Below are 144179 nucleotides of genomic sequence, written 5' to 3' on the forward strand. Positions count from 1 at the left end.
TCCAATGTATGTCTGCAGTGTTATTTAAGAATATTCAGTTTATCCATATAAGAAAAGAGTAGGGAAGTGAGTAGTCTGACTCTTTTTTTTTTTTTTTTTTGACTCTTGAAATCATTTAAGGCGGGGAGGAATTCGGTATTCACGAGAAGCTCGTGTTCATGAGGCTGGACTTTATCTAAACATAGCTGACTTTCACTTTGGCCCCACTGTTTCCTACCCGAGGAAAAAATTTAAACACATAAAAGCAGAAAGAACAGTGTAGTGAATTTCTGTCAGCTCTAGCAATTTCCTACGTTTGGCCAATAATGTTTTATCTAGACCTTCCCATCACTTATGCTTTTTCTTCTAAGCAAGTTCCAGACTTGTTCATCTGCAAAGACTTCACTGCGCATCCTAGCAGCGCCTTTGTGATGCTGACAAATGACACAGACTCCCCATTAGCCAGATGTCAGTACCCTGCTGCTAGTGTCCAAATATTTTAGCATTCCTCTCTCCCTTTTTCCATCAGTTTTCTGATTGCAAATGCATTCTTTTATTGAGATAGTCCATTATGTTCACTATTTCAAATTCTTCTTTGCTCTCACATTTTCTATTTTAGAATGTTAATTGAGCTCATTTGAAATTCTTGGGCTCTCTGTTTGAAAATATTAGCACATAAACTGTGATGGAGTCTAAATCACTGTCTCCATTCTAATTATCAAATACTTGTACTCATCACACGTCCTCTATTCAGGTTATTCCTCAGGGTGCTGTGGCTGCTTGACAGCTGCCCTCAGTGGCCACAGCCCAGGGAACTGAGGGGTGGGGAGAGGTGGGGTGCACCGGGGCGGGGGTGCCCCAGCTCAGCAGCCTTGCGCTTAGGGCTACAGGTGGACGCTCCCAGCTCAGGGCCCTTGCACGGCCCAGAGCCAATCATCAATTTTACAGCTGTGAAGACAGCAGCCCATGCTTTATAAACAATAAAAAAGTATGATGATCTGGCAAGTCCTGGGGCCTGCTGCCCCCACAGACACCTGGTGGGTTCTCACTGTGCCCTCGTATCCGGAGCCAGTAGTGCGGGGACCGTGGTTCTGACCAGAGAGGGGTCACTGTCACTCTCGCATCTGACTGGGACAAGCAATGCCTCTCATAACAGCTTTCAGAGGCTGCACCGACCCATCCTCAATTCCGGGGCCCTTGCAACCTAACAGGTATGCTTCAGTGTGATCTGCACGTCTGCACCCCGTTCTCGGGCCTGGGAAATGCAGGGTGGCCAACCAGGCCCAAGAGGGGGTGTCTTAGGTACAAGCCTCCCCCAGGGCCCAGAGGGCGCCCAGCAGGCTGAGGCTCAGGCACAACGATGAGCCAACAACTCTGAGGATCCAGCATCTTGTTCTCAACACAGCTGTGAGCTCGTATTGTGTGGCTTTAAACAGCAGCTGGGTTCCACCTCTCCCCAGAATGCTGTAGCTTCACTGCTGGGCCAGTGCCCCAGGACCACTCAGGCTGGTCCTTCTGTCTTAAGTAAGGAAATTATTAATGACGTGATTAATTGGATTTTAATATTAACAATGACTCAGTGACAGAGGAGCCTGGTAGGCTGCAGTCCATGGGGTCATGAAGAGTCGGGCACGACTGAGCGACTTCACTTTGACTTTTCACTTGCACGCACTGGAGAAGGAAATGGCAACCCACTCCAGTATTCTTGCCTGGAGAATCCCAGGGACAGAGGAGCCTGGTAGGAGGCCGTCTGTGGGGTCACACAGAGTCGGACATGACTGAAGCGACCTAGCAGCAGCAGCAGCAACTTACTAAGCAGCTGGTTTCCCAGATGTCCAGCAGTCGAGCGAGTCTTCAGGTAGCCCCCAGACCCGCTTCCAACCTGGGAGCGGATTTTCAGCCTTTCCTGCTGGAGAACGTGTGCTGCGTGTGGTCAGCCCCATCACAGAACCCGGGGTCTTGCCACCTCTCTAAAGGAGCCACAGGAAGTCCCCACGACTCTGGACTGAACCTGTGAAGAAGAGGCTGCTCCCAGCCTTTTCTCTGAAGTGTCATTGGTCTTTCTGATGACACATACCTTCATTTGAACGTTGCTTTTATTGTGGGGAAAGAAATGGAAACAATGAAAACTGACGCAAAAGAGAGCAAACCACTTGTCTCTAACAGTGCTGCTTTTTATTTGCATGGGACTGTTCACTTTCCAAAAACTTTTCCTATTTGCTTTTCATGTCATTGTAGGAATGCTGGACAAAGGCAGATTTTTTAAAAAGGAAAATCAAATGAAACCAACTTCCTATCCCGTCATCCACGCACGGTGACCAGACTCAGTCCTTTCAGATTGTTCCGTGCGTACCCTCCTTCCATGAAGCATCTCCACAACTGTGAACTTCAACACTAGCTTTACAGCCAGTTTTCCACTCTATTGGGAACATCCTTCCAAAACACCAGCCCTGAACATTATTGTGACCAGGGGGCTACCTCATGGCCCCAACACCCAGATGGTCTTGTCAGCACCACCCTGGAGTGTGGCCCCTCTTTGCTGCCCCATCCATGTCCCTCCACATGCCTCCTACCACGTGGGCTCATGTCCCCCTCCTCCCCAACAGATGGGGTAGGAGCAGGGCAGCTGTGCAGTGTCCACTCCTCTGCCCTGAACTTGGGGACTGGACTCGGAGGGCTGACCCCAGGGCAGGCGCTCAGAGCAGACACAGGCGGGGAGCAGGGCCCAGCCACAGCGGCCCAGCAGGTGTTGCTCCTGACACCTCTTCCCGAGCAAGAAGGGGGACACTCAGGAGGAGAGAGAGTCTGGGCAAGGCTGTGGTGGTGAAACATGGTTTTATTGAGAACATCTCATGCCCTCTGAGTGACAGCGTCTCATGCTCGGTTCTGGCTGGTCTCAGTGCAGGAGGAAGCTCATGCGGGGGTTACGTGTGGCCTGGACATTAGTGGAGATGTGGGGACACCAAGGGCTGAGCCCTAGTGACAGTGTTCTCAGCTGAGTTACATTCATAGAAGGTGTCTGAACTCTAGAACAAAATTAAAAGCATAGAACCCAAAGTCGGAGAAGCAAACCGTTTTCGGGGCTCACTCCACAGACCACCTTAAACTGCTCACGGCTGTGCCCCTGATGCACTGTCAGCACAAGCTGTGGCCAAAACGCGAGTCCTTGGCTGGGGGGCGGGGCGGGGCGCCTCGTCCCTCCAGACCCTGAGCGAGGGGGTGCAGACATGCTGCCAGGAACAGGAGCCCAGAGTCGGGATTAAGTGAGAGTGCCCACCCCCTGCTCCCAGTTGTGGGGACACAAAACCCAGCACCCCGGGCTGGCTGCTGCTGAGGGAGGGATGGTCCCAGGACTCACAAAGCTGGACCCACACAGTCACGCTCTGCTTTTACCATCTGCATAGGTTTGATGAAAAATAAACCTTCTGAGAGATTCACCGATTTCAAAGAATTTAGAGATGGGAGTGCCAGCTCACTTTATTTCTCAGGCCGGATCAAAGTGATGATTGGGGCAGACCTTACACATTGGTGTGAGGCATTCTGGAAATGCTGAACATCCATCCTTTTCATCTGTTTTGAGGAAAGGGGTAGGCGGTGGCCCCTGGGACATGCCCAGCAAGGAGACCCAGGGGCTTGGCCCCGAGACGAGGAGAGTAAGGGCTCTGCAGTCTGGAGGGCAACAAAACTATTCCAAGGAAACAAATTCCAGAGAAGTGTGTATCTCACACAATGCTGGCTTGTACATTTTAAAATAAAAGTAACTCATTTTGATCACAATAAAAATCTCCAAAACAGAAAAGAAAAGCCCCTTTAAGACTCAGAGTCAACCGGCAGGGAGGAGTACAGTGTCCTGACCCCAAGCAGGGGTGAGGGCTGGAGAACCCAGGATGGGGGGCCTGCCTCGGCCCCACCCCCACGAGCCCTGGCTCACTTTTCTACAACACAGGACAGCTGCCCCTTGGGCTGGGCACTGAAGAGGGGCCAGTGTCTTGGGAGAATTAGCACTCCAGGCTCAGCCAACAAGTCAAAACAGTCCCTCCCATCCCCGCTGGTCAAGCTATCCTCAAAAATGTAAGATTTTTTTCAAAAGATCAAGTTCTTGGTTTCGTCAAATCTCTGTTTCTAAAGCCCAGATTAAGGACCCTAGATGTAAAGGACTCCTCAAGGGAACAGCTCCATGGTGACGCCATATGGGCATCTGGGAGGGGTGTGTAAGATGCTGGGCTCCCTGATTTCTTTGGGGGTTGAGGGGGTGCTTGCCCTGCTTTTCCTGCCTACAGACAGACAGACAGACACACAGATGGAGGAGACTAGCCACACTCAGGATGATAGGGCTGGAGACTTCCTGCCTATGAGCAGGGTCCAGCTGTCCTGTTACAGGAGCAGGGCTGGCCTCCTGCCCTGGCTCGACTCCCCCTGGCCTCACACAGGGGTCCTGCCCACCCAGGGCTCCCTGAACCCCTACCCCTGTGAACCTTGGCCACCTTCCCCCCAGCATCTCCCGAGGCCTGAGCACTCTTGGGGCGGGAGCCCTGTGCCAGGCCCGTGCTGCCTGGTGGCACAGATCCGCCTGGGAGAGGCAGTGGCACCCGGCTGAGGCCCTGGGGAGCCGCACATAAGGCATTCAACTATCTGGGGTGGGGGTGGGGAGGGGTCGGGCGTGCAGGGTAGCTTGTGTGTGTGCAACACCGTTCCTCTAGACTTTGTAACCAAAATCCACATATTTTTAAAAAACTAAGTCCATCTTCCACTCCCCATTAGAAAAAAATACCATCTATAGAGACGAGAATACAAACGCAGGGGCTCACAGACGTCTTTTCTGAGTGTGCAGGCCCCGCCGGCCCCTGTGCTGGCAGGGTCAGGCTAAGCCACACTCCGCAGAGGGAGGTGTGGGTCTCAAAGGACAAAGATCTGTCCTTTAACCCGGTCAGCCCGTGTGTGCACAGCACCCTCAGCATGCACCCACAGGGCACACCCTCTCACGTCTCTGTGGTGCGAGGGGACACCTGGAGGCCAGCCCTCTTCAGCCCCACCTCCCACCCTGAGCACAGGGGTCACGGCCAGGGCCACCCTGCTCCTGCTTATTAAGTCCATAGAGGACACCGCCCCCCAACACGCCCCCTGGGCACACAGTCTGACTCCTGGACTTGGCTGGGGAGTGGGGTCTGCCTTCTCACCCACAGCACCCCAAGACCAGGAACTGGCACTGACCCCACGAAGGGCGGGAAGCTCCTCCGGGGTCCTGAGTGGAAGCAGGAGGCAGTCAGTGTGGACTTTGTGCTCAGTGGGGATGGCCTCCCAAGGCCCCTCTGCCCGCCCCGACCCCAGACTCGCTGGCTCGGCCTGCCTGGGCTCGTCCCTGCACAGTGGGGTGCCGGCCCGTGTCCTGGGTGTCCCAGACGCCAGACCACCCCCTTCCCTGCCGTGACACCAACACCCAACCCCGGTCGAGACCACGTGAGCGACACGCTGTCTCGCTAGCTTTCAGCCTGAACACTTCTTATATTTCAAACACGTCTTTGATAAAGTGGGAAAGAATAATTTAAAAATATGCCCTCAGTGGCATTTTCCAAGAGTGAATATCTATGCAATTCATCCTATTTCCATCCTGCGAGGATTCTGGGATGGTCGTTCACATCCACACGATTCAGAGGAGGGACCAGAGGGAATCCTAGGCCATTTATTGTGCGGTCGGCCTGCAGACTCCTTCTGGTCCTTAAGAGTTAAACACTGCTTAAAAAACCCAAGTGAAGGGCCAGGCTCACCGGCCACGTTTGACCTGTGATTACTGAGAGGTTTTCCAGGACATGGTCCAACAAGGGGTACAGAAGCTTCTAGAAGAGGGGGCTCCTGGGCCACGGTCCCGGGGCCACCCAGCAGATCACTGTGCTGCAGATCGGCCTCTGTGGGAGGGCAGCGACTGTGGGGGAAAGGGCCACGGGCAGACAGGGACGGTTTCCTTAGGCTAGCTTCCTCGCTACTTCCTAGCGCCCTCCATATGGAAATGCCTCTTTGCACTTAAAACAATGTGGCATAAGAGTGACCTGGCATAATTATTTCTTATTTTATAAACCACATTCCTAGTTCTGAATAAATTATTCAAGAATTTCACACAAAGTAATTTCTATTTTCCTAAACTTCAGGAAGCCCTACTTAGTAGAACTCAATTTCTAAACGTAAACTGAGATTGAAAGCAGTCACTGGATGACTCAGAGGGGAAACGCTGCTGCTGAGATGCAGGTGGGGACCGGGACCCCGAGCCCACACCCACCACCCCACCCCCGCCCCGAACCGCACGCCTGCCCCCATGACGGCGCCCGCACACCCACACCGGCCCCAGCCCGGCTGTGAGGCTGGGGCTGCGCTGCACGCCGTCAGGGTGTGAGTGAGAACTGGTCCTGTTCCGTGGGCTTCTCCACCCAGGCGCCCAGCCCGGCCTTGATGAAGGCTCTGAACAGACAGGCCTTGGCAGCCTGGTACTCCTTGGCGACCAGCTTGGACTCGTGGTACACGTTGGGTTTGGTGATCTTGGAGCGCAGTAAGCTGGAGGGAACCTGTGAAAAGACAAAAAGGCAAGTGCAACTGTTCAAGCCGTAACAGGGGAAAACACAATCCAGGATGGTGTTCAAAGAGCAGCATTTCAGCCTGTGCTGCTTCTGGGGGACCCCACTGACCCCGAGGACCACATCACACAGAGCCACGCCAGACGCCCAAGTGTGCCGCGTCCTCAGCCCCAGTGGCGGCTTCGCAGTTAAACAGGCGGGCTGCTGGCGACCCACGAGCAGGGGACTCAAACGATACACCAACGCTTTCAAGTCTTGAGCAAACACCACTCTGCTGTTTGGTCACAGAGAACTCTGTGCCTCAGCCCGTGAGGCCAACACATTTCTGTGCAGCTAGGATCTGCAGGGAGGGCAGCTGCTGTGAGGCTGCCCGTGTGGTGACCCTCTTGCCACGTGGACACGGCAACTTCTGTCCATCACAGATAAAAGTTTCTGACTCGATGTAATAGGTGAAAACTGGTCACATACAGATCCACTAGAGAAGATTTTATCTGGGGAAAGGGGACCTGTTGCTGTAAAAACCCTCTAACTCCAAACCAAACCTCAAAATCAACAGGTTTAAGAGGCTTCCTGAAGGGCTGAGTGAACTCAGGGCAGCCCCAGGTTGCAGGGCCCAGGAATCTGCAGTGAGGGGGAGTGCCTGCCAGGCAGAGCTGGTGGGGGGCCAAGTGGAGGGGGTGCTGAGTCCTGGGTTCATATGGGCGTGGGGGCCGGGGGTTACGGGCTGAGCCTGCTTTGGATCTGAGGAGGCAGGGCCTGACTGCCAGCTGAGAGCAGCCCGAGGAGGCAGGAAAGGGTGGCCGCGAGTGGGTGGGGGTCTGGGCGCCTCACAGGGCAGGGTGGCCACGAGTGGGGGGGTCTGGGCACCTCACAGGGCAGGGTGGCCGCGAGCGGCGGGGGTCTGGGCGCCTCACAGGGAAGGGTGGCCGTGAGCAGGGGGGTCTGGGCGCCTCACAGGGCAGGGTGGCCACGAGCGGGTGGGGGTGTGGGCGCCTCACAGAAAGGGTGGCCGCGAGCGGGTGGGGGTCTGGGCACCTCACAGGGCAGGGTGGCCATGAGCGGGTGGGGGTGTGGGCGCCTCACAGAAAGGGTGGCCGCGAGCGGGGGGGTCTGGGCGCCTCACAGGGCAGGGTGGCCACAAGCGGGTGGGGGTGTGGGCGCCTCACAGGGGAGGGTGGCCGCGAGCGGGATGGGTCTGGGCGCCTCACTGGGCTGGGGAGGGGGTCTGGGCACCTCACAGGGATCACAGGGCAGGGTGGTCGCGAGCGGGGTGGGTCTGGGCGCCTCACAGGGAGGGTAGCGGCGAGCAGGGGGGTCTGGGCGCCTCACAGGGCTGGGGGGGGTCTGGGCGCCTCACAGGGAAGGGTGGCCACGAGCTGGGGGGTCTGGGCGCCTCACAGGAAGGGTAGCCGCGAGTGGGGTGGGGGGGTCTGGGCGCCTCACAGGGAGGGTGGCCGCAAGCGGGGGGGTCTGGGCGCCTCACAGGGAGGGTGGCCACGAGCAGGGGGGATCTGGGCCCCTCACAGGGAGGGTGGCCGCGAGCGGGGGGGTCTGGGCGCCTCACAGGGGAGGGTGGCCATGAGCGGGTGGGGGTCTGGGCGCCTCACAGGGCTGGGGGAGGGGGTTTGGGCGCCTCACAGGGAAGGGTGGTCGCGAGCGGGACGGGGGTCTGGGTGCCTCACAGGGCTGGGGGAGGGGGTCTGGGCGCCTCACAGGGAAGGGTGGCCACAAGCGGGTGGGGTCTGAGCGCCTCACAGGGAGGGTAGCTGCGAGCGGGGGCAGTCTGGGCACCTCACAGGTAGGGTGGCCACGAGCGGGGGGATCTGGGCACCTCACAGATAGGGTGGCCACGAGCAGGGGGATCTGGGCGCCTCACAGGGGAGGGTGGCCGCGAGCGGGGGGGTCTGGGCGCCTCACAGATAGGGTGGCCGCAAGCGGGGGGATCTGGGCGCCTCACAGGGGAGGGTGGCCGCGAGCAGGGGGTCTGGGCGCCTCACAGGGGAGGGTGGCCGCAAGCGGGGGGGTCTGGGCACCTCACAGGCAGGGTGGCCGCGAGCGGGGGGGTCTGGGCGCCTCACAGGGCGTGGGGGGAGCCGTATGGGCGCCTCATAGGGAGGGCGGCCATGAGCGGGGGGGTGGGTGGGACGTCTGGGAGCCTCACAGGGAGGGTAGCTGCGAGCGGGGGGGGGCGGGGGTGGGTCTGGGCACCTCATAGAGATCACAGGGCAGGGTGGCCGTGAGCGGGGTGGGTCTGGGTGCCTCACAGGGAGAGTGGCCAGGAGCGGGGGGTTCTGGGCACCACACAGGGCAGGGTGGCTGCGAGCGGGTGGGGATCTGGGCACCTCACAGGGAGGGTGGCCACGAGCGGGGGGGTCTGGGCGCCTCACAGGGAGGGTGGCCATGAGCGGGGTGTGTGGGCGCCTCACAGGGGAGGGTGGCCGCGAGCGGGTGGGGGTCTGGGCGCCTCACAGGGAGGGTGGCCGCGAGCAGGTGGGGGTCTGGGCGCCTCACAGGGGAGGGTGGCCACGAGCGGGGGGGTCTGGGCGCCTCACAGGGAGGGTGGCCATGAGTGGGGTGTCTGGGCGCCTCACAGGGGAGGGTGGCCGCGAGCGGGTGGGGGTCTGGGCGCCTCACAGGGAGGGTGGCTGCGAGCGGGTGGGGGTCTGGGCGCCTCACAGGGGAGGGTGGCCACGAGCGGGGGGGTCTGGGCGCCTCACAGGGAGGGTGGCCATGAGCGGGGTGTCTGGGCGCCTCACAGGGGAGGGTGGCCACGAGCGGGTGGGGGTCTGGGCGCCTCACAGGGAGGGTGGCCGCGAGCGGGTGGGGGTCTGGGCGCCTCACAGGGGAGGGTGGCCACGAGCGGGGTGTCTGGGCGCCTCACAGGGAGGGTGGCCGTGAGCTGGGGGGTCTGGGCGTCTCACAGGGTGGGGGGGGTCTGGGCGCCTCACAGGGAGGGCGGCCATGAGCGGGGGTCTGGGCAGTACCTTGCCGTGCACACGCATCCAGCGACAGTACAAGGCGTGCTTACACAGGCGTGAGGCGCGGCCCAGCTCGTCCTTCCCCGTGGTGGCGTTGATGACCTCGAGGGCCGAGTCGCCCACCGTCCAGTTGACGCTGAAGTTGGGGGCCTTCCCTGGCTGCCGCGCCTCCGCGTTGCTGATGCCTGGAATGGAGCGAGAGCGGGAAGGTGACGCGGGTGCTGTGGGGACAGGTCTGCGTCGTCAGCCGGGCACACCCGCCCCCCCAGCAGCTCAGTTCGGTCCATCGGGCACACCCGCCCCCCCCCCCAGCAGCTCAGTTCGGTCCATCGGGCACACCCGCCCCCCCAGCAGCTCAGTTCGGTCCATCGGGCACACCCGCCCTCCCAGCAGCTCAGTTCGGTCCATCGGGCACACCCGCCCTCCCAGCAGCTCAGTTCGGTCCAGTGATGCAGCCCAGAAACACGCCCCTGTGGGGAGGCGAGCAGGCCACAGAAACCCCAAAACCTGAGACTTCATGCACTGAGTTCCCTTGGGGCCAAAACTGCTGACATCCAGGAGCAGATGGGCTCCGTTTCCAGGTTAATTCAGGGGCCACGTGGCTGTGCACCTCGGCATGTTTGTGCTTGGGCCCTGCCGCCGGGGCCAGGCAGGTTCACACCCCTCCCCACACTCATGACACTCAAGACCCAGCAAACTTGCCTCTTAGCGAGTGTGTCGGTGCATTCTCAGCAGGGTACAAGTCTCCTGTCTTAACCAGCCAGAGGCTTGTGCTGTGGGGCTGACAGGTGGACGCCCTCAGGTCACTGGGGACTGAATGCAGGTGCCCACTATGGGCAGAGTGACGCAACCCCATGGACCCAGACACAGGCCAGAGTGCTTGCAACAAGAGCTGGCTTACGGTTGCAGTGCCGGACCTCAGGGAGCTCCCCGGGGCTCCTCGCTCTTGGTGACCCCCTCCTCCCCCTTGCACAGAGTGTTAAAGCCAGGGCAGCAGGTCCAGGCAGCCCAAGGCTGGCACCCAGGCCTCGCTCAGAAGCCTCACTTCTTCAGGGCAAAGCAGCATGAGAAGGAACTGGGAAAATTCATGCTTACAGGCCACCAATCTCAGGGATTCATTTCAAGGGACAATATGTGTTCAATGTAAAGTCCTTGCCCCCTCCCCCAGATGTGCAGGGGAGGGGTGGGTGCCCACTGTGCCCAGCCTCCCCTTTGCCCCTCCACTGCCTGGTGGGTGCTGGCGTCTGAATCCACACTTGGATAGCACTGGGTGGAGCTTCCTGAAGACCCGGGTATTTTACACAGACCCCACAATGGAACCCCCGGGCTGGCTGCCCAGTGTGTCTTCCCCAGGTAGTCGGTGGGGGGGCGGGATTGCCACAGCAGAGGATAGGTACTGGGCACCGGAAGGGAGCTCGTGCTGGGAGCACTCCACCCTGGGTCACCTGCCCTTCTGAGGTGACTGCCAGAGTGACTTCAGGTCAGCAAGTGAACACTTGAAAAATGATGATTTGTCCCCAGGAAAGAGTACAGAATAAGAGGTGCACATCCCCTCGAGTCATCTGCCCACAGAACTGCCTGGCCCTGCTACTTGTTCTGACTCACAAGTCCTCCTGGCTACAGTGGCCACCTCTGAGGGCTTTGTCCAAGCCCCACGCAGGGGGTCCAGCTGCCTGACTGGCTGCACGCCCTCCTCCCAGAGGCAGTGAAGAGCCTCATGGGAGCGGTGAGAGCCCTCAGTGGGGCCGAGTGGAGAACCACCGCACGCACAGAGCAGAGGTGCGCTGGTCCTGGCCTCCGGTGGCTTCTCCTGCAGCCCCAGCCCGCCGACCTGCCTGTCTCCTCAGGTGTACACAGCACCCGCCTGCAGAATCCGCCCAGCAAGGCCAGTCCCCTGTGCAGGCCCCCACCGGTGCCCAGGGCTGCTGCTCCCCAGCAGCCTGCCTCCAGCTCGGCCTGGGGGACTCGACAGTCGCTAGGCAGACAGACCCAGTTCCGAGAAAATCTTCATGGTTTTTTTCAAGGTTTCTGCCTTCTCCGTGAAACTGCTGAATCGTTTTTTTTTCATTCTAAGACATGAGCCCTGAATGATTTCACTTCCCATAAATGTTTTAACTAAATTATTGGACATCTCACAGAGTGAGCAAACCCTCAATAAACTGAGCCTCTGGCCCCAGAGTCTGCCCCATCCCTGCTCTTCCGCCACGGCAGCCACCAGCAGCCCGACACCACATCACTGATCACTGCTGCCTGCCTTAGTATGTGTTACACAAGTGCTTTCCAGACCTTCGAATTGACGTGTGATCTCTGTACTTACTAAAAACACGTATTCATAAGGCTTATTCCTTACATCCTCTCTGTTCTCAGAGTTACTTTCTCTCGGTTGTGTTTTCTCATATAGATCACTCTCTTCTGTGTTTATTTTCCTCAGAAGTTTGATGGCCATTCATTCACGTTTGTGAGTAAACATCTTGGTTGATGAACAGAGGCAGCTGGCATGGCCTCCTGAGCCTCTTTCTGGGAAGGGCCTGCACATACAGGGAGAGCCTGGACCCACGTCTGTCTAGACCAAGAGTCCAGAGTCCAGCTTGGCCCCTGTCTGAATGTTGGCACGGGAGGCTCACTGTGGGCAGGACTCCCACCAGGGAAGCTCTGGCTTCGTTCTGGGTGTCGCAGGGCAGCACATCCTCGACACCAACCCTCTGCCCCCAGGCTGCTTCTACCCTGCGAGCTGGGGCCGCCTCAGGCAGTTTCATCAGCTGCTGGGTCTGGGGCGGCTGTCCCGAGCACACGTGCGCAGATGCAGGTGGTTCTGCAGGTCCCCTGGCCAGCACTGGGTGCACTCAAGGCCACAGCCTCTTGAGGACAGAGTCAGGAAGAGTGGCTCGGGGAAGAAAGGCGGTCTGTCTAGGTACAACTTGTGGGGAATCTCATAATGGGACAGAATCTTCTGTGAATGAATGGATCACTTCAGTTCAGTTCAGTCGCTCACTCGTGTCCAACTCCTTGCGACCCCGTGAATCGCAGCATGCCAGGCCTCCCTGTCCATCGCCAACTCCCAGAGTTCACTCAAACTCACGTCCATCAAATCGATGATGCCATCCAGCCATCTCATCCTCTGTTGTCCCCTTCTCCTCCTGCCCCCAATCCCTCCCAGCATCAGAGTCTTTTCCAATGAGTCAACTCTTTGCATGAGGTGGCCAAAGTACTGGAGTTTCAGCCTTAGTATCATTCCTTCTAAAGAAATCCCAGGGCTGATCTCCTGTAGAATGGACTGGTTGGATCTCCTTGCAGTCCAAGGGACTCTCAAAAGTCTTCTCCAACACCACAGTTCAAAAGCATCAATTCTTCGGCACTCAGCCTTCTTCACAGTCCAACTCTCACATCCATACATGACTACTGGAAAAACCATAGCCTTGACTAGACAGACCTTTGTTGGCAAAGGAATGTCTCTGCTTTTTATTATGCTGTCTAGGTTGGTCATAACTTTCCTTGCAAGGAGTAAGCATCTTTTAATTTCATGGCTGCAGTCACCATCTGCAGTGATTTTGGAGCCCAAAAAAATAAAGTCTGACACTGTTTCCACTGTTTCCCCATCTATTTCCCATGAAGTGATGTGACCAGATGCCATGATCTTCGTTTTCTGAATGTTGAGCTTTAAGCCAACTTTTTCACTCTCCTCTTTCACTTTCATCAAGAGGCTTTTGAGTTCCTCTTCACTTTCTGCCATAAGGGTGGTATCATCTGCATATCTGAGGTTATTGATATTTCTCCCCACAATCTTGATTCCACCTTGTGCTTCTTCCAGCCCAGTGTTTCTCATGATGTACTCTGCATATAAGTTAAAGAAGCAGGGTGACAATATACAGCCTTGACGTACTCCTTTTCCTGTTTGGAACCAGTCTGTTGTTCCATGTCCACTTCTAACTGTTGCTTCCTGACCTGCATACAGGTTTCTCAAGAGGCAGGTCAGATGGTCTGGTATTCCCATCTCTTGAATACTTTTCCATAGTTTATTGTGATCCACACAAAAGCTTTGGCATAGTCAATAAAGCAGAAATAGATGTTTTTCTTGAACTCTCTTGCTTTTTCGATGATTCAGCAGATGTTGGCAATTTGATCTCTGGTTCCTCTGCCTTTTCTAAAACCAGCTTGAACAACTGGAAGTTCACAGTTCACGTATTGCTGAAGCCTGGCTTGGAGAATTTTGAGCATTACTTTACTAGTGTGTGAGATGAGTGCAATTGTGTGGTAGTTTGAGCATTCTTTGGCACTGCCTTTCTTTGGGATTGGAATGAAAACTGACCTTTTCCAGTCCTGTGGCCATTGCTGAGTTTTCCAAATTTGCTAACATATTGAGTGCAGCACTTTTACAGCATCATCTTTCAGGATTTGAAATAGCTCAACTGGAATTCCATCACTTCCACTAGCTTTGTTCGTAGTGATGCTTTCTAAGGCCCACATGACTTCACATTCCAGGATGTCTGGCTCTAGGTCAGTGATCACACCATCGTGATTATCTTGGTCATGAAGATCTTTTTTGTACAGTTCTTCTGTGTATTCTTGCCACCTCTTCTTAATATCTTCTGCTTCTGTTAGGTCCATACCATTTCTGTCCTTTGTCGAGCCCATCTTTGCATGAAATGTTCCCTTGGTATCTCTAATTTTCTTGATGAGATCTCTAGTCTTTCCCATTCTGTTGTTTTCCTCTATTTCTTTGCATTGATTGCTGTGGAAGGCTTTCTTATCTCTTCTTGCTATTCTTTGGAACTCTGCATTCAGATGCTTATATCTTTCCTTTTCTCCTTTGCTTTTCACTTCTCTTCTTTTCACAGCTATTTGTAAGGCCTCCCCAGACAGCCATTTTGCTTTTGTGCATTTCTTTTCCATGGGGATGGTCTTGATCCCTGTCTCCTGTACAATGTCACGAACCTCCGTCCATAGTTCATCAGGTACTCTATCAGATCTAGTCCCTTAAATCTATTTCTCACTTCCATTGTATAATCATAAGGGATTTGATTTAGGTCATACTGAATGATTAGTGGTTTTCCCTACTTTCTTCAATTTAAGTCTGAATTTGGCAATAAGGAGTTCATGATCTGTGCCACAATCAGCTCTCGGTCTTGTTTTTGCTTACATTATTTTCTTTGGCAATTCCATGACTCCTCGACATAAGATCAAAATCAAGGGTTACTCTTCAGTAATACTTAAACCTTAGAATTGCAACATTTTACATTAAAACTAGACATGGTCGGTTAACTAACTGTATAAATATTTTTCACATGAAAGTGCTAGTCACTCAGTCATGTCCAACTGTTTGCAATCCCATGGACTATAGCCTGCCAGGCTTCTCTGTCCATGAGATTCTCCAGGCAAGAATACTCAAGTGAGTAGCCATTTCCTCCTTCAGGGGATCATACCACCTCAGGGATTGAACCCACGTCTCCTGCATTGTAGGCAGATTGTTTACCGTCTGAGCCACCAGGGAAACTCCATAAATACTTTTCATATTCTAAGTTAAATAAACTACCATCTTTAGCAAGAATGGAGAAAATAAAGCTACAAGACAGCAGGCAGTCCAAGGTTTAGCACCAGCCATGTACTTTCTTAGGGCAGGGAGCCCACATGGGCCCAGGAGATCCTGTCTGTAAGTCTGTGGGGTCAGACACCCAGAAGGAGCTTGTGTTTCCGGGGCTGCAAAGTGAGAACTGGGGTAACGAACTAACCACAGGCTACTGTGCAGAAAACAGTAAAAGCAGCAAAAGCTTGGTGGTCCTGAGAGTGTGTCTGCTGCTGTATATCCAGCATGCTGAGTCAGAGCTTTTAGAGCAAAAGCATGAAAACTGTGAACCGGCCTAGTAACTGACACAAGGGAAACAGGAAACTTGGCTGGCGGCGCTGGTACTTCTCTTGCTTCTCTTGTAAGGGTGCTTCCTGTGCCACACACGGTGTTATCAGATGCATCACACACACAGTGAAGAGTGACGGATGCCTGGGGGACCAGGGCTCCTGTTACAGAGGCTACTGTTCACTCATTAAATGGCCAGGACAACGTGTAGTTACAATCTGGACTGAGTGTGGCCTTCATTCTGCAAACACACGAAACCCCGAGCAGAGCTAAAGGGGAAGGAAATCAAGTGCACAGCACAGTAATGGCCACTAAGTCCGTCGGCCAGGCCGTGTGTCCCGGGCCTGCAGCCCCTGGAGTGGAGCACCTGGGGATGTCCATCTCATTTCCCCTGGGCTGATGGAGGGGGTGGGAACCAATGGGAAACATGAGTCTGTGAGGGCAAGGTAGCCACACACACCCATTCTGTCATCTTCAGCTCCCCAACCCCAGACACAGATTGTGAGACTGTGGGCTCCACCTGGTGGACCTCAGGCCAAATCAGACCCCCTTCTTACACCAGCTTGGGGTGGGGGGTGTTTAAAGCACCAACTTAGGCGAAATACTGGGTGCTCCGGTCCACAAGGTGAAATGCACGCTGCTGACAACCTGGCCCAGAGGACAGGGGATCAAGCCAGCCTCATCCCAAGGACAACAGGGCTGGTGGGTGGAAGGGAAAGTGCCCCCACCCCAAGCAACACGCCCTGAGGATGAGAGGGGAGCTCCAACTGTGGTGCAGGGGGAAAAGGACATCTGGGCAGGGCAGGGCAGGGCAGCAGATCCCAGGACAGACACAGAACATGCAGCTCCACGGGACGCACCTCAGACAGGGTTCAAGTCCTCCATGTGCCATTATATCTACCGGTGTGGGCAAGAATTCCTTAGAAGAAATGGAGGACCCCTCAAAGTGAACAAGAGTCCTAAATGCAGTACTTGGGTACAATCTCAAAAATGACAGAATGAACTCAGTTCATTTCCAAGGCAACCATTCAACATCACAGTAATCCAAGTCTATGCCCCAACCACTAAAGCTGAAGAAGCTGAACAGTTCTATGAAGATCTACAAGACCTTCTAGAACTAACACCAAAAAAAAAAAAAAAAAAAACATGTTCTTTTCATCTGAGGGGACAGGAATGCAAAGCAGGAAGTCAAAAGATACTTGGAATAACAGGCAAGTTTGGACTTGGGAGTACAAAATGAAGTGGGGCAAAAGCTAACAGTTTTGCCAAGAGGACACACTGGTCATTAGCAAACATCCTTTTCTAAGAACACAAGAGATGACTCTATACACGGATATCGCCAAATAGTCAATACCGAAATCAGACTGAGTATATTCTTTACGGCAGAAGATGAAAAAGCTCTATACAGTCAGCAAAAACAAGACCAAGAGCTGACTATGGTTCAGATAATGAGCTCCTTATTGCAAAATTCAGGCTTAAATTGAAGAAAGCAGGGAAAACTACTAGGGCATTCAGGTATGACCTAAATCAAATCCCGTATGATTATACAGTGGAAGTGAGAAATAGATTCAAGGGATTAGATCTGATAAGAGTGCCTGAAGAACTATGAACAGAGGCTCCTAACATTGTACAGGATGACCAAAATCATCCCAAAGAAACAGAAATGCAAGAGAGCAAAGTGGTTGTCTGAGGAGGCCTTACAAATAGCTGAGAAAATAAGAGAAGAAAGGCAAAGGAGAAAGGGGAAAATATGCCCAAGTGAAGGCGCAGTTCCAGAGAAGAGCAAGGACAGACGGGAACGCCTTCTTAGGTTACCAGTGCAAAGAAAGAGAGGAAACAACAGACCGGGGAAGACTAGAGATCTCTTCAAGAAAACTGGAGATACCAAAGGAACATTTCATCCAAGGATGGGCACAATAAAGGACAGAAACGGTATGGACCTAACAGAAGCAGAAGATATTAAGAGGTGGCAAGAATACACACAACTGTACAAAAAAGGTCTTAATGACCCAGATAACCTTGATGGTATGGTCACTCACCTAGAGCCATCCTGGAGGGTGAAGTCTAGTGGGCCTTTGGAAGCATCACTACAAACAAAGCTAGTTGCGGCTGCTGCTAAGTCGCTTCAGTCGTGTCCAACTCTGTGCGACCCCATAGACAGCAGCCCACCAGGCTCCCCATCCCTGGGATTCTCCAGACAAGAACACTGGAGTGGGTTGCCATTGCCTTCTCCAATGCATGAAACTGAAAAGTGAAAGGGAAGTCGCTCAGTCATGTCTGACTCTTAGCGACCCCATGGACTGCAGCCTACCAGGCTCCTCTGTCCATGGGATTTTCCAGGCAAGAGTACTGGAGTGGGGTGCCACTGCCTTCTCTGCAAAGCTAGTTGAGGGGATGGGATTTCAGCTGAGCTATTTCAACTCCTAAAAGATGATGTTGTCAAAGTGCTACACTTAATATATCAGCAAATTTGGAAAACTCAGCAGGGGCCACAGGACTGAAAAAGGTCAGTTTTCATTCCAATTGCAAAAATGGCAATGCCAAAGAATGTTCAAACTACTGTACAATTGCACTCATTTCACATGCTAGCAAGGTAATGTTAAAAATCCTTCAAGCTAGGCTTCAGTAGTACACAAACTGAGAACTTCCAGATGTACAAGCTGGATTCAGAATAGGCAAGGGAATGAGAGATTAAATAGACAACATTCAGTGGATCATTGAGAAAGCAAGGGAATTCCAGAAAACACATCTACTTTTGCTTCACAGACTATGTTAAAGCTTGACTGTGTGGATCACAAGAAACTGTGGTAAATTCTTAAAGAGGTAGGAATACCAGACCACCTTACCTGCCTCTTGAGAAATATGTATGCAGGTCAAGAATCAACAGTTAGAACCAGACTTGGAACAACAGACTGGTTCCAAATTGGGAAAGGAGTACGTCAAGGCTGTATATTGTCACCCTGTTTATTTAACTTTTATGCAGAGTATATCATGCGAAATGCCAGGCTGGATGAATCACAAGTTGGAATCAAGACTTTCGAGAGAAATATCAACAACCTCAGATATGCAGATGATACAACTCTAATGGTAGAAGGCGAAGAGGAGAGTGAAAAAGTTGGCTTGAAACTCAACATTAAAAAAACTAAGATCATAGCATCTGGTCCCATCACTTTTTGGCAAATGGATGTGGAAACAATGGAAACAGTGACAGACTTTATTTACTTGGGCTCCAAAATCACTGTGGATGGTGACTGCAGCCGTGAAATTAAAAGATGCTTGCTCCTTGGAAGGAAAGTTGTGACAAATCTAGATAGTGTATTAAAAAGCAGAGACATCTCTTTGCCAACCAAGTCAAAGCTATGGTTTTTCCAGTAATCTTGTATGGATGTAAGAGTTGGATCATAAAGAAGGCTAAGCGCCAAGAATTGATGATTTCAAATTGTGGGCATGAAGAAGACTGTTGAGTCCCTTGGACAGCAGGGAGATCAAACCAGTCAATCCTAAAGGAAATCAACCCTGAATATTCATTGGAAGGACTGTTGCTGAAGCTCCAATACTTTGGGTACCAGATGCGATGAGCTGACTCATTAGAGAAGACTCTGATGCTGGGAAAGATTGAGGACACTGCGAGAAAGAGGCAACAGAGGACAAGATGGTTGGATGGCATCACCAACTCAACGGACATGAGCTTGAGCAAACTCGGGGAGACGGTAAAGGACAGGGAAGCCTGGCATGCTGCAGTTCATGGGGTTACAAAGAATCAGATACGACTGAGCGACTCAACAACAGCAATAATAACTAGTGATTCTGGGCATCTCTTCCTGTTGACCATCCATGTCTTCTTTAGAAAAATGTCTGTTCAGGATTTCAGCCCAAATTTTGTTTGTTTTTTTAGTACTGAGTTGTATGCACTTTTTGTACACATTGGATATTAACCTCTGATCAGTTGTATCATTAGCAAATATTTTCTCCCAGTTGGTAGGTTGTCTTTTCATCTTGTTGATGGTTTCCTTTGCTATGCAAAAGCTTTTAAGTTTAATTAGGTCCCATTTGTTTAATTTTGCTTTTATTTCTTTCCTCTTCAGAGACTGATCCAAGAAAATACTGCTATGACCTTTATCAAAGAGGGTTCCACCTAGGTTCTCTTCTAGGAGTTTTATGGTTTCAGTTCTTACAATTAGGTCTTTAGAAACCATTTTGAGTTTATTTTTGGGTATGGTGTGAGGGTGTGTTCTAATTCACTGACTGCAGGCGGCTGTCCAGCTTTCCTAACACCACTTGCTGAAGAGACTGTCTTTTCTCTATTGTATATTCTTGCTTCCCTCCTCAAAGATTAATTGATTACAGGTGTGTGGGTTAGTTTCAGGGCTCTCTATTCTGTTCCACTGATCTATGCATCTCTTTTTGTGCCAATTCAACACTGTTTTGATTAACGTAGCTTTGTTGTATAGTCTGAAGTCAGGAAGCACGATTCCTCAAGTTTTATTCTTTTTTCTCAAGATTGTCTTGCCAATTCAGGGTCTTTTGTGGTTCCAGAGAATTTTAAGATTATTTGATCTAGATCTGGAAAATGTCATGGGCATTTTGATAGAGATTGCATTGTATCTGTAGCTGTCTTTGGATAGAATGGCCATTTTAATAATATTAATACTCCCAATCAAAGAGCATCACCCTCAATTTCCTTCATCAATGCTTTATAATTTTCAGGTCTTTCAGATCCTTGGTTAAGTTTATTTTTTTCTCCTTGATTTCTCCTAGAAGAAAATACTTCTAGGTATTTTATTCTTTTTGATGCATTTTAAATGGAATTCTTTTTCAATTTCCTCTTTCTGATACTTTATTATTAGTGTGTGTGCTGTGTGCTGCCAGGCTCCTCCGTCCATGGGGTTTCCAGGCAAGAAAACTGGAGTGGGTTGCCATGCCCTCCTGCAGGGGATCTTCCCAACCCGGGGACTGAAACCGCACCTCTCATGTCTCTTGCACTGACAGGTGGGCTCCTCACTACCTGCGCCGCCTGGGAAGTCACTGTCAGCGGGCGCCGAAGGATCGATGCTTCTGAACTAAGGTGTTGGATAGACTCCTGAGAGTGCCTGGGCTGCGAGGAAACTGTGGTGTTGGGGAAGACTCCTGAGAGTGCCTGGACTGCAAGGAAACCGTGGTGTTGGGGAAGACTCCTGAGAGTGCCTGGGACTGCAGGGAGATCCAGCCAGTCCATTCTGAAGGAGATGGGCCCTGGGATTTCTTTGGAGGGAATGATGCTGAAGCTGAAACTCCAGTACTTTGGCCACCTCATTCGAAGAGTTGACTCATTGGAAAAGACTCTGATGCTGGGAGGGACTGGGGGCAGGAGAAGGGGACAACAGAGGATGAGATGGCTGGATGGCATCACTGACTCGATGGACGTGATTCTGAGTGAACTCCGGGAGTTGGTGATGGACAGGGAGGCCTAGCGTGCTGCGATTCATGGGGCCGCAAAGAGTGGGACACGACTGAGCAACTGAACTGAACTGATAGTAATCTTGGCTTCTGCAACCTTGCTGAATTCACTTATTAGTTATAATAGTATTTGGGTGGAGACTTTAGGGTTCTCTGTAGAGATTATCAGATCATCTGCAAACAGTGAGTTTTACCTCTTCCCTTCCAACCTAGGTACCTTCTATTTCTTTTTCTTGTCTGACTGCTGTGGCGAAGACTTCCAAAAGTGTATTAAATAGAAGTGGCAAGAGTATTTCCACTTGTGTTCTTTCTGAATTTAATAGGAAAGCTTTCAGCTTTTTACCATTATTATATTGGCTGTGGGTTTGCTGTAAATGGCCTTTATATAGTTGAGCTATGTTCCCTCTATGCTCACTTTAATGAAAGCTTTAATCATGAATGCACATTGAATTTTTTCAAATGCTTGAGTCTATTGAGATGATCATATGATTTTTATCTTTCATTTTGTTAATGTGGTATATATCACATTGACTGACATGTGAACATTAAACCATCCTTGTGACCCTAAAGTAAATCAATTTGACCATGATACATGATGGTCAAATTGCTGGATTTTAATGTATTGCTGGATTTGGCTTGCTAATATTTTGTTGGGGAATTTTCCATCTATATTCATCGAAGATATTGGCTCAAAGTTTTGTTTCTTTATAGCATCTTTGGTTTTAGCATCAGGGCAATGGTGGCCTCACAGAATCAGTTTGGGAGTGTTTCATCCTCTTCAATTTTGGGGAATAGTTTAAGAAGGATTCGTGGAAGTTCTCCTTTGTATGTTTGGTAGAATTCCCCTGTCAGGTCTTGAACTTTTGTTTGCTAGTTTTTTTTTCTAATTACAAATTCAATTTCACTTCTAGTGACTGGTCTATTCAAATTGTCTGTTTATTCTTGACTCCATCTCGCCAGGCTGTGTGCTTATAGAAATTTGTCCACTTCTTCTAGATTGTCCAATTTGTTGGCATATAACCATTCACAGTACTCTTATGATCTTTTGTATTTTTGTGGTATTTTTTGCCATTTCCCCTCTTTCACTTCACTTATCTTGTTTATTTGGATCCTCTCTCTTTTCTTCTTGATGAGTCTGACTAAAAGTTATCAACTTTGTGTGTCTGTACCAAAAAACCAGCTCTGGCTTTCATTTATCTTTTCTATTGCTTTTTAAAAACTATGTTTAAATTTCTCTCTCTGATCTTTATTACTTCCTTCCTTCTGATTTTGGGCATCATTTGTTCTTTTTCTAAATTTTTAGATGGCAGCTTAAGTTGTTTACTTGAACTTTTTCTTCCTACCTGAGGAAGGGCTGTGTTGCCATGAATTTGCCTTTAGTGCTACTTTTGCTGCATGCCATATATTTTGGAAAGTTGTGTTCCATTTTCATTTATTTTCTGATTTCCTCTTTGATTTCATCACTGACCCATTGTTTTTTTAGTAGCATGTTGTTTTGTGTCCACAGATTTGTTTTCTGTTTCTCTATCAGTAGTTGATTTCTAGTTTCATACTACTATGGGCAAAAAAAAAATCTGATATAATTTCTGCCCTCTAAGACTGCTGAAGTTCGTTGTGTGACGTAGTATGTAATCTATTCTGGAGAACATTCCATGTGCACTTAGAAGAATGCATGTTCTCCTGGTTTGGGACATAATGTCTTATAGATATCAATCAAGCCCAACCAGTCTAGTCTGTAATTTAAGACCGCCTCTGCCTCACTGATTTTCTTTCTGATCTGTCCACTGGTGTCAGTGGAAGGTTAAAGTCATCTATTATTATATTGTTGTCAGTTTGCTCCTTTACACCTGTTAGTATTTGCTTTATAAATTTAGGTGCTCCTGTATATGTTAACATATTATTGACTGGGGGTTTTTTGCAGAAACTAATTCCTGTGGCTGGCAATTTGTTATATAAGTAAATATTGAAACACTCCAGTTAATAACATTCAGGTAACAAAAGGCGTATTATCTCTAGTCAATACGTGGTTAAAGAATGTTATATCTTCCTCTGGTATTGATTTCCTTTATCACTGTATAATGCCATTCCTTGTCTTTGTAAATAGTCTTTGTTTTAAAGTCTACTTTGTTTGATATGAGTATTGCTATCTCCTTTTTCTTGTTGTCTCTATTTATATATCTTTTTCCATCCCCTTTCTGTCTGTCTGTGTTTTACCCTGAAGTGAGTCTCTTGTAGGCAGCATATTGAAGGGTCTGTTTATTATCCAATTACCACCCTATGTCCTTTAATCAGAGTATTTAGTCCATCAACACTTCAAGTAATTACTGATATGTACGTTTTTATTGCCCTTTTGTTACTAGTTTTCCAGTTGTTTTCATAGTTCTTCTACGTTCTTTTCTTCTTTTTGCTTCTCCTGTCATGCTCTGGTGATTTTCTTTAGTAGTATGGCTGCAATCCATGGGGTCACAAAAGAGTGACTAAACAAAAGCAATGCTTAGGTTCCTTTCTTTTTGATTTTTGTGAATCTATTGTAGCTTTTGGATTTGTTGTTACCTTGTTCATATGTGTTGACCCATAATCATATCTACTAGGTGTACACTGATAAGTCATTTAAGTTCAAACACACTGAAAGAGCTACATTCTACACTCTCCTTCCCCACATTTTGTGTTTTTGATATCATATTTTACATCGTCCATGCTTATCCCTTTACTGTTTTATGCTGTCAATTATGGTTGAATATTTACTATATCTGATAACAATATAAGTTGTTTTACAAATAGTTAAATCAAGATTATATATACATTAAAATGTTTGTCATTCAGACAGATATTAGGGGTTCACACTAATTTCTAATTCCTCAGAACTGACAAATGGGTGAAAAACATTAACCAAGTTTGAATAGGGGGAAATGTTCATTTCTTTGTGATTGATCTGTTTTGTTATGAATGGAAATTGTCATACTCTATGAGTTCTAAGCTGAAAAGCATGTTTGCCATTGGACAGAAATATGGGCATCATGATATATAACTCTATTCAGTGTCACTTCTTTTCCCATCAACTCGCTGTTAAAAGTTTATGAATATGCATACAAATAATATCAAAACTCACTATAAAATGCATTATTTAAGACAGTAGCATTTTAATCCATAACTTGCTATGGAAAATATAAATAAATAAGCCTCGTTTTTTTCATTTTTTTGTTTTCCTAATCAAATTACAATATTCCTGTACTTTATTTTTCACTGTTTATATAACTAAGTTACTACCTAAGGTAGAAGGCAGCACACCCTGCAAAGTCTTCACTATGTTAAGGTCAGATAATCCATTTTTTTATCCCAAAAGACACAACTAATACAGTACAGAGAATTACCACTCAATATTAGCAGCTGTTTTTGTTAAGATGAGCTTTTATGGGGAATACTACGATAATGGAGTAGGAAGGAAACAGAATTTCATGCATCTCTATCTGTGAATTCTGTGAAGCCCCACAGGTTGTTGTTTTTTTTTAACTTATCATTTATTTTTAATACACATAACACGTATCTATTCTTCTTTAAATTATTTTCCCAATTAGGCCATTACAGAATATGGAGCAGAGTTCCTTGTGCTATACAGTGGGTCCTTGTTGGTTATCCATTTTAAATGTAACAGTGTGTATACATGTCCACTCCAAACTCCCTAACTATCCTTTCCCCCCACTTCCTCCTTGGTAACCACATGTTCATTCTCAGTCTGTGAGTCTGTTTTGTAAATAAGTCCGTTTGTGTCGTTTCTTTTTGGAGTCCACAAAAGCAGTATCATATCACTTCTCCTCCTTTGTCTGGCTACTGCACTCAGATGACAATCTCTAGATCCAGCCACGTTGCTGTAAATGGCGCTATTTCATTCTTTTTACGGCTGAGTAACATTCCACCACGTCTTCTTTATCCATTCATCTGTCGATGGACATTTAGGTTGCCTCCATACCTTAGCGACTGTAAACAGTGCTGCTGTGAATGCTGGGGGTGCATGTGTCTATTTTCCTTTACGGTTTATCGTAGTCATAGTTGCTTTTATATTTTTTCGGTCATTTAATTACATACTGGATTATTTAAGTGATCGTCTTACTCCATATTTGCCTTCCTAATGGGATTTTCTCTTTCCTATATTTTCTTACTTCTTTTCCCATTTAGAGAAAGCCCTTCAATAATTCCTTTAGGGTACATTCAGTACTGCTGGAATTCTAGTTTTTGCTTGTCTGAGAAATTCTTCATCTCCTCTTCTATTCTAATCTTGCTGGGAAGCATATCCTGGGTTGTATGTTCTTCCCTTTCAGCCCTGTGAATATCCTGTGCCACTCTTTTCTGGCTGCTGATAGCCTTACCAGGAATCTCATGTAACCAACTCCTTGTTTTTCTCTTGTTGCCTTAAGAATTCTTTAGCTTTTGCCAATTTAATGATGTGTTGGTGTGGGTTTGATTGGGTTCATCTTGTTCGGGACTTTGTGTGCTTCCTGTACCTGGATATCTGTTTCCTTCTTTACGTTTGAAAAGTTTTCAGCCATAATTTCCTTGAATACACTTTTTACCCCTCCTTCTCCTTCTAGAACTCCTACAACATGAATGCTGGCACATTTGACGTTACCCCAGAGACCCCATATGTCCCACTCGTTTTTGTTTTGTTTTGTTGTCTTTCTGTCTGCTGCTCTGGTTGGGTGAGTTCCATTACTCTCTCTTGTGGACCATTTCTGTGTTCTCCTGGGTCATTCTGTCTATTATCCATGGCTTCTAGAGTGCTATTTAATTTCAGATATTGAATCATCTATTTCTGATTGGGGCTTCATTAAATTTTCCATTTCCTGTGCTTTTGTTCAGGCGGTAGGTGAGCCCCACACGCTCACCCCACCACCCTGTGCTCTTTCTCTGTGTGTTACTGTTTTGTGACACTGTTGGCAGTGAGATCGGCATAGTGGGTCTCACCCCACGACCCCGGGCATCCTGGCTGTGACCACGACAGTCAAGCCTCTTGGTCTTCCTCGCTGAGTTCTCTCAGTGTGCCTGACAGCAAGCGGGGCCAGGGAGAGACTCAGACCTGGGGGCCAGTGGAGGAGAGCCAGCAGCCAGAGCTGCCCTGCACTTGCAGGTGCTGGATTTGAAACTAATCTGAAAAGGAGAGACAAGAGCATTCAGAAGGATGGGAACGCGCATCACGCGAGTGCCCAAGGCAAAGGTTCACCTCCAGGAAGTTCTTTCTTAAACACACACTTTTCATGCTGAAATTAAAGTAAAATTCTCATTTTTAACCTCGACGGCATTTTCAAACACAGTCTGCTGATAAACCTTTTAATAAGTCCATCTAGATCTGCTCCAGTTTACAGGGAACCTCATTCAGTCACCTCAACCTTTCTCTGTGTGGCATTCAGGTCTGTTTCTCTTGCTCCCTGCAGACACTACCGTTCTCTCATGGCTGTTACACGGCTTTCTCGTTCCAACATGGGAATGACCTGCGATAAACTATGAGGTGAAAAAGAGCAACGAACAGGGCATGACCTGCTAGGCACATAGCCGTGCACCAGGTGTGCGCAGCAGGAGGACTGGGAGGGGACAGCCCAGGTGGACCTGGCCACTCACTGACTGTGGGGACTCCCCGTGAGCAAGCTGAGGGTGGTGCCATGGGCCCGTTTGAAAGGAGTGTGACCTCCTGCGTTACTGAGACACCGACACCCTCTCCTCCAGATTTCTCCTGTTTGAATCCTTTTGTCTGTGAAGATGCCCTGCGTGATGTCTGTGGGCCTCAGGGAAATACTGGGGAGGAAGAGGGAAGAACAGGTCTTCCTTATTTGTAAGTTCACGTTTCTAACAAACATACGTGGTGAAACACTGTTCTCCAGCAGGTGCTCATAGATCCAGACGCACTCTGTACACAGACGACGTGATCAAAGCACACCGGACTTCATGGGTGAGCAAGCCGGTCAGTGCCCAGGACTCCTTCAGCAGGTGGTGGAGCAACACACCCAGAGCCACCCAACTGGGCACTGGGCAGCGGTGACTCCCGAGGAGCCCCCGGCACCACGCCTCTCACATATGATGTTCTCAGTGGCTGCGAACACTCTAGACAAGTGACAGCTGATTGAATCAAAGCATGCTTGCCCCACACACAAAGCACAGACCGGACAAGGAAAACTGTTTTCTGACTCGTGTGAGATTCACACCCAAACACACATCCAAGTACACCTGCTTCACATCTACCAGTGTACGTTCAACGGGAGGGACGCTACAATTTCAACTTACCATCAGATTTTATCCGTCTACTTTTATCTTTTTTCTCCTAAGAAGATAACGGTTTACAGTAGAGAGCTGTGAAACTGAATTTGGAGCAACTTTTTCTCCATTCCCGTGTGATCCATGTGCTCTAAGAGACATGCTTTCAAACAAAGCTCCACGTTGCTTTTCTCAGTTAGAGATGGGCTAGTAGCAAGACCACAGACCACGGCAAAACACACACACCAAGAGGCATTCTAGTTCACGGTTAGGGTTTTAGTTCTAGCTTTAAAAGTAGGTAAAGCGAGATTTCCAAAGGATAAAAATACCTTAACTGTGTCCTTTTAAGTAAAGGTGAACTGAGAAGTTAGGGCCCTTGAATTCAAAAGCTCTTGTTCACTTTACTGCTAGCCACTGACATTCTAGAAGAAAAACAATAAACAACCAGTAACCCAGGGCGCATTAGGCAGGTGCACGTCCCACTGAGAGACACCACTGCCTGCCACGGGCACACAGCCCCCTTGCCGACCTCCTGCAGAGCTCGTCTCTGTGGCCGTGAATCCTCTGTGGGCTGGCCTAGCATCATCTTGGGCAGCTGAGGCCTGTGGAGCTTCACGGCTCCTGCAAGCCTCTACAGTGGACGAAGGACTCAGCAGCACGAGTACGGGTGAGAAGAAAGCCCGTAAGTGCCGCGTCTGGGCTCTAATTTCCCTGTAAATGGCGAGGTTTTCAACTGGCAAGAGAGGGGAACCTCGAGGGACCCACTTAAATGACCCATCCATTGCCTCCGCCCCTTTTGAATGGCCCAACACTCCCTGCCACCCCCCCACCTCAGTGCAGCCCCCACTGGTGTGTTACTCGTGAGACCTGCACGCTGCAGTCAGGAAGGGGGGGTACTTGCCACTGAGCAGAGGCTTGTTGAGGGTGTACAGCGGGGGCAGGTCCTCGATGTTGGAGATGCGCTGGTACATGGCCCTGGAGAGGTGGTCCCCGTGGTACAGGCTGCCCAGAATGATGCTGGAGAAGTAAATGGGCTCCACGAAGATGCTGAGCAGGGACCCCTGGATGCCCACCACATTCCACCTGGAGGCAGAGGAAGAGGCACTCAGCGTGGGGTCCCTTTGGCCTGGGCCCTCCATAGCACCATGCTCACATGGGCATACTGCTCATTCCATACAAGTGTTAACCAATTTAAAAGGCAGTTAAATAACTGACTTGGGTTCCCTGGTGGCTGAGCTGGTTAAGAATCTGCCTGCAATGCGGGAGGCCTGGGTTCGATCTCTGGGTTGGGAAGACCTGCTGGAGAAGGGAACGGCTATCCACTCCACTATTCTGGCCTAGAGAATTCCACAGACTGCATAGTCCATGGGGTCGCAAAGAGTCGGACACAACTGAACGACTTTCACTAAATAACTGACTTAGTTTAAAATTCTAAAGAGAAAAATCTACTTAATTATTTTATGCTGGAACGATCTTTTGCCTCCATGTTTCCCAAGATGACACATTTACTGAAGATTAGTTCTAAAAAGATATCGAGCCACGTTTCTTGTGAGAAAAATCAAAAGAAAAAATAAACCTTTATTTCATTACTTCTAATAAATAAAAAACGGCAGCTCCAGAAGGACGGAAACTGGTCTCTTCCTGCTCCCTGGTAGCGGCATCGACCGTTCTGACCCCGCATTTGGTGTGGGTGAGGTCACAGCACCAACCCTCCATGGCTTCGTCTCAGTGCCAACTCGAACATGGCCTCACCGCTCTGAGCCCCACAGACAGCAGGAAAGCAGCCCTCCATGGCCTCAGGGGTCCATGTCCCAGCACCCAGGGGGCAAAGCTCACTGGCTCCAGGGGTCTTCTCCCTCACGCCCCTTCCCCGAGCCAGCAGCATGGGCATCCTCTGCTCCCTGCGGAGCTCCAGCCCTCAGCCAAGGGTCCCCAGTGCCCCCACCTTGGTCTGTGCAAAGTCCTTCTCTCAGCTGCCACTGGAGCCCACCAGGTGCCCTCTCTGCTGAACCCCTGCAGACCTTACCATCTGTCCCCTACCTTCTCCCATCAACAGGCTCTAAGCGGGAGGGATTCGTCTGTTTAGCATACTAAAACATCCCAGCATTTAGGGACCTGGCCTCACAGCTCAGTGTGCGCTGACTGGACAAATCCTCGGCTCCCCCAACCCTCTAAGAAGGAAATTAGAGCACAGGGTTCCTCCTATCTAGCAAGGAACAATAGGGAAGGATTCAGTGCACACAAAACCCACAGGGAGCCCTTTCTTATGTAAATCAGAGTCTTGTCAGGGGGGTTAGGCCCCATTAAGCTGAATTCAGCCTCCTGGGGCAAACTTGAAAACCCTGCTCTTGCAGAAACTTATACGAGTTACAAGTCATTAATTTTGAACACATGCTTCGCAGGCGAATCCTAGGCCCCGATTGCTCCACGGAGGCCCTGGTGGGAAGTGGTCCACCCACTCGGCTCAGCTCCCCTGGGCGAGCCTCACGGGGAACACGGAGGCGCCGACTTTACCAGCAGCAAACACTCGTGGGATGTGTGCCGTACAAGCCACCGCCCCCAGCAAACCCCTGTGAAAACTGGCTGTCCCCGTGACCCCACAGTCTCCCCACGGCAGGGGGGCTCACAGCCGATGCCCCTGGCCCCCTCTGTGTCTGGGGGAGGGGGAGGAGGCGGTGGTGGGGGACAGGGCTCTGCATGGTCGTGCACACTGCTGCCCTCAGGCAGGTGGTCTTTGCTTTCTCCCCAGCTCTGCGTGGAACACAGGCTGTGCTACCCCCTCCCATGGCCCAGTCAACAGAGTTCACTCAGAGGTGAGAGCCCCGGGGACCCCTCACCGCCACCCCCCGACTGTGGTCTCACCCGAAGCCCACCCACTGCCCTGACCCCTCTGGAACCGGAACCATCTGTGGGAGGCAGCCCTGCCCTCTGTGAGACCCAGGCCAGCCCCCCAGACCCTGTTCATGGTGACCACGTGACTGCCAGAGGCAGGGGCAGCCCTCCAGGGGCACCAAAGATCGATCAGAGGGTGGGAGCTCAGCCCTGCCCCCACTTCCGGGGTTGAGTGAATCACCAAAGACCAAGGATTTAATCATCTGCAGGGAGATTCCAGAGGACAGGGCTGGGAGTGTCCTCCATCCACGCCCTGCTGCCTTAACCACTCAGCGAGACTTTTTCACTTGATGTCAAGAGCTGTGAAAAATGATGAGATTTTGATCGAAGTTATAGATTTGGAAGAAAATTAAACTATTAGAAATAATATTGGATTTGGCATATACATGCATGTTTTAGATTAGAAGACGGCCCCCGTCATTTTGTTTCCCTTCCTGGCTTGGTCTGGGGATACGGGATGAGCTGGGGTCCTTCCCCACCTTCCTGATCTGTAGAAATGACTGTATGTATGAAGAGGATACCTCCCCAGAATGCAGAGAACTCACTCAACGGTCTCCTGCAAGAGCTGCATCCTCTTTCTCTGCAGCCACCTCTTTGATTTTCTCCAATTTATTTACTTCTTGGGAGTGAGGGCGTGATTGGTTTACTTTTTCTTAATATATTTGGAATTCCATTCAAATTTCTTACACATGCTTGACTCAATTTTAGGAACATACACATTTCTAACAAAGCTTTTATGTCATCTCGGTTTTAATGGTGTCTGTAACTCTCACTGCAGCCAGATGCGCACGTGTCCATTCCTACTAGATCCTGACACCCTTTCCTCCTCCCCTGACTTGGCTGCACCCTTTGTCTTGGTCAGACTTCCAGAGGTCTGCCAATTTTATTACCTTTTTCAAAGCAGCACTCTGGGTTTCTGACTGTTCGCTGCTCATCGCTGCTGCATCGAGTACTAATGTCTGCTCTGTGTCCTTCCCTCCCTTCTGAGAATTTGGACTTGCTCTCTTGTTCTCAGCTGTGGTGTTTTATGTCGTTCACTTACGACCATCTCTGAACTTCCCCTGCAATTTCTTCTGTGAGTTGCTGAGGCTTGATGGACACACAGTGCCCTGCCTGGTGTTAGAGCACAGAATTTGGGGAGTCCTAGCATGTAAACACCTTCCTTGATCGGGAAGATCCCCTGGAGAAGGAAATGGCAACCCACTCTAGTATTCTTGCCTGAAGAATACCATGGACAGAGAAGCCTGGAAGGCTACAGTCCATGGGGTTGCAGAGTCAGACACGACTTAGCAACTAAACAACAAAACCCCCACTCCCAGCTCTCTAGTCTCCTCCCCCCTTGCTCCAGGCCTTCCTCTTGCCCCTCCTGCTCTGCCCCATCCCTGGGCCACCACTGACCTGCTTCTGTCACATTCTAGAAATCTACAGCAATGGAATCACGTGGTAAGCACTCCTTTGGTTCCTGGCATGCTGCACAGTTCTTCTGTGATGTGTCCACGTACCACTGACTGAACATGACAGCTTATTCTGTCCCTTGCCTGAGCAGTGCCCCGAGGCACAGATACCCCCATTTAACCCTGTTTAAAGACTGACAGCCTTTTGAGCTGCTCCCAGACATGGAGAAGCTGCTTCAATCGCTCCAGGTGAGTCTGCATGGACAGTGCTTCCATTTCTCTCGGGAAACAGGAGTAAAGTGGAGGGAACACAGGCCAGAAACGCCTTTAACATCTAAGACACAGGTAAGCTGTCCTCACAGTTGGCTGCATCGTCTGTTCCCAGCCTGGGAGGATGACACTCCAGGGCCTGGGGTCCCCACCGTACCCGACAGGGCTCTAACCCTGGAGTGAAGAATGTGCCCTCATAGCTCTCTGTACGTCCCCGTGATTAACGAGCTTCTCATGTGCTAATCTGACATCTTTTTTGGTGAAGTGTCCATTAAAATATTTTGCCCATTTTAAAAACTGTTTTTCCCCCTTGTTGGTTTCATAAGTCTTTGTATAGTGTGGATCTAAGTCCTTTATCAGATGTACGATGTGTAAATATTTTCTTCCAGTTGGTGACTTTATTTCTCATTCTTTTAACAGAGTCTTTCAGAGAAGCAATTTTTAATTTGATGATGTCTAACACCATTTTTTTCCTCTCAAGGAGTGTGCTTCTGGTGTTGCATCTCAGTGGCCAAGATTTTCTCCTCTTTTCTTCTATAACTTTTATGCATTTAGGTCTATGACACATTTTCAGTTAACTTTTGTATATGGTGCAAAATATGAAGTTCACTTGCTTGTTTTTACATAGGGATGTTCAGTTGTCCCAGCATCATTTGTTAAAAACACTATTCTTTCTCTACTGAACTGGCTTTGAACCTTGATCAAAAATCAGCTGTGACCAACAATGAACTTGTGGAACTTGAGTTTAAAACACAACACTGTTTAAATTAACACCTCCCAAAATTAAATACAGGTACAGATCTAACAAAAATACAAGACCTGTACATGGAAAACTATAAAACCGACAAAAGAATCAAAGAATTAAGTGAACAGAGAGATAGCCCATGTTCATGGAGAGGAAGACTCGATTCTTTCCAACCTGAGCTACAGACTCAGCACAAACCCATCAAGACTCTAGCACAGTATTCTGCAGATGCTGACAAACTGATTCCAAAGTTTACATAAGGGGCAGAAGGCCAGAAGAGCCCACACAACACAGGAGAACCAAGTTGGAGGACTCACTATCCGACCTCAAGACCTACTATGAAGCTACAGTAACTGAGCTTGTGATTTATCAGAAAAGTACAGTTGGTCACTCAGATGATCAGAAATATATTTTTCTTATATATGTTTGGTCTTCTTCTGGGGTTCCTGGCTCACAGCTCCCAGGCCCTGGGAACTCTCTAAGTGATTAACCATAAGGTGTCTATGTTAATGAGGTAGATTGTGTCACCTACCCGAGGACAGGGGCTGGTTGGCTGTGGAGCCAAATACTGATTACATACAGTGGGAACTTTCAGCCCCATCCTCTTGACCTCCCGGTAGGGGACAGCGGCTGGAGGTTGAGTTCCCATACCAACAGCCATGATTTTTAATCAATGGTGCCTTTGTAGTGAAGCTTCCGTAAGAACCCAAAAGGACCTGGCTTCAGAGCCTCTGTCCACAGAGAGCCCACCTCTCCTCTCAAGGTGGCCCTGAAGCACCTTTTAAAACCTGAGTCCTTCAGTGAATCTGTGGGACACATGCCCAGGTGTCCCTGGAAACACCCCAGGGCACCCAGGCGTGCAGGGGTGGGGACGGGCCCAGGCACGTGTCCGAGGGGACTTACCTGGCCATCTTGTCACTGCAGGACATGGTGAGCAGCCGCTCCCCCTGCAGCACCCCGTCCCACGTCTGGACGCTGGCGTTGGAGCGAACGGGGATGGTGCCCTCACCAGACTCTATCTTCGTCCGCAGCTGTCCACGGGCTTTTCGGTTCGGATGTCTGTCTGCTGGCTCTAAGACAGAGACACAAGGTTCTCTGGAGACGGTCTGCCGGTCGACCACCTATTCAACTCACCAGAAAGCATGTCTAACAACACTCTGTCAATTCAAAATATGGTTCTCACACGCACGTGTGCATGTGTTCATTCTACATGCACCCAAGACATGTGCGTATGATGCAAGCACAAAAAGTTGAACAGGAGGATACAATACAAACCAAATTCACAAAAGTGGTTTCCTTGGTGGTTGGGAGAAAAGAGGGCCTCCATTTTAACCAACTGATGTATTTCTAGGATTAGAAACTAGCTGAAGCAGACAGAACACAAGGCTGACATTTGCGAATTCTAGGTGATGGATATTAGAGTATTTGCTATATTTCTCTGCTGCATATTTAAATTTTCAAAAATAAATCTATAGGGATGTGGAAATAAATCCATAGGAAACATTCACAAACACCCAGAGGTTTTTTACATGAATACATTGATTTAAATGTTATTTTTTATGTTTTAAAAATATTCAGCAATTTCTAACAGTGCATATTTGTTACTTTAAAAAATTTTTTTTATAATTTTGTCTTTTCTTTTTAAAAATTCTTGTTTATCTGTGCTGGGTCTTCTTTGTGGAATGCAGGATCTTAGATCTTAGATCTTAGTTGCAGCACGCGGGATCTTTAATCACAGCATGTGGGATCTAGTTCCCTGACCCGTATTGAACCCAGGCCCCCTGCATTGGTATCGAGAAGTCTTAGCCAGGGTGACCCCACATGTTGCTTTTATAATCAATAAAAATAATGTAATCAAATGTTCTATTTGGAACAAATAATGCTTAAGCTTGTGAGCAGGGTTGTGGATACAAATTACTATGAAACAAGAGCACGAACAAGAATGAGAGCAACACAGAGGTCAGAGAGAGGCTGTCCTGCCCACCGACACCTGCTTCTGAGACTTAGTCACACTCTCATGATATCACAACCCACCAGAAACATGGACCACGACATGCATTTCCAATCTAGAGATGCGTGTCATCCAAATTCAAAATCTGAACACAATTTTAATATCCTCACTGTATTCTAATTTCTTGTTTGAATCCACATCTTCATTCATTAAAAATTTCAAATTACTAATTGAGAAGAAAACTTCATGTTTTTATACATCCCTATCAGATCCACAACCAAGGTGGAAATTTTTGAAGAAGAAACGATATTAAAAAAAAAAAAACGATATTAATACAGGTTTGTCCTTTTCTCTGTTACACACAGTCATGAACTTTCTTGGGAAGTGGCGGCTGCTGCTGAGCCTGGCATGGTACCTTCCAGGATGGGTTCATGTGGTGAGAAGATCCTGGCGTCCCCACAGGGGGAGGTGCTGATGTACAGGTGGAACTGGACATTCTCCTTCAGCTTGAAGCCGCCCCGCTCGGACTTCTCAAAGATGGATCTCTTTTGATCATCTTTGCTACTGAAAGGAGTAAGTTGCAAACATAAACCTTAAAGCTGAACACAATCAAAATTCAGTCTCTCATAGCTTATGATGATTTTCAAAGGCCAGTGTTTTCAACAGGGTAAGATAAGCTTGCACTGGGGTATTTACTTGACATGTTTATGATAATTAGCACGGTTCCTGCCTGCTCACCAATGAGACAGGTCATCAGTACACAAGTAACCCCGTTCTCTTCATTTACAACCTCAGAACAGAAAGGCTGTGAGTAGGACGTGGCCTGGAGCAGGAAGCAGTCAGACTCACAGTCAGCCGTCCGGGCATGGTGACCTCCCCAGCACTTATTCCTGTATAAAGCAAAAGCCTGGCATCTGGAGCACAGACATGACCCCTCTGACTGCACGTGTGGCGGGTATGTACATGGGCATGTGCGTTATATAACTCAGCCAACTCTACTTGACAGCCTGAGCTTCAAGGGCAAAAGGGTTCCCAACCTGTAACCCAGAAAGTTACTATGCTGAGAATTTTTCAGTGATGACAGACACAGTGAAAAGGATGCAATACACTTTGATTGGAGGAAAATTTTTTTTATGGAAAACAGCTTCCTTCCCCCATTTCCTCGGACACTCACTTTAAGTAAATCTCAAGCTGCGTGTAGAGGAACCTCAGCAGGGACCTGCGGGCTATGATCTCCGCGTGGCAGTCGTTAAGTGCGAGCCCACGGTCGCTCATGTACTCGCCGTTGATGCACTTTGTTCCCGTGGAGATGCTGATCACCTTGGCGTCTTTCACATCTGTGCCTGGAACACAGGAGAAACCGTCTCGCGATTCCTCCCAGGAATCGGCTCAGCCAGCTGGGCTGAGCGGATACTCCAAGAAGAGAGGGCCCCAAGATAGCCTCAGACCCGGCCCTCAGGAGCTGAAGGTCCTCCGGCCGCCCCAGGGACACAGGCACTGGCCATGGTTGTGGTTCCTGCTCCCAGGAGTGGTCCATGTAGACACTGCTCAGAGGGCTCACTTCTGGAAGGTGGAAGAGGACTTGGGGAGGGATCCCGTCACAGCTGGGAACTTAGGGGCAAATTTAGCTGGGTTTCTGTTGCCGTCCCGAGGGTGCTTCCCCCACGGAGTCCCTACGCTTGCGGAAGCCTTCTCTCTCGGGGAAGGGAACAGTGACGTGAACTGACACACCAGAGATGGCTACTCTCAGTGAAGTGAAAACCAACAGGTCTCCTGCATTTCCCAGACTCACTCGAGAGGATTCATGTAAGATTACTGGAATCAAATACTAATACAGGATGCTTTCTCCAAACAAAACACTCAGGTTAAACAGATGAAATGGTGGGGGAAAAAACATAAGTGCAGCTCCTCCAGTTGCACACAGCAGACATTCTGAAGGAGAACGAAAAAGTAGCCTTCTGCTCCTGTCAGAGACTTCTGTACACTGAGAGCGTGTCTTCTTCATTAAGTGTGAGAACACGTAGTGGACACACACCGACACGGTTACCTGTTGTCATGACGATTCCAGCAAGGACCTTCCTGCGCGCGTGGGGGGAGGCGAAGCTGTCTGTCAGGTCCCCAAACTTATCCAGCACCAGGCGGGCCACGGCATCGGCCAGGACCTGAGGACCAAGAGGGGATCAGCACCCTCTGGGGTTACGTTCTGGGGCCTCTTCTCTGAGCCACACGGTAGGTCTGGCAAATGAGCATGTGAGTGTGTGCGTGTGCGCGGGCACGCACACGTGTGCATGTGCAGTTTTGCCTCCAAGACATTTCTTGGAACCAGGCACCCAAGGGGCATACGAGGGTCTCTACGGACAGGATGGCAGGAGCCCAGCCATGTGGGAGCTGCATAGAGCAGCTAAGGCGTCCCATCCCAGCCCTGTCTCCAGGGGAACCCAGGCCCAGGGAGGCAAGATCACTTCCCTGCCTCCCTCTGTGGCTTGGAGCCAGAGCTCTGAGTCCTGCAGCCACACTCCCCAAGCAATAGGGCTTCTGGAGGAAGTAAGAGCACAGGAGGGAGGCCAGAACGGCCCTGCAGGGGCCACTCAAGATGGAAAGGGGAGTCAGAAGGGAAACCGTATCTCAGCACCTCCCTCCCAAGGCACCAGTCCACCTGCGCCTGTTACCTCCACATCTGAGACCAGACAGCAGCACTGCTCAGAGCCCCACAGGCGAGGGCTCTGTCCCCTAGCTGGGACGACAGGGGAGGGCTGCAAGGCTACTTGCGCACAGCGCTGGTCGCATCTGGGGGGTGCGCAGCACTGCACTTGGGGGCAAACGGCTTCGAGAGTGTGGACCTGGTCCTCCTTCTACAGCATGGACTGAGGGACCCCCCTGTGTTCTGGGAACAATGCCTGATGGGAAGGGTTCAAGGAGTCACGTGGGACCCACGTCCCAGCAGCTCACACCTGTCTCGAGTCCCCAGCTAAGCCCTCAATGAAACACTCCTGAATAGGCAGAAGAGCCATCATCCTCAATGGCAGCTTATCTGGAAAGAACAGTCGTCAGGTCACTGCCCCATCCTCACACCAGCAACGAGCCCCAGAAGATGGTGCTCACGGCCAAGTAGGAGGGGAACAGGAGAGTGGGGACAGGGCCAGGACCCCACCCTGCACCCTCGGAAAAGGAGCAAGGCTATGGGTGAGCGCAAGAAAGGCAGCAAGACCTCGGACAGGACAGGACGTGGAGGGAATGTGAGCGAGAGGAGACAGCGGCCCCCCTACAGGGTGAGGAGCTCCAGACAGGCGGACGCAGAGTCTGGGCTCCTGCCACGCCTCTGCCTGGGCAGTCCCCCACCCACCATCCCCCTCACACACTGGCATGAAGCCCCTCCCTCCAGCTTTGGGGCGGACAAGGTCACACAGCAAGCACGCTCTCACGGTCAGTGGGGACTGGGTGGGCTCCTGGGACACCTTGCTTGGGCCACGTCCATCAGGTTCATGGGTAGCCCTGTGCTCACCACGTGGGCAGCACCATCTGACTTTATAAACTCTCAATGCCCCATGAAGGCAACATGGAAGCAACAAGTCCCTGGGACCAGGGACGGCACCCCCACATCCTTCAGGGTGACCCCAGGAAGCCAGCAAGACACCTCACTCCCAGAGTGTATGTCTGGAAAAGGCCATTGAGTCCAGAATTGACGCTAAGAGGACCGACTCTGAAGGCCGCCCACAGGTCCTCCCAGGAGGGCATGACTGCATCCTTGGGTACCGCTTGAGGGCAGGGAGCCACCGTGGGGCCCCTGGAAGCAGTGGGGGCTTGGGGGGAGACAGTTCACCTCACCAGACCCAGCTGGCCTGGGCCACAGAGGCAGCTGGGCAGGGCTGAGGAGGCCCCTCCCAAGCCAGCAGCTCTAGTCACTGCTCCCCACAGCTGTCACGGCCAGGACAGAAGCAGGCTGCCAGTGCACATGCACGTACGCATGCACACGCATTCCTCCCTCCACAGGTGACTCCATGCAGCTTCCAACGACCCCAGTCTCCCTACACGACTGCCGACACTAGAGGACGGCGCACGTCACGAGTCGCCGCGACCACAGCGTGGAGGAAGCTTGGCTGGAAAGACTGCATCAAATGCTCAACTGGAAAAGAAAGTCCCTCGGGAGCTGGTGCCCCTGATGTGTGCAATGATGAATGGACCAATAGTCTTTATAAATCATATAACAAGAGGCTAATACAGGAAGCAGTTACTTGGCTCATTTTTAAAAAAAAACAGTAATATACTTTGAATATATTACTTTACATTGAGGCTGTATTGGTTGTTTTCAGCAAAAATAAATAAATAAAGTTCCTCCTTTCACAGCTGAGAACTACTGGTCCTCAAGAGTCCCCCAAAGGCTGGATGGGGGTGGGTTTTCCTGAGGGAGTGCAGGCTTCCTGTCAACCTGGGCTCCTCCATACCTTCTCATCACATCAATGTGTATTTTATCCTCAAACTGAATCATATGATAGAAAGCATTAGAGAACAGGGTGAGACTTTCTCCCTGAAATAAACATCTTCACAATAGACCAGAAAGATGTTGGATTTCCATGAAAAGCAGCAATAAATAACCAAACAGTTCTAGGGTGTTGAGATAACTAAGTATTTCTCCTTCATTCTCCTCAGAGCCCCCCGTGATATGTCCCCTCTTCACCCTGAGATGACCCCTCACCTTCTTGTGAGATGACATCACCCTTCACAATGAAATGTCCCTTCTCTTCACGCTGAAATGTCCCCTCCTCTCACCCTGAGATGACCCTCCTTCACCAAGATGACCCCTCCCTCACCAAGATGACCCCTCCTCACCCTGAGATGACCCTCCCTCACCCTGAGATGACCCCTCCTCATCCTGAGATGACCCCTCCTCACCCTGAGATGACCCCTCCCTCACCTTGAGATGACCCCTCCATCACCCTGAGATGACCCTCCCTCACCAAGATGACCCCTCCCTCACCCTGAGATGACCCTCCCTCACCCTGAGATGACCCCTCCCTCACCCTGAGATGTCCCTCCTTCACCAAGATGACCCCTCCCTCACTCTGAGACAACCCCTCCCTCACCAAGATGACCCTCCTTCACCCTGAGATGACCCCTCCCCTCTTCTAATTTTCCTGCTTCGTGCCCTGTCCAAGAGCAAACTAAGAGCAGTGCCCACCTGTGGCTGAGCAGGCAGAGCTCTAGGGACCCCACGGGGACTCCAGGTGCAGAGACCCCTGGGACCCTGGGGCTCTGGATCTCTCGTGGAAGCCCAACACCCCAGGCCTTGTGACACATGCTCACCACTGTGGAGGCTTGGCCTCTGCCTGGACACGCTCCACAAGGCCCTGGTACCTTGACCCCAACTTGGGTTTCAGCGGCTGACCAGCCAGCCTCACCTGTCCTGCACCCGGGGTTCCATGTGAGAGGTGGAGGGAGGAGACCGCTGAACTGTGACCCGTGCAGGGCTCCGGTCCCTCTCCTGCCTTCCCACTGCTCTGAGACAGGCCCTGCGGGGTGTGGTCGCCACAGGGTGGGCAACAAGGTGAGGGCGCCTTGGCCTGCCTGCCGTGGGCACCACTGGCCACAGAGCACATGTTGGCGCTGGCTTCGGCTGGGCTCCCACGCCCACACAAGCAGCACAGTAGAGGGAAGGCCACCGGCAGCCTGGCTTGCAGGAGCTCTCTCTCTCCTGGGGACAGGGCGGCGGAGAAACTGACCCCGACCCCCGCACCTGGTCTAAGAGCGTTAGCCACACACGGCGTTCAGCGGCTCTCTCACCTGCGGCAGGTGCAGCTGCAGGCCCTCGCTGGGGATGGGCTGGCGAGACGGGGTTTGATCCAAGTGCAAGTTAAAGATAGTCGCCAGGGCAGACTGTGCGGCCCGGGCCTTGGCCAGCTTTTTGTTCCTCCCAGAGCCTTCAAAGAACTGGCCGTCCACGACCACGGACATGACGAAGTTCTTGGCGTGGCTCTCCCCACTCTCTGAGAGGAAATCGTACTTGAGTCCCGGGCGCAGCTCGTTCAAGATCATCACAGGGTTCTTCCCGCTGGGCGGCGGGAAAGGCGGGGGCCCAGGCAGGGGCGGCTGGGCCAGGCCGGCGGGCACCGGAGACGCAGCCAGGCTGAGGTCCCCGCTGGAGCTGAAGGAATCATCGCCATTGGAGCCCAGGTAGAAGGGCACCTCCGACCTGTCGGGCGTCTCGAAGCCGTTGAAGAGCGCATCAGGGAAGTCAGCCTGGTCAGACGTGAAGTCCGCGTTGGTGGACAGGCTGCGGCCCATGGCCAGGTGGGCCTCGGAGGCGTTGGGGAACTGGACGAATGAGCGCAGGGCCTTCTCGGCCGCGTGCAGCTTGGCCTTCTTCTTCGTGGGGCCGGAGCCCTCGAACACCTGTCCGTTGACCTCGACGGACATGAGGAAGAGGGGCGCGTGTACTGGCCCCGTCTGCGACAGCAGCGTGTACTGCAGGCCGGGCTTGATCTCGTTCAGCTGCATCAGTGCGTTCTTGGGCAGTGCTGGGCCCGGCGCCCTCCTCCGCTTCTTCAGGCGGAACTTGGCATGGCCGTTGCTGCCCTCGTCCAGGGCCCGCTTCCTGCTGGTGCCCCCGCCGCCCCCGTTGGAGAGCGGGGCACCCTCGCCAGGCCCTGGGGCGCTGCCGTCCTTGGGGGGCGCGCCGTCCAGATTGCAGTTTTCCTTAACATCTGTGCTGCTCGAACCTGCGGTGCCCAGAAAGAGTAACTTACAACGCCTTCGTTGCAGGATCTTGTAAATGCAAAATTTATAGATTCCTTTATCTCTCTTTGTAACTGGTTAAGTGATGTGTGCTTATATATCTTATTCCTGGCTGCACTTTTAACCACAGAACTATCCGCCTACACTGGAACAAGCAATTTGATGTTCTGCTAAATAATGGCTAATCCTGTTTCTATTTAGTATCAACGACTGCTTTTGCATCAAAAGGTGAATCTTCAAGTCATCTTTTTCTATGAGAATATTCTGAAGCATCTAAAGGTATCTATTCAAGCTTATCAAAATGTGGAATAAACGAATCCAAGAAGACCTTACATTAATAATCTAACACCAGTATCAACAAAGCGCCTTTTATTCTAGCATTTCCTTCTTTTCAAGGCTGTTTCTCATCCTATACCTGTACTGGGCTTTCAACTGCAGCCTTTCCAGAAGAGAAAACATGATTTAAAATACACATTCACAAGTCACTTAGTTTTTCTGGTTTAAAATATTCAATTAATATGTGCAGTTGTTTGATTTGGTTCATGGATAAGTCTTAGAAAACTGTTTATGTAAAGTGTTCTGGCCTTTTAGAAATTATTTTGAAGGACACAGCTTCACTTCTGGTGCTCAGTTAACATTTTTTCAACATGTTATGGGGGCCGATTTGTCTCTGAATCCTTAATACACCCCATGATACAAAAAAACATATAAGGCCAGACATGAAGACTGACACGCTGGTGGTGGCCACGGCTTCCCAACTTCCTGAGGGTGGCAATGTGCTCCTTTTTAGAAAAACAAATATTTGATGAAATTACAAAATAATTTGGTTATACTACCTTTTAAAGGTAGTTTATTTTTACAACTAATAAAAATAATTTCTAGAACTCTAAAAGTTCATGGCAAAATAAACATGATTTTAACTTCAAAAAAATGGGAATAAAAAAGCACTCACTCTTCTCTTTAAGTTTATCAAGCTTTTTGGAAAAGAGAAAAAGCAGTAACTTCTTGTTTTCCTAGTTAGCTTGCATAGGCCACTGGCTGCAGGAAGCACATGGTTAATGACCACTGGGCTTTACAATACTGTTGATGTGAGTGTATTTAAAGCCCTACTGCTAACTTTTGAGAATCCACAAGTGTTTTCAGCAACGGAATATTGCTCACAATCATAAGCTGGTTTACAGGTGCCCCATTAGGTGGCCCCCGCTCCATCTCTATTACTTAACGTGAAAGAAGATTCTGACTATGCTAAGGAGGCCATTTCTATTACTTAACGTGAAAGTAGATTCTGACCATGCTAAGGAGGCTGAGGATAGCCATAAAGACCTTCCAGCTGGACCCATGGGAGGCACTTAACGTGGCAGCAAGTCTGGGTCCCCGGCTGCCAGTGCCCACAGTTCAAGTTCCTGGGCTCCGGGCTGCCATCCTCACTGAGATGCAAGAATGGTGCTCATGTAAACAGCCACAGGGAGACTGGCTCTATCTCTGCTATGGCTGAGATTAGGACACTGCTAAGCCTTCCCTGGTGGCTCAGACAGTAAAGCATCTGCCTGTAGTATGGGAGACCAGGGTTTGATCCCTGGGTCAGGAAGATCCCCTGGAGAAGGAAACAGCGACCCACTCCAATATTCTTGCCTGGAGAATCCCATGGGCGGAGGAGCCTGGCAGGCTGCAGTCCATGGGGTCGCAAAGAGTGGGACACAACTGAGAGACTTCACTTTCACGCCTTCCTGGGACTCACTGCCTCCCAGGTACACCTGACACACACACCACTTTCCCAGTTGACAAAGTTGACGGAATGGACACTAAATTTTCATTTATAACATCCTCCAGCAAAAGCTCAATAGGTTACTCCTTTCGGTGCTCCAAGGAAACAGAAGGTTAGAGAGGGCAGAGCGAGACAGAGTTTAGGTTAACAAGTGAGCGAGAGCACGGCACACCGCACGGCTGCGTACATTCTCATGTTACTGCCAAACAATTATCAGTAAAGAAGTCAAGTCATGGTAAACATTCTGACATGCATTTAATCAAATGTTCATACTCTCTGAAACCAATGCTTTCCTTTAAGAAATAAAAATAGTGTTGATTATAGAAAAATACACTTTCTACAAGAGAGTTCACATGAATTCTACATTCTTCTGTGCTTCAGTTCACGTGGCTTCTACGTTCTCATGTACTTCAGAAGCTCGGAAATGCTACTCATGCTCTACTTTCCTAAAAACGCCTCTACATAAAGGCAAATAAAACGCCAGAATTGCAAGAAGACATCCCACCCTCACAACTCTTCTTAAATAGATGCTTTCTATTTCCATATCATGCTATTTTATTTCATAAATGTGAATACTAATCATGATAAAAATGATCATTGCTTTCAAAATGACAGAAAAATATGGGACTGGCATTTCAGTTTCAGCACTAGAACCAGCAGCTTATCTTTCCAGAAAACGTATTCAGAAGGACTCTTTATCTAGTAACTGACCCCCAGAGCAGTCTGGGGACAGTTACATAACCTACAGCATTGTGAAGCTTCCTCCCAAACCCGACGGCCAGCACCGTGGACAACAGCTCACAGTCCTGACAGCAGGGGGAGGGCTGCATGGGTGACAGTGGGCGTGGGGAGTGGGTTGGCCCCAAAGCCCCCCGAGAGTGACCGCTGCGGCAGTGGCCTGGAGAAAGCACGGGCAGCCAGAGGCCGCACCCACGCCGCCATGTGGCCCGAAACCGCACCTGGTCACGTCTTCTCATGCCAGCGTCCTGGGGGTGGCCTCCCACACGAGGGCACACAACTGCAGGGTCACCTGGCAGAGACCCAGCAACCCACGGTACCCACTACCCTCGGGGACAGAAGCCTGGATTCTGTGAGCAGACAAGCTAACCCCAACGCCTCAGCTATAGGCTCTGGGTGAGGCCGCAGGACGCTAGGCTGAAGTGTGTCCTCATCCCGAGTGACCGTTCATCCCTTACACCCATGGGTTCTTCCAGGGACACCTCAACACACACAGGTAACAGGAAGGGCACATATCACACACACCAGAACTCTCAGGTCTCTGCTGTGACCTCCCTACAGAACACGCCCAGCCTCTGTGGGAACCTGTAACCTTATCTAACTGCTCTGCTACCTGGGATCAGCAACAAACAGAACAGAGAAGTGTGTCTACTGACTCTTTATAGGGAACAGGGTCAAGGGTGGAGCCAAAGCCAGGGAGGGCAGTGAGGAGGGGCTTCAGCCAACTCCAGCCCTGAGGCTCATCAAACAAGACCAAGAGACTCGTGTGAGCCCTTCCCTCAAAGTGTAGGACAGCCCACTGCACCTGAAGGTTCTAGGCACCTACACGGCCAATCTCAAAGGCCACCTTAGATTTACACAGATGGAAATCACGGCCATTGTTACGAGAAGCACATAGGGACACGAAGCATGCGGCTTTATGGCGTGTGTGCCTGGAGGCTGGGCCCCTCCTTTCAGCCATGTGCGCTGGGGCCCCAGGGCAAAAACAAGAATAAAAATTCAGACAAACCGCTATAAGGAAAACGCCCACAGCAGACTCCGAGACCTACTGTAGAGAATATATGAAAATTAAACACATGCCACTGTGAACAGGCTGTATCGAAGGAAAAAAATAACCCTCCCCAAATCGGTCCCATTGCATAAATTTACAACACTAAGATTTTAATAGAAAAATGAGCCACTTGACACTACAGGATAGGCCTGGATCTTACTCATGTTTTCTTCATCTTCTATATCCATGGCAAAATACTTCTGAGGGTTTCTTGACTGGCGGAGGCTGTTTCTGTCTGAAAGACATCAAGAAGACCACACTGAGTGTACAAGTAATGTAAGTCTCCTCTGTGGGAAAATGGCAAAACAGGATGGTTAGGTCTGCCCTCTGGACAGCATTCTGATGCTCCCACATCCTGAGCACATACCAGGAACCCCAGGGTCCCGGCCAGGACTCTGCAGCTGGGGTGGGGGTGGGGCAAATTTCAGGCCACGTTGCAAAGGGCAGCCTGGATTCTGGGGTCAGGACCATGGAGAGCTCCAAGCCAGGGCAGGGTGAGGACCTATGCATCCCAGACTCATCAAGACAGACCCCAGACAGACTTCAGGCCCAGCTGCCACGTGATCTCTGCTCTGGGGAGACTTCAGTTTTTGGGTCATAAGATAAAGCTGTGGAGCAAGAACAAACATGCCTCAGCATTCACCCCACCAGTCCCCTCTCATCTTGAGCAGCATCGCATGGATGACATTAAAAAGCAAGCAATTCCTCAAATCTGACCTAATTTCTTAACTATGTATAATTTATTATTTTGTTGGCAGGAGAAACCACAAGAAATCCTCAAAGAACAATTATTCCAATTATATAATTTTTAACAAATTCAAGAGTTTCCTCTTCCTAAATATTTTGGCTGTACTTTGCAGGATCATACTAATGTGTTTGCTGCTGTTTGGTTGCTAAGTCGTGCCCTCTGCTTGGTCCGATTCTTTGTGGACCCGATGGACTGCAGCATGCCAGGCTTCTCTGTCCTCCACTATCTCATGAAGTTTCTCAAATTCATGTCTATTAAGTCGGTGATGCCATCCAACCATCTCATCCTCTGCCACCCACTTCTCCTCCTGCCCTCAATCTTTTCCAGCATCACGGTCTTTTCCAATGAGTTGGCTCTTCCCATCAGGTGGCCAAAGTATTGGAACTTCAGCATCAGCCCTTTCAACGAGTATTCAGGGTTGATTTCCTTTAGGATTGACTGGTTTGATCTCCTTGCTGTTGAAGGGACTCTCAAGAGTCTTCTCCAGCACCACAATTTGAAAGCATCAATTCTTCGGCACTCAGCCTTCTTTATGGTCCAACTTTCACATCGTACATAACTGCTGGAAAAACCATAGCTTTGACTGTGGTGGCAAACTGATATCTCTGGTTTTTAATATGCTGTCTACATGCGACATAGCTTTTCTTCCAGGGAGCAAGTATCTTAAATTTCATGGTTACAATCACTGTCCAAATCTTGGAGCCCAAGAAAATAAAATCTGTCACTGTTTCTACTTTTTCCCTTTCTATTTCCAATGAAGTGATGGGATCGGATGCCATGATCTTTGTTTTTTGAATGTTGCATTTCAAAATAGCTTTTTCATTCTTCTCTTTCACCCTCATCAAGAGGCTCTTTAGCTCTCCTTCACATTCTAGAGTGGTATCATCTGCATATCTGAGGGTGCTGATATTTCTCCCAACAGTCTTAATTCCAGCTTGTGCTTCATCCAGTCCAGCATTTTTCATGATGTACTCTGCATATAAGTTAAAAAAGCAGGATGACAATATATAGCCTTGATGTATTTCTTTCCCAATTTTGAACCAGTTAGTTGTTCCACGTCCGGTTATAACTGTTGCTTCTTGTCCTGCATACAGGTTTCTCAGGAGACAGGTAAGGTGTTCTGGTATCCCACTCTTGAAGAATTTTCCATAGTTTCTTGTGATCCACACAGTCAAAGGCTTTAGCAATGAAGCAGAAGCAGATAATTTTCTGGAATTTCCCTGCTTTCTCTATGATCCAACTGACGTTGGCAATTGGATCCCTGATTCCTTTGCCTTTTCTAAACCCATAATAAAGAATCCCATCAAATTGCCATTGAGGAAAAAAGAGATTGGCAAATTTTGTAGTAACATGTTGCTTTGTATACAAATTAAATTGTAAATCAGTAAAAGGCAAATTTACTGCTTTTAAGAAAATGGTGACGAAAATGAGCTCAATCATGCTTGTATCTTATACATCTCTCTCATATAACGCATATATAAAATAGTTTCCGTGACAATCATTTGTTAATAACACTAACCCTTACTGTGTATCTGGCAAATACAGTTAAATGAGTTAAAACTTAAATGGGTTTCTGTTTCTTGGCTGTGCCATGCAGCATGTGGAATCATAGTTCCCCAAGCAGGGGTCGAACCTGGGCCCCTGCAGTGGAAGCAGAGTGTTAACCGCTGGGTCACCAGAAGCCCCTCTGAGTTTCTATTTAGACTCCTTTATTCAACAAAGTGTTTCAGATAGTCTTTAAAGTATTAATATTTTATATTCATGAATTACTTCAACATATATGTTTCTGAAAATGTACTATAGGAAAAGCACAGTACTGGATACTATAAGAACCTAAAATGAATCAGACGGACTCTGCAACTGAGAAAATTAAATAAAAATATTGTCTGGATAGCTGACTATATTAAGGAATTACTTTTGATCATTTTAGGTGTGGAAATAGTGTTTTTATCTTTTGTGATATATACTGAAATCTTACAGATGAAATGGCACCTGGGATTTATTATAAAAGATGACCCAGTGCAGTGGGGCAAGTAGATGAAACTGGGGAGCTGGCAGTGCTGGTGCTGCCAGGGTGAGGGCTCAGGCTGCGGTTCTGTGTTGGTGTGTAACCTTCCCACTATGGAGGCTGTTAAAAGTAATGCCCTTGAGATCTAGCGTGGACATGAGTACCCCGGGTGAGGCATGGGTGCTCTGAGGAGCCTCGTGCGGTGGCTGTGCTGAGCCTGGAGGGGAGGGGCCTTTGGGAAGCACAGAGGCTGAGTGAGAAAGGACTTACTGCTGAGAGACTCGAAGACCAGTCTTGGAAGCAACCACACAAGCCGTCCAAGCACCCTGCTCTCTCTGGCTGAGAGCTGGACTCGAAGCGGGCAGAGGGGCTCATGTGGTGGCAGGTCAGAGGGCACGTCCGTCCCCTCCCCTTCAGCCCGACTGGAAACCCCAGACGGCACAGCACAGCACACAAGAAGGCTTGGGCAAGGGGTGGGGGAGAAGATGGCAGACAGCTGGGACCCGAGGATGGTGTGGCTGCAAGTCCCCTAGTCTTCTGCTTGCATCGCCACCCCAGACTTGGAGCTGAAGACACCAGCAATCTGGAAGCCCCACTGGGCAGACCCAAACTCCCAGCAAAACTGTCTCTCTGGCCAAGGGCCCAGGAGAGGCCCTCCCAGCAGGACAGGAGACTGACAGACTGAACTGCCCATTCCAGCCAGACCCCAGCCTCCCACCCAGCAGGAATACGGGGTGGGGGAGCCTTGAGTCCCATGCCCTCTGGGCTGTGACGACCCCTCCCACCCTGCCTGCGATGCAGTCAGGGAGAAGGGGTGGGAGCCTGGGCTGCCCCCACCCCGTGGCACCCAGGTGCTTGCCCCTTCCTTGCTGGGGTGGCGCAGGAGGCCCCACCCAGCAGTGCCAGTGGAGGCCAGGAAGCCCAGACGTGCACTCCCACTGGCAGCAATGAGGCAGATCTCACCTCTGTTACAGAGGCCACGAGAGAAAGCAGCTGAAACAGAGATTCAAGCAGGATTCGGATCAGGGAACATAATATGTCCAGGTTGCACTTGAAGTCACTCACCAGACTGAGAACCTCAAACTGAATGAACGAAGGCAAGAGATGCCTACCCCAGGACGTCAGCATTATCTGAGAAGGGCTTTCAAGCAGCAATCAGAACAGAAGTGGGAGGGATCAGTAACCAATCTCAACACAGCCTATACAGCCCGCATCACCAAGAGAGACAGGCAGACCACACAGAACAGGACAGGGGACTTGGAGACCAGCCCGCACAGCAAACCTGCTCACTGTTGACAAAGGCAGACAAGCCACGGGGTGAGGGGAAGACGGCCTTGCCCACAGACAGCGCTGGGTCAACCAGCCATCTTAGCTCACACCCCACACAGGTCCTCGGAATGAACCACAGGCTTAATACAAAGCATAAAACTAGAAAATTTTCACAAAAATCATACCCCAAAACCAGGACTGGGCGAAGAGTTTGCAGACTAGCCATCAAATCCATAAAAGAAGAAAATGATAAACTGGAATCCATCAAAATTTATGGCTTTTGCTCTGCTAACAACCCCGTTAAGAAGAGGAAAAGACCAGCTATGGACTGTGAGCAGATATGTGAAAACCACGCATGCAACTCTCAAGAACAGAACACACACTCACATGAGGAAGAGACATTTCACCAAAGAGTGCACGCAGACAGAGACACACAGGAAATGACGTCCATCGGCATCAGCCACAAGTGAAAGGGACTGAGAGCCACATGCATCCTCCACACACCTACGAGAATGGCTGAAGCAGAGGGCCGACGACCCCAAGGCCAGTGGGCTCAAGGCGAACTGGATCACCACACAGCCACCTGGGAACCAGTCTGGTGGGTTCTTAAAACTAAACACAGACATCGATCCCAGAGAAATGAAGACTTACATTCACATTAAAACAAACAGTGTGGGCGAATGTTTACAGCAACTTTTTTCATAACAGCCCCGACCCAGAGACAACCCAGATGCCCTTCTGCAGGGGCCCGGCTGGACACACTGTCGGCCGTCCACACCAGGAGCGCCACAGGCAATAAGAAGGAACAAACCGTCAACACACCACAACCTGGATGAGTCTCCAGAGGACTCAGCTGAGTGGAAAGGCCAACCCAAAGGTCATATATGTTACACCTATTTACACACTGGGAGCCTCGGGCAAGGCAGGCTTGAACTGCGTGGGTCACTCAGACACAGATTCCTCTCACTAAACGCATACTGCCCACTGCACATCCCAAGGCCAGCTGAAGCCAAGGACAAGGACACAGAAGGCCGACGACCCATTACATGGGTTTTTGATGGCAGCTCTGGTCAACACTCAACCCTGCGCAGTTCAAGGGTCAACTTTTAAGGGTTCCTAAAATGAGAAAATCATAGAAATAGGGAGCAGAGCAGTGGCTGTGGGGGTCAGGGAGGATGTGGGCGTGGCTACAAAGCACAAGGGGGTGGGGGTCCTGGTGACAACAGATGCTCTGGACCTCTCCCTGGGGTCTGCCTCCCACTGAGACTGCATACCGTGTAAAGGGAACACAATTCCCCTGTATTCACAGCTGCTTGTGAATGTGGGTTCTCTCAAAATAAAAATGTCGATTTAAAAGTAGGCAGAAGGTACACAGCATATTCATATGTAACTAATCAGTGACTGGTGTGCTGAGAGGCTGGCTTCGCTGGGGTCTAGGACGAGGGGAACACACGCCGGCAGTGACCATGACGGGCAGTCTGAGCCACAGGAGGAGTCCTGTGGCCCCAGAGTTCACTCGGTCTATAGGATGTGCCTTGTTTTCCTGCTCTTTCATACCCAAGTCCTAAAAAAGGACAGGGAAAATGTCTCACAGTAGAAAATAGGCTGTGCACCGTGCCGCTGAGTACGTGTGTAACAGAATGGAAGCCGGAGACCTCTTGCAGGGCAGAAGCTGGCACTTCCAGCTTGCACAAATGCCAGCTTTCATACTGAAGGTTATAAAACAAAGCAAAATAGCAAATACAAGCACTTCAGAGCATTTTACATAACCATTTTTCTTTCATTCTGAAAAGCACCTTATAGGGCCTGGACCACAAACACCGAGGAATGAAAACCCCATCAAAAATCCCATATGAACAAAATTCCAGCAACTGCCAGTGAAAGAAAAGCTCTGTTTGATAGCAACATTCGAATAATTTCTTCATTTTGCAGGATTCCCCTAAAGCGTTAAGAAGTAGGCAGTGAGGTAGGAAAGACGATTAACCTCGGCATCAAAAGACCTGGGATTTCAATTTAACTTGGCTCCAGTTATAATCTCAACTCTCCTTTTTTACAGTAGAACTGGACACACTGATGCTAAAGTTTATGTGGAGAAATAATCAGATTTGAATAATTAGGGAAACTCTGAACTGAGGAGCAACGAGGTGGGGCTGGTCCTCCCGGACTGGAAAGGATGGAGCCCCAGAATGTGCTCACGGCTCATGGATGCAGAGCAGAGAGACAGACTCAGGACAGAAGGGCTTCCCCAGCACTGACCAGTGCCCTTTATAACAAGTGGGGCCAGACCCTGGGTGACCCCTGGAGGAAGAGGAGGCTGGAGCCGCCAGGGCCCTCAGTCAGTGTCGGCGTCAGCTCCCTGTGGGTTTGCGTCTGACTTCCCATAACGCCACCCAATGGCAAAGCTTTACTTTCTAAGCGGCTGGTGGGTAGATGGTCATCTGTTGTGTGATTCCTTACATACTTGTAGGTGTTTCTGATGTAAGATAAAGTATAAATAAATACGTAAACTATAGCATTTCTCTCTGCATCTTATCTCTCACTGTGGAAACACCAACCTGCACACATGCCTCCCCTCCCTTGGTGAAAAGAAGGGTTTCTGGAATAAAATACGAAGAACAGGACTTACTCACATTCAAGATGCATCAGAACATGAATTCTCTGTTGTGCTGGTAAAAAAAAAAAAAAAAAAAAAAGCTATCCTGAGGAATTCACTAAAAATTTTAAAAATGTTAAGAGAGACAGTAAACTTGACAAAACTTACTAGTAATTATTACTCATTTTAATCTAATGCTCTGAAAAGGATGGTTTTGAAAAGGTTTTACATATTCTTAGTGACTGTTATGGGTTTCAGTTAGGAGCCATACACTACAAAATTTTAAACAGAGAATTGTTAAAATGAAGATTCTTCATGTTAATTCTTTTTACTATAAATCAATCAACTTGTTAAGGGGCTTCCCTGGTGGCTCAGATGGTAAAGAATCTGCCTGCAATGTGGGAGACCTGGGTTCAATCCCTGGATTGGGAAGATCCCCTGGAAGAGGGCATGGCAACCCACTCCAGTATTCTTGCCTTGGAGAATCCCAAGGACAGAGGACCCTTGGCGGGCTACAGTCCATGGGGTCACAAAGAGTAGGACACGACTAAGCACAGCATAGACTAATTTTGCAGCTATGGGAAAAAAATTGAAGGCTGATTCAATTATTTATTTAACAAAGGTGATTGAAGTTTAAATAATCTCAAATTCAACAACTTAATCATGCATGTTTAGAAAATGCATTCATGACTTGTATTTTGCTTCCAATATTTTGCTTTCTAAACAAAGTAGTATCACTAAAATATTCAAAACAATCAACTTATAATACTTTACAATGAAATATTTTCCTTTCTAGGAAACCACCCACATACTAGATGCTCAGTTCAGTTTCCCTTTAGAGACTCGGTACGCACTGGACACGGTTAGGCAGACCGTGTACAACAAACAAGGCTCAAGCACTACTTTCCGAAAATGAAAGTGAAACGCAACAGAGAATAATTAAAATACGCACAGCAACCGACAGGAAGACTCTTGGAGGCAGTTGTATCAAGCTTGCAGAATGCGAAGTTAACACACAAAGACAGCTGCTTTCCTACATGCGAGCAATGAACTAGAATTTGACATAAAAAACAATACTGCTTACATTAGTATCACTCCCCCCAATGAAATAAATTTAACAAAATATGTAAAAGATCCATATGAGGAAAAGTACAAAACTCTGATGAACAAAACCAAAGAACTAAATAGTGGAGATATAATCCAGAAAGACTCAACAATGTCGGTATCGGCTCTTCTCAACTTCACTTATAGATTCAACAAAATCCCAATAAAATCCCAGCAAGGTGTCCTGTGGAAACCAACTGACTTGTTCCCATGTTCATATGGAGAGGCGAACACCCAGAGCAGCCAACATAATATGAAGGAGAAGAACAGAGGGGCCCTGGCAGTCTGTGACTTCAAGACTCACTGTGTATACAGCTATAGGAATCAAGACAGATCTGAACAAAGATGGTGGAATAGAAGGACATGTGCTCATCTCTTCCTGCAAGAGCACCAAAATCACAACTAGCTGTTAAACCACCATCGACGGAAGGACACCGGAACCCACCAAAAAAAGATACTACATCCAAAGACAAAGAAGAGGTGTACAACCACAGTAAAATCAAACCCCATACCCATCGGGTGGGTGACCCACAAGCTACAGAACAATAATACCAAAGAAGTTCCCCTGCTGTTGTGAAGGTTCTGAGCCCCACATCAGGCTTCCCAGCCTGGGGATCCAACAAAGGGACTGGGAGTGCCCAGGGAATCGGGCCGAATGAACTTTTGGGCCAACCCAATACAGTCCACTGGAGAAGGCAATGGCATCCCACTCCAGTACTCTTGCCTGGAAAATCCCATGGATGGAGGAGCCTGGTAGGCTGCAGTCCATGGGGTCGCTAAGAGTCGGACATGACTGAGCAACTTCACTTTCACTTTTCACTTTCATGCATTAGAGGAGGAAATGGCAACCCACTCCAGTGTTCTTGCCTGGATAATCCCAGGGGCGGGGGAGCCTGGTGGGCTGCCGTCTATGAGGTCACACAGAGTTGGACACGACTGAAGCCACTTAGCAGCAGTAGTAGCAGTACAGTCCACAGACCTAACCCCACGTTTGTTTTAGAATTTCAACTATCAGGTGAGGGTGGCTCTGTCCACCCCAAAGGTCCCCCACTGGAGGAGCTCCTCCCCAGGGAGCCTGGTCCCCACTCATGCTGGGAAGCCCAGTAGTACAAGTACAGTAACATGCACCCACACATATGTCACGGTCAATTCTGGGAGCCTCGGGCCCTCTGTCTACTACTGCTGCTCATCAGCGGTCAGCAACTTCCCCTCCCTGTATCCTCTCCTGGCAGACATGGCGTCACCTACTCTTGCCAGAGACGGGCTCAGATCCTTCCTTCCTGAGGCAGACATGGAACTCCTCTCTCTTCACCCACCAAAGGGCACTTCAGGTGGCCCGCTGCAGAGCGGTGTCCAGGCCTACCATCCTATCACCCATGCCTGCACACACAGGCCCCAATCCTGGTGCTGGCACTTGAGGGCGCCAATAGCTACTTGTTGCATGAAAGGATGCCTGGGTGGGTGGGTGGGTGGGGGGATGAGTGAGTGGACTGGATGAATGAGTGGATGGGCGGGTGAATGAATGGATGGATGGAAGGATAGATGGGTGGGTGGGAGGGTGGGTGGTAGGATGAGTGGATGGACTAGATCAATGAGTGGATGAACAAATGGATGGATGGAAGGATGGATGGATGGGTGGGTGGATAAATGCTCTTCTTCCCTATGCCTCCAGCTGGCACAGTGCTCCACCCCTCACAAGGAGGTGTTCTCTCAGCAAGGCGGAAGCAGGGAAGGAGCCCGAAGCCTCAGGCACTGTCTGTATCTCCTCCATCTATGAGGGGAAGTTGGCCCAGTCTCTGCTGCCCTGACCTCTGGTGGTGCTCAGAGGAGGCTCACTGCTGTGGGTCTGGGCTTCCATTTCTACAACAGGCCCCATGCCCATCCACTTCTCCATTCTGGAAAGATGGGGGTGCCCAGATGGCCTGAGCACAGGACAGTGACCATCACAGAGCACACAGATAAGGGTGCTGTAACACTCAGGACCCAGCACTCACTAGGGAAGCCCGTAACCCCAAAACACAGGAGCCTGTTCACATGGGGTTCCCCCACCTGTTCTCAGCAGCAGGCCAGGAGTGGAGGAGGTCACAGTGGAGCTGGCGGCACTCCTCGGGGCCCTGGGGAGGCTGGGGTGTGCTCCACTGTCCCCGGGTGTGACCCGGGCTCCAGCCCACCTTGGGCCTTGGGCACAGTGCCCACCAGGGCAGCAGCGTCTGCCTCACAGGTCCTGGTTGGTGGTTGGTAATTAAACTGCACATCACTCTCTTCTAACTGCCATTCATTTCCTGACGACTGAGTTAATCCCCAGAGTCTCATCCACAGCCACAGCTAACATCTGCCTTGTGGAGGGGGTGACCACAGGGATAATTCAGGATTGGTGAAAAACCACTGAGACTCCATCACTACTGAGAGCAAGTCACCTGCTGCTATGCTATACTGACAACTAATGACATTCGAAAAGCCACGTCACACCAGGCTTTACATGTGACTGGGAGCACTTTAAAATTACACAATAGTAAAGACTACATTTCAAATTCTGTAAAATTCATCCCATAAATGGGATGGCCAGTCCTAATAACACTCATAAATTCGAAAGGCATTCTTATTAGTTTCAAACATAGGGTGTGTGGTAAACAGCAGCAGGCATTCACGTGTGCCCCACTCATCAGCGGTGTCCACAATGAGCGTGCACGCACAGCAACCACCATGAGCGTGCACGTACAGTGTCCACCATGAGCGTGCACACACAGTGTCCACCACGAGTGTGCACACATGGCGATGTGCAGTGAGCACTGCTACATCTCATCACGCTCAGCCTCCCAAGATGCTGGTCTGAAAATGCCAACAGCTTTCCTACTGCAGAAAAAGATTCCAGCACGAGTGAAGACATTCAGAATTTGTGTACGGTGGGGCTAACACAAACCACGTGAGTCACAGCAAGTTCCAAATGATGACACAACTGTTCTTACGCTTCTCAAAACTTTCTCCAATTTAAATGTCTAGTGATGAAGGACCATGGGGAAAAAGGTGGCAAGTCTAAATTTAGGGTCTTTGGATGAGAATTCTTGCAGTTGGGCTCCTGCCTTTGTCTCAGTTCCCTGCTGCTTGTCTTCTGCCATCTTGCTCTCCCACGCCTGACTGATGCTGTCACCCAGATGCGGGGTGGGAGCAGCAGGGACACACTGAGGCAGCACCCGGTGCCCTCGGACCCTGGACAAGCACGTGGGCACGGCACCCCCGGAGGCCTCACACTGTGAGCCAGCCCTACTGCTCCCACTAGCGTGATTGTCTGTGGTGTCGAAAGACTGCCAGTATCAAGGTGGGTTTCCTCTTCCTCCTCTCGGGACATGCACTAAAAACAAGCTCATTCTATTTCCTGGAGAGGTCACTGTCTCCTGCTGCAGAAGACCCCAAAGATGCGGTGCTCCTGAAAGACCCATTCCAGCCCTGTCGGCTGCTGGGTAACGAGGTGGCCCCCAGAAAACACCTGGCTTTTCCCTCAGTAGGGGCGTCTTTGCACTGATGATGTTTTCTGTTAGTTCACGCACGTTACATGGAAACAGCAAACTCTCAACATCTGTTAAAGCAGCGATTTGCCCCAAGGCCAGGAGTGTGCGATTTTTATAGTCAAGGGCAACTTCTGAATCTGGTGTTAAGAAAAAAATAATGATTTTAACATCTTAACACATTAAATTGAATTAAAAACCGAAATCATCTGAAGTGGTAAATGGAACGCTCTCCGCGTTTTTAAAAAGGCAAACACGTAACAGTGGCAAACAGCATGAAGAGCAGTTTTAAGGTTGGAAAAGTCAGTGAGAAAGCGTGGCAGCAGAAGGGGAATCACAGAGCGCCCGTCTCTAGAGGGAGAATCCCCCAGGACTCCAAGCCGCACACTTCTGAGATTCCATAAACGTCTTTGCAAACAATACTTTAAACCTGGAAGCCAAAGGGATTTCTAGACATGTTTCTAGACATGTTCTTTAAATCTGCCTTTGTAAGCTGGCCCCTCACTGACATTCTATGAAGTGCCAACAGAGAAAAAGAGGAGGGCTTTAAATGGAGAGCTGGAATCACTGGCATCAATAAGATGAATTCACAGCACCACAAGTCAGAACACATTCCCACAGCGCATTTGCATCCAGGATCTGCATTTCAGAATAAAAGAGGACGACTCACCTTTCCTCTCGGAGCGTCTCCTGCGCCTCCTCTTACACCGGCGGCCCCTGATGCTGAGGACGGTCCCCATAGCCTGTGTCCCCGTGATGAGCGAGCCAGCCCGGGGCAGCCCGGCCCTAGTCTGGCCCTGCAGCTACTGGGGTGGACGCTCAGCCAACCCTTGGAGCTGCACAGCTGCGACGGCCGCCCGGGGACACGTGGGAGGGCGGCTCCTCCCCCGCCCCAGGCTCACTCATCAGAGGCAGACGGAGGGGCCACCAGCTGGAGGGTGGCCCGGGACCCTCAGCCCTGAAACACAAGCAGGGACATGACCCTGAAAGGGAGGAGAGACATGCTCTCCCCAGCAAACAGAATCTGACCTGAAAAAGCCCAGCATCTTCAAAACACACAGAACCCTCAAGTAATGAAGCAGAACTGCCAGGAGGCCAGTTCACAAAACACACTGCACAAAGTAACGCGGCCAGGGAGAACACACAGGGGCCAGGACCCCGTCTGGGGACACTGCTGCCAACCTGCATGTGGGCAGCCAGGCCAGGCAGTGCCACTCGCCCCTTCCCATGCATCCAGGTGCACAGGCACACGCGCGCGCACACACACACACAGAGTTATACACCCGCACACACACACAGAGGCACATCTCGGGGCATGGGACGCCCGCACTCGGGCTGGCCCAGCACAACCCACGCCCTTGGCCCCCCTCATCCAGACAGGCGGTGTCGACGCTCTCCCACGTCTAGGGGGGCCTGTCCTCCAAACAAAAGGCAGCTGCAGCCGGGAGGACGTGAATGGCACAGTCCTTCAGCCAAAGAAAAGTCAATCAATGTGTCAAACTCTTCTTTACAACATGACTGACTGTGTCTTGCAAAAAAAAAAAAAGTTTCTTTCCCAGTAATGCCAGCATCCCTTTTACAATTTAGTATTCCAAAGGTGTACATGAATTAACACCGGATTCACCAACTGTACGCAGAGCTGAGCCATGTCTTGTCACGTCGAGCAGCTCCTATTACCTTAGGCTTGTGGGTGTGCCCATCCAAATGTGCCCCACAGAAGAGGTTGCCCTGCACAGCCCCCTCCCCAAGGCTCCAGGCAGTGGGCACGAGGGGAACAGAATCCACCCCTGGCCTGGGGTTGGGGTGGGGCGGGGGATTAGAGCGCAAACCCAAGCGGTGGGCCGGCTTGGTGGGCAGAGCCCAGGGACTGTCCCCAGCCCCAGGCCCAGCCGTTCATGCGGCTGATGGAGGCGGTCACGCTAACTCTGATTTTCTGGACTCTGTCCAGTATTTTTCCACGTGGCATCCATACATCACACAGCACATTATTTTCTTTTTGTTGATGCTCTGGCACAGGGAGAGGCCTTGCTGACCCCAAGAGAGACTGCCCCCTCCCAATGAGCCAATTCCCAGAGACAGCAGAGGGCTCAGCCAGGAGCAGTGCAAACCCCAGTGCCCACCACCATCCAACCTCTCCCCAGACCCCTCTGCCTCATCCTGAGGCCCTCAGGCAGGGACCAGGCCAGCAGAAGTCACCGCTCCAGCCTGGAGCCTGTCAGCACGACCCACACCGACCAGTCCTGTGTGGCTGACTCTGCCCCACCTCGCTGTTCCCATGCTGTTACTCAGTTGCTAACACAACAAAGTCATGTCCGACTCTGCAACCCCACAGACTGCAGCACGCCAGGCTTCCCTGTCCTTCACTACCTCCCGGAGTTTGCTCAAATTCATGTCCACTGAGTCAGTGATGCCATCCAACCATTTCATCCTGTGTCATCCCCTTCTGCCTTCAATCCTTTGCAGCATCAGGGTTTTTCCCAGTGAGTCGGCTCTTCGCATCAGGTGGCCAAAGTACTGGAGCTTCAGCTTCAGCATCAGTCCTCCCAATGAATATGAAGGGTTGATTTCTTTTGGGATTGACAGCTTTGATCTCCTTGCTGTCCAAGGGACTCTCAAGAGTCTTCTCCAACACCACAGTTCAAAAGCATCAATTCTTTGGTGCTCAGCCTTCTTTATGATCCAACTCTCGCATCCATACACGACTACTGGAAAAACCATAATTTCAACTATATGGAACTTCGTAGGCAAAGTGATGTTGCTGTTTTCTAATATGCTATCTAGGACTGTCACAGCTTTTCTTTCAACAAGCAAGTGTCTTTTAATTTCATAGCTGCAGTCACTGTCCGTAGCAATTTTGGAGCCCAAGAAAAGAAAATCTGTCACTGTATCCATTTCTCCCCCATCTATTAGGCATGAGGTGATGGGACAGGATGTCATGATTTTATTTTTTTGAATGTTGAGTTTTAAGCTCTTTCACCCTCATCAAGAAGTTATTTAGTTCTTCCCTTTCTGCTATTAGAGTAATATCATTTGCATACCTGAGGTTGTTATTTTTCCTGGCAATCTTGATTCCAGCTTGTGATTCATCCAGCATGGTATTTCACATGATGTACTCTTGTGGCTCAGCTGGTAAAGAATCTGCCTGCAATGTGGGAGACCTGGGTTCGGAAGATCCCCTGGAGAAGGAACGGCTACCCACTCCAATATTCTGGCCTTGAGAATTCCATGGACTCTATAGTCCATGGGGTCGCAAGGAGTTGGACACAACTCAGCAACTTTCACTCACTCACTCTGCATAGAAGTTAAATAATCAGGGTGACAATGTACAGCCTTGACGTACATACACTTTTCCCAATGTGGAACCAGTCCGTTGTTCCATGTCTAGTTCTAACTGCTGTTTTTTGACCTGCACACAAATTTCTCAGGAGACAAGTAAGGTGGTCTAGTATTATATCTCTTTAAGAATTTTCCACAGTTTGTTGTGATCCACACAGTCAAAGGCTTTAGCATAGTCAATGAAACAGAAGTAGATGTTTTTTTGAATTCTCTTGCTTTTTCTATGATCCAACACATGTTGGCAATTAGATCTTGGTTCCTTTGCCTTTTCTAAATCCAGCTTGTACATCTAGAAGTTCTTGGCTCACATACTATTGAACTGTAACTTGAAGGATTCTGAGCATTACCTTGCTAGCATGTGAAATGAGTGCAACTGTGCAGTAGTTTGAGCATTCTTTGGCATTCCCTTTCTTCGCAATTGGAATGAAAACTGACCTTTTCCCTTCCTGGGGCTCTATTGCTGAATTTTCCAAATCTGCTGGCATATTGAGTGCAGCACTTTAACAGCATCATCTTTTAGGATTTGAAATAGCTCAGCTGGAATTCCATCACCTCCACTAGCTTTGTTTGTAGTGATGCCTCCTAAGACCCACTTGACATAGTACTCCAGGATGTCTGGCTCGAGGTCCGTGATCACACCATTATGGTTATCTGGGTCATTAAGATCTTTTTTGTATAGTTCTTCTATGTATTCTGGTCACTTCCTCTTAATATCTTCTGCTTCTGTTAGCTGTCCCCATGCAAACTCCCCAAAAGGCCTTCTCACTGCCTTATCCCTCCAGACCCCAGTGGGTGCTACCATGTTCTGCAGGGCATGTGTGCAGCCCGCTTCTCTAGGGCACCCACTGCTCACGATGATCCCGTGGGTGCAAGAGGACACAGTTTGGTTCTCAAGACACTTGGTGTGATGACACTGAGTCCATTTAGGTTCCTTTCAACTAAAGGGCACGTAACAGTCCATGAGACACAAGGGCAAGTTAGCTTCCTACAAGCATGTGCACAAGCCCACTTCACACCCGCTCTACATTCTTATCAAGAGGCAGGCAAAGCGGCAGTTACAAGCATACAGCCTTCACTTCATAAACTGACAGCTTGCTTTTCTCATCAAATGACATGACCCAATGCACAATGAATCTTCATCAAGTAATGAATGCCATATTCTCAAGAGTAAGCGTGAGGCAGAATCCACCAGAATGACAAGGCGAGTGGGGCCCTGACCATGCTGAGCCTGTGGCTGTGGTCAGGCGGCGCCCTCAAGGAGCACCATGCTTCTCTCTTCGTCTTAATTTATCTCAGAGCCACTCCACACGGAGTCCCCAGAGGTGAAGTAATGACCTCTCTCTGCATCTATCATAGTCTTCTTTCTTCCCACTTCCTCCTTCCACCTTTAGGATTATTTAAGAGAAGTGTAAAAATAGAATTCCCATGTTCATGAGAATCAAGAGATTCACAGCAGAATGGCAATGATTTGCTGTTTCAGATAGGGATTCCAGAACCATTAAATTGACAGTTTATAATCTAAAAAAATACTTCAAAGCTCTTTTTCTAATTTAAAAATACATCAATTTTGGACTTCAGCTGTCACATCTTTGCAAGTTAATAACTACTGAATTCCAAGAAAAAGTCATAAATAGTCAGACACCATTTAGCATCTGACATTCCTGGTACCTAATTAACTTTATTTTTATCCAGGTCTTAGAGTAAAGACACCAAAATTTAATGCTCCTAGACTATTAATCTAGAATAAGACTCTTGAAAACTATTTTTCTACTCTTACAAGAAGGAAAAAAAAAGTTTATTCTATTAGAATTCTAAACCCTTTAAATGAGTCAGTTATTCATTAGTTACTCATATATAATCAACACATGGGAGATTGTAACAGTACTTGATTTAATATTAACATTATGGCACCTGAGAAATATCTCTTAATAAGAAAAGCAGCACTCGCTCACTCACTCGTCCGGCCATCCTCTGGGGAGGAGTGGGTGCGGGGCAGGGCTGAGGCGGCAGACAGGGCAGGAGGCCAGTGCTAACAGCCCCAGCGGCTCGGAGCCCACCAGTGGCGAGGTGAGAAACAGCCAGACTCCACAGTGGAGTGGAGCAGCGCAGCAGGCAGGCCGGCCTCGTGGCTCGGGTCTGGGGCAAGAGAGAAAGGATGCCTAGCTTTCAGCCTGAGAGCCCAGAAGGACGGAGCCGCTGAGCTCAGAGGCCTGTGGGGGATGGGGGCAGGTCATTGGGAGTTCACTCTGATGTGCCAAGCTGGAGATGAGGTAGTCCCCCAGAAGATGCGGGGGGACCCAGGGTCTGAGTACAGAGAGCAAGAGAAAGGTCTGGGCTGGAGACTCAAGTGTGGGACTCACCTACACAAAGAGGAGGCGAGAGTCTTGAGTGTGGATGCGACACACGCTGCTGCTGGGCGGTTGGGAGAGGAAGCAGCCACGAGGTGGTGTGCTGGTGTGCGTAGGACAGGTTTATCCACTGACCATCGCCTGTCGGTCACTGCCCGTGCTTTAGCTCACTTGAACATCACCAAATCTCAGTAAAGAAGACTGCAATGACTGCACGAGGGGCAGCCTGGACACAACACCAGCTGTTTCACGGCCAGAAGGGATGCCAGTCAAGCCTCTGTGAGGGGAGTGGTGCAGTGCAGCCTGATTACATCACAGGGGCCTCCGGGCTGAAGCCCTGCTCCACCTCCTCCTGGCTTGGGGCCACAGGAACTTCTCACCCTCCTGGCTCCCCGGTGACGGTGAAGGTTCCCTCCGGCTTGCTGGGGAGACCACATGAGGACAGTGCGCAGGGAGGGCGGGGACCCTCAGCTGTAGCTGCTCCTGCATTAGCAGCATCGCTTTACAGAGGAGCCTGCCAGCTGGAGAAACTAAGTGACCTGTCCACAGTTACAACTGGGCAGGCAGCAGGGCCCTGTTCAGAATCCAGGACATGCCCAGCTCAGACCCAGCGCTTCAACCTCTGCAACACAGCCAACATAGCAAAAGCACAGCTACTCAAGTTTACTTTTTTAGTGTATTAAGATTCTACAGTATTGTCAAAATGACACGCCCATATTTCTTTAACATTGCACGTTTCTACCTTCTCTGATAGAACAGTTTCCAGCAGACTAAGGTGAGCGTAGTTGTCAGTCTACTTGCAACATTGCTCCACTCAGTTAAGATCACGGATTCAAGCAAGCTTTTTCCATTTTCTTTTAAAGTGACTTTACCAAGGAACTTTGGATTAAAATAAGAATCTACACAGCTCAAATAGGTAAAGCAGGTGTTGAATCTGAAAAAAAAAAAAAAGTGGGGAGACACTTGAATTGAAATTAGGCCCTGAAATTAGTTCCAATAGCCAATCATGGGGACAGTAACTACAGCCATGATATTAAAAGATGCTTGCTTCTTGGAAGAAAAGCTATGACAAACAGGCAGCATATTTAAAAATGGAGACATCACTTGGCCAACAAAGGTCCTTATAGTCAAGGCTATGGTTTTTCCAGCAGTCATACATGAATGTGAGAGTTGGACCATAAAGAAGGCTGAGCACTAAAGAATTGATGCTTTTGAACTGTAGTGCTAGAGAAAACTCTTGAGTCCCTTGCACTACAAGATCAAACCAGTCAATCCTAAAGGAAATCAATCCTGAATATTAATTGGAAGGACTGATGCTGAAGCTGAAGCTCCAATACTTTGGCCACCTGAAAGGAAGAGTCGACTCTTTGGAAAAGACCCTAATTCTGGCAAAGACTGAGGGCAGAAGGCGGTGATAGATGAGATGGTTGGATGGCATCACTGACTCAGTGGACATGAGTTTGAGCAAGACAGTGCTCAAGATCCAGGAGACAGTGGAGGACAGGAGCCTGGCGTGCTGCCATTCATGGGGTTGCAAAGGGTTGGACACAACTGAGCAACTGAACAAAGTCAGGCAAGGAAGTAGCCACAGATGGTGGTAGGCAGATGGCTCAAGTGTTCCATGGATGACAGAGGTGATCCACAAGTGGCCATGGTGGCCCGTGGATGAGTGCCCGCAGCAGAGGCCTCTCAAACCCAAGAGGCCTGGGCTGTGCGGGGAGGGCTCAGACACCTAGCTAAAGATGAAAAGAAAGTCTGAAATAAACACTGCCATCAAGTCTGAACATAAATTTGAAGCTAAACTGAGTACACAATTGATAGTCATGATTGGATAGGTATTTTTCCTCTACTGTATATATTTTTAAATTTATTTATTTTTTAATTGAAGGATAATTGCTTTACAGAATTTTGTTGTTTTCTCTCAAACATCAACATGAATCAGTCATAGATATACATATATGTATGTTTTTCTTTAAACATTAGTTTTTGAAGTATCCTTTAAAATGCTTTAGCTATTACTCATTATTAATAACAAATTAGAACATAAACTTTTTGAAATACAAAGTAAATCTGGCTGGTTCTTCAAAGAAGACAGAGTGACTTTGCTCAATCTAGAGTAGAAAACCTCTGGCCTAGTTGCTCTATTTATAAATGATTCCAGGGTTGTCGTTTTTTAACTGGGTATGCGTAGGTGAAAGAGCTGATGTGAACGTATGTATGTACAAGGAAGGTTCAGTTCAGTTCAGTTGCTCAGCTGTGTCTGACTCTTTGTGACCCATGGACTGCAGCATGCCAGGCTTCCCTGTCCATCACCAACTCCCAGAGCTTGCTCTAACTCAGGTCCATTGACTTGGTGATGCCATCCAACCACCTCATCCTCTGTCATCCCCTTCGCCTTCTACCTTCAATCTTGCCCAGCATCAGGGTCTCTTCCAGTGAGTCAGTTCTTCGCATCAAGTGGCCAAAGTATTGGAGCTTCAGCTTCACCATCAGTCCTTCCAAAGAATATTCAGGATTGATTTCCTCTAGGATAGATTGGTTTGATCTCCATGCAGTCCAAGGAACTCTCAACAGTCTTCAACACCACAGGACAAAAGCATCAATTCTTTGGCACTCAGCTTTCTTTATGGTCCAATTCTTACATCCACACATAACTACTGGAAAAACCAGAGCTTTGACTAGATGGACCTTTGCTGGCAAAGTCTCTGCTGTTTAATATGCTGCCTAGGTTGGTCACAGCTTTTCTTCCAAGGAGCAAGTATCCTTTAATTTCATGGCTGCAGTCACCATTTGCAGTGATTCTGGAGCCCAAGAGGACAAAAGTGACCAGATTTGACTAAAAACATCAGCAAGACTGAAGGGGAAGAAACAACTTGAAAAGAGACCAGAGGTGTGAAAGCCTGGACCGCAGGTGGCACCTGAGGCATGCAATTCATAAGCCTGAGGAACAGACACACGAGGGGCACACTCAGAGCTGCAAGAGGGGAAACATCTCAGGGTGTGAAGATCCGAATCTACCACCAAATGGATGCCAAGCGCAAGGAGACGGCAATAAAAGGCAACAACGAAAACCCACATCTTTGTCACTGAAATCCATGACTAGAGAGCACCAACGGAGTCGAGACCAAAGCAGTCTGGTTACTGAGGCAATGAAGATGGGCTGGAGGGCAGTGGCAGGGTGTCACCCAGTCTGAGAGGGGGTGACCCATCTCAGGTCCCTCAAGCTGATCACCTACAAAGGTGGGAGCCTAAGAGACCCCGAGTTCCAGGGTGGGGCAGCCCACAGGCCTCACCCCACCTGCAGATCTGTATCCCCAAACTGCCAGGAGGCCCTCAGGAGATGTGAGTGTCATCCTGGACGGACGTTCACAGGGAGGTGTGGGAACAGGTCCCTTACTCACTCTGGCCCGCAGGGATCTCTACTGGCTGGAGTATGCCTTCATCCCCAAAGTCTAGCACCCTGGGATCTCATAGGCAGAATCTGAGCCACGACTTGGAGGCCCTGGATTACACCATGGACCCAGGCTACTGCCTGGCCAGACCTGACCACCCCCCCCCCCCGCCCCCTGCCCTCCCTGGTGCACAGTGCTGCAAGGTCAGCCTCAGCAGAGCAAGTGAGGGTGGGGACAGGACAACAGAGTGGGCGTGGCTTCAACACAGCCGTAGGGCTGCAAGACACGGGTTTATGGAAGAGGAATTTTAAACCTTAAGCAGTCACATTATTTTTTCACTTAGTGAAGAGTTGTCTTCACAACAGATCAAACACACACATACAAATTTTGGTTAGTCTTATTAAAATCAGCAATCTGTTACCACACATTTAGAACTTGAGAGTAGAGACTGGGATTTTTTTTTTCTTTTGCATTTTTTCTTAATTATTGCCTATGTGAAATATTAAGCTAAAACAGTAGAACTACAGAATTATGTTACACATAAATAAGCAAAGCAATACTTTTTTAAAGATGAGAACAAATTATGCAACTGTGCTTTCCAAGTCTGTAACACAGACTCAATTTATTAGTATAGTTAAACATAAATTATTTGATAAAATGTATAAATCAGGTCATTCAGTAAACTAAACCAGCCATAAGTATTCCATGCCATTGTCTCCTGGCTCCTTTAAAACGGTTGAAACAAAGCCAGTGAACCGAAACTTTCCCGCAGACTTCCCACAGGAAGTTGGTATCTGGGTTCAGGATGGGAAACAGGCTTCTCTCCTTATCTCGGCACGACCCCACAGCGCCACCTACTGTCTGAAGGCGTCCACCTGGAGCTCTGGGCATGCTGGACAGTGCGGTCCGCCCTCTCCACTGCTACGTCCTGGCTCTCTGTCCGTGGCAGGCAATGGCATAGAATACCACCAACAGACAAGGCCACTCTGCGATGAGGGTGGATGGGGACATCTGAGCGGGCCAGAGGGCACCTCTGGGAGGAAGGAGACACGGCGGTGCTGTGCTAAGTGCACACACTGTCAGCACACGTCTAACTGCTCACAGAAAAGTGATTTTTATTGCCTGTCAACTATATCTCAATAAAGTCAGCTTTTAAAAAAAAAATCCCAGGAAAAAAAACACAAATTATATGAGAAAGTTACCGTTCAATTTGAAATAAAAGGTATGTGGATTTCAAGAAGGAATGCATGGATTCCAAACACAGAATGAATCAGTTGGAAAAGACTGGAAAGCACGGTTTCTCTCATCAGGACAGCAGAGGACGGTGCCACCAGCTCTCACTGCTACGGGTGACATATCACTCAAGGAGACCAGGCTGGGAAGCCGGCAAACTGCCTCAAGCACAGAGCTGTGTTATGGAGGCCGAAGTCCAAACTGGACTGGAGCCACTTCTCACTGCCCGCTCCACCACCCCAGACAATGCAAGAATGCAGGGAGAAGAGGATAACACTGAACAAAAAAGGCACGACCCAATGATAAGGCTAAAGTGCCCTCCATGCCCCCACCCCAACAGCTGCAGCCCACTTGGGCCCACTAGGCTGCTGGGATCCTCTCCTGTCCCCAATCCCCTGCTCCGTGCCCATGTCCCCGTACCATCTGCTTGGAAAATACACAATGTTCAGGACTCCCCACCCCCATGAAGCCTGCAGCCCTGCCTAGAGTGCAGGTCGCCGGCCTCTGCCCCCACTCTCGTCTCAGCAGCAGCAGACACCACTGTCATCACTTGCTTCCTACCCACCCCCAGCCACGCCCGTCCTCCAGGGCCTGCCTGCGCAGCACTGCAGAGGCCTGAGGACCCCCAGGAACCAAGAGACCCGCCCTGTCCTCTAAGCGGCTCTGGGCTTTGTTCTTCCAGAATTGGGCCCATGGAGGTCTCATCACTGCTGCCAGTTGCCACCTGACAAACTCCTGGGAGTGATGAGAGACCACATGGAATGTCCCAGTTCACGTTCAAAACGTGGACCACAAACCCAGCAGCAGTCCACAACGTCCTGGGCACAGCCAAGAGTGCATTCATAAGATGGTCAGGAAACATCAATCTTCTAGAATTCTCCATGTGCACAGGAGGGCCAGGGGGTCTCACAGATTCAGCCTTTCAGATTTTAGAGTGGTGACTACGTAATAAACCCATCCACAAGAGGGCGATGCTAGTATTTCTAAAACTCCCTCCGTGAGGACACAGGAAAGGACACCAGATTTTCCTGTATCTACAATGATCGAGCCACAGAGGCTGGGATGGTTGGATGGCATCATTGACTCAATGGACATAATCTGATTAAACTCCAGGAGATACTGGAGGACAGAGGAAACTGGTGAGCTGTAGTCCATGAGGTCACAAAGACGTGGACACAACTTAGCGACTAAACAATATAAATGAATCTCTTAATTTTTCTTTTACACATCAGTCTTAAGTGTCTGATTCTATTATCTAGTATTGAGTCTAGTATTGACTAGAGCTCAAAACAGCTAGAAAAAAATCACCAATTAATCTCCAAGAACAACAGATGCAACGGCACACAACACTGCAAAGGCAACTGGATTTTTATTTGCCGAGTCATATTTTTGAGTTTCGCTGGGCTTAGCTGCTCAGTTGTGTCTGACTCTTTGCAAACCCATGGAATGCAGCCCACAAGACTCCTCTGTCCATGGGATTCTCCAGGCAAGAAAACTGGACTGGGTTGCCATGCCATCCTCCAGGGGAATCTTCCCAACCCAGGGATCAAACCCAGGTCTCCCACGTTGCAGGCAGATTATTTACTGTCTGAGCCCCCAGGGAAGCCCACTCGTGAGGTTAACTGAGCACTACTTTGCCTGCAGCCACCCTCAGCCAGGGATATGCAGAGAAGGCACATGGGGTCCCCTCCTGGGTCCTTGCTGGGATGCTGCCCCCTGGGAGAGGTCCCACCCCTGGCCTGCAGGTCCCCCTCACAGTCAGCACTTCCTGGTGGCAACCATGACTCCTCTGCTTCCAGGTCCCAAGGGCCTCCATTAGTGCCTGCCCACAGGTGGAAGGCACGTATCTGCTAGATAAATGACAGACTGGGTCCAGAGTGCAACAGAGATCTTCCTTGAACACTGCTGCAGGTGCTAAGAAGCTTCACTCAGACATTCCCTGCCATCTGAGCCCCTACCTGAGGCCCTGGAGCTGAGAAAGAAGGCGCGTTAGGGGCCCAGGACATTGAAGGGGGCACCCCCAATTATGCAAGATCAGCCAGGACATCATGAACCCAGTGCCTGGTCCGCGCCATCACCCACCACGAGGGGTGGGGAGGAGGCCGGAGCTGGACCGCGGCAGGGGCGACAGCCTGGGGACAGCCCTCCCAGAAGGTGAAGTCCAGGTGGGGGGAGAAGATGGAGTTCTTCCCTCCCCCTAGCTCCAGGCCCTGGTCCACTCATCCCAGCCTCGCCCCAACCCCAAGCCCCCCAGAAGTCCATCTGCAGCACCCTCCATGCACCTGACCACTTAGCAGGCCCCCATCCTTCCCAGCCTGTCTGATGGGCAGTGAGGCGCAGAAGCAGGCCAGCAGTTTCAGAATGACTTCCTGGCTCTGCTGATGAGCCCATAAGGTCTCCCTGTGAGTATGCTCACAGCAGCTTCTAACTGTCTATCCTGCACTGAGTGCTGAGACAACAGCTGCGGTAACACCCTCAGGGCTTCCTTGGGCACCGGGAGTGCCAAGCAGCAGGAATGGGGAGAGGGTGAGCAGGGGAGGATTCCCCAGGAACCAGCTCTCCACTCTGGCTTCAAGTCCACGTACACAGACTCAGTCAAGGGCTGCTGCCAGGGTCTCAATCTCTAGACTGCACATATCTTGGAACAGGCCCCAGAAGTAGAATGCCAGGCCCACCTGGGGCCCAGGTGCCCACCTTGGGGATGGTTCCGGGAGGATCCCCAGGTGGCTTTCGGGCTGGTGCTGGCCCAACCTCCAGACATGCTGGGTTTCGCTGCCAGTGGGCACTGCTTCATATGTTCACTGGCCACCCCTATTTCATTTCTGGTGCCAAACCTGTGCAAGCTTTCCTGCCCTTTTTTCCCCACTGTCTTGTCCATATTGGTTTGCAGGGGCCTGTATGCATTATGTGCTTAGAGAGCACGCAGGCCTCTGCCTGTCTGGTACACACCGATCAGATACACATCCTGAGAGGCACACACACCTCAGACACACACCTCAACCACGTGCGGGTGCAGTAAGTTCTTCCCCGTCAGTGGCGCCACACTTCATTCCACACCTTGCTTCTCCCTTCCCCTTGATGGTGGCAGAGCTGCAGACATGACGGGCCTACTGCCACAGGAGGCATGGGGAAGGGATGTGCAGATACGATGAAGGTCCCGAATCAGCTGGCTTCCCTGGGTGGGCTCACCCAATTAGGGTGGAGGAAAGAATGGGGTTGGGGCCAAAGGCCTGCATCCTGCAACCACAAGTAACTCCGTGGGTTGGGTAGGGCCCCTGGGCCTCTAAACTCTGGACCAGGTGAAAGCGGGAGCAAGGAATCTGGCCCTGACCCTGAGACAGCTGGAGGACATTTGCTGCGGTTTCTTTCAGTGACAAGAAGTTAGTCCATGGGCATGCTGACCACCGATGCTTCCAAGGACAGAACTGGGTTCACACTCCGCACTGAGCCGGCGGGTGACCTGTGGTGGCCGGGGAAGTATGGCTTGCCTGACGCTAGCCACACCAACTGCGCCAACCACGCCCACGACACCAGCCACGCCAGCCACACCACCCACGCCCACGACCTGGGCTCTCTGGACCCTGCGCGCGTCTCCTCCACATGGCCTGGGGAAGCAGGCCCTCGCCGCCCCAGGAGGCAGGACACAAGCTTCCCAGTGAGTGATGACTGGACCACCAAGGTTCACATGCAGAAGCCTCCAGGAGAAGAGCATGGTCCCCGGCAGTATCCATTTCCCGCTCGGCTTCCTGGTTCCCAAGCAGAAGAGTGAACACTGGCAGACCTGAGCTGGGCAGACCTCGGATCCCTGGGCAGCACCGGGGTCCCACAGGGCCAGTCTCTGCCCCTGGCTGCCCGAGACCCGTGACCTCACAAACAGGGACGCTTCTGCCTGGACGCCCCTTGTTGAGCTGACGCTGGTGAGTCAGGCAGGCCACACAAGGACACCTTCTCGGCAGCAGTGACTCATGCCAGAAGCACACTGAGACACTCTTCATTCTCAGCCAAACTTTTCTTTAGTTCACTGACCTTCAGAAATGTTTGTAAACTGAAGTGTCATCTGTGTTAAACAGATTCTGTTCGCCAATAAATCACAGTGAGGGGGGAAAGTCAAGTTTCTACCCCAATATGTGAGGATTTAGCCACCTGCCTGAGCACTAGGTGCCCTCGCAGTGCTGCCTCCTGCTTCCCCCACTGGGGTTAGTCAGGAGCCCCCGGGGTCACCTGCACCTGCCAGGGCCTGCCTGATGCCCCAGGGGACCCTCCCAGGCCCACAGCTGCCAGCTTTCAGGACTCCCAGCAGGCCTCTGAGGATCTGGAGGCCACCCTCCTTGCCACTTTCTTCTCTCTGCCAAGGCTCCTATCAGTGGTACCCACGTGTGGACGTGGTCCGGTCGTCACAGGGCTGGGGCGCTCGGGCACCATATAGGGAGAGGGAATGTGTGAGACAAGCAGGACCATCCCAGAAATAACTGTCCTGCCCGAAGGACTGACACGCAGGTGACAAAGAGCTTCATGGGGACACAAGACCAGGCCTGTTTCAATACAGTCACAACTCCCCACACACCCAGCGTCCAGAGTATAACTGCTGTGTGAAGGCAGAGAGGGCCGCATCCTGCAGCTCTGAGAGCCAGTCCACGAGCTGAGGGCCACCCCACTCCAGTAGGCACCGCAGTCCCACGTCAGCATCGCAGCGCCTGCAGCTCTGCGTCCACAGGCGTGTGGGCAGCACAGGACATTCACAGGTCCACATGAGAGCCGTTCATCGTGCGTCCTCAATTTCTCTTTTACTACATTTGGATATGGTCATAAGTGTAATGATTTCATTTCAGAATTAGAGGGGGAGTCTATACATATTTGTCATAAGCAGACTGCGGGGATTGGTGGCAATGAGACACTGAGGAAAGCCTCAGTGTCTGAGCAGAGCCAGGCCTCCCTGGGACCCCCTCAAATTAACCCCCTGAGGGAGCCTAAGGGTTTCCCAGGTGGCACTAGTGGTAAAGAGCCCGCCTGCCAATGTAGGAGATGTAAGAGACTCGGCTCGATCCTTGGGTTGGGAAGATCCCCTGGAGAAGGGAACGGCAACCCACTCCAGTATTCTTGCCTGGAGAATCCCATGGACAGAGGAGCCTGATGGGCTACAGTCCATAGGGTCGCAAAGAATCAGACATGATTGAAGCAACTTGGCCCGCACAGCACACGGGCCCTTAAACTCTGCAGGGGCTCCACAGCACAACCTCAAGAGGCCCCAGCCTCAGAAGGTGTTCTCACCTGTGAGGCACAGGAAGCAACTTCAGCCTGTTTAAGGAGCAAGAGAGGTGGCAGCAGGGACTGGCCTGGAGCTAAAAATACAGGCTGCCTGCAGCGCTCCCGCCAGACAGCAAATGAGGCTACCAAGCAGGAGCGCGTCAGCCAAGAGATACTTTATCCAGCCAGAAACTTGCGTGCTTTTTTCTTTTTCAAATCACTGTGAAAAAAAGATTAATACACGGGATTACGGTTGCTAGAATTAGCTCTCATTTTATGAAACAAATGTGAAGTGTCCACTCTGCAGGTACCACATATCAGCACAGACTCAGCAGAAGACCTGATCCCTGACTCCGGGCGTCTGACCATCCCGCTCTCCGTTCTGCTTCGGATGCCACCTTTTGTCCTTGCTTTTTCTCCCGTGCCTTCAGGGACAACTGACTTGTGCACAGGATTGAAAACAATTCGCTTCTTCAGTGCGTGCTTACGTCACATTCAAAAACACTTTCCAATTCACTTCAACAGCATAATTAAAATGATAGTTCACATCACATTATGATTGGCTCTGTGGCTTAGCTGTGAAAGCACCTGTCCAGTAAACAGGAGATCTTGGGTTTGAATCCCAGATGGGCCTAAGAGGGCAATGTTTTGGGGGCTTCCCTGATGGCGCAGTGGGAAAGAATCCACCTGCCAGTGCAGGAGATACAGGTTCAATCCCTGGGTCAGGAAGATCCCCTAGAGAAGGAAATAGCAACCCACTCCGGGATTCTTGACTGGGAAGTCTCATGGACAGAGGAGCCTGGTGACCCACAGTCCGTGGGGTCATAAAGAGTCAGACACGACTGGGCGACTAAACAAAAGCGTTGCACCTACAGCACCCTGGATGGAGGTGGCTGTAAACCCCAGCTCACTTGCAGTGCTGAAGCATGGTCTCAGTCTGGGCTTTTTACCATCTCCCAATCAACTCTGGCTACAGAGAAACTGGTTTAAGATCACTAATTGAACTAAAAGATGAGTTGTGGTTAAAAATACAACTCCATCCTACTGGCACAAGCAGTGGTAAAAGTAACCATGGTTTGCCCTCTCCGTACACTTGCTGGCTATGTACAAGAGGGAAAAAAAAGACAACAGAAAGAAAGCACCAGTTGAAGATTAGACAAAACCTCTTTTAAAGGTTTCCCTGGAAACCAGGGACCTGATGTTCCTGATGTCTAAGGACACAGAAATGACAGGTGGGGCTTTCCAGGTACAATTCCAGGGCCCTGTGGTCAGGCATGGCACATCTCCTGCCCCTAAGCAACCCCATGGGCTCCACGCCCACCACGGCCCAGTGGGGGCTGTGTCCTGGCTGACACGCCTCAGCCCCCAGCAAGGGAGTGGACGAACACAGAACGCCTTCTTTCTGCAAGCAGCAGCCCCTGGCAGCCACTTCCTATAATACTTCTTCCCCAAGAAAAAAACCTATGTGAAAGTTCAGTGCTCGACCTTCCTGACTCAGTCACTCTGCAGGCCACAAACTAACCTTACGTCATACTAACTACCGGGATTAGCTATCGTCTCAGCTTCCCTCAAGAGCAGACGCTGAATCATGTAATAGTCACCAACAATAAGTACCGAAGAAATGTTCTTTTAATTACCTCAAAGAAAGTAACCTGCGGTAAAGGCTTTACAGCGAGTCCCCAGTAATGCCCAGCCCTTGGCCACCCGCGGCGGCCACTGGGGGGCAGCAGAGCACCAGCTGAGAGGCTGTGAGGACAGGAACAGACCATCTGTAGGAAGCTCCTAACAAAATGCATTTTAAACGGCCAGCCAAAAGGCTTAACTAATGAGTTTACGTGGGGCCAGAGGTATTTTTTATGAGTCGAAAGTTAGCAAAGGTTTACAGGTTCCACTCTTACCGTGACTCCCTCGTGTTCCTGTGCCGCCTGGGCCCTGCAGAGTGGGTGGAGCTGAGATGATCCGAGCGTGGCGCCGGCTCGGCAAGCTTCCTTCAGGCCCTTGTCTTCCTTCAGGCCCTTGTCCAGCTCTCCATGCCGACCGGAAAGCTTTCCCCCTGCAACAGACGGTTCCCGTGCTTCATGTTAACTTTAATCCAACAATAAAGCCTTTCCACCATTGCAGAAGTCAAAGTGAAAAAGTAAAGTCACTCAGTTGTGTCCGACTCTTTGCAACCCTGTGGACTGTAGCCCACCAGGCTCCTCCGTCCATGGGATTTCCCAGGCAAGAATACTGGAGTGGGTTGCACATTTCCTTCTCCAGGGGATCTTCCCCACCCAGGGATCAAACTCAGGTCTCCTGCATTGCAGGCAGATGCTTTAACCTCTGAGCCACCAGGGAAAACAACTCCATAACACATGCTGCTCATGAAAAGTCCTCTCCCAGGGAACTGACCCTGCAGGCTGCACAGCACAGCACAGCCCCCCCAAAAACCAGTCCTCTCTTGAATATGGGGGCTTCCCTGGTGGCTCAGTGGTAAAGAATCTGCCTGCCAATGCAGAAGATGCAGGCTCAATCCTTGGGTCGGGAAGAACCCCTGGAGAAGAAAATGGCAACCCACTCCAGTATTCTTGCCTGGAGAATCCCATGAACAGGGCAGCCTGGCGGGCTACAGTCCATGGGGTCACAAAGAGTCAGACACAACTGAGCGACTGAACAACTCCTAGATATGTTTCACTTACTCTTAACGTGTTCTTGGTTTTTAAAGCAGATGCCCCATGATAACTTCCACCTTCACCCCCTGCCATGACAGAGGCATGCGTGACACACACCATCAGATCTCCACTTGCCAACAGGCCAGCGCAAACAAGCACCAACCACACGCCAAGGAATGAGGCCTCGGGCAGAGTCCTGTCCGGACCCATCTTCTGAGAGAGCAGATGCCACCTTCGCAGGCCTGTGCACACGTGTGTGAGTCCAGACAGACCTGGAGTTGCGGGCTCGGCATCCCCCCGCCCCTTCCCGCCCCAGTCAGCGCCAACAGCCCGCCCTGTGTCTGGAGCGGAGCCCAGGAAACAACTCTTCAGATCACTTCCTCCTGACCAGTGGGACGATGGAACTTGCTGATATACCTATGAGACCTGACAATGGAGCACCCGTATTTTCTTTCTGAAAAACAAACTGATATCCAAACGACACTGCTTCTCCAGTGCAGACCTACCGGCCCACGTCTGTGGGGAGAGCGGCAGGTCTCAGAGGGGCAGTGGCAAGACCGGGCGGGCAGTGCATCTGACCACAGCGCGGCCAAGCTGTGCAGACCCCATCCCCAGCCACCAGGACCCTCCCTCTACATAGCCACAGCTGCAGGTCCTCAGGCTCCGCCACAACTCTTTGCTGTGACTGGCTCAGATGCCCCTAGAACGTGTCAGTGAGGACAGGGCACATGGCGTCCCCATCTCCTTTCCAGCATCACCAGGTGTGACGGGCACTCGCTGCAGAGCCCCTCAGGCCTGGGGTTACGGTCACACAGCCATCTTGTCCAGCACAAAGGTTCTGAGCCGAGTGCCCAGAGCCGTGCCCAGCGTTGCCCAACCATCATCACCCAGCTGCGTGAGGTGCCACCCCATGCCACTCACGAAGCCTCCTTGGGCAGGACACTAAGAACCAATGAACCTAGGCATCAGCCTAAATGATGGCTCCAGACACATGGCCAACCTCCAGATATTTGGGCGAGCCCAGCTGAGATCCCCATCACTGCAGAGCACAGACAGGCCATCCACACACGCCCTGCAAATCCCTGACCCATGAAGACACAAGCAGAACAACATCGTGACTGTTCTCTGAAGCTGAGTCTTGGGTGTGCAAGTTAAGCAGCAAGAAACCCCCCAGAATGGAGCTGCTCCAAAAACCTTGTAAACTCAGGTAAAATGAGCAAATTCCAAGAAAAATGCAACTCATCAAAGCTGACTCAGGAAGAAATGGAAAATCTGACTAGACTACCAACATTACAGAAGTACAATCAAGAGAGAAAAAAAATCACTGTACGAACAACAGTCCATGCCCGGGTGGCTCCCCCAGGAAGTTCGCCCAACACTCAGCAGGAACACATCTGCCAAGTGCGAGGAGGAAGGAAGAGGTGTCAGCCGAACCACTCCCAGGGACAGACGTAAACACCCGCGACAAAACATCAGCGAGTGCAGTCCTGACTAATCCTGCGCGATCCGGCTGGATTTGTGCTGGGAACACGAGAACGACTGCATGCGTGGACATCTATTGATGTGATCCTCCGTGCTAATAAACCTAGAGGGCCACACGAGGACATCCCATGACCCCACTACTGGCAGCTCAGTAGCAGGCACAGTTGAGCTGGATTCCAAGGGACACAGGCTTCCGTGCTGATGTAGAGAGAACGGCAAGCACAGTGCTATTTTGAAACCTGGGACAGCGGCCATGTCCACATGGGGAGGGGCTGTGGTCAAGGAGGAGCTCGAGGGAGACTGAGACACATCTGCTTTTACCCTAGGGAAGGCAGAGGATGGACGTGTCATCAGAACCGCTCTCCTGACCCTCATGCCTCTGTAGGAGTCACACAGCTTATAATACAGATGTAGGAGAAAATTACAAGGCACAGAAGACAAACCCGCCATGGTGCCCACGGTGTTAGGGAGCACTGTCACTAACGATGGAGCCCAGCACAGCTGAACTGAGAATGACCCGGAAACGACACGGCCATGCGTGGTGCCCCGAGTGCCCAGGTCCCGTGTCCTCGGGTAGCGCAGTGCTGTAGAACTACTACTGACGGAAAGGCGACCCATTCACACCCAAGCTGGGCCAGGGCCAGCCATACCTGCTGCACTGTGAACCAGACGAGACCAGTGACAGCGGCACTGACTGCAGCAGCAAAGAGAGCCGAGGAGCCTGGGCGTAAAGGGCAGCAGGACCTCAGGGAAGGCCAGGAGAGGCAGCTGGAACGCTCCTGCCAGTGAAAGTGCATGCGTCAGTCGCTCACTTGTGGCTCACTCTTTGTGACCCCATGGACTGCAGCCTGCCAGGCTCCTCTGTCCATGGGATTCTATAGGCAGGAATACTGGAGTGGGCTGCTATTCCCTTCTCCAGGGGTTCTTCCTGGGATCCAAACCTGGGTTCAAACCTGGGTTTCCTACATTGTCGGCAGATTCTTTACCATCTGAACCATCAGGGAGGTTTCCTATTTCTTGCAAAAGAGAAGAGAGACCCTGTGGGAGAAGAGGCGCGCAGGGAGCCAGGCTGCAGGGATAGGAGGCCAGCTGATGGCACAGGGTCAGGAGCCAGATCCTGCCGGGCTTGATACACCCGGCACGCCACAGGAGAAGGGCAGGGCCTGGGCACCCTGAAACTCCGGAAGGGGTGGACAGGGTGGGACATGGAGGAGCCCTGTCAGCTGGAGGCTCCATGGTCTCCAGTCCCTGACACACCCAGGCGCCACCGCCACCACCTCCCGGAGCCCTCTCCTGGTGGCTGCGCCTGGCTCAGGACACCCTCCTCTGACAGCAGCGTGACCACTCATTAGTCAGGCTGCAAGGGTTTCTGCAGGGCTTCACCATTCTGCTGACAAATGGAGCTCAGATGCCACAGCAGTGCTGGTGGAACAGGGTCAGGTGGGGCTGAGCTCGTGGGCACTAACTGCAAACACAGAACTAGTCCCATTACACGAACGCGTTGCTCGGCACCCGATGGACTGCTGTGCCCTTGGGAACCTTGCTGACTGAATGAAGCTCTCGAATTCCCTTGAGAAGTGGTATTTATCGTTACAGTTTTACTTGACTGGAAATCAAGGCTTCACTCTGCCCCCAAATAAGTATCTCACATTCTACCTTTCAGACGCGTAGCACCATTCGTAAGTGTGCAGATACACAAAGCAGACACCCACTCCAGTATTCCCGGGCTTCCCTTGTTCAGCTGGTAAAGAATCCACCTGCAGTGCGGGAGATCTAGGTTCGATCCCTGGGCTAGGAAGACCTGGAGAAGGAGAAGGCTACTCACTCCAGTATTCTGGCCTGGAGAATTCCATGGACTGCACGGGGTCACAGAGTCGGACATTTACTTGCTCACTCTGCCCCGACATTCTACCTTGCAGGTGTGTAGCGCCGTTTGTGAGTATGCAGTTACACACACCAGATTCCCTGATGTTAGAGATGCCGACTGTCTGAGACACAAGGCTTCACAGGCTCAAGGCAGGGGACGAAAACGGTCAGCAGAGGGATGCTGACACACAGGGGTGCTTCCGCATCACTGCTGCCACCACCGCTTCAAGTGCTTAACTAGTCCTGCCATCTTCCACCAAAGGAGGCACCGGAGGAGGGGCCACGGGGGCCGGTACTGGAGGAGGGGTCGTGGGGGGGCCCCCCGAGTCACTGAGCGGGCAGGGAGGGCACCACAAGGGACCATGGAGAAGGCACCAGGAGGAGGGGCCATGGGGGGCCACCAGGAGGAGAGGCTGGGAAGGGGGCACCAGGAGGTGGGATCACGGGGAGGGGCACCAGAGGGGACCCCAAGTCACTGAGCAGGCAGGGAGGGCGCTGCAAGGGACCATGGGGGAGGCACCAGAGGAGGGGCCGTTGGGGAGGGCACCAGAGAAGGGACTGCAGGGGGTGGTACTGGAGGAGGGGTCGCAGGGGGGGCCCCCTGAGTCACTGAGCGGGCAGGGAGGGCACCAGGAGGGGCCACAGGGGAGGCACCAGGAAGAGCAGCCATGGGGGGCCACCAGGAGGAGAGGCTGGGAGAGGGGGCACCAGGAGGTGGGATCACAGGGGAGCACCAGACGAGGGACTGCAAGGGGGACCCCAAGTCACTGAGCCAGGAGGGGCCCCCCAAGTCACTGAGCCAGGCAGGGGGTGCAGATGCCCCTCAGCTGAGGCTGAGACTGAAGGCAGGAGTCCCCCCTCAGGATGCCTTTGGTAGGGGAGGGGCTCTCGGCAGAAGCTGGTGTGAGATAGAGGAATCTGGGATGTGTTTTCTGAAAGATCAGGCTGATAGCTCTGTGAGCAATGCCAGGGGTAAGGCCGGGACAGCTGGGGGCAGAAGGATGACAGAGATGGAAACGTCAGGCTTCTCACTGGGAGGCTCAGTGGCCGGGCCCCGGGGATGAGGCCTATGGGTGGAGGAGACCATAGAAGCCGAGTGAGTCAGGATCCTCACTCGGAGGATCCTGCCTCCACCCAGAGGGCAGAGCGGCTCTTCAACAACTAGCATGAGAAAATGCAAAGGAAGTTCTAGAAGACAGGTGTCTTCAACTGTTCTGAACTAGGGAAACCTCTGAGCATTGATATTGCAGCTCCGATATGACAGAAGCTTCCCTGGCTGATTTCAGAAGAATCAAGTCGATCCTGGTATGTGACCATTGTGGAGACAAGCAGCAGCTTCATGTGGTAAAACTACAATAAGCACTTAAATGTAAAAACATCCCGAGGAAGGGGACACCCAAGGAAGGGAAGTGGGCGGGGGGCACTGGCCCTCACTTCCTCTGGGAAGTCTATGAAGAAAGACTTGCCCGAGGAAATGATTCTCTAGTCCAGAGGCCTTGGTTTGATTTCATCTCTTTTTGTATTACTTACATTCCACTTGGAAGTCCCTGGCAGTCCAGTGGTTAGGACTCGGCACTTCCACTGCCAGGATCCAGGTTCAAATTCTGGTTGGGGATCCAAGACCCTGCACGGCGAGGAAACGCTCCGGACAGTGCATTTATTCCACGACACCCGAGAACCACCCTCGACATTGCTCCCAAGCAGGGCCCACTCCAGTCTGAGCCAGGGGGACGGGGTCCAGGGGAGAGCACTGGATCTGCCTGGTCCTGAAGGCTCAGCCAGATACAGGTTCTCACGTGACCTTGGGACCGCCCAGCAGGGCCTCAATTCACCAGCCTTTCATTCCCCCCACTTTTGGGGCTTAATAGCCCCAGTCGAAGTGGACTTTGTTCTCCTCAGTGAATTAGATCTACCCCACCTTCTGAGCAAGCAAGAGTACTGTCCTTTCCCTCATAAGAAAGATTCCTTTGGGATGAAGCACTGACAGTTTCAACAACACGCTGGGTCTCTGAGTCATCGCGCTGAGTGAAATGAGCCAGACAGAGAGGGACGCATGGCCTGGTCCCATCCACGTGAGCCAGGAGCTGCACAGGATCCACCGTGACAGGACAGGGCAGGGTGGGGGCGTTCACCACCTTCACAGGGCGAGGTCCCTTGGGGCTCAACACTCAGCCAGCTGCTCCCGTTACACGTGCAGGTTCCGGGCATACGTCAACCGCACCCCAAAAAGGCTGCCGTCAAAAAAAAGACTACTTTGTCTTGTATTTTAAAACCCCACTTATTTTTTAAAGTGAACTGATGAACGTTATTGGAAATATTTTTATGACCTGAAGGAAATGTTATTTTTTTTCAAACTTTCAACAATCAAATGCTTCATGGGCAATTAAAGCATGTTGCAAATATTAAAACAATTCATTAAGTAGGTGGGAGGCTGCCCCCTGTCTGGATATATTTTATTGTTTTATGATCGTTTTTAGAGAAACCCAATGTTCCCAACACTAGGAATGAGCCCTGGGTCTCCACTGGAAGACAGCAGAGATGGAGTGGAAGAGAGAGAGAGAGAGAGAGAGACCCAGAAAGGGAAAGACACACAGAGAGAGACACACACCCAAAGAGAAGGAGAGGCGCACAGAGGGAAGAGAGGCAGCGAGAGAGGGCCAGAGAGGCTGGTAGGAACAGAGCGAGCCGTCACCCAGCGCCCAAGGCCCGGCCTCCCCTGCCCTTCCACACTCGGGCCCAGGACAGTTGATGCTGACATGGGCTGCGGGCAGCACTGGCATCACCAGCCCCGAGCAGGAGTGACTCCATCCTGGGCACAGGGCAGAGGCCTGGTCACCAGAACAGCAGGTACAGCAGATGGGGAGGGACAGGCATTCTGAGCCCGCCCTGTCCTCGGCCCCTGCACCCTTCAGGACAAACCAGCGAGACCAATGGGTGAGCAGAGGAGGTGTCTTTGCCAAGGGGACCCCAAAGGCACACTGGCCTAGAGTGGAGCCTCGCACCCCATCACAGCCGACAAACAACAGGACCCAGAGCAGCAGGTGAGGGGGACCTGCCCCAGAGGATGCCTGCCTGCCCCTAGTCTGCAGCCGCTGCCCACAGACACCAGGAAACCCACAAGGAAGGCCCTGCCACTCCCCCAAGAAACCCGGACTGGATCATGAACTGAACAACTGGAGAAAACAAAACGCTCTCCAGACTGAAATGCACAAGCCAAGTATGGAAGGCAGAGTGACAGGAAGAATTAACACGCAGAGCAAAACTCAGAAGCTTCCTGTAACTGAAAGAAAGAACAAGACTCTGAGACCCGTACAGACCAGAGCGGACAAGCAGAGATGCTGGGGCAGCAGCCCTGGCAGGGAGTGCAGGGATCCACCATTCACTGCAAGGTCTAAAAATACCAATAATGCGGAAACTGCCCTAAGGACGCATGTCCCTGAGTGACAGCAGCGCCAGCTTCCACCGTCACGTCCCTGTGTTACATAAACCTGGGCCAGCCATCAACCTCTTGGATCCGATTCATGTGTCAAACTAACACATTCTCAGACGCTCTTAATTAAAGCCCAAACAAATGTGATCTCTGTATTTCTTAAGTAATGTTATAATTTTAAAAGCCGTCAGTAAGGTTATGTATCAAATACTGAAAATTAATATATCCTATTATCCATTGCAGGAAGATGAGCTGTCTAGACAAGAAAAACCTTTAATCATTTTTGATAGAAAGTTCTCAAATCTGTCTCCCTGCTCTTACATAAGATGAACTAAATGTAAGTTTTTAACCAGAAAATGGTCTTTGGTTAGAGATCAGAAAAGAGAAGGGGGAAGGTCACTAGAAGGAGGGAAGAGCCAGGTGGCTGGGGGGTGCGGGACCAGCCCAGTCACTCCAGATGAATAAACGAAGCTATTCAAAACTATGAGCTTAGACCCCAGAGAGCCCAGGCCTGGAGAGGGGGTGGTGAGACCCCCACAAGCAAGAGACATGGGCAGTAGCCCTTCCACAGTGAGGAAAGCCAAGAGGCCCAGACGGGCGCCTGGGGCCCCCCGCAGCCGGGTGCAGTAGTCATCTCAGCAGGACGAGGTGAGGTGGAGGACGGGCAGGATGAAGATGAGGCGGGCAGCCTGAGGGCCTCCCAGACCCTCAGAGGAGGGAAGAGGGCGCACTTCCCAATGCTCCTCATGGCCGCCACGACCTCGGCTGGAAGCCTCTTGAGGACATCAGTTACAGGAATTAAAACCTAATGGCCAACTTCTCTTAGAAACAGAGAGACAAAAACCATAACGAAAATACAAGCAAATTCAAACCCTGGCACGTGTGACAACATGTCACCATCAGCTCCTTGTGTTCATACCCAGAGGGCACGGTGGGCTGGATCTGAAAACACATCAGTCCCCACGTCACCAGCGACAAGGCTCCCCAGTGATCCAAATGGTGTTCTCCTGACTGTGCACTAGTGTGGCGAGCCTGGTGCTCGTCCCCAAAACCACCCTCTATTACGGAAAAGAACTCAAAACAGGGCAAGGAGAAATAAAGAAGCCAAGAGAATGAAAGTCTGCGTCCTCGCAAATCGCAAAGATGCAAACCAAGCACACAGAAGCCTCCCGGCCCCGTCCTTCCTTTGGGAGGAGGAGGGCCGCAGGGCTCGGTGTCCTCGGAAGACTCTGGGTCTTCCGTCAGGAAGTTGTGAGAGCCGCAGGCTGTGGCAGGAGGGGGCAGCGGCCTGTGGGCCCTCTGTCCTTTGCTTCCATGCGTGACGCCTCCCGCCCGGTGGGTGCTGGGCAGAGGGAAACAGTGGCCCCACCACCTTATCTAGAGAAGGGGTGCATGGAGGGGTCCTCGAGTCTGTGGAAACATAAAATTAGACACATAACGGTGTGTGTGTGTGTCCAGACACACCTTCCTAGGACAGATGAACAGAGCTGCAGTCAGACGCCCAGAGACCCTCTGGCCTGCACCCTGCTTCAGGCATGTCTAACCACAGGTTGTGGCTGACCTCAAACCCAGTCTCTTTTTATTTTTTTTAATGATTTTCAGCCTCTTTTATTTGCTCGTTTATCTGGGGTTCTTTGTTGCTGCACATGGGCGTTCTCTAGCCGTGGCAAGCAGGAGCTACTCTTCGTTGCCCTGCGTGGACTTCTCACTGTGGTGGCTTCTCTTGTGGAGCAACGGGCTGTAGGCATGTGGGCTTCGTGGGCGTCAGCAGTTATGGCACGTAGGCTCAGGAGTTTGGTGCATGGGCTTAGTTGGTCTGGGGCATGTGGAATCTTCCCAGAGAAGGAATCAAACCTGCATCCCCTGCACTGGCAGGCAGAGTCTTATCCACTGGACCGCCAGGGCAGCCCCCATTCCTCTCTTTGGCACTTAACCAACAAGATGTTACAGCCTTTCTTTTTTTGATATAACTATCACTCGATGGTAACCTATAAAGTGAATCATTAAGGAAAACTAAAAGTTGTAATTCATAACCCAAACCTGGGGTGTTCTCAAGTTTGCAGAGGGCCATGCACTCCCAAGTTCAGAAAGAACAGTTCTTTCATCAATAACGGCTTTAATTTATCATGGACTCCAATGGCTAACTATTGTTTTTTTAATCATTATAACATTACCTTTGCTTTATCATTCCATAGTAGTTTAATATGGGCTATCTGGGTACAGAGGGAGGAAATTTGGTCAGTTTTCCCGGACCATAATTTTTCAATAACTAAACTTTCAGTATCATAAATGATCTCCAACCTTATGGCTAAACACGTGTATAGAGCCCCTCTGAATTGTGATCCAGTAGAGACGTTTATCCGGAGAAGGCGATGGCACCCCACTCCAGTACTCTTGCCTGGAAAATCCCATGAATGGAGGAGCCTGGTGGGCTGCAGTCCATGGGGTTGCTAAGAGTCAGACACGACTGAGTGACTTCACGTTCACTTTTCACTTTCATGCACTGGAGAAGGAAATGGCAACCCACTCCAGTGTTCTTGCCTGGAGAATCCCAGGGACGGGGGAGCCTGGTGGGCTGCAATCTATGGGGTCACACAGAGTCAGACATGGCTGAAGCGACTTAGCAACAGCAGCAGCAGCAGAGACGTTTATCAGGAAACCACATGCTGACTCTGAGTCTGTGAAATTTAACTAACATGCAACACAGTATCTAGGTAAATGTAACAATATTACCCAGCTATTTTTAAGTTTATAGGGCACACTTACATAATACAAAATGACAAGTATATGCTGCTGACAAATTTACTGGAATGGGCTCATTTAATTTCTCCCAATTCTTTGATAATGTTAGGCAGTTCTTCCAGTGGAAAGAAAGAACCCCGACTGTTGGAGATGTTCAAGAACCTTGCCACTCACAGTGGTCTAAAAAGGCTTTTAATTGAAAACAGTGATAAAGTCCACACCTTCCTTCCTTCCTTCCCAAGGCCCTGTCAAAGGGTCAGAAAAGGTACATTCTGGAGGTGAATGAGCCGAAATAGTGCTGAGAAGTCACCAAGGGGGCCCAGCAGTGGAGGAAGCTGGGACAGGCATCATGGCAGAAGGCAGGTGGACCCAGCCTGACTCATGTGAGTGGAAGGAGCCATGTGCAGGATGGCAGGGCAGGGGTTCCAAGACCAAGGAACCAAGAGCAGGACTTGAGAATGACTGTCAAAAGACAGGCCAAGAGTCTGAAGGAGGCCCAAGCATGGGACTGGAGGAGAAGCAGAGGGGAGCAGAGGGCAATCCTAAGTCAGATAAATAGCACTCAAGGCCACGCAGGGATGTGACGGGACAGCAGGAGATCTACCTGCAGAAGAACGAGCATCGCCGTCCTGACTTCCCATCAGTGACACCAGACCCTGGAAGATACTAGAGAATACTTGCCAAGTTCTAAAGGAAAGTGACACGGACCAAGAATTCTAGACCCAGCCAATTATCGATTGAGTTCAGGAACAAAAAAAAAAACCACATTTGAAGACTGTGTGCAGGAACCCAGGAAGTCTCTCAGCTGTGCATTCCATAAGGAAGTGGATGAAGGAGGTGCACCAGCAAAAGAGAAATGGAATCTAAGAAATGAACATCATGGGGTATGAGGACCCACAGCAGCTGGAGCAGCCAGAGGCAGTACAGAAGCCCCACAAGAGGGCAGAAGGTGCCGTCTGAATGTCCTCTTTGCTGGGCAGGAGCTCTGTGATTCGGAATTGCATTTTCTGCTACTTGGCTCTGCAGTGAAATACATTTATATGATCATAGTACTATACACGCCGCTTTCCTTCTGTTAACGTTCCTGGACTAACGCTGTAGAAAAAGCACAGAAAGCCTAAAATAATGGTAGATGAGAAACAGACTACAAATGTTTAGAGCTTAGTCAATATAAATCTAAAAATGTAACTCGTAAAAGTCAAGCACTGGAGAGGCGCTGCTTGCTGGCTCTGCACAGAAACAGAAGAGAGACGAAGCGATGACGGTCAGGACCAGAAGGATGGGGAAGCAGAGGAGCCACACACTCTCAACTGCTCACCTCGGGGAGCACCGAGGGCAGAAGGGGACGGGTGACTTCGTTCTGAATGCATGCTCACAGCACTCTGGGCTTTTAAACAGTTAAACTGCAAGGGCACCCTCACCCATCAGGGCATACTGAACGACTGCAGTCCATCTGCAGGACAGAAGGACAGGCTGTCCTGGTAAATATGGCAAAATGAGCCCGATAACAAGGTTATGAGCGTGGTATTAGTTACACAAAATCAGAAGGCTTCTGAAACTATTTTTAACTGTGGAAGCAAACATGTACCAGATAAAATGTATCAGCTCTAAGAAGAGGGAGGTCCCTGTGCACTAACACGCCCACAAGGTAATGGAAAAGGTGTTACAACTGTACAGAGAGTAAGCCAGTATCTAATGGAGAAAGCCCGCACATACGTCATGTATGTGTATACGCTTGCTATACGATGTGGACATAGATCTCAGGAATCTCATGTGCACAACACAAGTCCCATACATACCACAGAAATGCCACAGAGACAACAGAAACCCCACACATGTCACAGGAAGCCCACGGACATGACAACAGACCCAAACCCAGCACGGAAGGAAGTCAGGGCTACAAGCACATTTATCCTGCACGTACACTCGCACACTCACACACCCCACACGCCGGCCGGGAGAGTGAACAGACATCATGGGAAGATGCCGGAGTGCTTGGAGACGGCCTCCCTGGAAACTCAGGCGGGCAGCAGGCACAGCATCCTGGAGGAGAGAGAGGCCAGGGCAGTGCCCAGGGCTGCTCCTCTGCTGCGCCACCGTCCTCAGAGGAAGAAACCCCAGATGCACAACAGTGCCATCCACTCCACGTGAGACCTGCAGCAAAGTCCTACTAAACGACACTGTACAGTGAAAACGAAATACAAACCATTCTTCCAGTCGCTGCTGCTAATCTGTAGCACATGTTGCTCCGATGACATGAGAGACCCGCAGAAATACGCAGAGGAACAGCAGTCTCTTGAATGTGTTTAGGGAAAAATAAAACATGTCCGTATGAAAGAAGACTCAGAGGACACAGACAAATGCTATCAGCAGAGCTGCCATCAGGCAGAGGGATCACTGCACCTCCCTGCTCCTAGTTTGCATCCCTGCAGAGTACACGGTTCACAACAATATTTTGTTTCTGAATAAAACATAAAATCTCACTCAAACTCAGCAGTGCGAGGAGTGCTCTGCAGAGGCCGCAGTTGAGGCAAAGGGCACACGTGGTGGGACAGTGGGGCCAGAGGGCACAACCCTGTCCCGCCAGCCCCGCCCGGGCAAGGTGGTTCCCAGACTGACCCTGCTCGTAAGACAAACCTGGCTCAAAGGAGGACCAGGGGGACACGCTGACCAACCAGCATCCCTGGAAGCACTCACCACCCCCGCCCCATTACCTGCCCTAATGAGCGGGCAGAGTCTCCATGGTGGAGATGCAGCACACGGGCCCCGCGTGGTGGCAACCAAGGAGAGGTCACTGAGCTAACAGGTGTCTGTCTCCCCAGCTTCTGTCTGTGCAGAAGATGACAAAGCAAGCTCCTTTCTGGACAAGTCCGCGTTCCAAACACTAACTTAGGGGGATGACCTCACCCCACAGTTCAGGGGATGAGGCCTGGCTCTGGCAACCCCACGTGTTACACAACAGGACGCAGACCCCACAAGGGCATTCAGAGCAAATGAGTCACCCTCACCTTCCAGACAACCTCAACGACTTCTGCAAGAATCCTCAGGTTTCATCAACACAAGTAAAGAAAGACATCTCAGCTCTTAAACATGTGAAGTTCAAAACCCAAGACTTCAGGAGAAGGGGGAGGGTGCTGAAGCCAGAGGCATGCACAACCAGGAGATCACCCCTCATCACAATGCGACCCGGGAACGAGAACTCTGGAGAGGGCACTGGCAGGGTGAGGGGTGCCGTGGCGTTCTGAGCTCCGCGTGCCTGGTGAACCCTGCCTGCGGGGCGGCCCTGGGGGATAGGGGTGGGGAGGGCCAGCAGGGCTTGCTCCCAGTGCTCGGCGTCCTGCTCTGTGACAGCCCATGGGGCTGCATGTCTCTGTTCTGTGCGCGTTCCGTGCATGTGATGCCTCTCAACAACAGTTCAAACACGAACTGTTTTAAGTCACTGCTGAGTCAGAACAGGTGAGACAGGAAGTGCACGAGGGTTCCTGAGAGAGTCGAGCACCCTCACCTCCCACGAGGGCCTCCACCGAGGAACAAGTTCTCGCAGGGCCAATGGCTGTCCTCTCCAGAAGAGCCAAACCGGACAGAGATGCATGGCGAGCTTTTACAAGGCAGGACAGGAGTCTGTGCAACACTTTCCATGAGATTCAACGTGTTTGTTTATTACTTTTAACAATGGCTAAAGATTCATCACCTGTTCAAAACAAAATGAATCCTGCTGGAAGCTAACTAGAAAGGTCAAAGGTGCTATAAATGCTAGCAAGTCCTCCACTGTGAGACGCTCCAAAGGGACAGAGGCTTAAACGTATCAGGCTGACCCCTCCCATGGCCACCAGTGAGGGATTCACTCTCTGAGGAATTAAAATACATTCCTGCCAGTGACTATTATTTAGTTTAATTCCTGTAGGAAAACATAAATAAACACCAAACAGTAAGCAGATCCACCGCACACTCGCCTCATCTGGCTCTCTGACAGAACGGCCCTCATGTGCGGCCACCCCAAGACCCTCTGCCCTGGGACTCTGCCGGACTGCCTGGAAAACACAACCACCACTCAGGCAGGTCTGTGCTGTTCTCCAACTTGCTGAGAAAGAATTAACAACTGCTTCATAGAGTAAACGGATTAACATTTTAAAGTGTGCTTCATGAACGGAAAATGAACATGCTACCCTGAGGTTAATCCCACCACTTTCGGAGCATCTCATGCTGAAAGTGGCTTCTTGTCAAGACACAAAATTATGCAGAGAAAAGAATCACACATTTTCTCCTCAAACTCTGGAAGTGAAAAGGCCAAGTAAAAATAAATACAAAGCAAACTGACTAATCTGGGCTTCTCTCCTCCCTGCACTGGCTAATAGAGCAGAAAGCTAAAGTTAGAAAGCAAAGCGGTCTGAGCTTTCTGGAGAAAGGCTGAGGATATAAATACACACTCACATCTGACTCGGGGCTGAGTCGTGACTGCGGAGCAGCCCTGCGCCCGACCCGCACGTTTCCATGAGCAGCAGGAGAGGAAACTCCTCACCTCGCGGCTGGCGAGCGGCTGTGCACTGGGAATGATCCGCTCGCGGCAGGACCCCAAAGGGAACTTCAGGGGTAGATTAACTATGTTTGTTGAAAATCAGATCGAACTGGCTTCTCTATCCTTTCAGCTGAAAGCACACTAAGAGCCGCAGCAAACACTGGTTAAACAACAAACCTGGCGGCAAGCAAAAAGCACACCAGGATTAAAATACTGGGGTACCCAGCCACTCTCCAACAAGCGAGGAGCCCAGGCCCCCAGAGGCAGGTGCTGGGGAGGGGCTGAGAAGGAGCACACACCAGCTCCAGAGGAAGGGGCGCGGAGGGACACCACTGGCCACGGGAGCACTCACACACAGAAACGGGTGCTTGAGAAGCCAGCGGTGCCACGACCTCAGGTGTGAGCCCACACAGATAGGCACGCATGTTTGGGCGTGGCTATACAGTGACACACATGTGAGCCCAAAGCTAAGCCCCCAGGCAGCTGCTTGGTCCCCCTCGGCTCCCTGATTTGTGATGAGAGCAGAGAGGCCGGACCCCATGTCCCCTTGGCCACTGGCACGCCAGGGGGACTTGGGTCCTAGGCACACCCACCCGTGCGCCCACATGTGTCCACGAGGAGGCACCACCCCAGATGGTCACTGCAGTCCCCTCTGGGTGGCAAGATGACGTCTTTTGCTTTCTTCTGCTCATCTCTGCAGTCTGAATTTTCTACAGCAAAGCAAACGATTCTCACAAGAGAAAAACTCCAGCGGTGAGAGGGGCAAGCCCCACAGGAGAGGAGGTGGCTGAGCCCTGGCTGCCCCTGTGCCTGAGACCCATGGCTGGGCTCTGGGCTGGGCTTGGTGCCCCACACCACTGTCCCTGCTGTCCCCCACTCAGGCCCTCAGCATCCATTGCATCTGAGCAGACCAACTTCTGTCTCTATTTAATTTAAATGCAAACCAGCATGGCAGGCGGCACTGCTGTCAGGGTCCCTGCAAGTCCTAATGGCCACTTGGGGAGGCAGCTCCTGTGCCTCCCTCCCAGGCCCTCTTCATGGTGAGGCATCTCTCCTCCTCTCCAGCCGGTCCCCAAGATGAAACGAAGCTTCAAGGCCTGGCACGCAGAGCAGGAAGATGCCAGGGACGGAAGCTCCCAATGTGGCGGGCGATGCCTGAGCAGCCTGTAAAGGATGGGGCACCCGCTGTGTGTGGGGGGGAGTGAGGGACAGAGGGGGATGTGCGCCTGCCAGACCTCTCACCCACTGCCCACTGTCTCTCCTGCAGACACAGAGGCCAGGCCAGGCTGCAGCCACAGAGGAGGACTGCGAGTGTCTGCTGGGAGGGCAGGGAGCAAGCCTCCAGCCAGCCATTCTCCTGGCCCCACCATGGGGCGGACCCGTCACACTCTCCCACTGCTGACCCTGGTGTGGTGGTGGGGGTTTGTCTCAATGTGAGCGACAGGGTGGCTGCTGAAGCCGGCCGGGGCCAAGCTGGATCCCCAGCGAGAAGCAGGCCTCAGCCTCAGAGGCGGCTGGCAGGATGGACAACACTCCCCCATGTTGTCACCCGCATGGAATGGGGGCACGGCTCCTAGCCTGGAAGAGGCCTTGGCCTGGCTTCCCACCCCACCCTGGGTGAATGCTCACTCCCACACACGCACACACACTGGGCACAGCAGGGCCGGAAGCAGCCCTGAAATTCAGTCAGACCTTTGAGGCTGCATTCCCTGTGTGCAAGGCTGTGGGCTCGTAGGTCCACACGAGGGACACAAAATCAAAACAATTTGGCCTTTAACCAGAACCCAGGAGCAGAGAAGGCTGTCCAGTGTCTGCAGAGGCTGTCAGTGGTGAGACAGCGGCCTGAGAGCCAGGATGGGAGGGCCCGGCACAGCCCAGGCTGCAGGTCTGACCTCTCCTCTGGCCTCTCCTCCTCCCTGTCTCCCTTCTTCGCATAAAGTTCCCGAGACAGATGCCAGCGGAGCGAGGCTAACACTCTCCACACTGACTGCACGGGGCTGTCTCGTGCCCAGAGACCAGCCCCTAGGGTGAGCCGGCTCGAGGACGGATGAAGGGGCACCCACATGGCCTACACGGACGAGGCGTTACCCTTCCCCCTAAATCCACACACACATCGCAGACACCTTCCCGCCAAGCAGAGCAGGAAATCCATGTGAGCACAGAGCTACCTACAGCAAAGGGCAGCAGAGCAGCAGCTCCTAAACTTCAGGCGTGGGGAGAGGGAAGGACAAACAGCCCGAGGGACCCATGGGACCCAGGATGGGGCCCGGGGCCCAGCAGCTCACACACACAGCTTCCCAAACACTCGCTCTATGCTCAGAACCTACAAACAATGAAAACAAGGGCAGGGTTGTCACTTCCATCATAAAGTCCATTTCAAGGCCAGTTGCAGGTCAGCTCAGAGTCAACCACTGTGAACGCAGCCTCTTGGTGGAACCAAGAGGCCCCTTCATCCACTGACTGTCTTCTCCCACTAAGCACATACACAGTGACAGCTTGCCAAAGGGCTTTGGAATTTCTGCCCATCTGATGTGTGAGAAACAGTACCTCCAAGAAGCTGAAGGGCCGTTTTTATATGTGTGTGCAAACACATGTATACATATGTGCACATGTGTATGCATGCACATGTGTGCATACATGCATACAGTGTGTGTGCATGATCGTGTGCACTGCGCAGGTGTGTGCATATACGTAGACATGCATGCGTGCCTGCATGTGCTCATGTGCTTGAGCATGTACGCATAGGCCTGTGTGCAGGTGTGTGTGTACGCACGCATGCACATGTGCACGTGTGATATGTTGCGGAGATGTTTCTCACAGCTGACCTTTCTGACTTCTGACCTCATGTACAGTGCTATTGCCGCTGTTTGAATCCTCGTCAGAAGTTCTTCATCGGTGGAGGACTGTAATGTCATAAGATTCTCCCTCTCCTGGTTGACTCTCAACTCTGAGTCATGTTTTAAAAGCCCTTCCCAGCACTGAGATTATACTGGCCGGTGTTTCTAACACCAGAATAGTCTCCTCGGATCCATTTGGTGCTTATCCTCGTACATGGTCTAAGGCATAAACCTAATGTTGTCTTTTACAAAATGGTGTCAGACTGTCCAAAAATCACTTACTGAAAGTTCATCCTGACCCAGCACTCTGAGATGCCGTCTTCGTCAGACCCGAGGCTTCCGTCTGTACCTGCTTCTTCCTGCACTTCTGTCTGCTGGGCTGTCTGTTACTCATGTTTGTCCTGCTCCGTCATCACCTTATCTTACTTAGAGGATGAGTTAATGTCTGGCAGGGCTCTTCTCCTTGGCCCTTTCTCTTCTGAGTTTTCTAGGTGGTCACACATGTTCTTCTGTTAACGACACAATCAAAATGTCCAGCCCCAGGGGAAAAAAAAAAACCTGATGTAGAGAGAGCGGCCATCTCACTGGTGCTGCAACAACCAAATCAGGAAAAAGGCCTGTCCTTCTGTCTGCCAAAGGCTACCTGTGTGTCTTTCTGGAGAACTTTTAGAATGTTCTTCCTTAGGTTTTGAACAATTCTTATTCCATTTACTCCTAAGGACTTTATTTTGCTATTGTAAAGGGGGCTGTCTTCTCCCTGGTATCTTCTAATTGGTTAATTCTGTGAATGTGAAAGGCACTAGGAACATCTGCATATTAACTTTGTATTCCCACTACCTTGGCAAATTCTTTCATTACCTGAGTTGCTCTCATCACCGATTCTCTGAGTGGTGGCCTCTGCATGGACAGCCCAGGTGTGAGGAGCCCCGCCGCCACCACAGAAAGTTCTGCTGGACAGCACTGCCCGGGTTTGTTGCCAAGAGGGGCCACTCACCTCCTCTGGTCCAAACCCCACTTGTGTTCTGTTCTTTCCTCAGCCTGGCTTGGAGGAACACTGTGATCAGTCGTCATACTACACACCTGTGTTTGGTGCAGCCCCTGCCTCCTGCCCTCCCTTTCGTCCACAGCCAGGTCAACGTCTCTGAGGGGAGCACAGGGGATGGAAGGAGGATCAATTAGCGCCTAAAATTTATTTTTCAGTAAAACCTTCTTTACTTTTCTGACTCTTATTTAAACCTCTGATAAGACTTTTTCAGACAGAAAAACAAAACTTTCATCTGGGACAAACTGAATGATTGACACCTGTGGACCTGAAAAAGAGATCTTTAAGATTTCTAAAGGTTACGTTCACTAGAATTTGAAACAAATAGAACACATGTTTCTGCCTCCCTTTCCATGAGTGCAGCATCCAATGATCACGTGCCTCACAGACCCCATGCTCAGGCCCGGGCAGCGCGCTCACACAGGGACGTGGGATTCCTTGCATCCTGCTGCTCAGGGTCTTTCACTGGGAGGACCCGAGGCCACCGCAGATGCAGTAACACGGTTTGTAAAAGTGACGTGGGCTGAACTTCTTTATGTTGCTGGGAAAATTCATTTTTTATTAATTTGTTGTTCTAATTCCCAAGTCATTCATTATTAGAGAGGAAGAAAAAAGGGGTCAGCAAACACGCCACAGGCCAGCGGCCTCCCGTGTTCTCGCAAGGGTTACTGTGGAGACCACACCCAGGAAGCAGGCACCACAGTGGTCAGGCCTAGGCAAGTTCATGTGGTGGGACGGTGGTGCAGAAACGATCGTGGAAACAGAAGTATGAGTTAGCTGACAGACCACGTGTGTACTGAATATACTAGTCTAGGCTACAACACGGAGCAGGCCCGCCTCCTGCCCTGAACACAGAGAGCTCTGTTGGACCCAGAAAAGGGCTTTAAACTCAGCAGGCATCATGGAGAGAGGGACCTATAAAAACCTCCAGAGGAATTTAATAAGCCTGGTTTTACAGGATACAATTGCAACAAAAACAAAGAAAGGTATTACCACTGCTGTGAAGAAGGAAAAAAAAAAAAGCAGCTTTGAAAGCCTGAACCCTATTGACAGCGCTTGAAAACCTAAGAACAGCTTTGTAAACAAGCTGAGAAGAATCTTAAGACTCGAAATGGCATCAAGGTGCTTTCTCTTCAGGAGAGAAGGGACCCCGGGTTCTTGACATTCCCCCACAGCTGTTCCACTGGACAGAAGCAACGGTGTCGCGAGCAAAACAGTCTGAAAAAGCAAAGAAGCTGAGTTCAGCCCCAGTTCCTAGACAGAGACCTGTTATGAAAAGAGCACAGAGCCGACGGGTCCAGAAAGCCCAGCCAGGGTGAGGGAGTCATTGCTTCTGAGGCCGGTGAACCCCACGCAGTCCGTCCCACATCCCCCCATGGCCTCTGGTGCACCTTCATGAAAGAGGCCAGTTCCTGAAATAAACCCCCTTACCAAGTCTCTAGATAGCAGGTGTACCGGAGAGCCAGAACCAACACTTCTGGGTGCTTTCGTCTGTACAGTGCTCGAAATACTTCCCTGCTTGCTTACAGCCGGCTCTCGGGGGCTGTCTCCTTTAGGGTACGTGTATGTGTGAGTGCTCAGTTTCTGACTCTTTGAGACCCCATGGACTGTGGCCCACCAGCTTCTCTGTCCATGGAATTCCCAGCCAAGATTACTGGAGTGGGTTCCCATTCCCTTCTTCAGGAGATCTTCTTTACCCAGGGAACTCACATCCACTGCAACTCCACTGGCAGATGGGTTCTTTACCAGCTGAGCCACCAGGAATACATTCCACTACTTATCCTCTGAGAATGACCAACACAAGAGACCTGGCCTTGCCCCTCGGTTATCACACGAAGGGCCAAAAAGAACCCAAATGTTCCTCTAAAAACACAAACGCCACAGTCAAAAAGTGAAAATCAAAGGCTCAGTGATGCATCTGAGGCAGCAGAAGAGCCTTGGAGGAGGTAAGCCAGCCAGCTCACACGCCCCCAGCACTGTCACCCTGAGTGGGAGGTGAGTTTCTTCCACTAAACCCTGCCCTTCATTTGGGAGGGTGTCCTTTTGGGGAAAACAGAGATTGGTATTAAGGTCATAAAACCCAAGACCCTCCCCAGCCAGCCAGCAGGAGCGTGCGCAGAGGTAACACTGGAGCAGGGCTCCCAGGCCAGCAGGCAGGGGGCTCACAGGGCTGCCACCCACTGCAGGGCAGAGGCCCCGCTCCCCAAGGCCACAGGGCATAGGCCCCACTTCCCAAGGCCGCATGGCGTCCCACTGAGAAAAACAGGCATCTCAACTCTGCCGGAGGCACCGCTGACAAGCAGGGCAGTTTCTGCTCACAACCCTCACTAGTGACCGGACCTTTTCCCCTTGAGCAGGGTCTACACTGGCAAACTCACGAGAGACACTGACCAGGGCAACACACCAACGTGATATCTATGAGAACCAAGTGGACAGCTGTCACCTAAGTCGGACTTTAGCTAATGAAACCAGGAAGTCACAGTCTGTTCAGACTCCTCAGTTTCCCCTACTGACCTTCTGCTGCCCCAGGGCTCCAGCCAGGTCCCCACGTGACACGCAGCCATCGTGTCCCCTTCAGAGCTCCTCTGGGCTGTGACAGTCTCTCAGACCTTCCTGTCTTTAACGACCTTGATGGTTTGGAGGAGCCAGGCGTTTTTCAGGACGCCCCTCAGGGAAGACCACAGAGGGGAGGGGCCCTTCTCACCACGTCCCGTCAGGGTGCGTGCCGTCACATGACCTTCATGGTGGACGCTGACCGTGGTCGCCCGGCTCAGGCGAGTCTGGCAGGTGTCTCCACTGTGCTGCCACCACCTCCCACCGTCCTCTGGAAGGAGGTCACTGTGCCCACCCCCCACCCGAGGAGGGGCGCTCCCCTCTCTGAGGACGGGACAGCTGCAGAGCCACGTGGATCCTCCTGGTTTCCTTCTCTGTCACTTGTTTATGTCAGGCTGGCCCTGAGGGTATTTATTTATTTTATGCTTTGGGCCATGATCCAGGACGACTCTGTTCTGCTGCTGAACCTGTTCCAGCGCTGGCCCTCGGGAGTTCCTCGGTTGGCTCCGCTGTCCCCTGACACGCCCATCCATGGGGGCTAGCTTTTTGTTTTGTTTTTAGCACTTCTGTACTTTCTGGCACTACCAGGGGCTCCAGGTCATCTTGGGTATTTCCTGCACAGTCTCAGAAAGAAACCCTCACTATTTTTCACATGCTCATTTATGGAGCATGCAGTTACATGTTAAAAAAACACGAGTGGCAGACAGCTAGCTTTGCCTACCTTGCAAAGGTAGGCATCTTCCTCCTGGGAACAGCACCTAGACCTTGTTCAGAAGTAATGACTTTCTCCCACTGGACATGACTGGGTGGTCCTCTGGAAAGGGTTACCTGCAGGGAGTAAGATGGCGGAGGAAGCCCAAACTTTTCATTTTAAATTGCTTGCATAACTTTTTCCGAGGATGTGTATTATTTCCACAAATTTTTCAAAATGTAAAAAATTAATTTAAACCCTTGTGTTGTCAGTAAGTACAAACCAAATCTAAGAAGAGAGAGAATAGTAACAATTCTGATTTTGAATAAAAATGAACACAAAGCATGCTCACTTCAGAATGGACTGAGTCTAGCAAAGCACACACCACCTGTCTAGTGTCCACTCTTTTTCTTACACAATTTTACATTGCTCTTTCAATCATTTAACAATCAGCAGAGACTCTGGTTAACTAACATGAACAGTATTCAAAGTATTCAAATGCTTTTGCTGAATACACAGTATTTAGAAACTTTTACAAAACGCTTTGCTTGAGAAGTTTTATAGGTGCAAAGATGGTGGGGTTCACCATAACTCCCCAAAGCGAAAGCATTCTTAACCTACTTGAGAAGTTCAGTTCAGTCGCTCAGTCGTGTCGGACTCTTTGCGACCCCATGAATCGCAGCATGCCAGGCCTCCCTGTCCATCACCAACTCCTGGAGTTCACTCAGACTCACGTCCATCGAGTCAGTGATGCCATCCAGCCATCTCATCCTCTGTCGTCCCCTTCTCCTCCTGCCCCCAATCCCTCCCAGCATTAGTCTTTTCCAATGAGTCAACTCTTCGCATGAGGTGGCAGATACCCCTTAAACTCCAGGACAGGAAATAAATGTTGTACATTAGCAAAAGAGAAAAATTAGCCAAAAAATGTTTTAGTGACATCACAGGTATACTTAAGAAAAAGTATAATTTATAATTTCAAGGTTTCTAAAACCAAATCTCTGTGTGCATACTTTAGGAGGCAAGGTTTTCCGACGTCCCCTAAAATATCCGCACCTGGGGATCTACGGAATCGGGTGGGGCTGGCGGCGGATGGAAGTGGGAGGGGGAGACCCAGAGCAGGCGGCTCGCTAACCCCTGACCCAAAGCTGGGCGCGCGCACCTCGGCTCCCGAGAGTGCGAGGGCGCAGGCGCGCGGCCAGCCCAGAGCCGACCGTTAACAGTAGCGGACGCGAGTTCATAGCGGGCAGCCTCCCAGACCTCGCCCGAAAGGACCCCGAAAGGTCTCTGCAGACTCACCGGGCACTGACGCGTCCCGCTGGCCTGACTGGGAGGTGCCTGAGCTCACGGCCATGGCGACCCCGCCCATGACGGTGCTGCTGCTGCTGCTGCTGGCGCTGCTCTTGCCCACGCAGACCTGCACGGAGTCCACGAACAGCGCGCCCACCCCGACCGCGACCCTGACCCCGGAGGGCAACATCTCGGAGAGCCGGGCCTTGCCCGGCATCGAGCTCAGAGCCCGCGGCTCGAGCCCCGTCCCTGGCCCACTCGCCCTGCTGGCCCCGCTTGCCCTGTGGCTGGTCCTCGGGTAGGGACGCTGCATCAGGCCTGCCCAGCGTGGACACTGCACCAGCACCTCGCCGGCCTCCACGTCTCGACCTCACGGACAGAAACAGGTCCAGAAAGCAGAACCCCACCACCACCCCGTGTGCCGTCAGTGATTGTCAAGGTCACACCTCCCAGCGACTCCCTGAACAGCCTGAAAGGAGATGCCACATCCCAGCGAACTGAAGACAGGGCTCAGGAAATCTGGGTACCAGGAAACCAGAAGATAGTTTATCTCTACTTTGATTCATTAAATTATAAAGCCAAACAATGGCTGGGTGGTGTCTCTGAAAAACGGCAAAGCATGTCTCTGAAGCATGGGCCATCAGCAGCAGCCAGGCCTCCCACCAGGGCAGCTCGTAAGCTGCAGTTCTCTTAGGAGCTGGTGGCCACATTTGACCTGGGGACAGTAAGTGACAGGGGCCTACACAGTGATGGTAGATGGTCCCCAAATCCAGACCTCGTGAGTCACTTGTGCACCCCGCTTCCCCACACACCCTACCCTGACCCAGAGAGAGACGCACACAACCTCCCTGAACTGTAGACGCTGCTGCTTTCTTTATGTTCAATAATTTTTACAATTTAAAGGTGAGGGTTTTTTTTTAACATATTTAAAAATCTTGAACATAAGGTTTGGGTAAAAAGGTAAATTGAGCATTTGGAAAGGGAAGATTGGAACTTGCCTAGGTTGAGTTCACACAGATTTCATGCTCTTTTTATAAGGTGTGTTTTCTCTTTACAAATCCACACCTGGACTGCTTGCTATCAGTGTTTTCAGATAGTATCTGGGGCAAAGCCTAAAATAGATTCCAGAGGTAACTCTAATACAGCCAGTGATGCACAGACACCCCCTCTAGAGTCTGTGGTTCACAGCTGCACGTGGACATTCCGGCACCCAGAGGCTACAGGCCTTCATAACCAAACATGTGCCAGCCTTAGAGGGCATTCCAGAAACACCGGGGCCAGAGATCGGGAGGACAGCACGTGTGAACACTGCGTATGTCCTGCATCACACGCTGTGTTTAGTGTATAATTATGCTTTGATTTACATAAAATGATAAAGTATTTGCACTGAACATAAGTGGTAGTTTTTTTAAGCTTATAGAGCAATTGAAAGAAAAAGATCCTAATTTAACAGCTAGGTTTTACTCTGCAGTAAAGAATGGTGACCAATAACAGCTTTATTTCACTTAAAATGATGATGAAAATGCTGCTCTCCCACAGGAAACATTTTCTTGGCCACCAATCCTACAAAACCCATTTCTCAAGGAGTGGTGCTGAATTAACACCCCTTAAGAGAAGATATGGGAATTCCTTTCAATCTCCAGCATCTATTAGATTTCACCTCTGAAGGCTGGAGCAGCCCTTGCCAGCTCCACTCCTGCTGGCATCAGGTGTCCGTTCTGTTGGGGGAACTGTGTTCCTGTCCTGTGGTCAGCCACGGCTGCTCTGCAGGGAACATGCTCACTCTGGTCTACCAGATTGAAATACTAAGAAAAGCCTGGCCATGTGTCCAATCCCAAAGCAAGGCAGTAGGGCTCAAAGGTAAGGAGACCAGTTCCTGACTGCCTGCGCGGCCACTCTCTGCAGGGCACTCTGCCAGGTGTTCCGTCCAGTTCTTCCCAGTACCTGCTGTCCACACACACACTGTCACAAATGCCTCACATGACCATTTAATCCTCATCTTGCAGATGGGGAAACTGAGGCCCAGAAGGTTAAATGTCAAGGTCACACAGTAAGAGGCAAGGTCAGCATGACTCAAACCCAGTTTGGTTCCAGAGACCAGGCCCATGACCATATCCCGAAGCCACCTCCCAACAGAACATCAGAAGACACCCCCACGAACAGGTGCGCCAGGCCCACCTCAGTGGCAGTCTCCTGATGGAGAAGAGCCCAGGGAAAGCCAGGAGGTGGGAACAACTGAAGCACCTACACGGGCTGGGAGGCTGGGGCGGACCAGGCAGATGGGGGCGGGCGCCTGAGTGGTCAGAAGCGGGAGGCTAGGGCCGACCAGGCACAAGGCTGGGGTGGACCAGGCATAAGGAAACAGTGGTCAGAGGGAAGCCGGGGCCAGCTGGAGGCCAGGGAAAGCAGGGCGCTGGTAGCTAAGAATTAAGTCAGGGTTCTCTGCAGATGCAAAGGCACGTCAGGAAAGACTGAAAGCGCAAGGTGAGACGGTCTGACCGCCACTACCTTGCGGAGCACTCGGAGAGACAAGGTAAGACTCAGGGCCCAGTGGGATGCCTCTGTCAAGGCCAAAGGAGAGACAGCAGCGGCCTGCAGGCTGCAGGGAGCGGGGGGGGGGGGGGGGGGGGGCGGGGGACGGGAAGCAGGCATCCAGGAGGAGATGAACGCAGGGACAGCAGTGATACAATGTGAGAGAGGCTGGAGGTGACAGCAGGGAAAGTCTAGGATACCTGCCGGTTTCTAGCAGGACACCCGGGGGTGTTGGGACACGGACTGGGGGGGAAGGGTAGAAAATTTAGGAAAAGAGAGGGATTGGTTCCAGACGTTCAGTTTGGGGCCTGTGGCTCGTCAGCGTGGCGCGGGGGGGTGTACCGTGCTCCTGGCAGGCCCAGGCCCAGAGCCACGCGTGGGAGCTGGAGATGGAAACGCAAACCTCCCTCACAGCCAAGTGTGTGCGTGCAGAACAGACCTGCTGCTCCAGGCCTCTCACTGCTACAGCTGCCTCCCAGCAAGCTCTGTTCAGGCAAAGGCACCCCTTCGCCCCACACGCAGCCCCAACACGCCTGAGCTCTCCTCCTGCCCTAATTCTCAGAGCAGACACAACCGCCTGCCGCCCACAGACCCTCCGCCAGCCTCCTCTCCTGCAACCCAGGCTTCCAGCAAAGCTCTGCTCCATCCCCATTGACTAACAAAGAGAAGGTACAGGGCCTACCTGGTGGTGAGTGACTCTTTCTGAAGAACCGAAGGGGCTGTCTACCTGCTCTCGCCACCCCTCTCTGGGGCTGCAGAGGAAACCCAGACCCTTCCCTGCAGGATACAAGGGGGTGGGGGGTGGGGGGATGCCAGGGGAACACTGCTACCAAATCCCAGAAGGGTGCCCCCAGAGGTGCCCCTTGACTGTCAGGACTGTGGAATCAACCTTTGGGAGGGTTCTCCTCAGAAGCCACAAAGAGGCAGCAAGAAGGGGGCAAGGATCAGCAGGGCCCCCGGGGGGTCACAGAGGTAGCAGAGGGGCTCATCAGGGGCTGTGTGAGGACAGGGCCACCATTCCTGAGGCCGACCCATGTCAGGCTGCCCCCACTGGAGATGGCCAATCCCACGGCAAATGAGGAGGCTGCCTTTTGGCTCCTGTTGCCCTGAGGGGAGAAGCCAGCTCATCCTCAAGGAGGGAGGAGGCAGCAATGATGGTCTGGGGGAGGGTGGCCCACCCCTGAGACCGGCCCCTCAAGTCACTGTGCAGGAGGGGCTGGTCCCTGTCGAGGTCACCTGCCTGGCCATGCTCGACACTAGGGGCGTCAGTCTGACTAATCTGAGATGAAAGAGGAGCAGCCTGTAGGCTAATGATAATGTCGTCCCATAGGGCTGGACCGCCTCTGTTCTCCACAAGCCCATCCATGGGTATGGGGGCTGTCCCCACAGAGGAACCACAAGCCCGTCCATGGGGCGTGGGGCCCTCCCCATGGAGGAACTTGAGCCAAGAAGAGTGGGCGCAGGTGACAGGAGGCCATACCCGTTAGCCCTGCCAGGCCTCCCCAGACTATCTCCCTGCTCCTTGCAGAGCCTGACTCCAGAGACACCCTCCCAGCCAGCGGGGTGGCGGCAGGGCTCCTGAAAGAGATCGGTCCCTTGCTTCCCCTCAGAGCAGCCTCCCCGAGGCCAAGGAGCCAGCGGAACAGTGGCACAGCAGAGAGGAGAGACAGAGGGTACCGGCCCCTGACAGGAGCCAGTGGTCTGCTACTTGCTGCCAAACCACCCCCAAGCCAAACACAGGCCCGGGAGAAAGCCCCCAGTGACCCAGGACCGCCTCTGGTTTCCAAAAGCTCACATGCCAGGGCAGGGGACAGACAGCACACGTGCCTCCAAGCAAATGGGGCACCTTGAGTGCTCACAATAGGGGTGGGAAGACCAGGGGGCCAGCGCGGATGGCTGAACAGGGAGCAGCAGCAGCCCCGTGAACACCAGGAGACAGCCATCGCCCACGGGAGGAAAAGCAGACACTGCCGCCCTGGGGGGTGGGGGGAGGGCGGCTCTGCGCCAGAGCAGCATACAGGGCAACGGAGGGAAGCAGGCTCAGGGAAGACTGTGAACTCCTGCCGACAGAGCGCCCCCCTGGTGTGATGGGAAGTCACCAGGAAGGCTCCCGGGCAGGATGTGCCCCCAGAGAGATGCCTGCAGAGGCCAGATGAAGGGTGGGCTTCTCGAGAGCAAGTCCAGACCCAGGAAGCAGAGGAGGAGCACCCACGGCCCGGAGCGAGGCTCAAGCGGGAGACGGGAACTGGGAGGAGAGGATGACAGCCAGGCTGAGACACAGCAAAGCTGAGAAGGGGGCTGAGCACATGGCCAGCTGGTGGGGAGCAGGGGTGGGCAGGAGAGGCCCCAACTCCAGAGCAGGAGGGAGGGTGGTCTCGGGCTGAGGGTGGACAGAAAGATAGGCTGGCATGGGCCACTGTCCTCAACAAAGACAGGTCCCCAGGGGCTGGAAGAGCCACGTGCAGGGATGGCGAGGCCACCTGACCACAATAGCCCAGGAGATGCTGACAGCGGGGCCAGGAGGCGGGAGGCACCTGTGCAGAGGGCCCCCAGGCTGGCACTTGAGGGACCTGCGTTCACCTGGGCTGGGGTGAGGGGACAGGCCCCACCAAAGCAGACACGCTGGGGCTGCTTCTCCGGGCAGGGGGTGTCCCGACCAGTGACCACACCAGCCCAGACGGCAGTGGGGCACTTGGCGGCAGTGGAGGCGAACCATCCAAAGCAGGTTATCCGCCCAACCCACAACTCCAAAGCACCCTGGGGAACGAAGCCTAAGCTTTCCAAACTTTACCGAAAGATTTCCCACCCTAAAGGTGATTTCAGCACTAAACCAGCACTGGCTCCAAAGGAGGCTACAGCCTTTGGGAAGCCCCGCCCTCGATAAAGACAGGCAAGCGGCCCTGCACTGGCTGCTCTCCTGGGCCTTTAATGAGACACATTAAAGACTGTGTTTAAACCCAGCTGCTCTCAGAGTTGTGAAACCTACTTCTGGACATTTCTGAACAAATCATTTGATTTATTCCATTTCGGAAAAGAGCCTCACTTTTTATACAAAATTTATACAAATTTATACAAAATCACCAGAAACTCATCTTAACAAAAAAGACATTATATGCTAAAAACAAGGCACCACCTCTAAGAATGCTTTGAATAAAAGCGTTGCAATCACATTGAGCAATACAAATACTCAGATGAGTCACAAGTTGAGAAGGCAACTAAAAAGATTGTCCTATGAAACGCCGGAAGGCAAATTATTTCATCAGATTGTATCAAACCTCTTCTGGGCACCGTGTACAGCGGGGACACGAAGCCCAGCCCCAAGGTGCCCAGCAGGAAGGACATGGAGGAAGGAGGTTCCGGACTGTGACTGAGAAATCCAGGAGGCCTGCCTGTACCCTGCATTCCCCAACTAGGCCTGTACCTCCCCAGGCCCCGGGCCCCAGGGCCTCCTCCCAGGGGTGGCTGTGCCCTCGCAGTGAGACCGCAGCCCTGAGCTTGCCCACCGAGCCTCCCCGTGGAGGGCAAGGCTGGTCCCAGGGCTGCAGAGTCAGAGGACAGAGAGGGGGGCTCCAAAGGTGGCACCGTGAGAGGTCCCGCTTCTCTCTCTCCCAACTGATAGTCAGGGATGCCAGTGCGTCTGGAAAATGGCCAACCGGAGGGGAGCTGCCCCGGGACAGCAGCGCCCAGGGTGTAAGAGGGCCCCACAGCCCAGGTCCAGCTCTGGAGCTGCCCGGGAAGTGGGAAGGAGGCCAGCCTCCAGCGGCTGCCCCCACCTCCGTGCCCAGCGCCCAGCAGCCAGGGTCTCGAGGTCCTTCTTGGCCAGAGTCACGTGCGGGTGGGTGTGACCGCACAGGGTGTCGGGAGCCAAGCTTCCTTCCTCCCAAAGACCTTACTTATCTCAGAGCCTCGGTTTCCTGGTTTTCATTGTGCCTATTGTGTAAACACAGGGGTGGGGGCAATCTGAGACTCCCCAGAAGGGTGTCACAGGCCTGGAACAGACCACCTCGTGGACTCTAGGAAGCAGGACAAAGATTCCCTCAGCTTTAGGAAACTCAGTGACGGTGGTTTCGGCATCTCCAGGACCCTGGATCCAGCTTCGGGAAAAAGAACCAAGAATACAAATGTGTAGTGATGAATGACTGCCACTTCACAGTAGGGAGAGGCTCTACTCACTAAGACACATTAAATAAGGACACAAGAGTTAGGTTTGAGCCATTGGAGCCTCATCGATCTCCCCCACCTCATCTGCTGTGTCTGGTACAACCTCTAACTCGTCCATTCTTCTGGTATCTACAGAAGGATGTTTTGTTTTCATATTCTGTGATACTATTAGTATCTGACTTATACGTTTAAGTACAGATAAATAAGATGTATCCATTTAAAAATCCAATAGGACCACAACAGTGGAAAATTATTTCTGACAAGGGTTCTTGAATTCTGATTCTAAGATTTAAAGGTAGTCTGTGAGGATTCAACCTTCAGATTAAGCCTGCACCCCCAGAATTGTTACTTTCAAAGACTAAATTCCAAGGTGTAGCTATACCCCCACCAAAATATATTTAATCCCATGAAAAACACTTTCCGTCACATCCATTTTTATAGTAAATCCTCTTCATAAGCCAGCTGCAATACAGTCAGAAGAGAAAGGAGAGCCAGCTCGCGGAGCGTTTACTAATGGTCACAAGTCACCCATGGCAGAAGGCTCTCAGAGGTTCTGTCCATCCTTGACACTGAGGGCCAGACCACACCTCTAGACCAACAGCTGGCAGCAGAGTGACCCGTCCTTTCTTGGAAGGTTCTTCTGTGCAGACGGACAGTCAGGGGCCAGGAGCCAAGGCCTACCCATGCTGTTCTTTCACACATCTGACTTCCTCATATCCTCCCGGAGAGGCAGCAAAGTTGATCTCTGAGGTCTTTTAAGATCCTGAATAAATAAACTACAACTGATTGTTCTTATTAAAATGAAATACTGACTTTTCAATTAAAGACAAACTAATTGTGCAAAGGATTGAAAAACAGAAATCACAATCAGCTTAGCAGAGACGGGGAGGTAAACTGGCAAGGCCCGCCGGCTGCACCCTAATTTTCCAGCTGCCCCCAGGCCGGCTGCTCACAATCAAGGTCTTCTCGCTCCTCCTCCCCACAGAAGCCTCCTCTCTCCTGGCCTGTGGCCCATGGGCACAGGGACCTGGCCGCCACCTCCTCCACCTCGCCTGGTTCCAGAGCTCCCAGTGAATGTCTAACAAGGATCGGTGGCTGGGCTCCCACACTCAGAGCAGCCGAGCTGCCAGGGCACAGCCCCACACACCCTGATGCTGTCCAGAGTGAGATGAGACCACGGTGCTGGGGAGCAGCCCGTGGACGCCTGTGCCCCCAACCAGAACTGTAGTGGAAGACCACCAGCTCATCCCCGGTTCCTCCTCGGACAACAGGCCATAAAGAACGTCATTTCACTAAACTTCTTCAATTAGTCTACTGACCGAACCCTTTAAAAACACTGATCTTTCCTAACGTAAAAGTCACCAGATGCAATTCTTTCCCTTTTCCTGGTGAGATTTTGGTAAAAGTAGAAACTGCTGTATAAGTAGTTAAGGTAATGTCAACTAGCATTGAAGCAGGGGATTTCAAAACTGGAGCAGTGGAAGGAATTGGACTAATTTAGGGTTGATTTAAGATAACACCAGCGGCAAAGACAAGTGGATGTCTAAGGAGAAAACTCACAAGGATGATCAGATCAGAAAAACACACAACTTAAAGGTATATCAGAACTTGGGCTCTATGAAGAAAGAGCGCGTGCGTGCTCAGTTGCTCAGTCATGTCCAACTCTGCGGCCCCATGGACCGTAGCCTGCCAGGCTCCTCTGTCCGTGAGATTCTCCAGGCAAGAATACTAGAGTGGGTTGCCGTGCCCTCCTCCAGGGGATCCTCCTGACCCAGGGATCGAACCCGCATCTCATGGCTCCTGAATGCAGGCAGATTCTTTACCAACTGTGCCACTGGTGAAGCCCACTATGAAGATAGAGACTGAGTCTTTTATTACTGCTATACCTTTGGCACCCAAATACCTGACACTGGTGGATGTTCATTAAATGCCGACTGAATGACTGAACAAATAAATGAAGGGAAAAGGCCCTAATTAATACTAAGGAAGACGAAAAGCTGCATGATTATAACAATGCTAGCAACCCCTCAGATTTAAAGAAAGTCACTATCCGAGAACCCTCACTGTTTTCTAGTAAAGTTAGTGCCACAATAGTAATCATGAGTCCAATGTTCAATTCTTCAACAGAGCTCACTGTGACCCAATGTCTTACCTTTTCTATACGAGGTGGCCGGTGGGAGAGAGGAGCTGTGAACACAGGAAAGAATGCCAGGGCTCCAGACGGGGCAAGGACCCTGGGTGACTAAGGTTAGACCTAGGGCGTGGCTGCCAGTGGACGGCCAGGAAGCACAGAGGATGTCTGAGATGGTCCCATGAGCCACATGGGTGTGGCCATCAGTCAGCAGGCTGCCCACCAAACTTGGCAGCTGGGCCAGCTCCTACCAGCTCAAGAGGACTGTTATATCTCAGGACCATCAGCCAATAGCTCATCAGTATCCTGAAATAGGTGATGGTGAGAAGATTTACACTGCGGAAATTGGCAAATGCTACAAATCAGGGCTTTTTACACCAGCACCAGCACCAAAGAAAACCATCTGTTAAACATCAATCAGCACAGCCCTGCAGGTACCTCACAGTATGCACACCATGTCTCAAAGGCACACAGGACAAGGGGGAGAGAAGAGACACATTCTAAGAGAGAGAAAACATTAAAATAAATAGCAAGTTAAATAGCAAATTAAATAAATTTAGTCAGGATACAATGACTAATACAATACTAAATACATTTCTGAACACTGGGCAAAAGGCAGAGCAAGCAACAACTGAGGCAACTGGCTAGCCAACCAGAAAAAATATTAGATCCTGGCCTCAAACGGTACAGAAGCAGATTTCACGTGGATTAACAGGCTGTGTGGAAAACAACAGAAAACTGCTGGAAGAAGAATGACTCCTGAAACAGGACAGTGTTCTCAGGCAGATTCAAAACCAAGTCATAAAGGAAAAGACTGGCAAATCTGAACATTTAAAATTTTTAAATTTGTCTTTGGGCTTCCCTTGTGGCTCAGCTGGTAAAGAATCCGCCTGCAATGCAGGAGACCTGGGTTCGATCTCTGGGTTGGGAAGATCCCATGGGGAAGGGAAAGGCTACCCACTCCAGTATTCTGATCTGGAGAATCCCATGGACTGTATAGTCCATGGGGTCGCAAAGAGTCGGACATGACTGAGCGACTTTCACTTCACTTTGGAAAAAATAATAAAATCAAAAGATCAAGAACAATCCAGGACAACCCTCCTGCTGCTGAGAAGTCCCTACCTGTGCCTCTGGAGGTCACTGCCTCTGGGTCACAGGGTCTCTGCCCACTGGGTCCAGGCCACCCCGATGCTCCCACTTTGGAAAGAGCCATGCCCCTCTGCCGAGGGTGCAGGTCACACGTCTCCAGAATGCTCCATGCCTGGTCCAGATGGCCAGAACTTCTGGTAAGAAGGCATGAGTTTCTCGTTGAGACGACACTGACCCTCCCCTGGGACAGAGTTAGGACCATACACACGCTTCCCTGTCTCCTTAGGCCCCTCCAGGCCGAGACCCCCTCAATTGCCTGGTCTCTCGGGATGTGGACATGTGAAGGGCCTGGCCTGGTGTTTTGGGGACGTCCTCTGTGGGGCGGGCCTGCACTGTGCCCGTGCCCAAGCAGGAGGGAGGGCACGAGGGTGACCTGTCTTATCACAGGTGACACTGCCCAGATCATTGCGTGGGGTGGTGTCTTGCTGGCTCTCTCCACTCTAAAGTTACTGCTTTTCCCTTTTCAATAAATAAGTAACTTGGGGAACAGATACTTTGAGACGAGACAAATATCCTGTTTCTCCTCAAACTCTCACTAATTTAGCATGAGTCCCGAGCCCTGCCTAAAGTAATTATTACCCTGGTGTCTGCCTCTCGGTGATCCTGTGTCTTCATTCCTTCCCCGTTGCTTAGCTGGAACTCTTTGGTTCCCCTCTCCTTGCTTACTGACTGCTGCTTACGTGCACCAGCATGGAGTGATGGGCTTTACTTTATTCTACAGGTTATGAGCCACGCCATCGCCATGAAGGTCCTCGCTCAGACCCACCAGCTCTGCCCCACCCCCTCCGTGTGGGCCGGTCCCTTCCGGGCTCCTCCTTGCTTCCTGCACCTAGGGCTTTCAGTTGCATCTTCTTAGAGGAGCCCTGCTTCTCTGATCGGAAGAGCCCCTGACTGTCCTTGGGGGATTGGCTGAGGAGCTGAGTGGCCTGGGCTCTGACTTTATTCTCTCTGCCCATCTGTGCACACTGACACCTGCTTCCAGCCCAGTGCCCAGGTTCCTCTGTCCCCTCCCCTCGTCCGCACCTTCCTTCCGGATCCTGTCCCTACCACACACTGGCTGTCCCACCTTTGTGAACACTGCACCACTAACCTGGCGCTGGGAGAGATAGAGAGACAGATGGTGTGCAGCCCTTACAGAACCCAGAAAAGTTTGTTTTCCAAAATCCAGCTAATCCCTCCCCACCCCCACTGTAGCTCCATGACTGTCTGTCCTACACGGAGCTTTGGTTCTGTCTGTGTTCCATTCTGGGTCCCGCACATCCTGGCTGACGCTCATTTATTTTGTCTTGGGGTCTGTGGTTCCCAGACTTGGGCTGTACTGACAGTGTCGCTCAGAGAAGCCCCAGCCAGCCCTCTACCCTCCTGTGTCCCCGCTCCTTCCCACCGGCCGGGGCCCCACCCCACTCGCCCTGGCTTTCCTTTTTGGTGTCCCTTCCGCACGAAGGCACAGATACACGTTTGCTCACTTCAAGGGTGCTCACTGGCCACGCTCCAGTGCTTGGCCCAACTCCCTTCCTGTATGTTCTGGAAATCGCCTCAGATCAGAGACCAACACCTCCACATAGCTCGTTATGGTGTGGTCACCCAGAGCCCATCTGCCTGCCCCTGACTGCACAGTTAGGTCACTTCCATCTGTATTTCCATCTTATTAGCGGTGTGTCCTCGGGCTGAATTCCTAGAAGAGGACTGCAGTGTCAAAGCATGAAGCCCATGGTGTCTGCAGGCAGGGTGTGGATTTTAACAAACCTCAGAGTTCCTCCTAGACGGCTTCTGATGAATGAAAGGAAAAGCCAGACGAACACTGGGAAGGGCTCCTTGGCCCAACACTCGGCCCCGAGGGCGCCATCACATCACAGTACTTCATCCCAGAATTAACGGGTCCACACTGCTCCGGACGCGCAGTGCCCCTCGCAGCGACAGGCCTGAGTGTCCCTGGGGTCCCGAGAGCGGCTGTGCCATCATCCCAACCCCACCCGAGAGCCGGTTCCCACAGAGATGCACCCGCTAACACTCAGAGCACACTGTTCACAGAGGCAAGAGGCAGAACGCATCCAAACGCCCGTCCCTGGTGGAGGGTAAAACAGGCATGTGCCCCTCACACAGCAGAGTCCTAGTCGACCACTAAAAGGGACAAACCGCTGATCCACTTACAGCACAGGCGAACCCAAAAAAAGTCACGTGAGGCGAAAGAAGCCTGATTCAAAAGACTCCAGGCTGCACGATTCTATTTACGTGAAATGCTCAGAAAAGGCACACTTAGATAAACAGAAAGCGGATCAGTGGTTGCCCACGGCTGGAGGTGGAAACAGGAATTGACCACAGACACAAGGGGCACTTTGGGGTGACGGCGACGTTTTAAAACTGGACTGTGGTACTAGCTGCACAACTCAGAATTCATGAAAAGCGCTGACTTGTCCACTTACCGGGGGTGAAGCTCACGCTAGCTTTTAAAGCAAGAAAGCAAAGCTTCCCCAGGCCCTGCCAGTCCCTGTACTTCCTGCCCACGACCTCCAAGCAGGCCACAGCCTGGACACGCAGGCCACAGGCTGACGGTGTGCACCATCTGTCCATCTGTGTGGCTTCTCTCCCCCTCCAGTGAGGCTGGGTGGGCTCCTGGGGTTTGTGCCCGTGAATAGCACACGCCGGCCATGCAGCACTTCCCTCCCCAGCTGCTCCCAGCAGAGCTCTGGCCCCCGAGTCCTGAGCACCTTACCCAGCTACACGGCTAGTGTGTGGCTCAAAGCCCTGGTGACCTGAAGGGAAAGCCCTGCTTTTCCTACAGTGAGGCTTTCAGAGAGAAATGCTGAAAGCCATCAAGCGCCTCCTTCCCAGCTGTGCTCAGGGAGAACTCGAGGGGCACTGGCCGGGTCACACAGCACCTGCTTTTCCTGTGGAAATGTCATCAATACCCTTGGTTTCACTGGAGGGTAAAATTAAAGAGTAGAAAGCGTCACTGTGAAAACCTGAAAACCCAATCCTCACCCAATTTAATTCAACAACTAATACAGTCTCGTCCCCAGAGACTGAGAAAATAGAGAGAGGGCTCATCTGGACTCCCCAGCACTCCAGTATCCTTGCCTGGAGAATCCATGGACAGACGAGCCTGGAGGACTATGGGCCTTGGTGTCACAGAGTCAGATGTGACAGAGTACAATCCAGTCTCGTCCCCAGAGACTGAGAAAACAAGAGACGGGGTCATCGGGATGTCCCAGAGACCAGTCCTGTGTCCTGAAGCCCTCCTCGCCCTCCTTCAGGAAAGCTGTGGGTCCGGGAGGTAACAGGACGCCTCATGCCGAGCCCAGGCTCTTGTGCATGCACAGTCACTGGGTGACTGGCACCCCGTGCTATCCTCACAGGGCTGTTGTTGACAAACACTTGTTGACAGCTGACTGAGAGCTGTCAACTCTCAGAGCACTCAGAATTTGTCACCTGACTCCCAGGTACAACAGCTTTCTAGGAATAGCGTGACCTTGGACATCGCCAGCTCGACCACCCTTTACACTCAAGGACCTGCGGAGGAGACGCGGGAGGAGCCCACCACGTGGCAGTGGGGCTGGACCAAGTGCCAGCGCCCCATTCCGGTACCCCCTACCACTGGCCCCCCTGCCAAACAGCTCTTACATGACGTTCCTTCCAACCTTTAAACCCTTTGAGCCTCCACCGTGAATCTACTTCATTTTATTTGGCTGCTTTTCTGAAATCTCCCACTTGTGGGAGGAAAGTATCCTCACTTTCATCAAGATGTAGTTAGGAATATCACTTCTCTACAACGGATACTGTTAGTTCTTATGAGAATGTATTTCAATCCGCCACCTGAAAGGGGTTAGCAGAACAGAGCTATTTTTTTTTCAAGTTGAGAACTCTGTGTTTAACTGCTATATTGCACTTGATAGTTTCAGAACAAGTTTGAATGTTTTGTAAATGTTTCTGTTCTACAGAGAAAAGCACAGAAATCTGGAGATAACACAGACATATGGGCCGTAAATATATGACTGATTCACCAAGTACAATGGGACCCATTGGTGGGGGGAGGGCAGCTGGGGGTGCAGTATGCTCGGGTGGAAAAAAATATATTTTCAGAGGCAGACAGCCTTGTTTCGGATTCTACTATCTACATTGCAAGTGAGAAAAACTTATTCATTCATTCAGCAAACTGTGATTAGTGCCTCTATCTGCCAGGCACTGTTCTGGGCCCTTAGGATAAAGGCAGAATTAAGATCCCTGCCTTCCTGAGGCCTCCACTCTGCCAGGCAGGCTGGTAAAAGGAGGGGGTAGGGGGGAGGGCAGATGAACAGAACAGACTGAAGGGCCCACAGCAGGGGAGAGGGGGAGGCAAGGGCATGGAGGAGTGAAGCCATGGGACAGCTGGAGGGGATGGCCAGAGGGGAGGGCAGGAGAGGAGGCCTGAGGTGGGGGCAGGTACAGGGCTCTAGTACAGGCTTGAATCTGGCTGCTGGTCAAGAACGGACAGGGAGAAGGGAGAAGTGGGTAGGGCAGGGGGGAATGGAGCGGAGGCTGTAAGGTAGCTACTCAGGTGAGCCAGGTAAAAGGGGACAACCATGGTTCCATAGAACAGGAACCTTCTGAAATTACCTTCAGGAGTAAACGAGATTAAACTGGTTCCACCACACCTGACACATAGCAGGAACTTAATAAATGTCAGCTAAATATTATTAAGTTATTAATAATAATAATAATAAAATTAAATTATTCCGCTTTCCCAGGAAGTTACTGAGCCTCTTCTGCCAGTTCCTGATTTGAAAAATAGGGGCAATGAAACATCTACTGTGAGGAAAGGCTGATGGAAGCAAAGTCCTGCCCCACAGAAGTGTAAGCACACACGTGCCTGCCTTTCACAAACAATGCATGTTATGTCTACAGATCACACCTAAGTATGTACAAAGAAATACTCTGCACACCTCACAGCAGGGGGAAGTGAGGTGCAGACTCAAACCAAACCCACCATAAGCTGACGTCCATGACTGAGATTCCCCACCTCGGACCCTCTGGCCTCAGCGGCATCGGATCCACAGTTCCAAGAACCCTTCTTAACCTTCCTGGACCCCGCCCCCCAGACCCCCTGCGTCACCAAACCCTGCTGACTCCGCGGACATCTCTGGCCCTCCTCCCCAGCGGCCCCACACGGCTCCAGCCAGGTCTGTCCTCCACCACGGCCCCCTGTCCTGCTCCAGGGCCCCTCGCCCCTCTCTGCAGGCCCTTCCCAGGCCCAGGAGAGCCCCCACAGCTGGCATCACCACACATAACCCGATGGAGGCTGCTGGCCTCCCTCAGTCACTCTGATAAGTGGCCACCACGTTGGGGCAGGGTGTCTGCCCCCCACCTCCACCTGGCTGGGTCGTCCCACAGGAAGGCTGGCTCCCAGAGGCAGAGAGTGTCCCCCTCCACGAGTCTGGCCAGAGAATGTCCCCAGCCAAACCTCCACGTCCACAGAGGGCAGGGGGACGTGACCAGCTCCCCCTCGGCTCCCCCACGGCCTGAGGACAAGGGGTCGGGGGGACTCGTGTGTTTCATCCTATTGACTGAACCACTGAGAAGGCTGACATTTTGGAACTCCAAAACCTAAAAACCCCAAATAACCACACAGAGTACAAATCAACACACAGGGCAGATGTTCTACCATTTCACCAGGCAACTGGAAGTGAACACTGCTGCCTCAGGGGAGCTTCAGCCCACACGGCCCAAAGCAACAGTGCCAGCCTCCGGGCGGTGGGGGCAGCCAGCTCCGACGCACCTCCCTCGAGAGCTTTCAGACAAATAAAGGGCAAACCAGAAGCCAAGTCTGGTTAGCCCTCTGCGCAGGACTGGATTTGGTGAATAAAGGTGCCAGCACTTCTAGTTGAGTTAATGGTACTTCTAGAGACAAGTGAATATTTTTAATAAAGAAAAATGCCATTTCCACATGTATCTTTCTGTAAGGATACCCCAAGGTATGTTTGGCACCCAAGCTAATAAGAAACTAGATCCTAAGTCCTACAGCACAGTTCCCAAGGTTCCTGGACTGAGCACAAAATTATATTTTATTTTATGCCCTCCTTTCAAAGGGGCAGTGTGTCTCTTAGCAATATTCTCGGAGGCTCCCAAGCACAGAAGTCCCGCCTCGCTCCGGGGTGGTGGGGTGGGGGGGCTGTACTGCCCTGCCGCTCCACCCTGGCCGCTTCCCCTCTTGCTAGAAATCTGTCATATCAGCCCCAGGACACACAACAATCACTCTACCTGAAAATTAACAGTAAAAGCTCCCTGAGCCCACAACCCTCCAGTCACTGTCCCATTACTCTGGCCCCTCCTGGGGGTCCTCCACACCTGATGCTCTCCACCCACCACAGGGCACCGCCTCTTATTAAACCCCAAACCCTCCTCCTCTGTGGACCCAAAGCCCCCAGGCTCAGTCCTCACCCTGTCTACACCCAGGGCCCAGCCTATAGTCTCAAACACCAGCAATATACAAATGACCCCGACCCTCTCCTTGAACCCAACCCTAAAATTCTGCGCAGACCCACACACCTCCACTCAATGACTGATCACAAAGATAACAAGCAGAGTAAACCCTCCTAAATTCCGTCAGTGAAATACTGTTTCAGGCCCTTTACATCAGCTTGGCTATCGACCCACGGGCCATGGAGGACCAGGTGTTGCCATTCCTCCTAATCTACAGAAGAGAAAACTGCAGCGCTGGACGGCGGCAGAGGGAGCACAGGCTGACACAGCTGGTGGGCCAGGGTCAGAGACAGCTCCGCTGGCTGGCTGCTCTGCCAGCCAGCACCTGGGGGCGTTTCTGGGCTGTTCCACCTCAGAGTCTGCCAGCAATCCCCACCAGCAAATATGCCAGGGCTTCTGGGCCCTAAGACCCGAGTTTTCCCTCATTATCGCGACTTTGAGGTGGGGTGGGGGCTGAGCAGTCACTCAAGCCCAGCAGTTCCGAGGAGGCATGACTGAAGGAGCTCCCTACCCTGTGAGCTCCCTACCCCGTCAACGGGTCAGTCCACAAACCATTCGAGGACCGGAAACCTCTCCTTAACACCTGCTGGTAGGACAGAAAGCTCCCAGCCTCTGGGATCGTGTGTCCCGAAGCTTGGACGCGCCCCAGAGACGGCAGCGGGACAGTCAAGAAGGGCTCTTCTCTCAACAGATGGTGACAGCACAGCGCACCCAGCCACGGCGCCAACTCGGAGGAACTGAATGCTAAAGGTGAAACACAATTTTATAATCACCTTATTTTCATTTTCATTTTCATTTCATCACTTTCATTTTCCTTCTACATCAAATGAGACTGGGATGGTTTTAAAAGTCTATTCGTAAAGTCTGAAAGCTATCTCAGTGGGTGTAAGTGAGCACACGCACACAAGTGACAGGAAAGCACTGTGTCACAGGCACATGGGCAGCATTTTCTGATTCAGTACAAAATGATGCCGAAATCGGTGACCCAGCAGGTCACCATGGCCGGGCTGCTCCCCTCCAGCCCCAGGCAGGGACGGGGGAGTCCGCCCTTGGCCCCTGATCTGTGGTCTCCCTGCACCGAGCTTTACGTACACATAATGTGGGAGACCGGAGAAGGCGATGGCGCAACTCCAGTACTCCTGCTTGGAAAATCCCATGGACGGAGGAGCCTGATAGGCTGCAGTCCATGGGGTCGCAAAGAGTTGGACACGACTGAAGTGACTTAGCAGCAGCAGCAATGTGGGAGACTGAGAGTACTGCATGCCTTACAGATGATCACAAGAATTTAATTAATATATGTGAAGTGCTTAAATGGCCTGGCACACCACAAGCTCCCAATAAACACTGCTACATAATGGCCAGAGCAATTCTTTTCAAAGAGAAAGCAGATCGTGTCATCTGTTGTCCAAAACTGTGACGCCAACGGGGACTGCAAGCAGGCAGGCAGGCAGCCCCAGCAAGGCTGAGACTACCGTCTAAATTCCACACCCCAAGCCAGGTTCCGCAAGCCACAGCCAGCCGCCAGGCTCTGGGCTCACTTCCTGCCTCCCTCCCTCCCTCCCTCCCTCCAGGCCACACTGGGCTCCTGGCTATCGTCAGCACAGGACAGGAAGCTGGGACGATGGGGCCAACCTGTGAGTCCAGAACCTCCTTCACCAGCGCCCAGCCAGGCGGCGCCCAGCTCCCTCCACCCTGAGCTCTCCCCATAGACCTCCCGGCCTGCTAGCCCCATCCCCATCCCAGCAGGGCACTCAGGACTTTGTAAATTTTACATTGGAATATAGTTAATTTACAAAGATATGTTAATATCAGATGTACAGCAAAGTGATTCACTCATACATAAGCATACATCTATTCTTTTTCAGATTCTTTTCCCATATAGGTGATTACAGAACATTGAGAAGAGTTCCCTGTGCCCTACAGTAAGTAGGCCCTTGTTGGTTATCTATTTTATATACAGCAGCGTGTGTGTTAATCCCAAACTGCTAATCTATCCCTCCCCCTACTTTTCCCCTTTAGTAACCAGCCATAGTTTTGTTTTCTATGTCTGGCCATCCATTTCTGCTTTGTAAATAAGTTCATTTGTATCGCTCTTTTTAACTACACATATAAGGGATACCATGCAATATCTGTTTTTCTCTGCCTGACAGTTCACTTGATATGATAATCTCTAGGTCCATCCATGGTGCCGCAAATGACATTATTTCGTTCCTTCTGATGGCTGAGTAACATTCCCTTGTATTCGTGTACCACATCTTTCTGTCCATTCCTCTGTCCACGGACACTTAGGCTGCTCCCATGTCTTGGCTACTGTAAATTATGCTGCAGTGAACACTGGGGTGCACGTATCATTTCGAATTGTGCTTTTCTCTGGCCAGGACTTAGGGCTGGAGCTGGGGTTTACGATCCTTGTCTCCTCCAGAATGTGAACCCCTGAGGGCAGGGACTACCCTTCGTGTTTACCGCTCTGTCTCCAGCACCTAGAACAGGACCTGGCACGTGGTAAACACTTGTGGGATGAGCATGGGAATGAAGCGAAACTGCCCTCCATGCAAACAGAGCATCACTGCACTCTCCGAAAGAATACCAGGCCCTCTCAGCTACTTCCCCCAACTCCCTGCCCTGTCTTCATTTTAAATCCACCACAAACACAAACTGAAAACCAAACTCGTTTTTTGGTACACTCCTAGAACACAACACACACATACAGGAGAGCAGCTGGCAGTACTAATCAGACGACCAAGAATACAGCAAGGCCAGGTGAACACCTCTGTCCACACTCCAAGCAAAACATAACCTCGGAAAGAAAAGTCACTCTCGGAACAAGAAAATCTTAATGACTTCAACTTACAATTTTTAAATGAAATTGTCTTTCCTACCTCACATATTAGGAACACACTTTTTAAAGGTTTTTTTCTGTTTTTTCTTTTTTTCAACAGCAGCATTACCAGGGGCGCTAGTGGTAAAGAACTTGCCTGCCGATGCAGGAGACATAAGAGATGCAGGTTCCAGCCCTGGGTTGGAAAGATCCCCTGGAGGAGGGCATGGTAACCCACTCTGGTATCCTTGCCTGGAGCATCCCACGGACATGAGAGCCTGGTGGGCTATAGTCCATGGGGTCACAAAGAGTCAAACATGACTGAAGTGACTTAGTACACACAGGCATTTCTATCACACCAAATTTCAGATTCGGAAATTTGTGTTTAGAAATCTGACACAAAAAACATCAAGTTTTCCAATAAAATCTGACCTCTCTAAGCTCTTCAGTTTCATATGAAGATTGACTTTTTTTTTTTTTGCTCCACCACTCGTATAGCAGGATCTTAGTTCCCTGACCAGGGATCAAACTCAGGGCCTCAGCAGTGGGATGGAGAAGACAATGGCGCCCCACTCCAGTACTCTTGCCTGGAAAATCCCATGGACGGAGGAGCCTGGAAGGCTGCAGTCCATGGGGTCGCTGAGGGTCGGACACAACTGAGCGACTTCACTTTCATTTTTCACTTTCCTGCATTGGAGAAGGAAATGGCAATCCACTCCAGTGTTCTTGCCTGGAGAATCCCAGGGACGGGGGAGCCTGGTGGGCTGCCGTCTCTGGGGTCGCACAGAGTCGGGCACGACTGAAGCGACTTAGCAGCAGCAGCAGCAGTGGAAGCACCAAGTCCTAACCACTGACACCTCCAGGGAATTCCTCCAACAATTTTTCTTAAACAAGTTTTTTATAGGCTGGATAACTTCACCTATTAATCTTGAAAATGTACTTTCTAACTATCTCCAACCTAAATATTTAAATAAATTCCTTGGTGCTAAGTACTTACATAGCTCATCACAGCATTCAAGGGAATACAAACCAGCTCTTAAATAAACCTTACAGCTAAGGAATTTTGACAATTAATAAAAAATGATTAGTGGATTTTGTTTGCACACTAATATATAAAAAAAATTCACTGCAGTACTTTTAGCAGATATTAAAAATTATATTAAAACATACACATAATCATGAATATTTTGACTACTGCTGGGACAATCCACAGTCAAATGACCACAGCAGTGGCAGGGACCCGAGTGGCTGGGGTGGAGTGGAATGGGGTTTTCTTATGTGTTTATACCTTTGTGCATATGCATGCTCATACTTTCACATCTATAAATAAAAATTTCAATAGTATACATTTTAAAATTTTATAACTAAAAGTACAGATGTAACTTTTAAAATGTAATACTATAACACAGTTTAGTAAAACAAACTGCCAGCTTTCAAGCTTTTTTGAACTCTGCCTCATTTGTTCAGCACTGTATCGAAGGAGCCTAAAACAGTGAGCAGCACGACACAGATAAGTACCTGCCAAGTGAATCAGTCTGCTTCATTCGTTCACCAGATAAATATAAATTTAAAGAATGTTCCTACTCCAACCTAAAAGCAGTTGAGATACTTTTACAACCTGTAAATTTACGGAGGACTGGATTCGCCTATAGGCTGAGAAGTTTCTTGAGGAAGCTGTTACTAGCTAACTGTCCGTCCTTCACCTCCCAGGTCAGAACTGACCTCATGAGCATGCTGCATCTCCAGAGCCATGTGTCATCACTTTCTCAGAGCTGGACCAATTTTCTTTTCACCACTGCCCCCTGCAGAAAGCCTTTTTTTTTTCCCCTTCCACTTACAGCTTCAATTTTTGTTGAAGATGTCCCTGAATACACTCAGTCTCAGGAACATTCAGATGTCAAACAGGATGCCACTCAGAGATAAAGTTCTCCCTGCAAAGCAGGGGTCAGTCCCTGCCTCCACCCCAGAAGGGCGGGCTCACCACCCAGCTGAGCCACTCTCAACCAATACTTTACAGGCCCTGCTGTGGGTGGCATGGGGAGGGGACCCTGTCCCTGGAGGGACCCTGCAGGGAGGACAGCAACTTCTCACACCCAAGAGGAAGGGTACCAGCCAACCTTTGCATTTTCCTTCTCCCTTTCCCCTCAGGGAAACCCTCAGCAAGCAGGTAAAGGAATCTCAGCCTCAGAGAAACCACGGTATCAAAAGACACTGCTGGAACTGCTCCTAACACATCCCAGGTTTTGGAAACTGTAGCTCTAGGTGGCACCTTTTGAAGGAATAAAATATACTGTAAATTTAGGAGAGATTAAAGGGAGGTAAATAAATATTCCTATTCTCAAAACTTAACTGATCATCATCTCAATTAGGGCACTAAGAGTAGAAAAGTAAGTCTGACAACCAAGCCAGTTTTCCTTATACTTAGAGGGCTGAATGCTAACCACTATTGCTTGTGTTGGGGAAAAAAATAAATAAATAAACGCCCTTATCATTAGTAACAACCCAAACCTGCTGGCTAAAAATATGAACTGCGAACCAAACACGGCGCTGTGGGTCTCGCATATATAAATCGGTATTAGAACACATTTCAGGTTCTCCAGTCTGTATACTGGGACTCCCACCCGTTGTAGCGTCCACAGCCCATCTTGACACCTTCCCCCAGACCCGTTCACAGCTCGGTGATTTTCCTACTGCAGACCTGAGCACGACAGAATTCACCTCGAGCCCCCAGTCGCCTCAGACGCCGGGCACCAGCGGGAACTTCCCCGCCCCGCGACGCCCGCGGCGAAAAGCATCCCACGCGGACACTGCGCCCTAGCGAGGGGACGCGGGCCGCCCTGGCGCAGCCTCCCTTTCCCCGGGGGCGCAACCTCCCCCGGGGGTGCCTCTCCCCTCTGCGCAGCGCAGGGCACCCCGCGCGGACACGGCGCTCTCCCGAAGGGGACCCGGGGGCCGTCCCGGGAGCAGCCTTCCCTCCCTAGGGCGCAGCGCATCCGGAGCAGAAACAGCACCCCCGGGGAGGGGACAGGGTTGTCCCCGGGGGCGCAGGCTCCCCTCCATCCCGGGTTCGGTGTACACGCGCCGGGGCGCAGCTTCACTCTGGGAACGCAGCCTCCCTCCATCCCGCGGCGCGGCGCGGCGCAGCGCAGCGCATCCCGCGCTTATGCGGCGCCCGGGGAGGAGACGCGGGGCCGTCCTAGGCGAAGCCTCCCCTGGCGGGCGGCCGCGGCCCCTCCGGACAGGGCTCGGGGCAGCACGGGTCCCGCTCGAGCCGCACGCCCGGCGCGGCCTCACCACCTGCCCGGCGGCGCTTACATAAACGCGGTCGCGGCGCTGCCCAGCGCTGCCCGGCAGCGTGGTCGGGCCGTGGTGTCCGCCCGCGGTGTCCGAGCCCCGCCGTCCCCCCCAGACCCCGCCGCCCTGCCGCCCCCGCCAGCGCGCCTCACCTCAGCCGCGGGCCGCTCAGCTCCGCGCAGCTCAACGCCTGGGCTCGGACAGCGAGTCCGCGGGACTCTGCTCGGGCGCCGGGGGCTGCGGCGCGCTGGCCGTGGCCTGGCGCGGCCCCGAGCGCGCTCCCGAGCGCGCCCCCGAGCGCGGCCAGACCGGCCGCCGCCTCAGCCGTCGCCTCAGCCTTTGCCTCAGCCTCCGCCCTCCGCCCCCAGCATCGGCTCCGCCCTCCCACCGCCCCCGCCGCCGGCCGCGCGCACGCCGGGGAGCGACGCCAAGACGCAGGAGGGCGCGCGCACGCATGCCCCGCAGAACCCTGCCGGTAGTACGCGGAGGATCGGGAGGACGCGGCGCCAGGGTGGGGATGGGCTCCGGGGACCCGGGTGGGACGCGAGAAGCGGAAAACCCGGCGGGGCCCGCACCACGACACCCCGCCCTAAAGCATGAAGCCCTGGACAAAGCGAGCCGGTCCACACAATCCCCGCACTGGAGGGCGCGCCGGGAGCGGGACGCGAAGGTGCATCCGGCCTGTGCGGGGTCTGGTCGGGACGAGTTGGGAGGAGGAGGAGGTGGGGTCACGGCCCCAGGGGCGCCCTGGATGCGAGCAGAAGCGAGTCCAGATGAGCGGTTGGGGGTGGTGGTCGGTGGGTTTGCCGTGAGTCAGTGAAAGCTTCTTGCAGCCGGGCAGTACGCGGACTCTTGTCTGTATCCACTGGCTCCTGAACAGCTACACCAAGAACGTTTGCACCCCGGACGGCAAGCATTTGTAGAAGTGCCACGTCCCGAAGCGGAATAAGCAACTCGAAGCAGCACGTCTACTCAACACACAATAGTTGGGTAGGGAAAACTAATTCTTGAAGGCACTTGGGCCACTGGTCGTCCGCCAGGGCAGCTGGGCAAGCCTGGGGCCTCCACCTGCGCAAGGCCGGTGACCGCAAGACTCCGAGGTCAAGTGCCACTGCCGCCCTCCTCAGCTGTGAGGCCAGGAGGTCTCTCCGGACCTCTGCCTGTTTTCTCCTGTTAAAATGGGGGAGAAAAGTCAAATGTGGGGACAGAGGCTAGCGCAGCGCTCCATGATGGTTCCCTCTTGCAGCTATTCCTTGTCATCAGACAGAACTGAGCTTCCCTGAGACTCAGTGGCTTGGAGCATAATTTAACCACAGGGGAAAGTGCAGCAGCCGGCCAGTTATCTGTTTCAGGTTGCTGTCTGATGGAAAGGAAAACCTGCCTTCGGGGCCAGCCAGCCACCAGGCAAGCCCAACACCCTCCTGAGGGCTAAGTGCCAGCACAGGGTTCAAAGGGGTGCTTGTGAGGGCTTGGAGAAGTCAAGACTCCTGTAATGCCTCCTAGGAGTTCATCCTTAATGAACAAAAACCACCTGAAAACTAAGTGACTTGAAGCATTCCTTTATTTGCTCATGATGCTGAGGGCCAGCAGGTGGGACAGCTCATCTCTGCTTCTTGGGGTGCAGCCCGTATTAGCTGGGACTCCCATGGGCCACTCCCCTCCCATGGTTTGTGGCCTGGGACCCGCTGTGGCCCTGGCTGTTGCTTGCACTGGCATGACTCAGTCACCTGCAAGAGACGCGGCCAGCAGAGCTCGGTCACAGGGCTTCTCAGCCACTGCACAGTGTTTGCTAACATCCTCTTGGCAGAAGCCAGGCAAAGGGCCCAGCCGGAGCCCGTATCCAGGGGGGCTGTGTGTGCCCTGGAAGCCATGGCCTCCTATGTGTCCTGCAAGGAAACATGAGCCTCCCTCCTGTCGAAGCGGGTGGTGTGAACCTCAGCAGCAGGATCGAGAGTGGTGCCTCCGTGACCAAGGCCTGCATGCTGCTCCTGCTGGGTGGTCAGCCTCACGACAGCTGTAGAACCTGAGGTCACCCCTGACTGTTGTACTCTAACCTCTGCCTCCGTCGTCTCCAGAGAGGGGTTTATGGTGGAGGTCTCCCGACCTGGGGGCATGACACACAGAGCTTGCCAGTACACGTGGACATGGGAGACAGCGACTTTCAGGCCCCAGGGCCAAGACGGGTGCACCAAACAGGGAGGGTCCTGCAGGTGCCTGAGAGGTCAGGTTCCTTGAGGTGGGATCCCACAGCCCCCTGAGGAAAGCCGGTCCTTCTCCCCTTCACTCTGTGTCAGACCCATGGCCGTCCAGGAAGGGGCCCCAGCCGCCACAGAGGTGCTGGCAGCTGTGATCGCACAGCCTTCAGTGCAAAGAGCAGCAGCCAGAGCACCACCACCACCCAGACACCATTCTGTTTACCTCCCTGTGCAACTGTGAAAGTGAAGGTTGTCCAAGGAAATGCAGGTGATGCCTAGAAATGTGCTTGTAGGGATCTGGCTGTCCCCTCTCTACCCCAGGAGTTGGGGGATAGGATCCACGTGAGTGCATGAAGCCTCTGCTGGGAGCACTGGCTGCCTTGCTGCTTCTCACCAGCTGAACCAGACAGCCTGACCATGCAGCAGAACAAGGACTTCTCCGGTTGCCACATGTAGGACAGAATGGTGCAGAAGGACTTGTCAGGGACAAAGAACAAAGACCTCGCCTGCTCTGGGGCAGGTGTGTGACTGGTTTCAGCTTGTAGCTCAGGGCTGTTTGGGAAAGCTGGAAGGAGGGGTGAGGGGCTCAGGCCAATGGCCAGGAGCTGCTCGCTGAGCGTTCACATCCTGATTCTCAGGACGGCTTTCCACAGAATGCTGTGTCCCAGGTGTAGAAACCACTGTCTTGGTCAACAATCCAGCGAAGTGTGGTAGTCCAGCAGCCCTGAGAAGGGCCAACTGTCAGCCTGGCTCCCTGACCCTCTGTTCTAGCCTGGGGGCCGCCCGTCCTGCTCACATGGGGCAAGCTGACCCGAGTGACCCAGTCCCTGTCCCCCGCTGGCCGAGCATGGTCCAGGCTGGTCCTGCTGAGACCGCCACCTGCCACAGCCACAGTTCACTCAGGCCTTGCTGCACCTCAGGGAGTGTTGGTTTCGGTCACTTGATGGTGGGGAAGGACCACATTTAATTGTTCTTTGGAAGCCACTTTGTCGTCCCTGTGAAATGTTTGTGTGTGTGTGTTTGTGTTAGAAGCTCAGTCATGTCCCAGTCTTTGTGGCCCCATGGACTGTATAGCCCGCCAGGCTCCTCTGTCCATGGAATTCTCCAGGCAAGAATACTGAGTGGGTAGCCATTCCCTTCTCCAGGGAATGGCTTCCCTTCTCCAGACTGGGGATCAAACCCAGGTCTTCTGTGTTGCAGGTGGATTCTTTACTGTCTGAGCCACCAGGGTAGCCCAGATGATAGTCTAAAAGTAAGTTACTGATTTCTTGGTTTCTGAAAATGTCAGGAAGCTAAAACTGCTAATGAGTGGTAACCAGTATACTGTCTTATATTTATTTGAGACATATTTTTTTGCCCTATTTTTTTTAAAAAAGCATGAGACTAGAGTGATAAAAATCAGATGCTACTAAAGCTTCAGCCAGCTCCTCTCAGGAGTGGACACGTAGCTTGGCATCTGTTCAGCTCCTGATGAACCTCCTCTTCTGGGCCCCCAGCCCCCTCCATTAATCCTACATGGGCATGGGATGGGCCCAGAGCAGCCTCAGCTTTGCTGGGAACACACACTCACCGCCCACCCCCATCTCCAGGACCAGAGGAGGAGTTCTGACCCAGGGTGGTTACACTGGGAACCTGGGGCTAGCACTGACTCAGCCAGGGCCCATCTGTGTACCAAGTCCTGAAATGTTTAAACCCAGAGGTGGTCAGGCTGGTTCTTATCGCCTGCCATATACCCCTACCAGGAAGGTGGCCTGAGGTGAGTTCCAGGGCGCCAGGCAGACCGGCAGGACACTGAGGACCTTCAGATGGTGTTTCGGTGCCTCGGGCCATGTGTCCTGTGCACATTGGGAAATGAACTTGCTGTGACGTTGTCCATAGTCTGGAGCTGGGGGCAGAGTGGGAGGGAAGGTAGGGGGAGGGGAGGGGTCTTCAGGGCTGTGCCAGCCTGGTGTGAGGGGCACAGGCTGGGCTGGACAGGTTCACCCCACCCTACCCCTCACTATCCTGTGACTCAGACATCATCTGGCTGCTCAGAACCTGCTCCTCATCCATGACGCCCATGTCCCAGGCCAGCCCAAGGCCCCACGTGCAGAGAGGCTCAAAGTCAGGGCATGGGCCCTGCGTGCCGAGATGTTTTCATCCCAGGAGCTTCAGGTGATCAGAGCAAGCTTCCCTGTGATGCCACAGCCTTGAGCAGAGCCCCTGAGGACCAGGAGGCCTTGGGAATGAGGCTGCCCAGGCAGGGGGGTGCTCCATCAGCACGTGATCTGAGAGTCGTGCTGACTGGGCCCCCTGAGTCCTCTGCCCTTCCCAGGCCACCAGTGGTCACACTAGAGGCCCACCCGTGAGTCCTGGGGACAGGCCTGTGGCCTGTGTCTGTATCGTCTACAAGCTTGGGATGACTTGTGCATTCATAAAGTGCTGGGAGGGGGAATAAAGAACAGACACACATGTGACCTGAAAAGCTTGAGCTAGGTACTGTTAGGTAGTTAGAATAGGAAATAGGAGTCCAAAAAGGCAGTGGCTAAAAGACAAGGAAGGGAAAAGCCTGCAAAAATAGAACAAAGGAAGGTCCGAGGACCAGAGTGAGGACTTCAGGTAGAACAAACAGCACTCCTGGCTAGCCCAATTTGCATAGGGCAGGCCCAGGGGGAGGGAAAAACGTATGAAAAGAGGAGCCAAAGGGCTTGCTGAGCTCTCGCTGTCTCTGTCTCTCCCCCCCCACCCCCACCCCCGCCCACCTCTCACTGGAGCGCTCCTCCACTCTCTTCACATCTTTGGGTTGGCATGCCCTCACGCTTCGAGGATGGATTCTCTTGCTATCTTCTAAATAAAATAGAGCTGTAACACTGATTTGTCTAAGAGCTATAACACAGTTTGTCCAAGACCCAAGAGCTGTGACGTGATGAGGGCTTTAATGTCCATAGCTCCAAATCTTTGTTGTGACAAGACAGAACCAAGGAGCATACACTTGCCTGACAGTACCATCTGAACCTTTAAAGAAAAGGCGTGTCCCCCTCGACACCACCCCCCACCCCCAGCCCCAGGTTCTAGCCGAGTAGGGCCTGCCCCTGAGCTTGGAGCTGGCCTGCTCCATCAGCGCACAGAGCCTGCCTGGGAGTCAATCAGTTCAGTTGCTCAGTTGCGTCTGACTCTTTGCGACCCCATGGACTGCAGCATGCCAGGCTTCCCTGTCCATCACCAACTCCCAGAGCCTGCTCAGACTCCACAGATGGAGACTGTGATGCCATCCAACCATCTCATCCTCTGTTGTCCTCTTCTCCTGCCTCAGTCTTGCCCAGCATCAGGGTCTTTTCCAACGAGTCAGTTCTTCCTGTCAGGTGGCCAAAGTGTTGGGAGTTTCAGCTTCAGCATCAATCCTTCCAATGATATTCAGGACTGATTTCCCTTAGGATTGACTGGTTGGATCTCCTTGCAGTCCAAGGGACTCTCAAGAGTCTTCTCCAACATCACAGTTTGAAAGCATCAATTCTTCGGCACTCAGCTTTCTTTCGGAGAAGGCAATGGCACCCCACTCCAGTACTCTTGCCTGGAAAATCCATGGACAGAGGAGCCTGGTAGGCTGCAGTTCATGGGGTCACTAAGAGTTGGACACAACTGAGCGACTTCACTTTCACTTTTTACTTTCATGCATTGGAAAAGGAAATGGCAGTCCACTCCAGTGTTCTTGCCTGGAGAATCCCAGGGGTGGGGAAGCCTGGTGGGCTGCCATCTATGGGGTCATACAGGGTCAGACGTGACTGAAGCGACTTAGCAGGAGCAGCAGCTTTCTTTATAGTCCAACTCTCACATCCATTCATGACCACTGGAAAAACCATAGCTCTGACTAGACGGACATTTGTCGTCAAAGTAATGTCTCTGCTTTTTAATATGCTGTCTAGGTTCATCATAGCTTTTCTTCCAAGGAGCAAGCATGTTTTAATTTTATGGCTGCAGTCACCATCTGCAGTGATTTTGGAGCCCAACCAAATACCTTACAGTGAAAGTGACAAATAGATTCAAGGGATTAAATCTGATAGACAAAGTACCTAAAGAACTATGGGTGGAGGTTCGTGACATTGTACAGGAGGCAGTGATCAAGACCCTCCTCAAGAAAAAGAAATGAAAAAGGCAAAATGGTTGTCTGAGGAGGCCTTCCAAATAGCTGAGAAAAAAGAAGCTAAAGGCAAAGGAGAAAAGGAAAGATATACCCATCTGAATGCAGAGTTCCAAAGAACAGCAGGAGAGAAAGCCTTTCTCAGTCATCAGTGCCTGGGAGGAGTGAGATGCAAACCCAAGCCAGGGCACGTTAAGAAGGGGAGGTGGCTGTGAGACACCCACTGGGGTCTGCCCCAGCGCTAATGCGTGTTCCCAGGTGGACTGCTGATGGCGTCCACCAGGGACAGTGGAGGGAGTAGGAAGGGGTCAGACATGCTGGGAGGGGCACTTGGTGTGCTTGCTGGAAACGGACCTGGTGGAGTGTTGGGTACAGGGTGTGCAAAGGGTTGTGGCCGTGTGGGTTGGAGCAGGTGACCAGTGATGTGCTTTGTACTGAAGGTAGGGGTCTTCCTTCATAGCTCAGTGGGTAAAGAATCTGCCTGAAAGGCAGGAGACCTGGGTTCAATTCCTGGATCAGGAAGATCCCCTGGAGAAGGCAATGGCAACCCACTCCAGTGTTCTTGCTTGGAGAATCCCATGGACAGAGGACCCTGGCAGGCTACAGTCCATGGGGTAGAAAGAGTCGGACACGACTGCATGACTACACCATCACCACCACTGAAAGTAGAGCCTGGGAAGAGCTGAGGTCCTTCTGGCTGTGCTTGTATGCAGCCCTAGGAGATGTCCCGGTGGACATCTGTGTTCAGTGGAAGATGGGGATCCAGAAAAGGGGGCTGTGCTGGGGACACACACCTGGGGGTCTGGGAGGTGGAAGCAGCCACCCAGAGAGAGAGCACGGGGAAGAGAGCCTGGGCCACCCCTGAGGAGCCTCCGCCGTCAGCCTGGGGTACAGGGGAGCAGGCAGGCTGAGAACCCGGGAAGCCAAACGGGGTGGTGCTTCAAGAAGAAAAGATAGTGCAAATGAGGACGGAAAATCTACTGAAGGTCATAGTGACCTTGAAAACTTCAAGAGAGTGCTGGGGACAGAACTGCCTAGAAAGGGGAAACACCCCTCCCACATGAGGCCTGCCTAATCTTGACCCCAAAAGCTAAACAGGATGACTAGTGCGGAAAAGCATGGGCCAACTTCACTCATGAACAAAGTCTAAGTAAGTTATCGGCACATCCTAGACAGAACACTTAGCAAACCAAAATCCAGTAATATGTACAATGAAAACAAAGATGTCATAAACAACTTGGGTTTACCCAAGAATATAACTGATTTAACGCTTAAAAATCTATCGCTGTAAATCACTGCATCAGGACTTCAGAGAACCCCCGGATAATCAACACGGCAGGTGCAGAAAAGGCTGTTAATAAATGAGCAGGCTCTGGGAGTTGATGATGGACAGGGAAGCCGGGTGTGCTACAGTCCATGGGGTCGCAAAGGGTCAGATGCGACTGAGAAACTGAACTGAAACCCAGCATCACTCACACCGAGGAAGACAAACTCTCAGAGAACTAGGACTAGAAGGGAAACTCCTTAACCTGATGAGGGAACCGACACACAGCAGGCCCACTGGTACAGGTGTTCCCTGGTGGTTCAGAGGCTAAGACTACGCGCTCCCAATGCAGGGGGCCTGAGTTCCATCCCTGGTCAGGGAACTAGATCCCACATGCCACAGCTAAAAGTCCCACTTGTTGCAACTAAAGATCTCGCATGCCACAGCAAAGATTGAAGATCCTGTGTTCTGCAACTAAGACCTGTTGCAGCCAAATAAATAAATACTAAAAAAAAAAAAAAAAAAAGTGGTGAAGTGTGAGGAGCATTCTCTCTAAACCAGGGACAAAGCAAGGGTGATGGGTCTCGCCACTGCCATTCAGCATTGTAATGGAGTGTAAACAACAGCACAGACGTGGCCGAGGAACGAGATGCATAAAGAAAGCAAGCAGTCACACGTAATATGATTCCATATACAGAAAAGTAAAAATAATCCGCAGTTAAATTATTAGACTTAATAAAATCCTGCAAGATTACTGGGTATAGAATCAATGCACATCCAGAAAGCCAATTTCTGTACATCAGCAATGAGCAACCTGTAATTGAGAAAAATGATTCTGTTTGTAGTCAAGTGTGAATTACAAATGAATCTAACAAAAAAGTGTATGATCTTTAAGGAGAAAAATGTTTTAAAAAGTTATTGAAAGAGCAAGTGAATGTAGAGACCTGCTATTTTAACAGATAAAGATAAAAATATCTCTTTCCCCTAAATCACCTATACAGTCAATGGAATTCTTGTAACTGTCCCAACATGGATCTTCATTCAACTTGACTGATTCTAAAATATGTAACAGGAAGGCAAAGGGTCCAGAATGGTCAAGACAGTCTTTAGAAGGGGGCAGGGGATTTGCACCAGCAAATGTCAAGGTATACTATTAAGTTTTAGTCAACCAAGCGCTGTTATTGGCCCACAGATGGGCAACTTGACCATTGAAACAAAAGAGAAATCCAGAAACAGACCCCCATTTATCTTGACATATGACTGAAGAGGCTTTGCAGATCAGTGGGGGAAGCAGTGACTTCAATAAATGATGCTTGGACATGTGTTTGCCCATTTGAGTAATAACTAGAATTAGGAATGTACCTTACGCCTGACCCCAAACTCAGTTCCAGATGGATTAAGGAAAACACAACTTTAAAAATTCTAAAATATAGGTGAATGTCTTTATAACCTTGAAGAAAGTAGAATTTCATAAGGTACAAAAAGAGCTAACCTTCAAAGGGTAAGACTGATAAATCTGATCATAACTAAAATTAAGAATGACTTCTCATCAGAAGATGCAATGACGGGAAAAAAAAGTACACAGCAAGTAGGAAGAAAGTGTTTGCAACACATATAACTGTGAGAGGATTTGTATCCAGGACATAAAAAGAACTAAATGTCCAATGAGCAAAGGCACACAACTTAACTAAAAATGGGAAAAAGACCGGACAGACATGGACAGAGAGGGTCTGTGCGGCCACAACACACATAAATAAATGTTCAGACGCATCGGTAAGACAAATACAGATTCTTGGCCCCAGAAGTGCAAGTTCACAGCCACCATATTGGCAGAACTTCTACAGGCTGACAACAAATATCAGGTGTTAGAGGAGACGTGGATCACCAGAATTCTGGATCATTGCTATGGGAGGATGGTTTGCAACCATTTGGGGAAACACTGGTCTCTTAAAATTGAATATTTATGTACCCCACTGGCCAAGGACCTCACTCCTGAGTGTCCCCGGGAAGAGTCCTTCCTTGTGTGGTCAGGAGACAGGCAGCAGGCCGTGCTCACGATAGCCCACTGTCCGTTTCCTGGGGAAGATGAGCTGCAGCGGGACTGATCCACACATGGCACACACATGGTAAAGCCATTCAGTGAGTCAGCAATGGTGGCACCCACTGTGGGCGAATCTTGGAAATTAGATGCTGGCTGAAAAGCATGCCGTTTTCTAGAGCCTAAAAAACGAGGGACACTAATCATCAAGGGTTTAGGCTTAGGCATGCACGTGGCACATTTGTGTTTAGAGTACTATGTATACATAAGACCTGTTATGTGTACATGTGTGTGTATGTACACACACATGCATGTGTGCACATGGTGAGTGGCCTAGCAAGGGAGTGAGGCACATGAAGCTCTGGGGGGAGGTTGCCTCCAGCAGGAAGACAACAGGGAGCAGGTTTGGAAAAGAGCAGGTGGGGGCATGAGCTCCTAGAAATAGTGATGCTCTTGGGTTGTGTGGTAGATGAGAGCTCGGATTTGATACTTTTTAACTTCCATATGTGCTACATACAACATTTGGTCAATCAAATAGCATATTAAGAATATTCCAATGCATGGAAACAATATAAATATCCATCAACAGATGAATGGATCAGGAAGATGTGGTGCTATAGACAAGAGAATATTACTCAGCCATAAAAAAGGAATGAAATAATGACATTTGCGGCAACACAGATGGACCTAGGTATTGTCATACTAATCAAAGTAAGCCAGAAAGAGAAAGACAATGTGTAATCTTAAAAAAAAAGATGTAAATGAATTTATCTATAAATGTAATATAGAGAACCAACAGGACCTATTATATAGCACAAGGAACTCTACTCAATATCTTGTAACAACCTTTGTGGGGAAAGAACTGAAAATAGATACAGATATAGATAAAACTGAATCACTGTGTATACACCTGGAACTAATGCAACATTGTAAATCATCTATACTTCAATTTTTAAAGTTTTTAAGAATATTTTAAACTGTAAATTTTAGGAGAAGGGGAAGGCTGGGCAAGAGAAGGATCAGGCAGGGAAAAGCCCTGCCCCCGCCCAGGCACCCCGCCAGGTGTCAAGGTGGATAATAAAACTAGTCCTGGCACAAAGGCTCCTCAAAAGTGGACCAGGGAACAGAGTGATCAATTAATCTGGAAATCTGGAATGGTCTTGCAAAGACACATTCATTCCCCCGAGAATCTGCAGGCCCTCTCCTAAGCACACACCCTCAGGAAGCTTGCACCTGTTTCCGGAGAGATGTATCACATCAGAGTTCGTGATGTCAGTTCAGTTCAGTCGCACAATCGTGTCCGACTCTTTGCGACCCCATGAACCGCAGCACGCCAGGCCTCCCTGTCCATCACCAACTCCTGGAGTCCACCCAAACCCATGTCCATCGAGTCGGTGATGCCATCCAACCATCTCATCTTCTGTCGTCCCCTCCTCCTCCTGCCCTCAATCTTTCCCAGCATCAGGATCTTTTCCAATGAGTCAGCTCTTCGCATCAGGTAGCCAAAGTGTTGGAGTTTCAGCTTCAACATCAGTCCTTCCAATGAACACCCAGGACTGAACTCCTTTAGAATGGACTGGTTGGATCTCCTTGCAGTCCAGGGACTCTCAAGAGTCTGTTCCAAAAACACAATTCAAAAGCATCAATTCTTCCATGCTCAGCTTCCTGTATAATCCAACTCTCACATCCATACATGACCACTGGAAAAACCATAGCCTTGACTAGACGGACCTTTGTTGGCAAAGTAATGCTCTGCTTTTTAATATGCTGTCTAGGTTGGTCCTAACTTTCCTTCCAAGGAGTATGTGTCTTTTAATTTCATGGCTGCAGTCACCATCTGCAGTGATTTCGGAGCCCAGGGGAAAAAAAGTCAGCCACTGTTTCCACTGTTTCCCCATCTAATTGCCATGAAGTGATGGGACCAGATGCCATGATCTTTGTTTTCTGAATGTTGAGCTTTAAGCCAACTTTTTCACTCTCCTCTTTCACTTTCATCAAGAGGCTCTTTAGTTCCTCTTCACTTTCTGCCATAAGGGTTGTGTCATCTGCATATCTGAGGTTATTTATATTTCTCCCGGCAATCTTGATTCCAGCTTGTGCTTCTTCCAGCCCAGAGTTTCTCATGATGTACTCTGCATATAAGTTAAAGAAGCAGGGTGACAATATACAGCCTTGACATATTCCTTTTACTATTTGGAACCAGTCTGTTGTTCCATGTCCAGTTCTAACTGTTGCTTCCTGACCTGCATACAGATTTCTCAAGAGGCAGATCAGGTGGTCTGGTATTCCCATCTTTTTCAAAATTTTCCACAGTTTATTGTGATCCACACAGTCAAAGGCTTTGGCATAGTCAATAAAGCAGAAATAGATGTTTTTCTGGAACTCTCTTGCTTTTTTGACGATCCAGTGGATGTTGGCATTTGATCTCTGGTTCCTCTGCCTTTTCTAAAACCAGCTTGAACATCTGGAAGTTCACGGTTCATGTATTGCTGAAGCCTGGCTTGGAGAATTTTAAGCATTACTTTACTAGTGTGTGAGATGAGTGCAATTGTGCAGTAGTTTGAGCATTCTTTGGCATTGCCTTTCTTTGGAATTGGAATGAAAACTGACCATGAACAGTATGAAAGGCAAAAAGATAGGACACTGAAAGAGGAACTCCCCAGGTCGGTAGGTGCCCAACGTGCTACTGGGGATCAGTGGAGAAATAACTCCAGAAAGAATGAAGGGATGGAGCCAAAGCAAAAACAACACCCAGTTGTGAATGGGACCAGTAATGGAAGCAGGGTCCGATGCTGTAAAGAGCAGTATTGCACAGGAACCTGGAATGTTAGGTCCATGAATCAAGGCAAATTGGAGTGGTCAAACAGGAGATGGCAAGAGTGAACATCGACATTCTAGGAATCAGTGAACTAAGATGGACTGGAATGGGTGAATTTAACTCAGATGACCATTATATCTACTACTGTGGGCAGGAATCCCTTAGAAGAAATGGAGTAGCCATCATAGTCAACAAAAGAGTCTGAAATGCAGTACTTGGATGCAATCTCAAAAATGACAGAATGATCTCTGTTTGTTTCTAAGGCAAACCATTCAATATTACAGTAATCCAAGGCTATGCCCCGACCAGTAACACTGAAGAAGCTGAAGTTGAACAGTTCTATGAAGACCTACAAGACCTTCTAGAACGAACACCCAAAAAAGGTGTCCTTTTCATTATAGGGGACTGGAATGCAAAAGTAGGAAGTCAAGAAACACCTGGAGTAACAGGCAAATTTGGCCTTGGAGTACAGAATAAGCAGGGCAAAGGCTGATAGAGTTCTGCCAAGAGAACACACTGGTCATAGCAAACACACTCTTCCAACAACACAAGAGAAGACTGTACACATTGACATCACCAGTTGGTCCACACCAAAATCAGACTGATTCTATTCTTTGCAGCCAAAGATGGAGAAGCTCTATACGGTCAGCAAAAACAAGACTGGGAGCTAACGGTGGCTCAGATCATGAACTCCTTATTGCCAAATTCAGACTGAAATTGAAGTGGAGAAAACCACTAGACCATTCAGGTATGACCTAAATCAAATCCCTTATGACTATACAGTAGAAGTGAGAAATAGATTTAAGGGACTAGATCTGATAGACAGAGTGCCTCATGAACTATGGTTGGAGGTTTGTGACATTGTACAGAAGACAGGAATCCAGACCATCCCCAAGAAAAAGAAATGCAAAAAAGCAAAATGGCTGTCTGAGGAGGCCTTACAAATAGCTGTGAAAAGAAGGGAAGCGAAAAACAAAGAAGAAAAGGAAAGATATACCCATTTGAATGCAGAGTTCCAAAGAATAGCAAGGAGAGAGAAGAAAGCCTTCCTCAGCGATCAATGCAAAGAAATAGAGGAAAACAATAGAATGGGAAAGACTAGAGATCTCTTCAAGAAAATTAGAGATTCCAAGGGAACATTTCATGCAAAGATGGGCACAATAAAGGATAGAAATGTCAGGGAACTAACAGAAGCAGAAGATATTAAGAAGAGGTGATAAGAATACACAGAAGAACTGTACAAAAAAGATCTTCACCACCCAGATAATCATGATGGTGTGATCACTCACCTGGAGCCAGACATCCTGGAATGTGAAGTCAAGTGGGCCTTAGGAAGCATCACTACGAACAAAGCTAGTGGAGGTGATGGAATACCAGTTGAGCTAATTCAAATCATGATGTCAAAACCTGGGCAAACTCAGCACATTCTCCACGAAGGCTTAGGGTGCGTGCAGATTCCCCAGGACAGCGTGTGGGAGGACACGGGTTCTCCACGGTGACATTGGGGTGGTAACACCACACCTGACTGTGAGGACTACATACAGCAGACTGCTCTGTGGATGCTAAGGGACTCTAAATGCAAAGGATGAATACTGCCAAACACCTCACATTCCTTGTGGGACAAAATGGGTGCAAAGAAATACATAAATCAGACAGAATTAGTACCTGCACCCACTTCTTCTGCATGGTAGTAGTTTGGGGTATTTTTTTATAAATCAGATGCAAACACAGTATGGCTTCTGGTACATACTATTCTAAGATCATGGACTAGTACTGGTAAAAGGAACTTTTCTTTTTTCTTTCTTTTTTTCTTTCTTGCTGAGTTACCTCTTAATTATTATGTTAGCAGTCATTCTTGAGAAGCTGAAAGGCAACTAAGAACTGAAGCTGGGCAAGGGAGAGAGGGGTAGAGGGGTCGTGGGAGGGACCCTGCCCCCTTCTCCCTTCCTGGCAGAGCCCTTCTGGGGGGTCTGGAGGCTGAGCCAGTGCCTGATGAAAGTTGGTTAATGACAGTTCAGATGGTTGTGCAGTTATTTAAAGCCTTCTCTCCAGGGGACTTCAGCTCCCACGCAGTCAGCTCTTGAGGGTCACAGCTTTAGACTTGAATTCTAGGGATTCCAGCTGATTATTACACATATTACTTGGTAACACAGTGGCTGGGAGTGGTGCCATGAAAAGGGACAATCACACATGCATTTCTAAATGTTTTGTTGAAGGATAATATCATGTAGAAAAATATCCATCTTACAAGGGTGCAGCTTGACAAATTAACCCAAAGTGGATGCATGGTGGAACCTCTGCTCAGGAAATAGAATCTGGTCACCACCAGAGGCTCCTTCACACCTGCTCCCTCCAAGCTCCCAGAGAACTTCTGCCCTGGCTTCCAGCGCCATGGGTTGGCTGTGCCTGTTTTTTACTTGGCACAAGTAAAATCATACAACTCAAACTCGTCAGGGTCTTGCTTCTTCCACTGGATGCCACGTTTGGGAAAGCCATCATGCTGTGTCCGAGCATTGTCCCGAGTACATTAATCGTCCAGAATGTTAGTTCCACAATATATTGATTCATTCTACTGTCAATGCAGATCTGAAAAGTGAGAGTGTTAGTCTCTCAGTCTCATCCGACTGTTTGCAACCCTATGGACTGTAACCCACCCAGGCTCCTCTGTTCATGCGACCTCCCAGGCAAGAACACTGGCATGGGTTGCCATTTCCTCCTCCAGCGGATGTTCCCAACCCAGAAATTGAACGCAGGTCTCCTGCATTGCTGGCAGATTCTTCACCACTGAGCCACCAGGGAAGTGCATGGATATCTGGATTGCTTCCTGATCCTTTCTCTGTGCATAATGCCCCAGTGAACACTCTCATATGTGCCTTTCAGCACACATGTGTACATGTTTATTTTGGATGCCTACCACATCGCAGGTGACACGTATGTCCCACTCGTTAGGTAGCACCAGTTTTATATAATGTTGAGCCACATTCCACTCCCGCCAGCACCTGTGAGAGCTCCAGCTGCTCTCATCCTCAGCAGTACTTGATGCTGGTGGTCCTCTTCTTAGGGGCCCTTCTGGAGAGTGTGTGGGTCTCATGTGGCCCATGGGCTGAGCATCTTTGCAGGAGCTGGTGATCCCTGTGCATGCCCTGTTGGTGAGGAAACTGCTCCAGTGTTTTCTCATTTGCTTATAGAAATTCTTTGTGTATTCTGGACACAAAGAATTCTGGTCTGTTGTATTTCAGATATTTTCTCACTCTCAGTACTGTGCCTTTCCACAAACAGGCATTCTTAATTTCAGTGTGATCCAATTCTTCAACCTTTTCACTATGGTTAATGCTCTCTGTGCCCTGTTTAGAAAACCTTGACTAAACTCCCTGCTCATGAAGACATGCCCCGTTACCTTCTGTAACATTTTTTGTTCCAATTTTCTTTTAAAAAATATTTATTTTATTTATTTGAATGTGGCTGGGTCTCAGTTGCAGCATGGGGGATCTAGTTCCCTGACCAGGGATCAAATCTGGGTCCCCTGCATTGGGAGCCTGGAGTCTTAGCCACTGGACCATCGTGGAAGTCCCCCAACTTTATTTTTCAGAGCAGTAGTCCACCTGGAATTGTTTTTTCTGGTCGGCGTGAGGTAGGGGGTGGGATTCATCCTGCTGTTGCTGTTTGTATGTGGTATCCACTGACCCAGCACTGATAGGGAGACTGCCCTTTGCCCTGCTGTTCTTCAACGCTGCCTTTGTCATAAACCTAGAACCCACATAAGCAAGACTCGTGTTCATATGAGACTCCCTTACACCAACACTTACTGTCTTAATCACTGGAGTAGATCACAGTCTCACTATCTGGTAGAGTCATCTTCAGTTGTGTTCATCTTCAGAATTTTCTCCTAAACATGTTCCTTTACACTTCCATATAACTTCTTGGATTGGCTTTTCAATTTCCCCAAAAGTCCTGCCAGAATAATGATAATTGTGGAGAACCTATAGATCAGTTGGGTGAGAATGAATGTTCTCACAGTATTGCTGCCCTGCTATTGTTTATTCTGACATTCATTTAAGGATTCTTCAATTTCCCTCATTAATTTATTAGAGTCTTCTGTGTGTACGGTTCACACATATTTTGTTAGGTTCATCCCTGGGTATTTGCTGCTTTGATGATATTTGATGATATTTTATTTTGTAACCACTGGTTACTAGTTTACAGAAAATGCAGATGATTTTTGTGTGTCGACCTAGTATCCAGCCATCTTTCCAGATTCACTTAATAATTTTATCAAGAGTTATCTGTGGGTTCTGTTGGATTTTCTATGCACGTAATCATTTTGCCTGTGAAGGCTGACTTTTTAATTTCTCCCTCTCCAAACATCGTTCCTCACTGCCTTGTTCTTGGCTCGCTTCACTTCTGGTCTGACTACAAGTGTCCATAGCAAATGTTCTTATCTTGGTCCTGACCTCAGAGGGAAAACATTCCCTGTTTACCAGTGAGTGTGATATTTGTTGTAGGAATGTCGTTTACATAGATGCCTTCTATCAGATTAAGGAAATTCCCTTTTATTCCTACTTCACTATGAGTTTCTTTTCATGAATGCATGTTGAATTTTATTGAATGTTTTCTTCCTCACCTATTGAGATGATAGTATGATTTTTCTGATTTGTTCTGTCAACATGAGGAACTAGATTGAAGTTCAAATTTTAAACAAATCTTATATGTCTGGAATAAGCCCAATTTGGTTGCAATGTGCTATCTTTTTTGTATATTATTGGATTTCGTTCACTCATATATTGGTTAGGACCTTTGCATCTATACTTAAGCGGGAAATAAGCTATACTTTTCTCTTTCTTTATAATGTCCTGATCAGATTTTAGTATCAAAGTTTATATTAGACTTCATAAAATTAGTTAAGAAGTGTTCCCTTTTTTGTTCTTCTCTGGAAAAGTTTAATATAAGACATGTGTAATTCTTTATTAACCTTCATTGAATTCAGAAGCCTTGGGGGAAAGCTTGCAGCTTACTTTGTGAGACAGTTTATAATTACAGATTCCATTTCTTTTCTGGCCATCAGACCATCAAGTTTCTATTTCTTCTCAATTGCGCAAAAGTCAGAGTCTGGTCTTGCCAAACCCGATCTCTGCTGCCCTGAGGAGGATGGCTGGGTGGGAGAGGGCAGCCGAGCCACTCACCTGCCTCGGCATGACGTTCCCTTTGGAAGAAACGCCGGCCTCACATGCATTAAGAATTGAAAAGCGACTTAAATCTTGTGCAAGTGATCCGAGGATACCGCAGCAGAGGCGCCGTGTGCCCACACACAGAATGGCCCCTGCAGACCTTCCTGCCCTCTGCCTCCCCTGGGAAGTCCGCTGTCCCCGAACCCCAGACCTCACCGTGCCCAGCTGTTTTGGCTTCCGTGGCTTCCTCTCGGGGAGCCTCCGCCCTGCCCTCACCTTGCCCAGCAGCCTTGGCTTCTGAGGATTCCTCTCCGGGGGCAGAGTCCGGGGGCCTCTGCCCCACCCCTTTGTTGTGATTGCTTAAAGCCTCTCTCGTCTCTTTATTCCCCATTTGCTCCCGATCTTCGTGGAATCCAGCCAGCAGGTGTGGAGGGAAGAAGACAACTCAATGTTTCGGTTGAAGAGTATGGCTGGATGAGTCAGCTGAGTTGTCCTCCAAGCGTGGCCTCCACACTGGCCACCCTACAGTCTCTGGGGCTGCTCCTGCCTCCCACCACTGGCAGCAGAGCCCCCGGCCAGCCCAGGAACCTGATTCAGTGGCAGCTATGGGGGCGTTAAGTGTCACTGAGAAGCTGTTGTTTGCTGTCTCAGGCTGGTTGGCCCATGACCCGTTGAGGACTGATGGGGGCTCTGGGAAGTGACTTTATGATGGCAGGACCCCCCAGAGTGCTGACAGCCTGACCATTGCCCAAGGCCTGGTGCCACCTGCTCCCTGTGCCTCTGAGGTGGCGTGCCCAGTGCTTCTGGGATTCCCATGACATGCCAGCATCCATCCAGGGCCCCCTCACCTTGCGCCTCTCCCCCAGCCTGAGTGATTTAAGGCAATGCCTGGGAAAGCTCGGGCCTCAGGCCTCCTGCTGGCCTTGCTGAGCCTTGCCCGCCTGTGAACTGCATCCTAACCCCCGACTCAGCTTGGCAAGGGGGATGCCCTTGGGAGAAGGCAGCCTGGCCCGTGCAGGATGGGCCACTGTGCTGGTGGACAGATCACTCCTTGGGCGGGCCACAGGCCTCTCTGGGCCTGTCCTCAGAGAGGTTGTCTTAAATGATGTATCATTGAAGTAAACAGCTGATATTATAGTAAAGTGTGTAAAACAAAATGTAAGCTAAACATAAATATTATATAAAGTTTACATCGTAGGTGGCACTAGTGGGAAAGAACCCGCCTACCAACACGGGAGACACAAGATACACCGGTTCGATCCCTGGGTTGGGAAGATCCCCTGGAGAAGGGCATGGCAACCCACTCCAGCATTCTTGTCTGGAGAATCCCATGGATGGGGGAGCTGGCAGGCTATAGTCCATAGGGCCGCAAAGAGTCAGACACAACTGAAGCGAGTTAGCACGCAGGCACATTCAGGTGTAACTCAATGTTTCTGCCTTTGGGGGCGGGGTGGGTATGCAAAGAACCCCACCACCATGAGATGGGCATGGCTATCAGAATTTTAAACCACTGAGGGTCCTAACAGGAAAATATTACTACCCGTCCAGTGCCAGCCACCACGGGGACTTGTGACTGCATAGCCAGCCAGCAAGGCTGGCCTGTGAGTGATGTAGACTCCTGAGGCCCGAGTGGCCCCGAGGGGGCCGGGGCCTGCCGGGGGAGGGTTCAAGGGGGCCGAGCTGGTGCCGCCCCTGAGCTGGTCCGCAGCCTCGTGGAAACGCAGGCCCACATTCCACGGAGATGACAGCACTGCTGGCTGCGCAGACGCGCTTGAGCTGCACACACGGAGAAGCCCACCTATTTTTGCTTTCTAGAATTCCACTTCTATTTTTGGTGGAATAGAAAAGCTTTGACTATTTCCCAGAGTGGAAAAACACATTTTCTGCCTTGAGTGTCTTACAGCTCACGGTTGCCCTTGAGTGCACCCTTCTAGTCTGGATGGGCTCTGTGCCCGCCTGACCCCTGAGCAGGAGGCGACTGTGCACACCCTGCCTTCTCTTTGTTTGCTTGTGGTTTTCATGCCTCAGTTTGTAACCCATATCCCGGTAGGTGGATTTGAATAAGGGTGTTAGCTGTGCCCACTGCTCCATAATTGAGGATTCCAGGTCTCAGGTCTCAAATCTGCCCCCTGGGAGGGGAGAGGGGAGAGGGGGACTGGGAGAGAGAGGCCCTCTCATCATGTTGCCCTAAAGTTGTGTGTGGTGGGCGCTGGTGCTCTTGCTATGAACAGAACTGGGGAATTTCACTGGCTATTTCAGGAAAGCCTCAGCTCTCTCAGGCTGGTGTGACAAGAACACGCCCAGCTCGGCTCAGTCCCACCAGCCATCAGTCTCCATCACAACTGGTTAATTGGCAGGAGGATTTCAGCTTCATTATTAGACATTTCTAGAAAGTAACAGAAACTTAACACATTTGTTCAAGTAGTAATCTACATTCCCCATCCCCTGCTGCCCTAAAAAGAGCCTGCAGTGGCTCTACCAGAAACATGAGCCTCCCCCCCTAGCCCCCCGCAACCTCAACAATGCCCCATGGGAGCCCCGCCCTGGCCCACTGCACCAAGACACAGTTCGCATGCTTAAGGGCCTCAGTCTCACGGTGGGACGACCAGCAACAGAGGTTTAATCACATGAGAGCAACCATCCCCCGGAGAGTCCCTTTCAAGTTAAGCCATCCTTCTTCTCCGACCCAAAGCGGGTCTGGTTCTGGACTCTGTTCTGTCCCGCTGGTCTGAGCGTCGTCACCACCACCAGTCTCCATGCTGCCTGTAGCTCTGCCCTGAAGGAGCTGTGTCCACCCCTAGACCCTGCCAGGACCCCTGGGTCCACTCGAGTTCACTGCATCTCCATCGCGCTTGTGGAATCAGCTGGCTCTTTGGTTTCCACACAGAAGCCTGCTGGGGTTTGGTGAGGATGGCTGGATCGGTCATCTGGGGGAGAGTGGGCCTTCCTGCTGAGTCTTCCCTCCATGGTCATGGTCAGTGCCTGGTCACTTAGCCACTCTTCTTTCTCTGGGCAGCATTTTGGAGTTTTCCAGGTAGAAGTCCCACGTGTTTTTTTTTTTTTTTCAATTAATTACTAAAAGTGAAAGTGAAAATTTAGTTGCTCAGTCCTGTCTGACTCTTTGAGACCCCATGAGGAGCCTACCAGGCTCCTTAGTCCACAGGATTTTCCAGGCAAGAGTACTGGACTGGGTTGCCATTCCCTTCTCCAGAGGATCTTTCTGACCCAGGGATCAAACCCAGGTCTCCCACATTGTAGGCAAACGCCTTACTGTCTGAGCCACCGGGGAAGTCCTAATTACTAGGCACTTCATGGTTTTTTGGAGAAGGCAATGGCACCCCACTCCAGTACTCTTGCTTGGAAAATCCCATGGATGGAGGAGCCTGGTAGGCTGCAGTCCATGGTTTTTGCTGTTGCTGTAAATGTACGTTAAATCTGATTTTCCTGCTCTCCCTTGCTAGCATGTAGAAATACTACCGATTTACTGTGTTACATTGTATTCCTTGGCCTTGCTGTGTTGGCTAATTTCAGTCTTGTTTTGTAGGTTCTTTAGAATTGTCTATATCTACATGCAGACAGTGACTGCAGCCGTGAAAAGATGCTTGCTTCTTGGAGGAAAACCTATGACAAACCTAGACAGTATACTAAAAAGCAGAGACATCACTTTGCCAACAAAGGTCCATCTAGTCAAAACTGTGGTTTTTCCAGTAGTCATGTACGGATGAGAGGGTTGGACCATAAAGAAGGCTGAGTGCCGAAGAACTGATGCTTTCAAACTGTGGTGCTGGAGGAGATTCTTGAGAGTCCCTTGGACAGCAAGGAGATCAAACCAGTTAGTCCTAAAGGAAATCAACCCTGAATATTCATTGGAAGGACTGGTGCTAAAGCTGAAACACCAGTACTTCAGCCACCTGATGCAAAGAGCCAACTCATTGGAAAAGACCCTGATGCTGGGAAAGATAGAAGGCAGGAGGAGAAGGGGACAACAGAGGATGAGATGGTTGGATGACATTACTGACTCAATGGACATGAGTTTGAGAAAATTCCAGGAGATGGTGGAGGACAGGACAGCCTGGCATGCTGCAGTCCATGGGATCTCAAACAGTCAGATATGACTAATCGATGAAACAATGTCTACATCCAAGTCATGTTGCCTAGAAGTAAATGCAGATTTATTCTATTTCTTTTTCCTGCCTTGTTGCACTGGCCAGAGCTGAGATGCAGCATTGCTTAAAGCACTTGCTGGGCCCACAACTGCACTGGTAGGGGACACAGGAATCTCAGGTCCCAGGAAACACAAGAGAACACTTCATATTGTGTAAAGTTTGAGAGCCTGACTGGCTATGTAATTTTCAAGGCTCATTGGAAAAAAAAATTTTTTTAATGTGTTTTAGTTGTTTTTAGTTCATTGTTTTTTCGCTCTGCAATTTTTTTTATTCTCATACTTTTCAATTTTTTCTTTGTATCATCATTTGTTTGTTTGTTTTTTGGGTCTCTTTGGCAATGCCATGCAGCATGCAAGATCCTCGTTCCCCGACGAAGGATTGAACCCATGCCCCCTTCAGTGGAAACACAGAGTCCTGACTACTGGACTGCCAGGGAAGTCTCTCTTTGTGTCCTCATTGGAAAGAACTTCTCATCCAGGTGAGAGTGGACCTCACCACATCATCATGTAGTACTCGTGTGGTTTCTTGCTTCACACCAGGTCCCCTCCACCAGAAGTCCATTCCTGGGTCTGGTGTGAAGAGTGGGTCTATTTTGGAGGGAAGGGGTGTCTACTATAAAAGAGGAATGGTGGGAAAAACCACCGTATCGTTTCAATTACCGCCTTCTCAATCCTTACTGCTTTCCCTCTGTTTCCTCAAAGGTGGGGATGGGATTTGCATGAGTGGAATGTGCACATGCGCTATGTCACCTGTGTGAAGAGGACCCTCTGCTCTGCTCACCACGTGCTGGAGAGTCCTCTTGTCAGCTGGTCATCCCTCCTTCCTAACCCTCTCCTCCCCGCCTCCCCCAACCCCTGCCTTTCCCAAGTCCCGCCTCGACCAGTGGTAGCTTTGTTTGTCCACTGCAGCCAAATACCTGAGAGTCACCCCCGATTCTTTCCCTGAGTGCCCACATTCTATCAGCCGTCAAGTTATATTCATCCTTCTCTCTTATAGCTGCTCAAACCCGCGCCTTTTCAAGCCCCCACGCCACTGCTGTTGCCTGAGTTCACACTCTGCCCGTCTTTCATCTTTCCCCAGAATTTTCACATGGGCTTGTGTTCTTCCTCCCTGCACCCTCTCACTCCCACCTCCAACATTTTTTTCTAACTATTAAGTGTTTTACCTTTTCCCTCTAATATGATTAGTTATTTTCTCCCTATATGTCTCCCTAGGAGATTGGGTATAGAAAGGCTATTTTAAATTTTTATATATATATATATATATATGTATTTTAAGGATCTATTTGATATTTGCTTATTTGCTTTACATCAGATGTGGCCTTGGAGATGAAGAGTGACGAGCAATCCTTAGGTTTTCCCTAAATTTCTCATCAGACACTTGCACTTACCTTATATGGAAAAAGACTGGACCTTGTGACTTCCAAAGATATTCCCTGAGACTTTCCTTTCTTCTGGGAAGCTTAGCTGTATTTCTTTTTTCTGTCTCCGTTTTTTCCTTGTACCTTTTGATCCCCTTCACCTATTTCTCCTACCACCAGCCCCCTTACCCTGCCCAGGTGTGTCTACTTTAATCTTTCTCCCAAAGGCTGTCCCATGGGACCCACCATTTATTAGAAGTCCACTTGGGGCTTCCCTGGTGGTCTGAGTGGTTAAGAATCTGCTTGCCAATGCAGGGGTTAGATCCATGGTCTGGGAAGCACTCATAGGCTGAGCCCTTGGGCAACTAAGCCCAAGCAGCACAACTACTGAGCCTGTGCTCCAGGGCCCGTGCTCCACAGTAAGAGAAGCCACTGCATTGCGAAGCCCAAGCACTGCAACAAGAGAGGGCCCCACCTGCCGTAACCAGAGAAGGCCTGCGCGCAGGAGCAAAGACCCAGGACAGCCGTAGTGATAATAAATAAATAAACAAATCTTTTTAAAGAGAGTCCACTTTGCCCAGGGATGTGCGAGCCTCCTCTGCCACGTGCTGACTTCCTGATGCGTGTGGGCCTTTCCTCGGCTCCTCCTCTCCTGGGCCTGCTGCGTGTCCACACATCTGACAGGGTTGCTGTGTGGGACCGAAGCCTGGTCCCAGCCTGGCGCCTTCTATTCGGGGCATTTCTGGCTCTCTTTGCAGGGTCTTTCAGAGATGATTTCTCGTGACAAAGATTAATCTATGTGAAGTTTACAGCCTTCAATTGTGCTCAATTTCTTTTTTCTTTTTTCCTGTTAAAATCAAGGAGGATCCTTACTCTCTTTCCCTCTGCCTATCCACGCACGAGATGCAGCAGCCGCTCTGCTGACGGTCTGCCGGGGCCTGCCTCCACTGATGAGGACGGGGTATTTCTGGCCTCGGGGCCGGCAGTGAATGCTTTGTTTGTTGTTGCTGTCTCTCTTCTAACTTTTGGAATCGTTGGACTCTTTACAATGTGCATGCCTCCCTCCTATAAAAACAACCACATCACTACTCTCAGAAAGAATTGTAAACGGTCACTCAGATGACCTTGGGTAGAAGAGGGGGAAGGGGGTGGCCGTCTGCAAATTAGCGCTGAGTGCCTTGATCTTTCCTAAAACTGTGTCTCATTTACATCTCTGACAAGCACATGTTTCATGGGAAAACCACTTTCCTTTCAGGATTTCTGGGGCAGCCGTTGGCCCTGCTCTGCCGCCGCTGCCTGCTGTCCTGCGTTTCCTGTCATTCTGAGGCAGCACGATCCTGGCCTTCCACGAATAGAGGAAGCCAAACGGAGCAGGAAGGGAGATAAATGCCCACGAGTGGAGCTGTCTCTGCCCCGCAGGTCAGCTTTGGGGTTTTGTCTCCCGCTTCACAACCAAGGAATGGGCTTTTGTTTTGCTCTTCTCATGGTTAATTTGAGATCCTGGTTATTCAAGGAGCCCCGAGGTGGGAGAGGGTGATTCAAGTCCTCAGTGGAGAGGGATCCTACACCAGACGGCTCAACATGTGGGAGCACCAGCCCCAGCCTTGCTGTTTTCAAGGCGGGATTCCCGTGCCAGGGGTGGCACTCAGCTCAGGGCACTCGGCTGAGAATCTAACGTGACTGTCCCCTTCCAGCAGTTCTAGTTCAGGAAAACCAGCAGAGCCTTTGGTTGACAGCATCCAGCTAAGGCAGGCTGGGCACCACCGTGAGGCGGATGCGCCGTCCCCTACTCCGACACCGCGGGGCCCCCACTCTGCGCTCCCCATCAGCAGGTGTTGGGAGAGGCAGACAAACAGGCTCTATTTCTGAGATGCTGAGTGTTTCCGTCCCAAAGGCTTGCAGAGATGGCCCAGGTCAGCCACCCTTGGGTCCCCACATTTCTGCTCCCCTACTGCAGCCCAGGACCCCTGGTCCATCTCCTGTCTCTCAGGTGGCTGTTCTTTCTCGTCTGAGCCCATGAACAGTTGATTCATGTATTTTGTCTCTCTTGGGTCCTTTTTG

At 50.8% G+C, this 144179-nt stretch overlaps 1 protein-coding gene across 18 annotated transcripts; it reads right to left on the minus strand.

The window, feature by feature from the left end:
• Positions 1–2132: 2132 nt before the first annotated feature.
• On the minus strand, positions 2133–119368 carry ADARB1 (adenosine deaminase RNA specific B1). Of its 18 annotated transcripts, XR_015136532.1 has the most exons (14): positions 94438–94458; positions 73256–73410; positions 51235–51270; positions 44740–44814; positions 44538–44576; positions 40075–41009; positions 36344–36458; positions 35471–35639; positions 34712–34860; positions 33249–33417; positions 27946–28127; positions 27374–27466; positions 9527–9705; positions 6020–6533 (listed from the first exon to the last, which is right to left on the minus strand). XR_015136532.1 is itself a non-coding variant. In XM_086324775.1 (13 exons), exons 3-13 carry the CDS (start codon positions 51245–51247, stop codon positions 6133–6135), a joined length of 2382 nt encoding a protein of 793 aa, XP_086180901.1. In that variant the 5' UTR covers positions 51248–51270; positions 73256–73410; positions 94438–94458; the 3' UTR covers positions 2133–6132. The 18 variants fall into 18 exon arrangements, 12 of the variants coding, with proteins under 12 accessions (XP_086180901.1, XP_086181364.1, XP_086181276.1 ...); XM_086324775.1 differs by lacking the exon at positions 27374–27466 and having other exon boundaries at positions 2133–6533; positions 9571–9705; XM_086324960.1 differs by lacking the exon at positions 27374–27466 and having other exon boundaries at positions 2796–6533; positions 34712–34857; positions 94438–94457.
• Positions 119369–144179: the final 24811 nt, after the last annotated feature.

The sequence above is a fragment of the Bos grunniens genome, chromosome 1, assembly GCF_055505025.1.
Source record: "Bos grunniens cultivar Pamir isolate PY7600 chromosome 1, Bosgru_T2T1.0, whole genome shotgun sequence".
In the NCBI taxonomy this organism is placed as follows: domain Eukaryota; kingdom Metazoa; phylum Chordata; class Mammalia; order Artiodactyla; family Bovidae; genus Bos; species Bos grunniens.

What these genes read in the sequence shown, in the direction of transcription:
- ADARB1 (XM_086324775.1), bottom strand. An exon ending in AGAAGATGAAGAAAACATGA is followed by an intron (nt 44,577 to 44,739) that starts GTAAGATCCAGG and finishes TATTCTCTACAG; the next exon opens with TAGGTCTCGGAGTCTGCTGT. An exon ending in TGGGCGTTTTCCTTATAGCG is followed by an intron (nt 41,010 to 44,537) that starts GTTTGTCTGAAT and finishes TGGGCACCGCAG; the next exon opens with GTTCGAGCAGCACAGATGTT.